This window comes from Alligator mississippiensis, chromosome 9, assembly GCF_030867095.1.
Source record: "Alligator mississippiensis isolate rAllMis1 chromosome 9, rAllMis1, whole genome shotgun sequence".
Classification (NCBI taxonomy): domain Eukaryota; kingdom Metazoa; phylum Chordata; order Crocodylia; family Alligatoridae; genus Alligator; species Alligator mississippiensis.
Genome location: NC_081832.1, coordinates 70,879,476 through 71,023,654, shown reverse-complemented (window position 1 = coordinate 71,023,654; position 144,179 = coordinate 70,879,476). Strand labels below are relative to the sequence as shown.

The following is a 144,179-nucleotide window of genomic DNA, read 5'->3' as shown; positions in this document are numbered from 1 at the left end:
CAAGTGGGCAGAAGAAATATACAAATTTGGCAGAAATTGGTTTAGCTGCTGTGCAGGGATCTAATAAAAGCCGTTTCCATTTTTAACTAGCTTCACCAGGTCCTAAATGATGGGGAAAATAACAGCAAAATTTGGTCCATTATTAAAGTATATTGCAGGGCTGTTGACTCATCTGTATATAGATTCCTGTTCATGGTTCCCCATATTTACAGGGTGGGCAAGATGTACAGTCCAACACTTACCTCAAAGATATCAAGGGGAGGGAAAGTGGAAAGTGACCCATGTGTGTTGACTGGAAACAGATGAACAGACCACATTAGGAAAGGACAGAGGTGGGAGAATAGGTGCAGCAAAATGCATACACAGCATATAAATAGGAAAGGAAATTTGGAAGAAAGGCTTGAAGACACAGAAGGGAAACAAGAGTTGATAAAAAGATTGGAAATGCAGGGCTGCCATATGCAACTGGACCAGATGAGCACCCAAGCTTGAGAGGAAAGGGAGAGAAGGAAGAACAAGGGAGGCATATGTGGTGGCTCATGTTCAACCTGTGATCAGCCATAACCCCGAGGTCCCTTTCAGCCATCGTGCTGGCCAGGACATCTCCTCCTAACCTATATTCATATCGTTGGTTCTTCTCCCCAGATGAAGTACTCCACATTTATCCTTACTGAACTGCATTCAGTTCTTCTCCGCCCACCTTCCCAGCTTATCCAGGTCCACTTGGATCCACATCCTATCCCCTAGCATGACAGCTTCTCCCCATATCTTAGTATCATCCACAACCTTGGCCAGTGTGCTTTCCACATCCTCATCTAAATCATTGATAAAGATATTGAACGGTGCAGGGCCAAGAACCAAACCCTGTATAGATTCATAGATGTTAGGGTCGGAAGGGACCTCAATAGATCATCGAGTCCGACCCCCTGCATAAGCAGGAAAGAGTGCTGGGTCTAGATGACCCCAGCTAGATACTCATCTAACCTCCTCTTGAAGACCCCCAGGGTAGGGGAGAGCACCACCTCCCTTGGGAGCCCGTTCCAGACCTTGGCCACTCGAACTGTGAAGAAGTTCTTCCTAATGTCCAATCTAAATCTGCTCTCTGCTAGCTTGTGGCCATTGTTTCTTGTAACCCCTGGGGGTGCCTTGGTGAATAAATACTCACCAATTCCCTTCTGTGCCCCCGTGATGAACTTAAAGGCAGCCACAAGGTCGCCTCTCAACCTTCTCCTGCGGAGGCTGAAAAGGTCCAGTTTCTCTAGTCTCTCCTCGTAGGGCTTGGTCTGCAGGCCCTTGACCATACGAGTTGCCCTTCTCTGGACCCTCTCCAGGTTATCCACATCCTTCTTGAAGTGTGGCGCCCAGAATTGCACGCAGTACTCCAGCTGCGGTCTGACCAGCGCCCTATAGAGGGGAAGTATCACCTCCCTGGACCTATTCGTCATGCATCTGCTGATGCACGATAAAGTGCCATTGGCTTTTCTGATGGCTTCGTCACACTGCCGGCTCATGTTCATCTTGGAGTCCACTAGGACTCCAAGATCCCTTTCCACCTCTGTGCCACCCAGCAGGTCATTCCCTAGGCTGTAGGTGTGCTGGACATTTTTCCTCCCTAGGTGCAGCACTTTGCATTTCTCCTTGTTGAACTGCAGGACACCACTGACCACCTCCTACCAAAACGATACAGACCCGTCTACTAAAACTCTCTGGGTTCAACCTCTTAGCCAATTCCCAACCCACCTGGCTGTGGACTCTGCCAGCCCACAATCCCCCAGTTTTTTTTTATAAAGCCATCATGAGAGACCATATTGAAGCCCTTTTTAAATCCAAGTATATGACATCAACCACAACTCCCATATCTAAGGAGTTCATTACTTGATCATAGAAGGAGACGACGTTGGTCAGACATGACCTGCCCACAATTAAACCATGTTGGTTATCCTTCAGCATCATGCCTTCTGCCAGTCTCTCACAAATGGAGTTCTTAATATTTTTTTCCAAAATTTTACCCAGTATCAAGGTCAAACTGACTGGCCTATACTTTTCCAGATCCTCCCTCCTCCCCTTCTTAAAGATTGGCACCACCTTGGCCCTTTTCCAGTCTTCCAGGACCTCTCCTGAGCACCACAAGTCTTCAAATATCTTCGCCAATGGTCCTGCAATGACTCCATCTAGTTCCCTCAGCACGTTTGGGTGTAGTCTATCTGGTCCTGCCGATCTGAAGACATTCAGCCACTCTAAGGGCTCCCTCACCAATTCAACACTGACCATTGGTTAGTAAACAATCACCCCCAGCCCCCCGCCCCCATGTCCAGTATCCGATCAAGCGGGCCACCACCATTCCATGTAGGAACACTGACACAAAGTATTCATTAAAGATTCCAGCTTTCTCCCGACTGTCCGTTATCAGCTGTTACATCCTATTCTGCAAGGGCCCCACATTTCCCTTGGTCTTCCTCCTACTCCCTATATACCTAAAGAGGGACTTCTTATTATACTGATTTCGGTCACCACCCTTGTCTTCCTTATCCTGTCTCTACACATACAGGCTATATTTGTGTATTCCTCCTTGGTGATTACCCCTTGTTGCCACTGTCTGTGAGCTTTCTTTTCCTTTTTTAAGCACTCCTTGATTCTTCTGGTTAGCCAGGAGGACTTCCCCGCCCCTTTACCACCTTTCCTGCATACAGGTAAGGACCTTTTCTGCGCTCTGAGGATTGCTCCTTTGAGGAACAGTCACCCTTCCTGAACTCTCCTCCCCTCCAATCCCTCTTCCCACAGGGTCTCTCCCACTATTTTCCTAAGCCCATTGAAGTCAGCCTTCCTGAAATCAAGCACCTCTGCCCTACTGGCCAACTTCCCTGCCCTACGACAGATAGTGAATTCTAGCATCTCATGAGCACCGTCTTCCAGATTACCCTCAATCCCCAGATCTCCCACCAGGTCATCCCCTTTGGCTAGAACCAAATCCAACAAAGCCTTCCCCCTGGGCAGCCCATTCACCTCCTGTACTAAATAACATTCTTCCACACAGGTCAAAACCCTATGCAAGCAGTCGGATCTGACCGAGCACTCCTCCCAGCAGATGTCAGGATAATTGAGGTCACCCATGACAACCATGTCCCTTGACCATGCAGCCTCCATCAGTTGTCTGGAAAATTCCAGATCCAGCTCCTGCTCCTGGCGTGACATCTGTAGTTGACACCTACCATCAAGTCCCCTGGTGTCAAGTATTTCTCCTGCTTTGAAAGAACAGGCAGGCCTCCAAGCAGTAGCCAAATTTTGGGACAGATATTTGAAACTAAGATCTGAACGTATTATCAGCAAACATCCATCACCACAGAGCCTACCATAATAGAGTGCTTCCAAAATGCCCAAGATGACCACATGAAAACAATGGTTACGCTGGAACAATATGTATCAATGCATCATTTCCAAGTCAGCTATAATAACAATACCTAGGGCAAAGTAGACGTCACCAAGGAGCCCCTTCCCCAAACATCCTTAAATCTCACTTCAGACAAATATTTCAACACTAAAATGAGGCAATACCTGTTTATCAGCAGCTAGATACAGAAGTAGAGAGAAACATGGCCCAGAACATACGGTGAAATCCACTGACAGTTATCAAACAAACAGGTTGTGTATTTAGAAAAGGTCCCTATCAAAGTCTGAGAGCCCTTTTATTTGATTGTTGCTTTGGATTCACTCATAATAAGCTTACAGATAGATCTGTATCTATATCTGTATCTGTATCTCAGCAATGCTTTAAAAAACTAGAATTACTGGTGGGTGGGAAGATCAAGACGAGTGAAGAGATACAAGAATAAAATGCATACATGTTCCCTAAGGGCCAGACTGTGTTATTTTTACTCATTTTGAAGCACCTTACTCCACAAACATCCTCAGTGATAGCAGTGGGATTTCCTGCGGTGAAAAATACTATGTAATTTGAGTAAGAACCTGACAAACTGGCTCTAAATGCCTTGAGGAGGATGGACCAGATTGTGTTTGGATGTACTCTAGGCCAGTGGTTTTCAACTTTTTTTCATATGCTGACCCCTAAAAAATTTTGAATGGAGGTGCAGACCCCTTTGAATTGTAACTGTGGGTATTCACATACTTTTGATTGATCATAGTTATCTTCTGCGGACCTCTTTGATCTAGCCTGCATACCCCAGGGGTCCACGGACCACAGGTTGAAAGCCACTGCCCTAGGCCAATGCCATTAACATCAACGGAGGAATCGCTTGGGACATTTTTACATGTGGTCCAGGAGTTGTGGGGGGGTGGGGAGGGGCGCTTTAATTAGTGAGCCATGCTAATTAAAATTGCCTGAGCATCACGTGTATCAGCATCCCCCATGCTGAAAAATGGCGGTGGGGCTCTTTGAATGAAATGAAAGCTCATTGAATAAGCTTTTGTCCAATGTGCCCCGCCACCATTTTTCAGTGGAGGGGGGCTGATACACGTGACGCTAGAGTCTGCGGGAGCGCAGTAATTTCTGCACTCCAACAGACTCGATTAATCAAATCTGCTCTGACCCGCTGGATTGCCAGCTCCACACACATGTATAGGAGCCTTTACTGCCTGACAGGAGGGAGAGGAGGAGGAGTTGCTTTGGGGTAGATTTTCAAAAGCGCTCAGCTCTCAGTAGTCCCTTGTGTTCTCAACAGTATCTCTATTAACAGGAAAAGAGGAGCTACATCTCCAAATTAAATATATTATCAGCCACTTTTAAGCAACATAGCCAGATGATTGCTTCAGATTATGGATTTTAACCAAGGAGTGAAAATGGACAAATTTCAGAGTGGCTTTAAGAGACCTGGCTTTTATTCTGTATTCAACCAAACCTTGAGGAAGCTCTGGAAGAATAGGAGAACTAACACCATACCCCATCCTCCACAAGCATGGCTGTTTAGATAGAGTTTAAGTGCTATCTTTAACCTATCCTGCTCTTTCCTTGTGACTTCTCCCTTTCAGGGTTATCTGTTAGTTCATTATGTGTGTCTTACCAGTAGCTTATTTAGTGAAGAGCTGGAGTGCAGTAGGGAATTAAGGTTCATTGGTATTTTCATTATTTCACTATTATGTAGCAGGTTTAGTCTTTTCTGCAAGTGTCTTTTCTGCTGCTTGCCGGCAAGTTTTATGCTGAACAGTCTTTTTGGGGAGAGCTGGGGACATTTCACACGTTGCCCATTACATAGGAACTGGCTTACTAGAATGAGGTTTAACATTCTTCCAACATTACTCAGCACTTAGGGGGAAAAAGCCAGTCTATGGATTTATATCTCTGAATTTCAGTGGATGCGAAGGGTCTAAAATCCCACTCATGTTTCTTTTTATTGATTGCTCCCAAGATGAAACAGTTGGGAGTTTGGATAAATTTATAACTAGCCTATGAAATGAACCTCACATCTAGCAAAGATATTGCATCGAACAGGAAACAAGCCCACAGAAATTCATTACGTTCCCAGAATTAAATGAAAACAATATAGTTTATGGACCATAGAAGGTAGTTACACTAAAAATGAAACCAAAATCCCTAGTCTGCAAAGAAACTTCTCTCAGCAGGCCCGAGTCTCTGGAAGCAAGCACATTTTAGCTGCCAGTTTTGTGTCATCACTTCAGCCTTCATGATCTCTGAACGGCATCCTGTAAATTGCAGCAGAAAAACATGCACGCATAATATTTGGCCTTATTCTCACAACATGCTAACTGCTTCTCTGGAAAACTAGCACTGGTGTAACCTCAGGCAATAGGAAGATGACAAGGGAAGGGATGAACCAGAAATTTCAGCACAGCTTTTCAACACAGTATAATCTGGTACCGTTTGGTCAGCGATCCAGCCAAACGAGAAAGCAGGGGAAGTAACTCTTGAGAGTGATACCCCTTGACTGACAAAAAGAAAATGTGGAAGGAGAAAGACAACATGAGCTGGAGTCCTTTAAAGTAGCAATGGGACGGTGCTCCGCATGGAAAGTAGGTCTGTGCAAAGCAGCTAGTATTCACTTTGGATTCGGCCGATTCGGGGGCAGTGATTCGATTCGGTGATTCGAATCACTGTCCTGATTCGATTCGGCCAAATCTGATTCAGAGATTCGGGGGCTGCCTAATCTCCGAGTCTCCAAATCAGCAAAGCCAGGCCCATCCCCTGCCTGTTCTTCCAGCACCCCCCCCCCCCGCCCCCCGCATGGCTGGCCTGCTCGCCCCAACTCCCAGCACTTGTTTAAAAAAAAAGCCCCAACTCACCAGGTGCTGCCGGGCAGGGGGTGATCCCCTCTGCCCCCCACTGCCCCATGCTGCATGGGGGGCTCATGCAGAGCCCCCCGAGACCCCTTCAACCTCCAGCCCCCCCACAGGTGCCCGACTTGGGCCAGCTCCAGCCCTTTAAGAAAAAAAAAACAAAAAAACCCCAGCACTCACTGCTCCTGTTGCTGGGGGGGACAATCTCCACTGCCCCCCACTACCCTACACCATGTGGGGGGCTCTGCACAAGCCCCCAAAGCCCCAAGGCCACTGCAGCGCTGCAGGAGTGATGAGTCCTGGGGCCTTTCTTGGTTTTTTCTTTTTAAAGGGCCAGAGCTGGCCTGGGCGGGGCACCAGTGGTGGGGCTGGGTGAGTGGGGGGGCTCAGGGGGCTCATGCAGAGCCCCCATGCAGCGTGGGGCAGTGCAGGGCAGCTGGGATCACCTCCCCACCTGGCAGCACCCAGTGAGCACCAGGGCTTTTTTTTAAAGTACCAAGCTGGGGCAGGCAAGGGCAGCCATGGTGGGGCTGGAGGAGCAGGGGGGTCAGGGGGGCTGGCGGGGGTCCCCCCTTGGTCCCCTCCCCACTCCCTAGTACTTACCAGCTGGGAGTCCCTGCTGCACCCACCAGGGACTGCCCGAATTATCAAAGCTCTCCTAATCTCGTCCAAAGATTTGGAGAGTTTTGAATCAATTTGGACCTTTAAATTGGTACCCTGATTCAATTCAAATTCGGAGTTTTGGCCACCGAATCGGGCCAAATCTCCTCTGAATCAAATCACCACCCAAAGCTTCGCACTGCCCTAGTGGAAAGGTATGAGAGAGCCAATGAAAGATTTTTAGTCATCCCATTCACCTTTAGAAAAAACAGGTTTTCCCACATTGCCTAAGCCAGGATTCAAAGAGAAGGCAATGAAAAGTATCTTTTTTACAGATTTTTTTTTTTCAAACAAATCTACAAAATAACTCAATTAATAAACACACAGCAAAATAGTCAGGAGTAGCATTACTGGGTTCAGCAGTATCACAATATAACGTGTGTTCTCATTGAACTATATACACACACACACACATAGATAGATAGATACACACACACACACACACACACACACACACACATATATACTGGTATATATATCTATAATGACAAAGTGGAGAATAATTGAAGCATCATTCAAAAAGAGTCAATCCAGGGTTCCTATTACCAAGTCTATATTTTCCAGTTTCCATTTGAGCACTCATATTGGCATCTGCTTCATTTGGAGAAAATATGAAAACAACCTAGGATGTGGTGCAGAGGGAGAATAAGAGAAAAGCTCTTAGGGCTTCTATCAGGCCCAGGCAGCAATCACTCAGCAGTCAGCAACACTCCCAGCTTCTCAGAGCACACACCGCAAATGCACACAGCCCACCAAACAACCACTCAGCAACCCAAAGGCACAGGCAAGAAGCAGAGGAAAGAACAATATCCTTATGTCTAAGAGCTCACTATAAGTCACTACCACGCAATCTTAAGCCCCGATTCAGCACAACATTGAAAAATGTTCTTGAATTTTAATGCACGTTTAAGTGCCAGGGGCTTATGTGGTGTCCCAAACGCAAATACCTTCCTGAACCGGAGCCACAGTGCTAACTTAGAACTCCTGCAGTGCTCAGAAATGTTAGAGACAGTGACTGAGCTCTGCAGATGGGGGTTCACCAAAGAATGAGAGAGACTTTTATTTCAGCTTGCGAAACAGGTCCATGTCCAAATTTATTTATTAACAACAGGCCCAATATTGGACGATAGTACTCTGTGGTCCGTGAATGACTAGCAGTAACTCTGACAAAGGGCATACGAGCAATGGTCAGGGCAACAGATCCAGAGGCTCTGGGGTCTGTGGGTCTGTGGGACTGTCCCCATGCTATAAAGCCAATCATTCACCTTCTCTGAGCCTTGATCTCCCTCATACACACACCTGCTAAGCAGGGGTAATGATACCAACTTCATTTTGAAGTGCTTTAGAGCAAATGATTGAAAGCACAATATAAGAATTAAGTATTATAATTATTACACATCTGCAAGGCACCTGGCTCACTGCTCGTTCTGTACAATAGGAACAGGTCTGAGGCACCCAATTTATTGAAAGGGAAAAGTCTTTCTGGAGCCACCTCTGGCCAGGCGGGCTTCTTAAGCCAGTGGAAAGAATGAGTGGATCCGACAGGAACGGCGGTCCCCTCCCAATGTGCATCCATTACGTCGTTTAGTCATCCAAACATGCAATCAGAGAAAGAGACACACAAGTGGAAGAATAATGTTATGGCAGCTGGGATCGATCCACAGCCGAATTCACAGCAGACCTCAGCTGCCTTGAGAGAGCGGCCTGAGCAGAACCAGCCAAATCTCAAATTAGGAAAAAGAAAAAACCATAAAATGTCTTAATAGTCCCTCAAGTGAAGCAAGAGGGAGTGAAACTTAAATAGAGAGAAAGGCTGCTTAAAGAGAAGTCACCTCTTCAGGAATTACTGCATGGAAGGAATAGAGTAAGAATTGATTAGTGCTCCTTTCTTGCTCAGGCCTTTTTTATTTTTATTTTTTTTAATTTCCAATATCTCATTTCCACCAGTATCCTTTTTTCCCCTGGAAAAGATTTCACATCCACTGAAATAGGAGAATACATAACATATGGTGTAATGGAACAACGGGCACAGAGCCTCAGACTTCCAGAGCTGGGTTTTCCTGGTTGGCCACCCTATTAAGTTGCAAAAACAAGGGAAACTGGTCTGATTAGAGGTATTGACATAGCTGGGAACGAGTTACGTGCTAGCTCCCATTGCTTTGCAAGGCTGTTGGTCCCGCATAAGTCCCATATTGCATTCTGAAAGGACCTGCTTTTTAGATTGGAAAAGATAATGTTTTTCATGCAATAAGTGCTGGGTGACGTGGTAGAGTTTCTCATGTTCAAAAAAAAAATTAAAAAGGCGGCAATGGCTAAAATCCTGTTGCCATTCAAAGAATACACAGAACTAAGGATGGTAATAAATTTATGTTTAACACAAAAATATAATCCATGGCACGGTCTTCATTTCTGTGTAGAGGAAACATACCTAGAGCAAACGCGCTTTTTCAAATTTACATGCAATATAAGCTCTGTTCTGGAAGTTGCTTAAGGATATCCCCAATTTGAAGTCTTTGGGACTGCTCCCCTGCTTAAAATTGAGAGCATCTTTAAATACCTTCCTTGGTCAGAAAACAGAAACACCCAGGCATGCGCATGCGTACTCGTGCACCCGTGAAGTAGATGCCAAATGTGCTATAACTGTCAAAGGAAACTTGGGTTTTTCAAATGCTAACTCTATTCCCAGTAAAGTCGCCGGTAGAGCTCTCACCTGCTCCAAGGAGAGCGAAGATAAGCCCAGGTCAAGCACTTTGGAAAATCTCACTGAACCTTGCTAGCGAAGTATTAAAATCATAACATATGGCAATGGAAGCTATATCCATGCACAACACAGCTACAAGATTCTTTGGCAAGGTAACAGTTATTTATCTATAGACAAAAATCAAACTAGATATCTGTAAAGACATTACTTTCAAACTACGTTTTAAAATTAAGAGTCATTTCCAGTGCAGCCAAATTGCTGTCTGCCATGTGCCAGACACAGCTCTGAGGAGCACATGCCTTCATTAGTTGATACAAATCAGTCTCAAGAAAGGCTCAAAACATCTGTTGCCCTTAAACAACCTAACTGACATTCTTCTATGACTTACTGAAGTTCACCTAAAGGGACAAGTTAATGCGGGTTCCATGGAAACCAGTGAGAGTCTATTTATAGATAAAACTAACTTTGAAATATTGCAAAAAATATTCATTTCCATGCAGTTTTCATCAATAGATGTCAAGTGCTGTAGAAGAGCCAGATGTTATTATAATACATCTACACTACCCCTCCTTATTGGCCTCTCTTTAAATGAAACAGGTTTTCCATGTCCCTGATTATCATCATGACCTGTCCCCGAATGCCGTCTGTGTTTGCTCTATCTTTTTTGAGGTGGGGTGAGCAGAGCTGGACCCAGGATTCACATTGAAGTTGGATCCTCCCTGTATCTATATAACAGCTTTGCAATATTTAAGGGGGAAAAAATAAAAATGTGAATGAAGTAAGCCGTCCTCTTATGAAAGCTAATGTTCTGCTTTAGTACGGTCTATAAAAAAAAAGTGCACATCTACCCTGCGTTCTGTCTGACTTCAGCCTAACATGACTGCTACCTCTCTCTACTAATATTGAAAGAAGACATATTTTAATGAAGCCATCTTCTTTTGTTGTTCTATCAATTCTTGTGAGTATTCAAACGAACCTAAATCTTGAATGGTTTGTGCTTCACCCATTATTAGTATACACCAAGGCCAGCCTTTCCTATCATCACGCCTTCAGTAGGCATGTCTACACGAACCGCCTTAATGTGCAGTGGAGTGTTTTACTGTGCATTAGCGCGTCACGGCAAAAGCCGTGCTAATGCGCAGTAGAATTAGTCTACTGTGCATTAAGCGTCACTAAAAAAAGTTGGCATTTGCTACTGCACATTAGCGCAGCTACTGAGCCTTTATCCAATACCTCATATTAGAGGTACTAAACTTCATGCATAGTAGCAAAAAGCACATTAATGAATGTGTAGATGCACCCAGTGTTCAGCAGGACACTAACTACATGGCAGAGCACTCTCTTACCTCGTCACATCCTAGCACTGAATTTGAATGGCAATTACTCCAGGAGTGACCTATGTGGTTGAGTTGCTGAGGCCAGGATGGGCAGGAAACACGTGTTAGAAATTAGTGTATGTCTGGTACTGTCTCCTTTCTCTGTTTCTCCAGGTGGCTGAGCAACAGTAAGAGCAAGACCATTTTCGGATGCAGACCTTGGCTAATGCGAGCATAAATATAGGGGTAATACCCAAAGGAGGGCTGATGAAGGAAAAAGTGAAGAAAAGTAATCAGGATGAAGAAAGCAATTCAAACAATTCCTTGAAAAATGTGCACCTTTGGCTTGTACTCCAACAACAAAGGGTGAGGATTACTGTGAAATAAGAGAAGAGCATGTGTTATGTTACTTATTCCTCAGGAAGTAAATCAGCAGTAGAAAGATGATGTTACGGTTCTCAGTGAAACTGGAACGCTGTCACTGCTTTTAAGTCAGACTTGGTGCCCCTGGTAAAAGGCAGAAGGGGTAGGTCCCTAAGTATGAATACCAATGATTTTCCTGTGTGGACAGATAACACTTTCTTGAACTCTCACAGTGACCCTCTGGGGTTTCAGGACCTGCCTGCTATATCGGGACAAAGTTTCTGCTGCCAGATATTACTTTTGGTAGTTAAGTGCCTAATGGAAATGCATCATGTTACAGCCCTCCAGCAAAAGTGCTCTCTGCCATCCTCACCCAACGAAGAGCCTCCCAATTACAGCATGCCAAAATACAGCTCCCTCACATCCTGCATACAGCCACCAAAGATGCTGTAGACTGTAGGGTCCTATTTTTAACTTCTACACCCATTTCCAAGATACCTCTTCAGACTTGTGCCTTGTAACTGTTGGTAGCAGCCCAAGGTGGGTACATAATCACTGGGTAACCATAAATGTACTATTAGCAAATCATGTGTACAGACATATCGTGAAATACATATAGGCTACAAAGTGCTCCTCAGCACAAAAGACAGTCCATGCATATAGCCAGATTCATCTCTGGTGTAATTCTGGCATCAGAGGTATAATTTAAATGGTATTACACAAAATGTTGAAACTCAATTATTTGTTATTTTTTTCCCTGCTAAATACCACAGATTATTCATGTAAGTAATCTTTAGCTGTGCGACTGTGATATAGGATGTTTACATAAGTCAATGCAGATGTTCACTATTTTGATCTTAATTCTTTCTTATTATGCAACATCAGAGTAGTAGCCACCCTGGTGTTTTGCCTGATGGAGAGCATAATATTGGGACCAGGCAACATAGTCATACAAATACATACATGTGTTTATTTGAATGCGAGATTGCTAAAGTTAAAGGATCACACATTCACTTAAATGCATCAATGCCTCCTTGGCCTTTTAGAAAATACAATTTATGGGCCTGATCTAACTTTTATTGAAATCAATAGAGTGATTTCTACCATCAGAACAGAATCAGAGCCTAGATGCATTACAAGTTCATTAAAATATAGTAATATTAAGGAGAGGAAAAATTAAAGTAGAGAAACGGAGCTGAGGCACAGAGCTCTATCAAAGTGTTATTAAATGCTACACTATGGCAAATATCCCCTCTCTATGCTGCTGAAAGCACATATTCTTTCACTATGAAGCAAAAGCCAGCACATGGGATGTATGATGTGGATAACCACACAGAAGAAAGGATGTAAAAAACGTATCTTATACATAATAGAGGAAAAGAAACAAAAAGAGCTGGGATATGTATGTAAATTTAGGCTTCAACATTACCAGTTGCCTAAAGCACATAAAAATATAAATTCTTAACATAATAGGACAATGGGGATGTTCTCCCGAGAAATTACTGCCTGAGCACATTCGCAACCAGAGATACTACTTCCATACAACATGACGGAGATATTACAGTGCACACAATCCTGGAAACTCAAAGTTACAGGTACCGTAGCAACTGCAATTAAGCCCCCTGGCCCAAACACGAGGTCGTCGGTGGTGTGGAGAGGCTGCATGAGCTATTGGGATCATGTAGCCTGCTTGTCTCTAACGAGTGGGAATGGCAAATTGTCTTCTTGTCCCTCTCTGCTCCATTTGGGGCAGGTTACGACATATGGAGGCAACATGTCCTGCACTTCTCAGAGGCGGAGGCTGTGAGTGACTCTATTGCCGTTGGGGGTTGGGAGGGAAGATGGAAATCATTCCTTGCTCCCTCCCTTCACTGTATATTCTTGCCAAATGCAAAGTGTCCCATAACATTCATAAACTTTTACACAGATTGCAGGCCAAATTTGTCCTCCCAGCTTCCTCCAGGTACATTTGGAACGATCAGACTTTGTGGGAGTCGCTCCAGTTTTACCAAGAACAAAAATTAGCTCTCTGTGTCCAGTGCAGCCAAGTTATGGCTCTGGGAACCATTACTTTGATTTTCCCCTGCCAGTTGGATGTCTCGTTGTTTCTTTGTCTCATTCATCCAATATTTTGGTCTCGGTCAGGGACACTAACTGTCAACTCATTTTATTTTGCTGCTGATTTATGTCATTCCTCAGTGCTTTCGTTGGGAGCTGTGGTAGAAATAAATGTAGTGCAATGTAAACGGAGTGATCGAGTTGTATGCTAGACCGTATGTTCCACCCTGAGGCATCCAGAGGTATTTTCTTCAAATGGGCCACACTACATTGTACCTGGCCTGAGGAAAGATTTCGGAGTGCCACCAATGCCTAGGGACCTACTTAAATCATGGTGAAACAAAGGGGTTTTTGCAGCCTGCTTGCAGTTCACAGAACCGATTTCGTGAGCTTTTCACAGCAGCCCTGCCCCTCGCCACTGATGGGTGGAGAGGTCCTGGGGGAAAGGAGGGTGAGGGGGAGGCTGCCACCTCGATTGCTGGTTGCCCTTTGTGCCACTCTGCCCCTCCACATTGATTGGGGGGGGGCAGAAGGAGGCAAGAGGGGGTAGCCACCATCTCATCTCCTGCCCTTGGTGCCACCCCACCAGCCGGTGCCTTCCCCTCCCAGTGAGGAGCACTGTCTCCCACTGCAGAGCTAACATTTTATTTTTATCAAGGGTATTTTTTTTGTTGAGTTCATGGATTTCACAGATTTCACAGACAATGCTAGATTTTGCAGTTTCCATGAAATCTGCAAAACCATGAATTAAGTAGGTCCCTACCCATGCTATTTCCAAGGTCATTTAACTTCAGTCCTTCACTTTGCATGAGACAGCTGGCAGTGCCTATTAGTACAGAAACACTCAGCACCAGCTGAACTGTAACTTTTTATCAGAGTCCTTTCAACCACCTCAAGGAACTGTCAGGTCCCTTCTTGCATTTATTACCTCTTTGCCTCTGGGGTAAGCAACTGCTTAAACCTGCTTTTCAAATAAACATGCAGGCTAGGGACAGAAATGACACACAAACCAATATCTTAAACCAGTTTCAGCCATTTTGAAAGCAGTTTATTGAACTTCTGCTGTGTTACAGATTTGAACTGGTTTCCGATCACTTATATTTCATAGATTTCATAGACATTCGGGCTGGAAAGGACCTTGCGAGATCATCTGGTCCAGTCCCCTGCCCAAAGGGCAGGAAGTGAGCTGGGGTCAGATCACCCCAACAAGATAAGCATCCAAGCATTTATTAAAGGTATGCAAACATGTACTATGGATACTTTTAAGAAACTTCATTGTACATAAACTGCTTTCAAAATGGCTGAAATTGGTTTAAGATAAAGCTGGATGGATGTAGTATCAGACTTATGATTTAGATTAAATCAGTTTATTGAACTTCTGTCCCAGATCCCCTCCAGATTCTAGTTAACTCTCAATCCCCCTGCATCCCAGGATGCTTTGCACCTCCCCTGCAAGCCCCACCTCACAGGGTGGGCAGGCTCTCTGCTCCAGCCGAGCAGGGAGGCATGCTGTATCGTCCCCCAACTTCTGGCCTGGGCCACTGCAGGCATGGGGCTGCACTTCCAGAATCAGAAATGAATGTCTGTTCACTTGCTTATCAGTTCAATCTACACAGTTTGGACTAACCTGCAAAGATTGAATCAATTCAGCCTCGGGCATTTTGACTGTCTGCACTTAGCCACAATGTTGCATGACCACTTAAGAGTTGCCATTCAGCACATACTGATAAAATACCGGTGTAATGCAGACAGTCAAGCACAGGAGTTTGTGCACCACGTTTGCCCAGTAGTGTTTATCTTAAACTGAAAAATCAAGATCCAACCCCCAGCACCTTTTTTCTAGTAGACTACAAGTAGCCTACAAAGTTAAAAGGGGCAAAGGGCTATTCAACAAGGAAGGTGCTGTGAGGACTAGAGCGAGAGGAATACAGTATCTGTCCCTAAATAGTTTGAGGAATAGAGATGAGAAGAGTGATTGTTAATTATAAGAAGAAACATTTGTATAATATTATGGCCCAACATAGAAGGCTGAGTTTGTATTCACGCTGTCTCCTGATGTACATGGCAGATTTACAGCACTGTGTGGAAAAGCATTAGAACATGCAATCCTTTTTTGAGCAAAGCAGTTTTCAGCCTGAGCAAAAGGCAAGGGTATGAGCACTCCTAGCATTGCCTATAAATCCTCCCCAAGTGTGCATCAGGGAGAGTTAAGAGAGCACTCGCTTGGTTACAATATATTTTCAAGTCATTTCAGATGAGACGACTATGGAAATGAATATAATGCATTTTTCCAACCGTTCGGTAATGCTGTATTCTCTCTCCCAGAGCACAAAGGTGTGTTCAGTCCTCCTCTTGGTGGAGGCAGAGCTAGAAATCCATTAACCCTTTAGCTTGCGTGTTCCTTTGAGCCAGGGATGTGATCTCTTTCTCCCAATTCAGTGCGGTGTCAACAATTCTGCTTCCAACCTGGGGGTGGTTTTTTCCTACCTCCATTTCTTTCTAGCCCCAGGTTCACGCTGCAATCACCAGCAGAGTTGGAATTTCAAGTTAAAAAAAAAATAGTCCAGCCTATTCAGACAAATATCCTGGCTACAAGCCAAACCATGTGTGGAGTTTCTTTTAGAAATCGTATGTTCCCCTGAATTCTGATATAGCCACACTGCCGGACCAGTTTTATTCCTCTCTGTATTTTGATATATGAAATATTGCTGCATACACTTGCCCCACACTCTGAGTACCCTTAGTCGCATGTTGAAAAGGGCCACAATCTATAGCCATGGATACATGAGCTGCTCCAGTTTATATGCATGCACCCCCACTCCCAAAGAAAACCAGACAGACTTGCAGGACCCACAATCATTCTTTTAAACACCACCTCCTCCTTCCCAAGCCACCCATCCCTAAAACCCCTGGAAAACAGATGGGGCCTTGCAGCTTGCCTGCAAGTTTAATAAATCTGGCGTTTGGCAGACCAAATGAGGGGAAGCACATTTCAGAAACCAGGGGCCTTGATGAGACCAGCCACTGCCCTGCTTTATTATGAATTCCAGCTCCAGCCCTTCTGCCGATCGTCGGTGCCACAGCACAGCTCTGGGCACAAGGCAGTCTCTCAGCTGAGCAGGTCACATACCTTTTAAGATTCGACACGTTACAACCAAAAGCTGGACTTCTACCCAGATACATACTGGCAGCTGGTTTCGATCCCAGAGCCCTGGTGTAATGTGCTGCTAGTGCAAAACTCAGCTTAATGAGGGGGCAGCTGCACTCAGCCTCAGCTTCACTTTTGGAAAAGCAGCCTCAAGCAAGTGTGTTATACTAGTCCTGTCTCAAAGTGACACAGGCATAAATAAAGGTATTGGGGGCAGAGGAGGGAAGAGCCGTACTTGTATCTCCATGCACAGATGGGGAAGGAGGAGCAGGGTGGGAATGATCTTGGTCCTGGCTGATATTCTGGCATCTAAGAAGCACATGGCATTTCCAAAACAATTAGCATTTTTCCAGACCACAAAAGTAACTTGCAGGAAACATCCATTAATGCTGGAGTCTTTTCCAAGTACAAAAGGAAATGGGATGAATTTCCTGCATCGTTCCAAAGCAAAGCAGTCTCTGTCTTCCTCTCTCAAGTATCTCGAGGAGATCGATAGAACAGATTTTCAGTTGTCCACTAATACCAGTGACAAGCCACAAAAAACAATGCATATTTCCCAGTGGAAACATATTCCTGCTTAAAAATACAGAAGATGGAGAATAGCTGTTTGGGTCATTAACCTTTCTCTCTAACCTCTAAAGATTAGGGTCAGGGGCATCAGCCTCTTCCTAGTGGGGGGGCTCAGGTGCGCTAGTCAGAAAGTTGGGGAGGCTGATCTATACATCTTCTGGCCAAACATACTTATTCCATTTTTTAACAATACCCACTTAAGGCAACGTGCCTCTGCCAGGCTGCGGGCAGGAGCAGGGCAGGCTCAGCTGCATAGGGCAGGTAGCAGCAGCCCAGCAGAGGCGGGGGGCTTGGACAGGGGTGGCACTGGGAGGGGTGGCTACGGAGGGGGCTAAGGCAAATTTTGGGGTGGCTATAGCCCCCCCAAGCCCCACCCTAGTGCCACCCCTGATAAGGGTCTGAATCACAGGGTTTTTATCTGGATCAAACATCTGCCAAAGTATGGACACGGGCTTTGGTTCAGGCTCATAGCTAACAAAGGCACTGAGCTCTTCTGTAAGACATTCTCTTATTGTAAAGGACTTTACAGTAGAGGACAGTATCATTATCCTCAGTTCATAGATGGGAAAACAGGGGAATGGTTTACTTCAGGTCACCCAACCTCCTTGCAGCAGAAATGGGCACAAGTACCAGCTTTCTTGAGTCCCTATTACATGGTCAAGTCACTGCCTTGTACCATCTTTCTCAATATAGCACAGCTGTTGGAGAGATTTGAAAAGTGGAATTAAAGAGGTTTTGCCTTATTTTTTAACATTAAGATACCAGAATGTTATATATATATATATATATATATATATATATATATATATATATATATATATATATATATAAAGAGAGAGAGAGAGAGAGAGAGATCAATTGGTCTATTAAACCTATCCGTACAGCACCCAGGTTCATAACTTTGCACCCAGGTAAAGGAACCCATTTCTATCTTCAGGTGTTCAAATTCATTACTTTGTCTATTTTTGTTCAAAGATCCAGCTGCCCCTTCAAAGTGGGGAGGAGGCAGAAATATATTAGCAAGTGGCCATGTTTTAAAAATAGGTTCTTCCTACCTATTTATAAGGACATACAATGTTGACAAAGCACGCTCTCATCTTTCACTTGGAGGGTGTAGCAGGAAGAAGTTAGTCATCCCAAAACTTGCTCTGAGTAAATGGGAGAGATCCATTTCCGTGCTTTCAGGAGTTGCTAACTCTGTGACTGGAATATTTGACACCATTCCTCAACAGTTGCATGGCAATATTACTATACTATTGGGAGAACATATGTAAAGTCGGGCTTCAGAGACTAGCTAATCATCCTGTTTGCCTTGAACTCCTGAGCTCACCTCCTTCCTGATGCTCTACCTCAGGAACCAATTCAAAAAAGCCACCCATGTGAATAGTTAAGATTTGATTGCTTTGATAGCAATTAGTGGAATCAATCACATTTACAGAATCCAAGTGCATGGTATTTAGAACGGAGTGTTTTGACAAAGGAGCCCTCATGCCTCATTTCTATTAATGCTTTTCTGCTGATCCACATGGCAAAAACACAGGCGGCTGATTTGTAAGGAAGACATAATCAGCCTGAATTAAAAAGAGGGGGATGCAAGCTAAATTAGGTGTAAGCAATGATAGCTTTCTAGGAAAGACAACTCCCTTCTGCAGTCAGATCTCTTTTGAACCAGGGGACAGCTCAAACTAAAAAAAAATCAAGAAAACTGGAACTCATCCTCCCGACAGTAGGACACACGGGGAAAGGTTCATTGTTTGAAAATACTCTAGCATTAATAAAGGAAAGAGGTGTAATCAAAACCAGTACTCAAATGAGGGCTGTCCAAAAAGATGAAGATATTTTCTGTAAATGAAACTTCTGATCATTATTAATAGAAAGGTATGTGTTCCATACAAGGAAATTAGATTAAGCGGTGCTAAAAGCACCGTGAACATTTAGAAGAGTGTCATATATGCTTAGCAGAGAGCACCTGTTTTGGTGAGGTGCAAGCATTTCAATTTACTGAAATAATTATGCGATATTTGCATACATAATTAGAGCTGCAGTTCAGCTTGGATGAGTGCCCATCACTGAAATCAGCCCTAATTGCTTTGGGATAGATCCAGCTAAATTAGTAGCTGAAGCTGCTGGCCCAGATAAATTCTGTAAATCTTCAGCACCCTCAGGTGATCGAGGCTATTTCTTTAAACAGAAGAATATAAAATGGTGACAGTGATGGGATGGGCTGCTAATCACAGCTGTCCAGAATAGCTGTCCATGCACGTGGCTTTGAAAAAAGTATAACCCTCAATTGCTGCTCTACATGGCTGAGCCGAGAGATTTGGGAAAATGAGATTTTGATGTAGGCAAGTCATGAAGCCTGAGAAACTTCCTGGACTGATCTTCTGTCTTCTAAGGTAGCTCAGAGGCTCATTTGTGAAGTGGATCATTTTTTGGAGATGGTGAAGCTGTGGGTTTATACAACAGGCTGTCCTTAGTGTGAAGGAGCCACTTCCCTTTAGTTTCATAACCCTGATCTAATGGTCACTGAAGCCAGTAGCATCCTTTTCACTGACTTCAGCAAACACAGAATTGATGCTTAATGGCCAGGATCCTAAGAGCTATGTTGCTGTGAGCTCTGGAGCATCATTAACTTATATTAAGAGGCTTTTTTTCCCCCCCATTGATAGCATGGGGTAAAATTATGATTCTTCTTACTGTGTATTCAATAGTTTAATAAATGTATTTTGAATTTGACAAATACCACTGTTTCCTTTCATTAATTAATTTGGGAATGCTATTTGTTTTTAAACAGAAAATCCTTGGACAACCAGTTTCATGTGGAAAGGGACACTTGCGTCTCTTCATTTCTTGAGGAAGCAGCAGAGAAGAAGACGGGAATCGGAGCACTTATGACTGAGGGAGATTGATCTTGGGTGGTTATAGGAATATGACATTTCTCAAATGTGCGTAAGGTGCACAAATATGTTCTCTTCCATCTGTGGATCTGAGTGAGCAAAATACTTCAAACATGCTTATCTTTAAGTACATGAGTTGCCTTGTTGGCTGCAGTGGAGCTAAAACTTAGAGCTGGAATAAAATGCCTAGATCAATGAGAGCCTAATAATACAGGTGTGTACACACATACTAAGCTGATTTAAAATAAGCCATGTTGAAGCATACACACATACAGCTTCTTGATATGGTGCCAGCCATCTTGTGAGCTATGTCACCCTAACTAATGCAGGTCAAAATAATACATCTCAGAGGTGTATTATCCTGCACCATGTTTAAGCCAACTCTGCCACTTATGTGTGTACACTCTGACAGTTAAGTCAACTTTTAAAAAAGTTAAGCCGGCTTAAAGTTAGGACGTGTGTAAGCATTTTTGTGGTTTGCATAAACTATACCATCTCCCTGATTTTTCCCAAATATTGTTTTAAAATTAACAAATTTCTCAATGTCAAAGAAAAATTAACTTAAAGATGGGAAATAAAAATGTATTGAGATGAATTTCCATCCCTTCCTGAAAAGAAGAGGAAGGCTAGTTCTGAATTTGGGGTATTTCCAGACAAGTATTTGAGTAAGAACAATGTGCCTTGGAGGCAAAACTTGTGGAAGGATAAACAAAAGTTTGTAAGGTACACACATTACACTTGGCCCACTCTAAGGGCATTCAAAATGGGAATGTCCAAATATAAAAGCTTGTTAACTTGTGTTAAGTGCCATCTCTTAGGTGTCTCAAATTTACATCACTTCAGACGAGGGTTAACTCTGGGCCATGCTACTTAGCTCATGTAACATCAATCTTCTCCACAGAGATAAAATGAGCAATTTGCAGTCCTCCAACATCCCAGGATGCACTGCTCCCAGCCCCCTGCCACACCTCCTCATCCCCTGCCAAGCAGGGATAGAGCCCAGGTATCCTGGCTCCTAGCCACATCCCTGCTCACCAGCCCTCTAGTGGCAAGTCAGAGCTGTGCAAGCAAGAACCAGTTTTAGCACTTAACGTGAAACTGCTTGCAGTACAGTCTATCTTTAATACTGCTTCACATTCCACAGATTTAGTATGGTCCAAGTCTAATGTGTAACTTCACCTTTAAGGCTCGATTCTGCAAGCTTCTGAGTTCTCTGGCCCTGATGCTACCCAAGAAATGAAACACAGGCTTGACTTCAAGTGCATGAATAGTCCATTCACTTGGTGGGAGATCTAGGGCACATTTAAAAAATGAGACTGCACAAGAAATTGTTCTGTATCAAGTAGTGTAGGAACTTCCATGCCAGGATGATGGACTATATATATGGTATAATACAACTTTCCATTTCTATAATCACTGAAAGAGCAGCCAGAAAGTAACATGGAGAAAGTTGAGATTTGGACCTGAATCCAGAACTGAACTTACCAGGCAGAGCTGTTTCAAATTCTTTTTTTGTGAAGTGATAGCCACTTCTTGTTAGGATATTGTGGCTTTAAGGAGATAGGTCATCAAAAGAAAAATGTGCCGCTACCCTTTCAGTACAGTAATTTTATGGTTCAAATTGCTCTCACAGGTCCTTTTCAAGCCTTTATGCAAAACTAGAGTCAGCGCTTCTTCCAAAAGGAGTTGCAGAATTTAATTAACTCTGCTCCAGGTTTGCAGTCCTGTGATTTCTCTTACCTTTAACATGAACTCGCATATGGATTAAAGTGAAATAAAACCAACAATTTGAATTCAATTCAAAGCTGATTGGAAACATGTATTACCTCTTCTTGACCCGGCAGTGAGAAGGGAAGTTATTATAGTTCTTTAGTAAGTTTGTAAACTCTTTACTGCTGTGGCAGTTTTAATCCTGCTGAGAGAAAATTTGATCTGGAGGACAAATTGCTCCCTTTTTATTTTTGTGTTTTACAAGCATGGGTTAAGATAGCAAATAAACATCAAGTTCTTTTGGAATCAACAAGCAGGGATATTTCAGAATCCAGATGGTATTTTTAGTTTGACTTAATAAATAATTATAATTTATAATAAATAAATGCTTTTGACTGTTCAAATTCTAGCATTCAGATACAGTAGGGAAAATATGGGAGATATTAAAGTCTCAGTTACATTGTAACTATGGGGCAATAAAAATACTTGTTGCAGAAAAAATAATTTACAAGTGGGCAAAACCTTCACAAAGAAAGCCTAGAACTTTTTATTTATTCACTAGAAGCTTGTGTACATTTTAGGGTTACAAAAAATGGCCGACAGCATTAGATACCAAAACTATATAGATTATTCAGGGAAAGAAAGGTGGTGATATCTTGGCCCTATTGACATAAATACCACAATCCCCATTACTATAATGGCATAAGACAAGAAGCTGAAGGGCTCTTACACAAGTGCAGGCAACCTGTCAGGGAGACACTCTAACTCACGGTGCTTTACACAAAGTGCCATGAGTTAGAGTACCATTGAACCCTTTGGCTCAGAGCCCTGCACCAGCCCTAGCCAGCAAGCGCCAGCTCCCTAGCCTGCTCCAGCAGGCTGCCAGACTGCTCCTCTCCCGATCCCTGCCCCCCACCCCCCAGCTGTGAACTGTCAGCAGCTGCTGGGAAGGGAAGGGGGGAAGGATGGACCCTCCCCCCCACCCCGCCACATATGCCCCCTCATCTACCTCTGCAAGGGTCTTGGGGGGAGCCAGACTCAACCCATGTGGTGGGGGTGGGGCTCTCTTCCCCTCCCTACTCCCTGCGCAAGCATCTTGACAGTGGCAGAGGCTGCTGCACCTGGAACTGGGCCAGAGGGAAGGAAACAGAGCCTCCCCCCACCTTGTAGGCCCAGCCCAGCTCCCCCAAAGACCCCAACAGCGGTAGCTGAGCTGGGCCCATGAGGCAGAAGGCTCCATTTCCCTCCCTCTACCCCAGTTCTGGGTACAGCAGTCACAGCTGCTGTTATTAAAAGTCTCAAGTGAGAGAAGGAACACTGCCCCCCAGCCACCCCTGCTAGGGTCTTAGAGGAAGCTAGGCTAGGCCCATTAGGCAAGGGGGCTCTGTTTCCCCATGTCCACCCCAGCTCCTGGCATGGCAGCCTCTGACACTGTCAAGACTCTAACACGGGAGGCAGGGGAAGGGAGTCCCTCTGCCTCACAGACCTGGCCCAGCTCCCCCCAGGATCCCAGCAGGGATAGCTGGGGGACTCCCTTCTCCTACTCCACTCCCTCCCTCTCTCACTGCACAGGGAGGGGACTCTGTGTCAACTCCAGTGGGGGGGCTGGGCTGGTGCTCACCTGTGCAAGTGCCAGCCCAGCCCCATAAACCTTCATATGATGCAGGCAGAACTGCTCAAAATTAACCCTAAGGCACTCTGCCCTAGAGTGCCCCTTTCTGATACTTTGTTAGACAAGGGTTAAATTTTCACGTGATTGACCATTTTAAAAATGCTCAGCTATGAACGTGTTATATTACAGTTATAGAGCACTTTCAGAGGCCTCATCACATTAAAAATGTAATTTCCGTAAGCACCCAAAGTCCATTAAATTCAATCTGGAAATAAAGCATAGGTTTTTAACACTGAGGGTGATTACCATTGGATGACCATTGTAACAAACCTCCAAGAAAAGCAATAGAGTCTTTATCTCTTGATGTCGTCAAATAAAGATAGGATGCCTTTCTGGAAGACGTGTTTTGGCCAAACAAAAGTATTGACCCCGGTCAAGAAGTTAAGTGTGTGAAAGTTAACTTCCAGCAGTCCCATCTGGCCCTAAATTCTGTGAATTTATGAAGATTTCCACCCAGAAAGTCTATGTCTGGGGGTTGTTTAAATTGAGAAAACCAAATATACGTTCAAAAAGACGAAGGTGCTTCATCTGGCATACTAAAGCCATATGCACTAATGCCATGACAAGTTGCTAGGGCACTATTGGAGATTGCAGTTGTCCTTGCACCTTGGTACACTGGATGCCAGTCCCTTGTGCAGTCCTAAGGCTCCCAATCTCATGAATCAGTCCAACCTGTCTGAACACAGCCAGTTCTGTAAGGTCTGTGCTACACGGATTGGACTGCTCTGGCATCTCACGGGGGCTCCAGAATGATATGGAAAAATTCTTCGATGGGGGTGTGCTGATTTTCCTAAAATCTATTAGCAAGAGACAATCAATCCAGGGATGAAGGCACTGCACTTGGAGTGAAGACATGTAGTTCTCTTCCCAACTCAGTCCTTACTTCTCTGAGTCCCATGGACCAAGCATTTACAGCCATCTTTTAAAACACCTGCAGAGGTAGACCAGCCACCCAGTGCAATTTTCAAAAGTATCCCAGACACCTGCTTCCCATTGTCACTGTTTCCTCAGTGTAAAATGGCGATAATTTCACATACATAAAAAAAAAAAAAAATCAACTGAACTGTTCAGTTGTTGTTAATGCGTTTCAATCTATCAAAACGGGAATGACCCATAAGTTTCCTTTCATTCAAAACAAACTCCCTGGGCACACCTACTTTACCATGCAGTAGACTAATTTGCTGCACAGTAAAGCATCACCTTCTACATGCTCATGACAGTGAGGCCAGTGTAGACTAATTTACTGCATCATCAGATACTCCACGGTTGGATAATATTTGCGTCTGATGGGACTAAGTTACTGCGCTTAAATTCATGTGTAGACAGTGACATCTGAATCAGTTTTCTTCGGCTCAGATTGCACCATTTATTCAGTCGCATTAATCACACATGTAGACGCGCCCACTGCAAGACAAAATGAGCCTCTGTTTTCTGCTGAGCAGGAAGGGGAAAAGGAGAAATATTGACATCTAAACTGCACCAGGCAGAAGGCGGCTCTATGTAAACAGAGAGCTATTGAGGTTTGTTTTTATCTCTGACATCTGCTCCTTCTGATACATACAGATTTCAAGGAATAAAAATCTGCTTTCTTGAGTGCGTAAAGCTCTGATGGTAAAATAATAGGAGTATTTAGCCTTTAACAGTGCTATTTCTCTTCGAAGCACTTTACAGAGATAACCCAATTAATCTTTTTGAGATAGCTGTATAAGTAGATTGAGCCAGATGTGGCATAGAAAAACTTGTGCAGGCTGTTGACGAATGAAAGTGTGGGTAAGAGTTTTCTGAGAGTGGCTGAGCAAAACTTGTGGGGGAAGGCAGGGTGCCACTCATAAAATGGGCGTTTGGCCATCAGAAACAATAGATTTCAGGAAAGCCACAGCCAATCATTTGGGGCCTCTTGGGTTTATGGATCAGCACCAAGGGCCTTTGGTCACCTCCAAACAGGCATGTATCACCAGGGGCTTCACCACCTGCCACCACCCTGCAATGTTTTGCAGGGCAAAGCTGATCGCAAAGAAAAGTTAATGCAGACATAGGTAGATTCCGCATTGGCTCCAGGAAGCAACGGTTTGCATTCTCCCACCACAAACAGATCATTGTATCATAAATAGACTATTAAAGACAGGAGGCTGGGACACTCGGCAGATTCTCACTGGGGTGATCAGCCTTTACCCCAGCGTAAAAAAAGAGCAGACAAACAACATACAGCCCTGCGCTTTGCTCAGATCTGGTGTAGAATCACTGTGGGAAATGTCAAGGGTAAAACTCCTCCGGTGTAAGCTAACATGCAAATCATCTGTCCACGGCTTATGCTGGGGGCAGTCGTTTGCTTGAGGCATCTGTTCCTGTAACACCTAGTGACAAGGCAAGTAATAGCCACCCACTGTATGCAGTTATCTCAGAATAGCTGCATATCTGTCCACAACAGATCCTGGTATAATTTATATTGATGTAGAAAATGGAAATATATGATACCAGCATAAATGCATTGTGTGTCCAGGCCCTTAGAAAGAGGCACATCTCTGCCTGTGAGAATACACTATATTATCTTTCTAGAGTGCTCAAGGATCAAAAATGTTTAGTAACATTAAAGTTCACAGATCCTGGGACCTAAATGCATATTATGTTCACTTTACAGAAGGGGAAACTGAAGCACAGAAAGCTAGGGCGGTGATAATGGGACCTATAAAGAAATGGGGCGCGTGGGACCTATCAGCCGCAGCAAGCACCCGAGGCCGAATTCAGGGTTCGGGGGTTAAAGCGCTCTGCTGAACGCCCATGTAGTTTTACTGCTGAGAGCGTCTCATGTAAAAAGGGGCTGCTGGCTAAGAGACGTGGAAAAATGGTGAGTGGGATTTTGCTGTTGGGTCTGGCAACTAGCTGTGGCTGTGATAATGGGCCTTGACATGACACAAGCAGTAGCCACCTGAGCCTGAATTCAGAGTTCGGTGGTTTTTTCTGCTGAGCACCCACAATTTTTTACTGCTGCCATCCCGAGTGCAGCCCAGGGCTGCTGCCGCACACAGGGGCGGCATCGGCTCAGACCCCCAAAAGCAAACACCCCCAAACTCGCTGCCATCCTGAGCACAGCCCAGGGTGGCTATGTGGCCATCCACTGCGCACAGGGGCTGCATAGGCTCAGATCCTCCCCACTACAGACTTCCCGCCCCCCCCCAAACTCACTCCCAACAGCTGTCCAGCTGAGTGCCATGTTCAAGGGGAAAAAATGGAATACAAGCAAGCGGATTATAACAGTTAATAAACTTTACTTGAATAAAAAGACTATATATAAAATAATAATAATAAATTAAAATATCATAAATAATGCTTTATTACAAATAAGAGGAAGGAAACATTTGTTAAAATTTATGTATTAAATTATTGTATGAATGAAAGTACTGAACTTACACTTAATTAAAATATGTCAATTAATGAAACAGCACAACTCTCGCTGATCTGCACATATCAGCATTATGTGAGCTATGGGTGCCCCTAGCTGTAATTCAGTAATAAGAGGGCAGTGGGGTGGATTGTTATGCAACATCCCCTATAGTGTTTAACTTTGAATAGCACATGGAGCAATTTTGGAGATTTTTAAGCGGTCACATGTACACAGTGATGGAATAAGTTGACACCTACTGTGTCAACTTAAGGGAGACATAATTGAGGCACTGGAATAACCCCCCGTCATGTGTACAAGCATGCTAAGTGATTTAGTTAGGCTCCCCATGGCAAAAATGAGAACAGAACAACACAGTCCCAGTTGCTTGTCCCCACTTGTTAGCACCCTCTCCAATATACTAATATTTGATCATTTTCTAGTCATACTAATCAATAATTATTAAATGTTCATAAAGCACTTTCCATTCCTAAATCTCAGAATGTTTTAGAAAGGACAGAGGTATAAGTATCTCCCTTTTAACATGCAGAGAAAATGAGAAGCAGCGACCTTAACCATGGCTTGCCCAAGATCAGACAGGAGGACCTTGGATCCTCTTGCACAGATTGTAGCTGATCCACAACTCCCTTCCCAGAGGCTCATTTTAGAACATCAATCGTTAGACCTTAATTTAAAATCCCACTCCAAATTGTTTCAAAATCTTTCAGGAAATATCATCTGGGATTTCTCACTATATAATGGCAGGATTTTAGGTGACCAGTGCTGCAAAAATCTAAAGTTTCTCTGTAATTGATTCTGCATCCAGTCACTGCCTCCCAGTTCAGTGCTGATTCTGGTCTTGCTGGTATTAGAAAACAAAAAAAATCTAACAAGGTTTTCACTCCCCCATCTCCCCATCTCCCTATCTGTACCTTTCCTAGGGATGAAGACAAGCCCATGACTGAATCCTGGAGGAGCCCAATTCGCAACCTTTACAGAAAAGTATTTCAATGCACCTTCTTCACTATTGCTGTAACCACCTAACTACACTCCCACTGGCTCCAATTTAACTTTATATCATTAAGCAACAAGGTATGGTCCAGAATATCTAAAGCCTTGAGTGGTCAATGTAAACTACACCAGTCAAAACCCCCTGATCCACAGCCAAAGCTAACTCATTAGGCACCAAAGAAACAGCAGTTGTAACACAGTGTTTTTCTTGAAATGCTGACTGCAGTGGGGATATAATATGAGGAATGTTTAAATGGAATATATATTTTTACTTGGTAGGTAATAAGCCTACGAGGTCTATAATTGCTTGGGTCTTACGGGTCACCAGTTATTAAAATACACTTATTAATTTTGCATGCCTACCAATGTCTGGTGTCCCTGCAAGGCTCTGAGAGACAAAGGGAATGTTTTTGTGAGTGGAAAAGAAATCAAGGGTGCTGCCTGGGTAAGTAGGAAGGAGTGGCTATGACTGTGCTCCAGGGATGGGTTAAAAAATGCTGACCGAATTGCTGGAGGGGACTCTTACCCCTGTCCTTGAGCTCCAGGGAATAGTCCAACCCCATCACCAAGGGAGCACAAGTCCCACTATATGGAAGGCCACTTCCAAGCCAAGGGACCAAGGGCTACTTTCCAAAGGATGGCTCCCACCAGCAAGGTCCCCTCTGACCAGGTAACAGGCAGGAAACCGGACCTCACACCCTGATGCACAGGCAGATTAATGAATCGCAGCTGTATAGGGACACAGAGCTTGCTTTTTGGCTTCTCAAATCTTTTTTTTTTTGTTCAACAAAGGAATTGAATAAAGAATTTAGAGTGTGCCACAGGGTGCATGGTGTGTATCCCTGCAGGTTCACCTCAAGACTGCTTCTTACCATCCATTGCTCCATAGACAGGCTTCTCCCCCAGCTGAACATGGAGGGATGGAGGGGAGGCAGAGTTTCTCCCATTGATTTAATGCTAATGTCTTATGTGACATATTAAGAGCAGGTGGGGAGCAGATGCCAAGAGAGCATCTTCCTTGTCAAGATTTCAGTGATGCTCTTAGAGGCATCGATTTTAACAATGCTTAGGAACAGGGTATGATTTACTTGCTCCACGTTCTCAATCACCAGGCAAAATGCTGGTGTTGCACGAGCCAGGCTAACGCCTCCTGACTCTTGAATGAGCTTTGCTTAGGAAACAGAGACTGGCCAACCCCAGCAGGAGCTCACGTGGAAGAACCCAACTGATCCCCTGGCTGCTGCTTGCTGTTACAGCCTAAGGCCTTGCTTGAGAGTCGCCCCTGTGTAACATTAGTCATGCAGAGCTGAGCAAAGGCAGACACAATTTCCTTGCACCGCTGCACACAGGGCACTCGCAAGAGTAGTTTCTGCTTTATGTGACTGCCGGAGGCCAGAGGCATAACAGCCAAATGTGCCCTGGGCAATGGTAGTGGAAGGGCTGCTGTTCCTGCACCCCCTCTAAGTTGGTACCCAGCACTATTGCCCCAGTTCTGCCCCTGCCCCATAGTATGCTACTACATATGGCTTCATCCCATTCCTCTGCCTGAACGGTGATAAATTAAGTCATGCATCCTCCTCCATCCTCATTGGCCTGAGGAGTAGAAGTTAGGTAAGGCAACGAATCTGGGGCAGTAACAAAATCCCGGAAGCACAGCTAAGGTCCATGCAGGCCTGTGGAGCCGGGAGCAGTTTACACCACTGGCAGATCTGTTTTGTGTAGTCACTTTATTGCAGTGCTCTGGGCAGATTGATTTGTGCAACCTGAACCATGCTACTTCTAGAAACCAATTAGCCCTTAGCAGATCTCCGTGCCTCTCAGCTAACTTCCTCTAGAGGAACGTCAGGACAAAGCTGTCATTTCAGGGACTCTCAGGACAGCCGGACACAGCCTGGACTTTTGGGGTCATCCCAAAAATCTGGGGTGTCGGTTACTTTGACTTATGCACCTGTGGGAACTTCCTGCTAAGTGTGCAGAGACCAGCAGCAGGGTAGTTGGGCCAAACTGCTCATGGTCCTGCCCCCTCCTCATTGCCCATAGCTAACTGCTCATCTAGCCTTTGCTTTCTTTTTATTATGTCTAGAAACAAGTCCGTTCATTTAGCGTTCAGGAAAGAGAGAAGTCAACAGGCCTATGCTGTGCTCTGAAAAGAAGGAAGGGATCAGGAAGGGCATCCAAGACCTTTGAATCAAGGGTGGAGACATGGAGATCATTACATTGAGCAGAGATACAGAGCAGGCTTTGTGCAAGCTGTCCTATGCGGCTCTGCCAATGCACTTCATTCGCTGTTACTCCTTTACCTGTTGTACATGTGTCGGAGTATAGGAGGCATAAGGAACAAAAGGATCAGTCTCAATACAAACCAAGCATAGCAAATACAGTTAACAGTGGCCCTGTGACCATGGCATCTGGGTAGACTGTTTGCCACAGCACTCTGTGTTAGCAGCGGAGGGCTTCTGGATGGTAGCTATGGATGCAGTACTCTGTATTTGGCTTTACCAAGATGTTCTTCCCATCAGAGGACATCTTCATACTTCAGTATAGCTGAGCTGGCTCCTGGTTTTACATTTCCCTTCTTACCCTGCTCTTTTTCCCTTAGAATAATCATTAGAACTGTGAAATACTTTCTGGAACATTAGAACCAGATATGATTCCCGAGGCACATGTTTCCTTCAGGGAGGATACCTGGTTCCCATTAATAACCTATGTGTCGCGGGATGTAGCTATGGACAATTTACTTTGGAGCGATCGCAGATTCAAGTAAAAAGCTTTGTGATACCTAGCATTCCTGCTACATCTGTTTTAAATGAGCAGGGATATTTCATGCCTAAAATTTAGGAATACTCCAGTATTTGCTGATTGTTCCCTTAACACAACTCAAACACATCTTGGCTGGGTAAACAATCAAAGATATATATATATATATATATATATATATATATCATAAGAGTTGCATCATTTTACCAAGAAACATTGAGGTCTGCATTCATTGAGGTCTGCATTATGTACCTTTATTACATATATAAATGTAAAGATCAGGCTGAGCCTGGCTAAAGATTGTGGAGGGATGGATGCCAAGTTGAGATCTTCCTCTTTTAATTCTCTTTAAGCTACTGTCATTCCAAAGACCCCATAGTGAAAATTAATAGAGCCACGAACTGTATGTTGCTACTCAAGGGGTCTGTGCCATCATTATGAACAAGGTCTGATTATACAGCGCTTCCTATATTTTTTGAGACTTGAAATGAGCTAAAACCAGAATCTTGAATCCAAACCCAAAGGCATGTCTGGGTATTTGAATCCACACAGCCAAACACATCCGCCCATTAGTTTGGCTCTCCATCACATTAAGCATGAAGAGGCCTGTTTTCCACTGACCCTTCATATGCATGCCAAAATTCATGAAACCGCCCAGAAATGTTGGTGCCTTTGAGTCAATTCCAATCCCCAAAGCGTTATCCAGAATGGGAATCAAATCCCAAATCTTGAGCTCGTGCCAAACATTATTCTACCATGCCATTCACACAATATGACCATGCAAGAAATAACACAGCCTTTGGAGAACTCACGTGGAGAAGATGCCCTTGGATCAACCACTGTCTTTTTCTATTGCTAGACAGAAAAGCAAATCTTTCCTTCTCGCAGAATAATTTTATACAGCACTGGAGGACCGATTTAACTGGAAGGACTCTTAAGCCAACTACAGCCACTTCTAAAATCACCGTCCAAAATTCTCACTTTAAAAAAACACACGCTAAGGTTATGATGTCAAATAGATTGCCACACATTAATTCCTGAAGACGTTCTTATGCACAGGATTTTATCCATGCATTTTCTTCATGAACCTGGTAGCAATGCCATTAATGCACATCTTCACAAAGGCTGTGCTGCATGGTTAACAAAAAGCAGACTGTCCATCTCTTAATCAATATGCTTTTCCAGTACCACCACCCGCACAGAATCTATTGTCCACTACAGTCGGGAGCATGTCCGATGACAGAACATGCCTGCCAGGCAGCGACTTGTGTTTTATGGACAAGGCAGGGAACGAGGATCAGTTTATCAGGCCCAGCTAAATAGAACATGCTGCTGGATTCCTACAAGGAAAGGGGAGATTAATACTAGCTCATTTCTCAAATCAAATTTGAAGTCTGATCATTATGTCTTCCTTAGAAAGAGCTGAACTATTTAAAACAGAAAAAAAGCTGTGCTGTGTTTTAATTTAAAATACAGAGCTAGAGTGCCATCCCTGCATACAGATGCAAGCTTCATATCTGGGACCTCCGTTTTCTGATTTGTGTAAGCAATACTTAACTTTCTTATATGTCTGGCTAACCTCAGAGGAGTCCAAAGGTAGTTTAAACCCAACTCCACCTTTCACACGTGTCATATGCCCCTATCCATCCTTTATACTTGAAAGTAAAACTTACTTTTTATAGCTATCTGAAGTGTAATTTTGCTTGTGTTCTCCAATCTCACCATTTGTTTTGAGTTAACTATCAAACAGATGTGCACCCATTTTTTTTAAATGTTTAATATCAGAGAGCATGCCCTCATATAAAGCCAGGAAAGCCTTTCAGGGAAATAAGCCTTTCAAATAAAAAGGCATATTAGTAAATGTTAAGGTGATTTTAACTGTATATTTTTAAGCAATAAAGGAAGCAGACGCAGCAAGTGGACGGGGAGGGAAGATATACAGGACTGGTTTGAGATGAAATTAGAGCTGGTTCAAGGTGGGGGGAAAAATTAAAAATCCACTTCACATGCTTTATAAAAACTACCCAGTCACAAGTCTAGAGGCAGGTCAATTGGTGCTATAGAAGAAAAAGCCCAGAATAAAAGGGTATACAGGTGCATGTGGGCTCTCCCTCTAAGATGCTCAACAAACTTTCCAAATATCATCCAGAATAAAATAGTCCCATTCCAGCCCATTTTCTATCCCATAACTAATACGAAAACTGCAGAGCAGGCAGGTTTGCGCAAACTGGTTCTCAGTTAGACTAGCTCACTGCTGAAAGTATCAATCAACTCAGTAAAAACTTTTTCCCATTCTCTGGCTGAATTAATATGTCGTACTGATGGCCAAAGGCTGCATTAAGCATTCCAGATACCCTAAAATTCTTTGGCATTGCTCTTATTCAAAGTTCAAGCCTAAATTACCTGACTCCCATGATCTATAACAGCCATCTCCTGTCTTGGTTAATGCTGAAATTAAGTATTTCCATGTGGCCAGTTGAATTTCTTCACACGGAGGGAAATGGCTTCCTCCATTGACACATGACTGCAAATTACATTTCCATTTGGCACCAACAGTGCAGAGCTGTATTCTGGGGCTATTTCATTTCCATTTGTAGCACTGGTGAAAGAGCTGATACCATTGGAGAAGTGCAGGATTATGGTTGCTTTAAAAAATCAGGTTGTCTGTGCGTGCCAATCACAGAGATGTTGCTGGTTATAATTATATTATTATATTATTATATAAGTGCAACAACAGTAGCACTTGACACCGATAATCTTGAGTCATTTTACTTAATAATTGCTGAAAGGAAATGATTCAGTTTCTATACACTTCACTTGCACCGTTTGACCTTAAATTAGGCTAAACAGGTTAAATTGGTTGATTTTACTGCTCTTAAGCTAGGGAAAGCAAGTCTCTCTCACTAGCTCTTACTCTCTCTTATGAACTAGACAACTAACTTTGCACCTTCACAGCAGTCTAACAGGTTAAATCAGTTGATTTTACTGCTCTTAAAAGTATCCTAGAAGATATCTGTTACCTAACCCCATGGAAAAGAAAGTGAAAGAGTATTTATTTCTTCTAACTTATATATCTACCACACACAGATCACTTTGGGAAGACAGCATTGGTTAGAGTAGTGAACTAGGATAAATGGGATCCACTTGTGGCTCCATCACTAACCCTAGGCAAGTCACTTAGCCACAGCCACACCTTCTAGAGCTCTGCTCCAGCGCAGACGGTGCAGCCCAGGCTCAGGACACCCTTGCACCTCCAAGATTATGGGATCCTCCAGGGAGGCATAGCATGGCCTCCAGTATAAGTTACTGCAGCCACTGGGTACCCATGGGCAGCGCAACTGGTGCTGATGGGCTGCACAGGTTTTGCACTCTGTCCACTCCCACTATCAAGCTCAACAAACTTTTGGCAAGCCCCTCCACCACAGGCTGTGTGAAAGAGCAGGGCAGCATGCCTCTAAAGGCATAGAGACTGGAACATATCCTAAGGCCTTTTCACAGCACTGGCCTTCAGTTAATCATGGTCATCCCAATGTTTGGTTTTAGACCTACTTTTGGTTGGAGTATATGAAACAACACTGTTTCTCACTTAACCAGGAAGGACTCCATGAAGAGTCTTCACCAGCAAGCCCATGGACAACAGGTTCAGCCCTCAACAAAACCTAATTATTAGTATTCAAATATAGTTACTAATTTCATCCTACCACAATGAATAAATCCAACACTACTGAAAGAAATAATAGTACAAGGACTAACATTGAGATATCTTCCTCCTGCAACACAGTACATTTTACCAGACCACTATTTTCATAGGCAGAAGCAACATCTATAAAAAACTGTGCATTGAGCCTACGTCCTTCCAGTAGCAGACAGAAGTAGTCTATGCATTGAGGTAGTCAGGTGCTCAGTTATCTAATCTGCATGCCCCAATTTGGGGATAATGGATGCTCATGCCCTTTTGTGGCTGCAAAAGCTCTGAAGCCTCACAGGATGCATTCAGAGAAATCAGAAAGGGAAAGAGTTGCATCTTGTCTGCTACCCTAACCAGGATTGTCTCTATTTTGTGTTCTGTACAGCACAGAGACATAGTAGGCACTTAGCCATAAATCATAACAAGAGTGCATGTCTCTATTTTCCAGAAAAAAAAAATGTGAATAGATATAGTTGTCATTTTCCTTCCCATTTGCTTTGTCTCTAGTAGGGAGAAGGAAGTACCAGGAGGCTAGGTTAGAAGATACATTAGGAATATGGATGTATTTATGTGTTAGCTAAAAGTCTCCTTAGTTAGGCATTTGTGTACCAGGCTCATCATGTTGGTAGCAGAAATCACCATTCAGTAAGACACTCGTTGTATCACTCTTGATCTCCATGTACCGGCTTATTGACGGGAATGTGACTTTCCCACGTTGCTTAAGATGGTCCATTGTAAATATATGCTTTTAGATCCATAGGTTTTAAGGCCCAGAAGAGACCATTATGATCAAGAACAGCTTGTTTCTTTGTAGATCTATTTCCTAAAATTATAGATTTATTGAAGTGCTTGCATAATCAACTCCATTGTTGCCCAGTGTGGGATTTTCAGACCTGGCATTAATATTGATCGTGGGTATCTCCACTCATGTAAGAACCGTTCAGCTCTTCAAAGGCCTTCTATTTTCTTAATTGGGGCCTGACATAATTCCTTTATATATTTTAAATAAGTGGAGAATTGGGTCAGGCCCTTAAAGTGTTATGGTGAGATGAAAAAATACCACAAATAAGGTGGAGAACAGGAGCAGCAGAGCATGAGGCTGACAAGAGAAGCCAAGCTTACAACCCAACAAAATTCAATGGTGGTTTCTAAAATTAGTCCATTAAATCAGGACAACCCAATAAAACTAGCTTTTCGCCCTAACTATGGAAATAAAACTATGAAACAATCACTGCTAGCGGTACCTGTTACTTAGCTCTGGAGGATTTTCCCATCCTTTCTGAGAACAAATGTAGCAGCTGCCAGAATGTCAATGTGTGGTGCTAAGCAATGAGCAATCATTTAGATTCCAAACCATCCCAGCGTAATCCTCGCCTCCCCACTAGACGAGTTATTCGTCGGATAACCAGAAACACCTGGGTACAAGGAATTTCCTGCTGCAATTCAGCCTTAATTTCCTCAGATAGTAAAAAGCTAAGGCTTGCAAAGGTGAAAGAAACCAGCAGTCAATCAAGTAAATCACCACCACCACCACCACAGCAGTGATAGTACATTCTAAATTAAATTTTAATTCCCACCTGATGGTTCACTATGAGTTACTTTTATTCAAACCATTCATCTGACCCACCTTTGTATTTCAGACGATTTGTTAGGGTCCCATTAGTTATTAACACCATTCCACGTTCCAGAACCGTCGTTCCTGTATTTGTGATCAAACTTGAAATGGGAACCAAAGTTAAAAATGTACATGGATATTAGGCATGAGGCTACAGTCGGGCTGCATGGACAATTTAACAATGGCCGGACAAAGAACAACAGATGATCCTTGAGTGTTATTGGGGTAGAAAAACTGGCTCATCAAGATGCAAAGGCCAAATATGAAATACTTCAGGGAGGAAGATAGGGTTTTTTAAGCCTGGAGAAATAGGCTCCATTTTTGATTTAGATCATGGATTAGATATGAGTTTAATCGCCTTATTCTTCTCCATTATAGTTTGGATTATTATAGCCACTACAATGTTTGGCATGGTTCAGCTTGACTTAGTCTCTGACTAAGAAGATCTTGGCAGTGAACTTGAAGAGGCATCCTAGATCAAGATGGAGCTCTGTGGACAGAGATGTTTGAAGGAAGTTTGTGCAGTTTCAAACCAGTGCTTTTTAGTTTTTCAATACTTTAAGAAGCAATATAATAGCTCAGACTTCTGTAAGACATTATTGTCAAGGGGATCTCAATATGGTTTCTAGTGTTATATTCCTAATTATATGCACTGTTATTTCTGCAGCATCTATCATCATCCTCAAGCAGAGAATTACAAGGTTTGTTTGGGAAATCTACTCCTAAGAAAGTTAAAGAGAAAAAAAACCACAACACAATTCAATGATTCGACAAGAGTTTGAACTTAAAACTGCTTAGTCTGACTTTCCCTTACAGTAAATAAAAACTGAATATGGACTATAGATTATTTAGCCTACAAAGGTGCTTGCTAGATGATGCTTTTGCTAGACAAAAGTTACAGTTTTGGAAATAATTCAGTCTTTTTATTTGGATGCAACTATGAAAAATGGCAAATCTATAGACACATCCTGCTGCCCTCACAAAAATATGGAGGGACCTTAGTTAGCATATGAATGAGCATTTATCAATTATTTATGCAGGCAAGAAAATACCTTCCCAGTTTCTGATTGTCTTAGATCTCATAAAGTACTAAAAGAACAGACATTTTATCAAAATGTACTGTAGCATCAACAACCCCATTATGAGAAATTTACTGCAGCCTTTGAGGACAAAGGACAACCTACTTCTGATGGGTTTTTAGGTAGATAACCTTAATTTCCTGACCCAAGATGATAGGCAAGTTGTTAACATCATGTGGCATTTTAAAAATGTATTAAGATACATTATAATGTCAAATTTTAAAGACAAATATTTTTAAGACAGGCAAGATATTTGCATTTGAAAACCCACTGCTGGACAGATGGTACGGTTATTTTCCATCGCTATTTGGAGAGCTAAATTCATTCTACTTCAAGTAAATTGATGGAGCAATGTCAGTGCAAGACAATCAAAATTATTTCAAACATCAGGACAAAGCAATAAGAAAAGGTGCTTTGTGGAGACAATGATATGCAGCGTCAAACTGAAGCACACTGACATCTGTCCAGATCACTGGAAAGAATACCGGGAATCAAGCAAAGGAAAAGGTGCCTTTGCAGCCTACAGAAACAGCTACGGTTGTTATGACAATAATGAAAAGATGCTCATGAATGACATGACTTTCACATAGGAAAAATGGAATCTGGCACACATGGAGAGAAAACAAACCGACATGGAGAATCAGGACATTTCTGATTTACATTATGGTCTTTAAATTAAAAATACAGAAAAGAGAGACCCATGGGGCCATTATTGCATAGAATATGTATCAATACAAAAAATCTATCAGCTGCTAGAGCAGGAAGGAGGGGATCAATGGCTTGCTTTTCCTCTGCCCGTTTTCTGTTCCCCATATACCCACATCTTGTATAGTCATTTACATGAGTGCAAAGTGAATGCAGAATGATAGCACGCTAAACTCATTTGGCACATATTGATGTGCAACCTTTAGGAATAGGTAGGGTAGGATGAGGTCTGCAAGAGAGGTTTTGTTTCTTTGCAAACAACTTTATTTCCCACATAAGAACATAAGAATTGTCATTTCCTGGTTCAGACCGTAGTCCATCTTGCCCAGTCTCCTTTGTCATACTCTGTCAGAGAGTGGAAGCTGAAAGGGAGAGTGAACGGGTATGGCCAGGGTTTTTTTCACTGTTCCTCTCTCACTTGCAGCCTCCACAAGCCAAGACTGTACAGCTCCTAAACCAATGATCTTGCTTCTGTTATAAACGTAGCTATTTTTCCCTATTGTGCAGTACAAGTAGCTGAGTATCTTCATCTATAAAAGGACAAAGGTTAAAAGAGGATATGAGTTGGTGAAACAGTGAGGAACACAGTGGGAATATTAAGTACATGATCATGCAAATAATTTAGAGCCCTTTTAAAGGTCAGGAAACCTTTCTCCCTTCCTCAGGCATCTTTTCCATGTTTCTTTATTTAATTAGACTGGGGAGCTTTTTCAAGAGTGAACTCATTCTCCAGGTGGGTTTTTCCAAGCTTCTGGTCCCTTGTAACACATTAGTGACACCTTGTCTATCCGAACAATGTTTATCACTCTCTGCTTTAAACCCATTTCAAAGCATGCATGAGTTGCCAAGCAACACAAGAAAACTGGCTGTAGTTTCCCGAATGTTAGCCCAGAAAATTAGGATTGTAATTGCTCAGTGTCACTCTGCTCACTGATAATTAACCAAACGATGTTGAAGGAAATGCCTGACACTAAGGCCACTGCAATTACTTCTGCTTCCACGTGCTGAATCAGATCGTGGTTCCTTTCATGTAGCGGGAATGGCGCAAAGAAATTCTTGGCATGAAAACAGGATGCGTTGAAATGCCTCTCTATGCACATACATCTGCAGAATCAACACAGCCGTGAAATTAGGCTGTGAAATTTCATAATGCTGTGGGATGAATGTTAAGGAAATCCCATATGCAGAAGGAGGTTATTGAGAGAACAAGCGTTACTATTCCATCCTACCAGAAGAGAGACACTAATGGAGTGGAGGATGAAGCAGAGAGCCAGGAGCACAAAGGAGAAAGTGTCACAACTCAGAGTGAGAGGGGTGCAGCTGTCAGACCTTTTCTAAAGAGAAGACCTTTAAGGGAAGCTTCATAGAGAAGCAAAGAGAGTAATATGGTCAAGATAAGGAGAATCACATGCTTAAGGTATGTGACTGGCAATCAGGGGGTTAAAATCCTGATTCAGCCCATGGCTATGATATGCAACCTCTAGAAGACTCCTTAACTTCTCCACGTCTTGTTTCCATGTCTGTAAAATGGGGATCTATAGCTTCCTTTCTCCCAGCCTGCATCCACATTACCTGCTTGAGCTCTAACTTTTCCGCGGCAGAGACTGTCTCTCACTAGAAGCACAGGTAACGGCTAATGCAACAGGGCCCAGCCACAGCTGGGACATCTAGGCAGTACCTGAATACAAAGGATGAACAATTGAATTAGGTGCATGATGCACAGGACTGAGAGAGGCTGGATTTAGAGACCCCACCTTCAAATATCATCAGAATGAACGAGAGAAAAAAACACACATTACATTCTGAAAATGCATAATGATGGCGCCTGTCATCCACCTTTTTTCTCATTACTGGTTGCTAATTTTTGGTATCACAGCAGTGCCTTACAGACTCTAGCTGGCATGCGATGGCATGGCAAAGATAGGAATTGAATTTACATCTCCTGAATGCCTTCACCTCAAGTTCCTCCTATCTCTAACCACAGTCTGCAACTGTTTTTACTCTGTTTCCAATAGTCTACTGCCCAGAACAACTCAGCCGGACTTTAAGGCTCTGTATACTTGTATGGTCCACAAGATGGCTCTTCAGTTAATGACAGATCACAACCCCTCAACAGTCCACTTCATTGCCATTCATACAGATCACCTGTGAAGTAGCTGGCATAAGAGGCATTTATGCCTGGTGTAACAGGCATTAATAAAACGTATCATTTGCTTTGTGCGGCTTGCTCTCGCTTGTGATCTTAATGCAAGCACATTTTCCAGCATTCTTAATGCTGACGCTGTCCGTGTCCTCCAATAACAACGCCACTGCCCGTTTTAGGGAGGTGAAGCCAAGGACAACCAGAGCTGCTTGGAATTTTCATAAAATAAGAGCAATTAATTTTAATCCCCACTAGATGGTGCAGAAAGTCAATAAATGTCAATAGCTCCATTATGCTGGATTTACCTTGAAAGGAAGTCTAAAAAAACAATGAGCTCCCAAATGCCCCTCTTTCTTCCTGCAAATCCCTCTTTCACATAAACTGTTCTTTTAAAGCCTCACACAGAACTCCAAGATTTCCTTAGGTTTGGCACTTGTACCACCACCCAGTGTTTTAACGCCACCTGAACTGATTTCTCTGTGCCTCAAGTCAACATTAAAACTTTCTTGGGCATGGATCTTTGGTCTGTACGTTGCAGAGCGGAGTCATCACTATAATAAAACTAACATCCCTAGAGACGCATCCAATTGGATTTAAGAGAAATTTCCTTTCTACGGGTACTTAGAAACAGTGTATGGAATTTAATGAGCCCATGCTTATGATTCCTAGGAGCTATAATAAAACAAATAATGATAATAAGCCTCAATTACGTTCTATTGGTTTCTATCATAATTTCTGTTTTACAAGGTTATAGCAGCTTCAGAGTCATGTATCAGATTTCTGCACCGCTGGTTATAAATCAGGAGAGTCTCCCTTTACTCTGGATTAAGCAGCCACTATTTATATACCAGTTATTTATAAGGGTATATGGTGCCCTTCTCATGCATAAAGATATGGCTGTGTTTGACACCAGGAAAGAAAATGCCATGTTGCATACACTGTGCCTGCGGAGAGCATGACAGGGAAAACCAACCACGCAACAGCGGTGCATAGCACCACTGGCAAAGGCTCAGAGGCTCTGGTGAAGACGTATGGGACAGAATGCAATTCCTCCCAGAGTCTTGCAAGAAAATCAGGAGAATACAGGAACAAGTTCATGAGGGTACTTGTCTCTGCAATTCTCGCTCGTCTTTCTGGAGACAGTGCATCTGATTATTTCAATCTATAAAAATCGGATGAGTTTTCAGCCAAAATCAAATCCAAACAGATGATGAACCAAACAGGGCCATTAATTAGGGTTTTATGCTGTCCCTTATTCCAAGACATTTAATTAGCATTATAAAAATCACATCTACATTTTCAATAAAGATTTCAAAGTACCACAATCAAAGACCACATGATGTTATTTTCATTATGAAAAGTAACTGGAGTCAATAAAAAAGGACATAGGCTAGGCTTTATCCTAGACATAAATTTGGTGCAGGCAGCGATATTGAGAGGTTAAATGGTAAAGAAAACTAATCTCTTCAGGCAATATGAATCATAGGGAAAGAGGTTATGGTAAAGCAATAAAATAATCATAGCTGTAATTTTCTGCTCATAGGACTGATGCCTACGAGCTAAGGGATAGCACTGCCAGTGCCTCGGTACCTAAGTGGGGGACTCAGATGTGTCAGAGCTGGGTCCTGCAGTATCAGTATGTCATGTTTGTGAAATGAAGACCAGAAGAGGTGCCATCTGCTTCATATTAAGCAGTTTGGAGTGGCCTTAGTGCAACTGGCAATTCTTTACTTTCCAGAAATCAAATCCAAGAGAGACACCATCAGGTAAAAAACTATGAGCCAAACTGCCTGCTAGTATACACTGATGTAGCTTCACTGGCCTTGTTGGAGCCCTGGCTACCAGTATCCACCAAAAGACAAATTGATCCTCTGTTTTTTCAATAAATATATTTGTCTGTGTTTTTAATGCCAGCTTAAATTAACACAATGGAAAGGATGCTTATCCTTTGCGCACTATGCTCTGTCACCTTGAAAGGGGGTAATAGAGCCATCCGTTTTTACTGCCAGTTACTATAAAACAAACTTATAACTACAAAGTTAAGCTTTGAGGGTTCCAAAAGCTGGATATAAAAGGTAGGGTTTCATTTCTTATATGTATTTTTTGGACAGTTTGACTTTAGTATAAGCATTAGTGTAAGTGAGCCATGGTTCAGTTGCAAAACACAGAGGAGCTCAAGTTTTGTTTTGTTTAAAGAACAACTATTCCTATTAGGATTTTTTTTTTTTTAATTGTATGATTATTGGGTTTAAATTTTGTAGCAGTCAGATTTGGGAGGGTCAAAATAAGAGTCAAATTTGACATGGAAAATATATTAGAAAATAACTGTTCTGCTTATACTCAAATAAATACTTTATGGGCACAGTACTATACTAAGCGTGAGTACTTATCACATCTATAAAGATGGTCTAGAACTAATTTTTAATTGTTTGAAATTGGAAGAACGCTTTAATTATTTCTTTCTGTTAAGCAAGGCTTTCCTTTTTTCATAAAATATGACAAAATCTAAGAGGTAAAATAAGCCAAAAACAGAAAGAAGAATGTTCCTTGTCCCAGATTTATTTTAACCCTGTTCAATGTAATTGAAAAGTTAGCATAACATGTGGCAGGGGAAACATCAAATAATGAAAGCAAAGAGAAGATGTCTAACAAAACACATTGCTTCCTAAATGAGTGAAGCTTAATACATGTCTTCACTGATACATGAAGGAGATGAGTCTTTCATTAGCAAAATGCAGTCTGGTGTCTCAATTAGCATTAGAAAAGAATTGGTACTTGACTGTCACTTTGAACGGCAGCACTGCTGAGAAATTTATGAAGAAAATAATTAGACTTTTTAAAATAGATCAGTTTGTCCCTGTATCCTTTCATTGATACCTGCAAGTCTGTGCTGCTATTATCCTGTTATGATCTGCTAAAATTGGCAAGCGGCATACGGAAGCTCTGGGGGAAGCATTAGCTACTTCTCACGTTTGAATCTGTCTGAGGAACACCTGTACACTGATATTTTCAGTAGTTAAGAATCCCTCCACTGTCACCAGCTGGATAAGAAGAGCATCCGTTCATGATCATTTTGAAACATAGAGGCTTCAGACCGAGCAAATAACTGAAGAAATATAAACCTTCAGCAGTGAGATCTGTCTGTGATTGGTATCCAAGCAGAGAAAGAAAGAGCCAAGACAACATGACATACAGGTTTTCTTTCTTTCTCTATGCATGCTCTTCTTCATATAGCAAGTCTCAGAAGTATGTCTAAGTTCTGAGACACAAGTATACTGCAGCACCCCACTACCGAGAAGGTATTTTTCATTACAGTCTGCTAACTCCCCAGAACACAATTGCAGGCTGTACGTGCATTTTAAGTACCTATATAACTTAGTGCCAACTCTGTTTTCTTTGTAACTCAACTTGATTTTTACCTATTTGACAACTACAGTACTTTCTCCTGGGTTTGGGAAGACTGTTCTTAAATGCTCTTGTATTGTACAAAGTCCTTTGTCTACATTTCAGTTGGTTTGATATTGTGCAGATAACATTATTCCAGGACCTAGCCAGGGCCATTGCTGAAGGCAAGGCATGCTTTACATAGTCCAGGGCGCTGGCCAAGTAAACACAGAATATCTTATAAAATACCCTGCTATTCTGCAGGCATTGTAAAACGAGTACATTCTCAGCTTGCAAGATCTGCATCCGGCACAAGCCATTATTAACTAAGCTCAATGAACACTGCAGAAATGAAACTTCTAGCAACAATATCAAATGTATCTGTGAACCCCAGCTGCAATACCGGGTTTGTTTTCCTCTCCTACTTTTAGTACCCACCTACACACTGTCTGTATAGGCTGATATGAAAGCACAATCTCCTCCCCACAGTTTTGTTCTTTCTCCAAGTAATCTGCAGGTCTGGTCCTGTGCTGGCTGAATTGTCCTATCTCTTTCCAGAAGTAACATCCCAGGCCTTCCAATGCATCTTGGTAATCCTAGCAGCTTTGTTGCAAGGATGCCACAGTGAATTGTCTCCTCTGGATCCTTTTTTTTTTTTTTTTGGTTTGTTTGGATGTTCACTTGTTTTTAGTTGACAGCAGTGGCTTCTGTGTTGCCTGCAGTACATCAAATTTCAGGCTGGATACTTTTCCTTGACACTTTGCTTGTAATATACTTTGACCTAATGGCAGTAGGGTTGCGTCATCGTGGGATTTTAACGTAGTTTTGCTTGGTTGTAATTCACTTTCTTCTCCTGCGAAGTGAGAGGAAGTCTTTGTACCCTGATACACCCATTAGTTGCCCACTGTCTATTTGACAGGTAATTTCCTGTCCGCCTGCTACCGCCTTGTCTCTGCATCTTGGACAGGTTTTAGTTTTAGAACCATTTACTTTTGCTGTTTTGCACTGTACTGTTGTCATATATGTGCAAACTGATCCTCTGAATCACTGATTGAATCTTAAGCTGGTATATGTTTTTTCTCTCTGCAAGTTTTAGCATAATGATATATTTTGATACAACTGTTGCACCTGATTTCATATGCAACCTATTTTCCATTATCGTGTTCCCATTATGTTCCACAATACCAATAAGTCTTCTTTTGCTAGCCACAAATTTCAGTGTACTTTACCTTGTAATTTCATGCTTTCTCCATGCACCCTGGTAAAAGAAGTTTATAGTTATATCAGTATAGTGTAGAGACAACTGAGCAAACTTTAAATGAGCTGGCTTGGGTATTAACGGCAGTCTAGCTGCTACAGCAGGGAGTTTCAGTATCTGCTTCTTGTAAACTCAACATTTGAATGCAAGTTTCTTCCCTAACTCTGAACATGTCTACAAGTCTTCGTAGAGGGGGTATGGACTCCAAGCATTCTCATGAAAGCTCCTGCATCTTTTATCTTTATCACCAATTTATCAGGAATTAGTTCATCATTTAAAAATTAATACAGTAATTGCACAAGTCGCTATTTGGCACTATATTAATCTATTGTTTCCCCAGATTCTTGAGTACAGTGATTGAAAGTACATTTCATCTGTGTGATTTTGAAGGGGGGCCGAAAGCATTTTTGGAGTGTTGCTAGGATTTTAAATGGCTCCTCCTAGTCTTTTGCAAGAGTACTATTTCAGCCAATAGCATAGCTGCTCTTGGTTGTTACCTTTGTGGCTATTGCAATTGCCTCATCTTCTCATTGTGATCAAAGGAGGTCTTGTTGCTGAATACATCTGATCCCAGGCCAAATTCCAGTATGTTGCCATGATCATTGTAGTCTTGTTTGGTTTTGCTTCTTATTCAGTGGCGTCCTGTTCCCAGGCAAAAAACAATCAAAGATATGCTCTGCGATCTAAAAGGATTGTTCAACGCCAATGCTTTTTGCCTTGACTGCAGTTCAGTGCTCATAAGTGTAGCAACAACTGCCCTCAGCTCTTTTCTCTTTTGCCTTCTGCTGTGACAAATATAGCACAGGGATTTTTGTCAGACAGTTGTGCTTTTTTCAGTGGTGGGTTGAGCAGTCTTTGGTATTTCCATTGCCACTGTATTGTTCTTGATTTTTTTTTAAATTCTTACTAGGCAACTCCATTAGGAGCTAAGGAACGAAACTTAAACCGGGACACTTGACTGAATAGGATGTATGTCTCTCTTCCCATTTTTTGGCTTGGCGAAGTATATTAAGACAGTTGTGTAGCGCCCCTCCACACACTTCTGAAGTCAACCTGAATACAATTAACAAACTTTACAAATCATTCTTTGAAGCAGTGCAGTATGCTTAGAGATAAGTTGTTAGATAAGTGATATCATCTTAAGTAACTTTAGGACTCTTAGAACTTCCAAAATTCTCAGCAAAGTGCTTTTAATAGTAAAGTTCAAGTAAGGCCAAAGAATCTGTATTTATCTGTCTTATCTACTCCAGTCAAACTCCATCTGCTGGCTGAAGCAAAAAAAGCATAGATGTTTCTTTTTAGGCTTCCAAGTGTCTTAGGGATGGTCTCAAAACACATATAATTTTAAACATACAGGCCAAAAATTCCAGGAGAGATTAGTGATTTTGAATGGCTCCAGCTTTGGATGGTCAGCTGGCAAGTACAGCTATTATTAAAATCACTTGCCACTTATGATGCGACTTTCCCCTTTTCTAGGAATAGTTTGAAAATCAGATGGGACTGGGGGGGAGTCATCCTGGTTAGGAAAAAAAAGAATGAACTTTCTAAAAGAGGAATGAGAGGCAATCATTAGAGTAACTTGGTATTTGCATTGAAAAAGTGAAATTCCTTCTTTTTGCCAAGCATAATTTCAAGTTTTAGGTATTAAATATTATTAAATATTTTTAAGTATTAAATATTATTATGATGTTGATGGTATGCTAAGGTATGCAAATATTTTATACACACACAAAAAACCATGGTATGTACATATGATAATAATGGTGGTGTGTTAGTATGTCCATCTGGGTGGATTTCCACATACCTGTATTTTTAGAAAAAATCAACTATATGGCAATTTAAAAAAATGTGAGACATCCAAAATGCACAAATAGGTGAATATGTGAAAGTATATATGAAAAAGTATTTTGCACAGAGAATGATGTTGGTTTAGCAGAAAACTGCACGCATATAAGTTCCAAAATTTGCCCTATCTTAGACAAGCATTATCAAATTAATATGACAATCAAGGCTGAGAAGATAAAACATACAAATGTCAGGGATTCAGAAATTAACTCAGAGGTACCATATTTAGCAGACCTGTGAAAACCATTGTGAATTTAACACTTTTCTCCGCAACAATTATCTGTAGGAAGACTTTGATTTTTATTAATTTCATCTACACTCAAAATTATCCAAGGACTGCTTTAATTAAATGTATTACAATATATGTATTGTTTGCAAACTATTTGCCACTGATTTTCCCTTGTGTATTATTTGCTGTTCAGATTTCAAGCAGAGGCATGGATCACCATAGGGACATAAGACTGTTTCTGTTCTCAGTATATCTCACCCCCGTATCTCCAAGAGTCTTCAAAATGGTTCCCGTACATTCTCATTGATTTTTCACTGTGCTTTCTGCAAACATTTCTTCAGACAAGTATCTGATCACGTGCATTAGGAGAAAGCAAGGAGAAGTAGCCCAGTGTCCCAAAGTGAAATAATCAATGAGGGATATATTTTGCTGTATTAACATGTCTCTTGCCTTTACATTATATTCCGCTTCCACTTATGCCTTCTTAACACTGTCAAGACATAAACAGGAAACCAAAATCTATCTGTCATCATCACTAGCCTTTTGCATGGATTCATGACGGTGACATTTTTCTCTCTTTGTAATGAGGAAAGCAACATCTCCCCCTGTCCTCCAAATTAGGAATGGAGAATGGCAGAATCGAAACGCAGGGACAATGGACAACTTTCTTGACAGGTGAACAAGAGAATGAATTGCTGACAAGTAACACCCTGGCTCTACCACCAAAAGCAGGGCATCTGAGCACACTGATACTGCTAATAGCAAAACCTGGGGGAGGAAAAAAACAGTCATTGAGCTCCTCATTACTGTATGTAAACTCTTTAAAAACACAGGTTCTGAACAGTTGACAAGGAACCAAGACTTTATGCAGAAATAATTGGTTGTGATTCTTACCATGAGCATCTGTGCACTGTCAACCCACACAGCATATTTTGAATTAGCAGGGTAATTTAGTGGGTCCTGCTGACTAGGTAATTACCACTACTCCAAATTTTAGCTAATAAGAGGGGTTGAGCATTGCAACACAACCTGCTTACTTAGGTAAGAGATATTTTGTAACTTCTATTTTGCCTTAATTTTCCTTGTGTCCACATCACTAATATGGGGGGGAAATGCCATTTGTTGCAGCACATGGACTTTTGCTAGCATTCGGATTTTTGAAGACAGGCCAGATCTGGTCCCAGAGCTTCTCATATAGATGCCATCATGTCATTAATTCCACTCTCTCCATTCTTTTAAAATATCTTCATTAAGTTTTTTAACCTTACCTACAGTGTGCAGCCACATGTAGGGTGACAGGATGAATATCCCTGGCACAGCTCATCAGGGAAGGATATGATTCCAAGGATGTGCAGGGCTTTAGCACTGGCACAGAGGAGGCAGAGACCATGACCTCAATGGCTGGCGATCAGCACAATACCGTTCTAAACAGTAAAGTAGCAGAGGCCACTGTACCCCCTGAGGCTCTTCTAATACCCACCCCTTCCCCCTACACCTGCTGAGGCTAAGCATTTCTTTTAACCTGAGTTTGTGTCTAGTAGGTACCATGTTGCAGGGTTTTTAGTTGTACTGTGTTGGTCTAAGGACATATGCAGGCAAGGTTCTTTGGGTAGATGTGATATCTTTTATTAGACCAAGTGAGCAGTTGGAACAAAGTTCTTTGCAAGCTTTCAGGCACATGTACCCTTCATCAGATATAGGGAGACTGCTTGAAGATCTCAGAACAACAGCAGTGTCTCCCTATGCCTAAAGAAGGGTACTTGTGCCCAAAAGCTTGCAAAGAGCTTTGTTCCAACTACTCAGTTGGTCTAATAAAAGATATCACATCTACCCAAAGAACCTTTCCTGCCATGTCTAATAGGTAGAAATTGGACGCTAAACATTATCTTTTCATTGCAAACAGGGGCACAGCCCAGCAATTCATTCATGTCATGCCCCCTTGTCTCACTGAAGAGAAAACCACATCAAACATAGCAAAAGAAACAAGCACTCCTCTGCGACTTGATGAGTTTATGAAACTGAGTCTTATCCAAGAACTCTTGCCTTTAATAAGCATTGCAGCTTTTATTTTCTTTGCTGGTTGGCAATATATGAGTTCGCAAAAAAAGATCTTGCTTCAAGACTGTGGTTTGATTCATCAGATGAACATGAAAACCTTCGGACTTCATTGCTGCCTACGTGACGGCTCACTGCAACTATCTTCATTGTCCCATGACTTGTGCTCTATCCCAGGGGTTTTCAACTTTTTTTCATTTGCAGACCCATAAACAATTCAAATGGAAGTGAGGATTCCTTTGAATTGCAAGTGTTAGTGTTCGCATACTTTTGATTAATCGTAGTCATTTTTATGGACCCTAGACATAGTCTGTGGGTGCCCAGGGGTCTGTGGACCACAGATTGAAGACCACTGCTCTATCCAATGCCTGGTGTCCAGCACTGAATCTTTTCTTAGTTAATATTCCTGAGAGGTGATCCGATTTTGCTTTTGCAGGCAAAGAAGTCAGTCTATTTTTAAAAATAATGTCTTAATTGAAATGAAATAACACAGACCACATTTTAATACATATTGTCTCTTGGATGTCTCCTCATGCATTTGCAATCACCAACTTCCCCTCCTCCCATCTACAATCATAAAAAATCCCTGTGGCAATTACAGTTATTGCTTACACTGAAAATTAATCTAAGGAGAGTAATGTATTTTAAGTGTCAGTTAACAGGATATAGCAGTTGAAAATAAGGAACTAGCATCATCTGATCATCTATCCATTTTTCCACTGCCTATCATCAAGTGCTCAGCAGACCCCAGCTGATTGTCCACAGGCCACATTTTGGGAATGTCTGACTTAGATCATTGGGGTCTACAGTCTTTTGTTTGCACAATGCTGTAGTTGTATCAGACCTTCTTCCTTTTTACATTAAAAAAGCCCTGTTCATACAAAGCACTGACTTTCAATACCCAGAAGCAAATGGATAGCATTACTATACAAGACATCTGATTATCATGGAGCAGAAGATTGACAACAAACAAGGAACAACCTACAGGCAAGAAAATGCTGGTTTTTTGCTGGTGCTTCACATATAGAAAAGTTGAGCACCATTATAAAGATGAGTATCTTTTTTTCCAGCCATATTCTTAAGTGAAAGTCTCCTTGGCAACTATGTTTTTTGGAAAGCTTGTTCCTGGAGGTGAATGTTAAGTCATGCTCAGTGCACATCTACCATAGGGCTCTCAGAAGACTCCAACGGGGTTTAGGTGTGGGATAGGCACTTAAATCTTAATAAGAAAGAACTTTACTGGCAAAAATGTAAGTGACTACAAAGTTTAGGGAGGAGGTTGAGGATTGTATTCCTGAATTTAGGACCTTAAATTACACCTCAGACCAAGCATATGCACCTAACCGTTTTGTGTTTTTAGGCCTACGTGACTCACCCCTGGTCACACAGGAAGCTTGTGGCACAATGAGGAGATGAATCTAAGGTCTTTCAAACCAGCATCCTAGGTACTGGACCATCCTTCTTCCATCTGCTTCCTTTGCAAAGGAACTTTGTTTTGTTGTGTTTCAAACTTTTGCTTTGTGAGCTCTGTGAAAAATAAGAAGGAAACCAAATTAAAGTTTCTGTGACAGAGCACTACAGCTACCTTCTCTGTGACGACTCTGCATCTGACCTGAATACAAACTGGCAGCTGCCTTCACCCAACAGTAGGAATTGAAAGTGCAATCCATAGTAAACTTCATTGTTACTCTTGTAACTGTATAGATCTAAAGGCCAGAAGGAACATTAAGATGATCTATGCTAACTTCCTGCATAATGTCAGCAACATAATTGCACCAGGAATACTTGCATCAAGCTGAGTAATTTGCAATAGAGCTAGACTGTGTAAGCTGAAGAGACACGAGGTGTTGCTTTAACAATTTCATATGACAAGGAATCCACATCTTTGGGGCGGGGGGATAGGATAGATTGAGAAGAGAACATAACGCTGCATTGTAGGCCAGTAGTGTGTGTTGAAGCCCACTCGGCTTTACCAACACCCCTTAATCCTGACCTATAACCTGGATTCTTCTGGCCCCAAGCTTCTTGTAGGATAAGAATAATGGTGGCTTTTACCAAAAAATGTACACAGAGAAATCCTAGACCTATCAACATTGAACATGAAAACTCATATTGATTTCAGTGGTTCATGGAGTGCACACCCAGAGATTTCTGCGGTACCCCTAGGGACTAAAACGAGAACAAGCTATCTTCCATTCTAGGGATGTATCTGCTGCATTCCTCTTATGGAAGTGGGGATATCAGGTTGTACGGGAGTGAGTGACTAAAAGGAAGTGGTCTGAGAGCTTGGGGCGGTTTGTGCTCTGCTGACCAAGTGATAGATTGCTCCTAACATTTTATGAAAATATGTTTCATGTGTTTGTCTTATTTCTGTTTGCTATGTGATGCCATTTGCTGCACCTCTACAAGGGTTAAATTCAAGACAAGGTTAGTTGCAGATACACAGGAAAGAGTTTGACAGCTTCCCTCCCCACCCTTTACCCAATATTCAAAGGATAATGCAGATGTTGCTGGCTTTGAAGTTATAACTTCAACCTCTGATCTCAACGGGCTGCCTGGGCACGGATGTGTGTATGTGTGTGCACATGTTCCAGCATGTAACCACAGTGGGGAGCAAAGCAGAAAATAACGAAAGAAAGATCTTTGGATGGATATGTAGATAGCCCCAAAATGACAAAGTCAGGCAAGAACTGCTGGCAGTTGACCAACCTGCAGTCTTCTTGAGATGAGGTTTCTTTAATAATGGTCTACTCAGGGCAATAGTTAAGTTAGGAGTGTAGATGTGCATCCCAGCTCTTCCTACTGGTACAATGAATCAATATCTTGTTTTTCAAAAACTATTCTGAATATTCACAACTGGCCACAGGACCCCAAGGACAACTTGAAGTTGCTGAGCTCCGGTGGGTCTTGCTGAGTAGCCATTGCAACTTCATGGGATGTTGTAGCCTTGGGATCCACTCTGCAGTCAGGAAGATTGCAGGATTCCACACCTGGATGAATGAAGTCAAGGGTCTATCACTTGAGAAGGATACATTCATTTAGACAGGAGAGGGGACAGAGCTGCAGCTAACCCTGAACTGTGGCAGAGAGTATCAGAAAAATAGTATGTACGTAAGTTTGAGGGGTGGGTTTGTGCATCTTTCTGACCACGTAAATGATAGCAGAACATAGAAGAGACAATAGCAGAGCTCTACACGTTCAATTGTGATGATGCATTTGCACGTATTTCAACAGACTGAGGCAAGGTTATAAAATTACATTGAAATCTCCAGGGCCCACATAACAATGGCAACAAAAGACTTAAATGTTCAGAATTCAGATAAGTATTCTAAAATGCAGGTGCTTATCTAAGTCTATACAAACAGTGTAAATGAGCTACATGCTTATAAACCATATTCATAGAGGAGTACATTATTCCACAAATAATCCCGCTGAAGGCAATGGGATTGTTTATGACTGAAGGCAATGGGATTGTTTATGGTACCAGGGAGCTAAACTGGAGTAAAATACAAGAAGTCAGTCTAGATGCAGAGGGAATATGTCCTGTTAGGTCCTATTCTAGGCAGATATTGTGGAGTTTCCCAACTGTTTGAAAGCAAAGCCCATTTCAGGCAAATGACAGCAATTGTGCCCCACTATGTGGTGTTAATGGCAGTCCAGAATGAGCAATCACTCATCATGGATTTGGTATATCTTCAAAGTATACCTGCACACATCGATAAGCAGTGACATAGCTAATGCTGACTGAAATCAGAACAAGTGACCTCTGCATCAACATCCATGGAAATGAACAGGCAATGTTGAACTACTAGTTATTATTTCAGGCTCTCTGCACACAGACAGGTATCACCGCACAAGTTATGCACAAGTTGTATTTTGAAGGTTTCCTCCTCAGCCATAACAAAAAGGCTGTATCCAGATATGCAGGCATGTGTGTTTGTGGCACCACAAACTGCACACAGGGAATGTTAGAACGTGACCCGCACTGCAAATTTGCAGTGCATGGCCAAAATTTGCTACCAGGAAATCCCAGCAGCAAAAAAAGCACTGGGAGAAAAAGCAGCGTGGCATACGCAACAGGAGCATGCACCAGAAGACACGGAAGCTCAGTCCTCCAGGGAAATGCTCTGGCTGCTGATAAAGAGCATATTCACTCCTGAAGTTGTGCCCCGGCTCTTTCAGCATGCCAGGAGCCGGGAGGAAACAGCAAGGGCAGTTTGCCTGAAGCGGGACAATCTGTCCCTCACCAAAGCAGGGGTATGTGCTGCGGCAAAAAGTTTGTGCGGCTACTATTTTTGCCGCTGCAAGCGCAGGCCCCTGAACATCTGGATGCAGCCAAAGAGGCTTAATTTTCAAAAAACAAAGAAAAGAAAAATGAAAGCTAAGATGCTGCCAAACAACTTGGATGCTTATCTGCACTATCCCCACAGCTAAACCTCTGTGACTGCCCTGGGAGCACACTTCCTACAGCAAAATGATGCGATAGCTAAAGCATCAACTCTCAACAGAGAGTCAAGGTTCTGGCTTATTTAACTACTGACAATGAGTGTACAAGTAGTCATGCCAATAAAGATTGTTGCACAATTTTTTTAAACTAAAATCATGTGGGTGACAGCAACAGGTTGGCATGGGCAGGGAGACGGGCTGCGAGGGTGAGTGCTGTTCTGTGTTCTGTACACTGCATGAAGGAAGGAGGAGATGCTGTGTGGGTAAGACGGTAGGGGAGAAAAAGCGAGTGAAATAGGTCATGGCATGGATAAGAGGAAGAGGTGGAGGGGAAGTGGTGACTGTGGAATATGATAAAGAGAAATAAGTCTCTATTCTAGGCTGTATCTGTTAAACCACAACAGATGGTCTATGCCCTTGCAAACAGCATTATATCAAAGGCAAACAGCACTGTATCAAAAGTGTCTGGCTGTGTGTGATAGTGGCACTTGCTTTAGCAGGGAGTCTTAGCTACACAAAACTGAGTGTGTCATTAGTGTTTCCTTTATGTTAGCATCCAAGAGTACAACCAAACCTGGGATCTGTTCGGTCCTAAGCTATACCAGAGACACCCCTCAGCCCCCCCAAAAAATGATGAGCGGAACTCATAGAGACAAGGTATTATGGAAGACAAGGGTTTAGCAGGACTCATACAAATACTGGTCATTTTAACTCTGCAAACATTGGGGCTACAGTAGTTGAGACCAGCTAACAGGGTCACACGTGCTGTTTTTGGAGACACAGCTTGTAGCACACACCATGGGCAACTTGAATCCTCCCTACATGTGTTTTGTCTAATGTTGTTATTTTCCTTGGCTAAGGAAACAACATACATCATTTTAATTCTTATATTCTTGCAAATTCATTTCTGACTTTGGCCCTTAAGAGCCCACAAGAGCTGACATTCGCTCATGATTTGAACTCGTTCCCCAGGAGGTCTTCCTGTGACGACAGCCCGGCTCTGCCACCGATCCCTCCTTAAACCTTCCCTGTCCCTTCTCTCCTCGCAACACGCTCTGTTAATAATAATAAATAATATTTACTTCATGGTCAGGGACGGGTCCCATAATGTCATAATGACACGTTGAGAATGATTCAGTGTCGTCTTGCACTCGAATACACCAATTTCCTCTTCTTTTTATGAAAACAAAATACCAAGGGCTGTGGCGAGGAGGCCAGCGGTGCACATGGGAGCGGAGGCAGAGGTCCCTGGCTTTGTAGGGACGGGGGCAAATTGCCCCAGGTGCCCCCCTCCCCTCTGGGCAGCCTGGCATCATGGAGTGGGGAGGATGCACCCCAAAATCAATCAACATCCAGCGAGAGGTGGAAAGCAGCCTGTGCCTCTTCATCGCCATGCCCCCCTTCACCTGCAAATATCCGTTAGGGGACGAGGGGAGCGTGCTCCCAACAGGGCGCCCACCACCTCCCAGCCACCCCGCGGGCACGGCTCCGTCTCAGTCGACGGCCCCGGCACCGTGGGGCCTGGTCCAGGCTGTGGAGCCAGGTCTTAGCAAAACTGGGGGAGCCGTTTGGTGAGCGTCATCTGGACCCGCACGGACATGTCCCCCCGCTGATACCCTGAAACCCCCCTGCAACTGCTTGCAAAGCTTGGCCTGGCCATTTTGGGTGGGAGGGAGGTGCCTGAAGCCATGTCCCTACGACAGCCTGGCCCTGGACGGGAACAAAGAGCACACCCCCAACCCGGCCTGAGAGGGACACCGCGCCCCCCAGCGCCTTGTGTAAGGCGGCCGGGTGCGGCACCCCTGAGAGCAGTCCGCAGCCCGTGCCCTGCCCGCGACCGCACAGGCGGGGCGGGGCGGGGCGGGGCAAGGGGATGTGACGCGGCGGTGCGGTGCATTGTGGGGCTCGCGCTGCTGCCTGTGGCGGGGGGGCAGTGGCGGAGCCGGGAGAGCGGCGGGCGGCGGGAGACATATTGGTGCGGCGCCGCGCGGTGAGTGCGGGGGGCAGCGCGGCGCGGGGCGGGCGGGGGCGCTGGGCCGCGGGCCGCCGACACCGCGGGGCGAGGGGAGCGCCGGGGTCGAGCGGGCGCGCGGCGGCGGCGGCGGTGCGTCCGGGAGCGCCGGCCCCGACACACACACACACACTCCCCCTTCCCCGTCACACACACACACACACCCACCCTTCCCCCTCCCCGTCTCACACACACACACACACACACACACTCTTCCCGTCTCACACACGCGTACCCTTCCCCTCCCTGTCACAAACACACTCTCCCCCTCTCTCTCTCTCTCTCACACACTCACACACACTCCCCCTCCCTGTCACACACACACACACACTCCCCCTTTCCCATCACACACACACACATACACACCCTTCCCTGTCTCACACACACACTCCCTCTTCCCCTGTCTCTCACACACGTACCCTTCCCCTCCCTGTCACACTCACACACACTCCCCCTTCCCCTGTCACACTCACACACACACACTCCCCCTTCCCCTGTCACACTCACACACACACACTCCCCCTTCCCCTGTCACACTCACACACACACACTCCCCCTTCCCCTGTCACACTCACACACACACACTCCCCCTTCCCCTGTCACACACATGCGCACACCCCCCACATACCCTTCCCCCTCCCCATCACACACACACACACAGACACGCACATTTCCCCGTCCTCCTGTCACACACCCCTTTCCCCTTCCCCCATCTCACACACCTTCCCCATACACTTCCCCCTCCCTGTCACACACACACACACACACCCTTCCCCCCTCCCCCGTCTCTCACACTCACACGCACACACACTTCCCCCCCCTCCTTCCCCCCTCAGGTCATTGGCCAGGAGAAGATGATGTGGAGCGACGCAGGGAGCCGGGCTGCGAGGCAGCAGCAGGAGACATTGTCGCTCCCGTCACAGAGCAGGGGCCAGAGTTGGCTGCTTGCATAAAGGAAAGGGAAGCAGGAGATCCTGCCAGCCAGGACCACCTGCCAGCCCCCTGCCCAGTGGCCTGTCAGTGGCAAACTGAGGGCTGCAGCCTTTTTCGGTGGGGAAGACCAAACCTGTCTGTAGGGAGAGGGGCCGAGCATGTTTCGGTAAAGCTGTCACTTCTTCTAAAGCCTGCGCGGTGCCAGCCTGCAGGGGTTGTGCAAGCCGTGCTGAGCATGCCTGGGTGTGGGTGTTCTTGCTACACCCGGGCTGCAAGCCTGCAGGTTAATGCAGGCTTTTCAGACAACCGTGCAAAGCAGAAGTGCTTGGGTTTCACTGGGGATGGGCACATGAAGAAAGTGGCGGGATCAAGTACCCCCTTTTCATGCTTTGCATCTTCCCATAATTTGCGGAGGGGTTCAGCGTGATCTTTAGAAGTAAGAAAAGGAGTAGTTCAGTGTGTTCTTTAGAAGCAGGAGTCCCCACGCTGACATTTGAATCTGAAGTGGACAGATAGGAAGAGATGTGGTTCAGTGACGCCGGTCTACATCTGAAGTACCCCCATTGGTGTTGGTGGGCAGGAGATGATGGCTGTTGAATTGTGTAACAGCTGATGATTTCATGCTCTGACCTTCAGAACAAATTCCCTGAGATTCAGTGTGGCTGTCACTTAGCAACAGGTGTGTAGGGAACTTTGCAGAGGGAGCACCTCCTCCTTCCTAAGGGTTTCCTAGGAATAAACCAGCCCAAGAGCAGGAGAATCTCATTAGGGAAGCAGCACCTGGGTTCTGGTAACCATCCTGGAGACAGGCATAAACAAGAGGATTACTATTTCTCCGACTGTCATGTTTCTGCTATTTGAAATGCCGTTGTTCACAGATGGGTTGGACTGAGTGGTCCTTAAACCATACCTGATATTTGTTTGTTTAAAGAGTTAAAAAAAGGAAGTGTCTGCAGTTTAGAGCTAAATTTTAATTCCAAGTTTGTTTGTTGTGCTAGGGTGCAGTTAAGGCCACTTGAGTTCCTATAACGTGTCTTTATTTAGATATAAATTATGTATACTTCTGTTTTGCCAGTAAAGCCAAATGCAGATTGTACATTCTGGACCAAATGCAGCTGCCTGTTTACTGTAATGTAACTGAGAGCGTATCTGATCTAGGGACATAAGCAGTGGAAGATCTTGAAAGAGTTCCTCATTTTAGCTTTGGGTTAGCAGAAGTTAAGCTTTGGGTTGTAACGATCAAAGTTAAGAAAGGAAATCAAACCCAAAATGTTCATATCGGGCTCCTTAAAATTATCGTAGTCCTTTGGACAAATTCCTTTGGACATGGGACTTCTGTACCAAGCTTTCTCTCTGCAGCACAGGTAGAAAACTGCCATTTCAGAATCAGAGTTTAGATTTAAATTTCTCTCTCAAAATTAGCAGTTGAGGCTGGTTTTTGTGCTACTGCCTAAAAGCCCTTTTTGGAGTCAGAGGTCCATTGTCCTGTGCTTGGCTACTGTGCCACTTGGGGGAAGGAAAACTTGTTCCCCTTCTTTTGCCCAGCCCACTTTGGCAGATGATAGGTGTGAGTCCCTGGTTATACACCATCTTTCCCATTCCCACTTTGGAGAGAGTGAAGTCCAGAGTTCTTGCATTTCAACTGGGAAAGGAGTATAGTAAGAATCACATTTTGCCTGGCCTCTGCGCCAGGCAGGTTTTGTATCTTCTGTTTTCTCGTTTGTGCACCTGAACACAGCCAGTCAGCAGTGATGTTTATTTGAGGTTTCATTCTTCAGCTTGATTTCACCTTGGAAGCATCCACATTGCCTCTTTACTGTATTTTTTGCCTGCTTCCAAAATGTCAAACATTGTGGAGCAATTTTTGAATCATTCTTTCAGGGTAACACATTTTTTTATTATTATTTTGTAGTCTCTGATTAAATGCTTCAGTGATTTAAAGCCATTTCTCTCTAATTTTTATGTTTGTTGATGTCATGAAATAGAAGTGCCATTATGCACAGTTTGTTTTGGGTTTTTTTTAATGTCAATACTCCCATCAGTGATCAGTGAAGATAATTGTATTTATATTTTTCTAGTTATATGTGGCAAGGTGCCCAGCTAAGACAGTCACCACACTCTTGATATATTTTGTACTACCCATTTAGAGGAGAGAGAACTTGCCTGGCTATCTCTGAGGACTGTAAATAGCACTTTTGCCACTTTGATAGTGTTACATAAACGGTTACTTCTTGCATATAGTGAAAAAACATGGCTTTTAGCTCCCCCTAAAATAAATTTTTGTTGTTGGAAGGACTTGCATTTTCCCTCAAAGTACTTTTGTAAAATGACTTTCACAAAACATTGCATCTGAACAGGAGATTTATCTTGCAGTAACCTATTGATGTATTTCCTGAAGCACAGATGCGTTTACATTTTCAGATGGGAAATTAATACAACTCCAGTATTCTAAGTTCAGGCCCATTCAGGAGACATGACTTTTTCCCACTCTTCCTAAACCAAAATAAAGTTATTGCCTCCATAAAGCACTTAGAATTGTATCTGAAACCATCTTATACCACTTGATTGCTTACTTGTGGCTGTAACCCTGTTATTTGGATTATTGTGGCCCTTAGCAGCCTAAGTCATGGCCTGGGACCCCATTGTGCTAAGCTAGCATTTTGTGGACTTTTATAAACATTATATTCTGAACCAGTTTCTTATTGCCTGAAGCACAGAGCAGTTGTCAAAGCAGACTGGAATACAGCTTTTCAGAATAGTACAGTTCGCAGCTATTACTGTATACATCAGATGGAAAAACAGTATTTACAGGGTTAATTATTAGGGATGAGTGAAAGGAAATACATAGTGTTGCACTAGAATTAATTTTGAGGCTGCAAAAAAAATCATGGCTTTGCTTTGATAGTAGGGAAAGAAGGTTGAGGAGACCGTAAATGACTCTACCTAATTTTAGCACTTATCATTTTGCCAGAGCCAGTTGTCCTGTGACAACATGCCATGCACAAATCTGTTGAAATTTATCTTCAATTAGCATGTGGGTGTAAGCCTCTGATCAGAGTCCTCACTGCTTCAGTCCCAAGCATTCTGAATGCTAATTGCTAAAATACTCATTTAGAGTCAGCACCTAACAACTATTAATAGCAAGTTTGTAGCTTGACCCTCTTAACAGACTTTAGTTTAGTTTAGCATTAGCTCAGCTAATGCAAAATGCAGGGTATTAGAGCCACTGGAGATTAAGTACCTTTTAACGAAGAGATGTCATGGGTACTGGCAGAATTGAAGGAAGCAAGGGCTTTCAGGAGGGAAAAGAAGACACCGGCGGGGCATTCCAGGTGTGTGTTAAACGTGTGCCTTTTACTACCAAACATACACTAATTGCAGCCCTACCAAAGATATTGCAGCCAGTTTGGAGAAGGAATTAAAATAGAGCTTAATTAGCTGCAACCACATTGAAATCATTAGGCTCAGTACTCAGGGGTGCTAGTGAATTTACCTCTGTTTTTTTAATGTAGATCAGAGAAGAGCAAACAGGGTATGGGGCATCATCTTTGTTATGAGCTAATTCAGAGGTCTGTTGGAATTCTTTTTTCCTAAGGCCTTGATCTATAGAAATGGGAATCTTAGTACAGCCTTCAGCAGACTTTGGAAAAGCTCCCATTGACTTCATTGGGTTCTGGATCAGACGCTAAATTCTGCAACTACTGTAAACTGCTCAGGGCTGGTGTGAAAGATGACCTGTATAGTTAACTTTTGTACTATGCCACTCTTGTGAGTCAGAATAAACCTCTGTATTCCTGCTGTTGAAAGGCCCTGCACATTTGGGATGTTTGCCAAATATTACATTACAAAGAAACAGAAAGGGGGGGGGGAGGGGGGGGAAGAGAAATTTGCCTAACGTGCATTCCCTAAAACTGTCAGCTCATCATAGCCCTGGGGCCTCCAGTAAAGTTTTCTTTGGTTGGCTTCACCTTACTTGACCACTGATTAGCCATGAGTCAGCACATTGCTCGACATTTTATTAGTATTGGCAGCGTTTCAGAGTTCCTAATATACAGCCGCACATTTGTGAACAATGTGTACAAGTACAATTAGCATCTTCTTCGAAATCAGCCCTGCTGTTTTCTGTAACATTTCTTGAAACAATGTAAAATTCATCTCCTTCCAACGAGATGGGTATTCTACAGAATGGTAATCCAGAATTCAGATTTAGTCTTTTTTTTTTTTTTTTTTTAAGTCTTTTTCTTTACCCATTGTAAGTTAGATAGGCTCCAACACCATATACTCTAGCATCTATCGGGAAATGCCCTAACTTTTTTTATATTTAGATATTGGGTAATTTAGTAAAGATTCCAGCTTCATAAGGTATATCTTAAAACAGAAAGCTTTAAAATGTGTGATCATTTCATTTCACAATACTACAATTCCAGCAGTTGTATGTTGAACAAAAAAAGAAAACAAAGAAACCCACACAGTCTCTATGGCTTGCAGTGTGTTTACATTTTTGATTATATGATCAGCCTTTGTCTAATCATCACACATTGAGAGTTATAAAATACTTTATGTACAGTGTCAGCTCATGGCTTTTATTCATGTTGATGCAAGTCATTTGTGGCCATGAAGGAGAGGATATCTTCTAGAGTTTGTAGAAGTGCTATAGCAAGTTTTTATAGAAAAATACTATTCATTGTGCACAATATATGTCATGACATATTGGAGGTGTTTTTAACTAACCCTTGCAAGGCTCCTGTGCTAAAGGGAATATAATACATTAAAGAAAAGCTTGTTCCTCTGACCATCAGCAGCATAGTGGGCTGGAAAATAGTACAGGCTTTTTCCTGCTGATTTTGCTTAAACCCAGTAATGGAAGTTGAATGGAATATGATTGATGGCAATTGGCAGCAAGTTAACGATAAACTTAGTGTCGCTCAAATTGACGATATATATCAAGAGACAATGATGTATGGTACAATTTGTTTCCACATATGAAGGAATGACTTTCATAACTCACATCTCCATTCCTCATGAGTTGAGTCATTTTCTTCGTAGTAGAAATTGAAAATGTAATGCCATTTGATCCCATTATGTTGTATGCTATACCACTCTGCCGTGACCATCCATGTGTGTCTTCAGTTTGTATTTTAAAATATCAGGTATGCTGTATTCAACTCCAATTTATTCTGAGCGTCTTTGGCAACAATTCTGTATTGCTCCATAGTTTTCCTTGTATATTGGGTTCCAAATGTTAACAGCTCACAGATGGATAGATGACCCAACTCCCCGAGCAAAACCCACAGGCATGCTACAGGGAGAGAGCAGCGGGAACTCTCTCATATTCCCTTCCAGCCATTCTGTGGGAGGAAGCATCCTGTGGGCTATGTTGCTAGACATATTTTATGACCAAGACACTCTACAGGGAAGCATGAGGAAACTCAGAGCTCACAGGCCAGAGAATGGGACCCAAACTATTAAGACTTCTGTGGACATGGCACCCCCCAGTAACTTGTGATTGGTGACTTCCCTTCACAGAAGAGGTACCAAAACTATCTTTTCCTGTAGAGGAAAACTTTGTTCCTCTCTCCCTTTCTGGATTCTGATCTCAGGACTGTGCTTCTGCCTAAATTCTTGTGTTCTCATGCTGCATATATCAGATCTATTGGGACAGATGTACAGACACAAGCACTGAGATGGTCTGTTTTTCAAAAATTTCTAGGAACCCAAATATAGTATGGGAAACACTTTTTTTATACTTGGTCAGATGGTCTTAATTCCAGGTTTGCCAGCCTAGAAAGAGGGAGGGAGCTAGGCTGCTCTAGCGGTGGCAGATGACAGTACAACAAGCAATGATCTCAAGCTGTAGCAAGGGAAGTCTGGGTTAGATTAGGAAAAAGTCTCTCCCAAGGAAGGCAGAAAACACTGGAACAGGTCACTCAGAGAGGTGGTGGGATCTCCATCCTTGAAGGTTTTTAAGACCTGGCTCGACAAAGCTTTGGCTGGGATGGTCTAGTTGGGGATGTTCTTGCTTGGAGCAGGGGGTTGGGCTAGATGGGACAGTCCTTTTGCAAAGATTTATTAGCCAACCCCCTGCTGGCATAGAAAGTTAGGGTTGGAAGGACCTTTTCTATGATTCTAGCTGTACAGTAAATCCATGCTAATTTACACCATAAATGGGAGACCTGTTGTAGAGTAGAGCTTTTGCAGATTACTGAATATGGAGCCCCAGACTCAGCACTAAAGAGATGCAGACCCTAGAGCTTCTACAAAGCTACTCAGCAGGGTTTTTGGAAGAAGCAGTTTTCAGCCCACTAGGTGAAGAAGTCTACTTGGGGCACGTGCCCCTACCAGCTGGAAGGGAGCACCTTCCAGCGAATTGTTAGATTCCTTTGCATTCAGCCCCAGTTTGTCTTTCACAGACTGTCTAGAAATAGATTCATAGGGGTCTCTGCATGATTGTGGAAGGGGCTGGATCAGTCCCTGAAGTCACTACTCATGATGTAAAAGCAAGGATGAGCAATCACAACATGTACATTCCAGTTATGACACTTGAACTTCCAGTTCCATTTTTGACAGAACTTCCTCATTAAAAATTAGCTCCACCTATAAGCATGCTGTGCTTCAGTTCTGTAAAACACACACAGTCTTGATAATATGGGCCCTCACTAAATCTTTGGCTAATAAATCTTTGAAAAAAGGGCTGTCAGAAGATTGTGTGTCTTAAAATTATGTATTTTACTGTATTTCTGCAGGACCTGGTATTTCATTGTTAACCGTTAGCTATGCTTGAAAAGTACAGATTTTTTAAAGTGTAGAACAATACATATAATAAATATTATTTGAATTAATAATACTTTTTAAAATGTGCTCTCTTTGTTTTTCCCATGTTTTTGCTTTTAGTAAAGGCCATATTTTTACAGGCTATAATTAGCCAACTATTCATAGAAACCCACCAGCTTTCCAAGCTACCTATGGAAAAATGTGCCTTTCTTCAGTTCTTCACTTCTGTTCTAGGTTTTCACCCTCCTCCATTTTCTAATTGTTTTCTTATGCCTTGGTTTAAACAAGTACATGGATAATAGTCTGTTAAACATGTTAATTCCATCAAGCGTCAATTGACTGAAATTAAATTGAGATGAGTGACTATAAGATATTTGCAAACAGGCCTACAATAGGTAGAGAAAATGCTCATACAATTACCTGTCAGATCTCCAATTATTAAAAAAAAAAAAAAAAAAAAAGGCTAGACCTTTATTTGCTGGCATTAACAAAAGAAACGACACCTATCAGGTGATAGCATTTTAAGTCAAATGATTTTGAAGTTATGTGTTTTTTAACAATTATAGTAAAACTCTAACTCAGATCCGTTTCCCCCAAGCCAAGAAGTCAGCTTTTGCAGTCGTTCACATTCATTGGGTTTTTTTGAGCTGTTCTAGCATCTCACCCAGTGTGGAGCAAGCAAGAAGCGTTTTGGCAGTGGTTTCCCCTTCTAAGGTTATCTAACTTTGTTTTTGAAAAAAGGCCAATTTTGCCTATCCAGTATGACTTGTTTCAAAGTACCTACAGAACTACATTGTGTTTACCTTCACCAAGCAATAAACTTCTCTCATTGATTTTTAGTTAGTTTTGTGAAGATATTGAACCTTTGATGAATAAAGCTGTGTTTTAGAGTGTGGGTAAAAAGGAGACTGCTGAATAGGTATTTGAAATATGGTCCTAGTCATCAGAAATAATCTTGATTTGAGATTTACACACCCTGGAACTCAACAAGTAGTTGAGATTTAAAAGACTTCAAGGCATGTCAGTACAGATCAGGAATCATATCACAGGAATTGCAAAATTTAAAAATAGGGTTGGGTGAACCTGTTTTGCCTAATTTTGAATTCACTCCATCATTGTAGATTCTGAAGTTTGACACACAAGTTATTAGCTTTGTAAGGAAAGACTAGGGAGAGCACAGGGGAAAAAAAACCCCTAGAAGATCAGAATGAAAGATGGAGCAGAGAATTGGCAGAATGAAAAACAAACACAGACTGTGAAAAAATTTCCACTGACAACAGCATATACACACTGTCTAAATGCTTTCCATTTGTGCCAGACTAGATTTGGGGCAGAAGATGAAGAGTCTGGGCTCTTCTATCACAGATGTATACCACTGGTTTTCCTTTGGCTAGTCTTTTAAAAAGAAGTTATAATAATCTTTGTAAGAAAAAATATAAAATGCTGCATGGATAATGCAGGGGAAATATGAATTAATTACCTATTTTGAAAAATACTCCTTCAAACTGTGCAACCACAGTTTAGGAGCAGGATCTCCTTTGGTTTCTATGAGGCTTTGCCAGTTGCTATTTAAAAACCAACACTCCTGCAAGAAACCAGAAAAGTAAACCAAAAAAATCATTTGGTACATGTCAAAAGCAGGTTTCTTTACGTCAATAAACTGAAATGCAGTTGTCAGACGACTGTCGTGTGTGTAGACAAGTTATTTTGGGGAAGGAGTGCAGTCAGCCTGAAGATCAGATTCCTCCAGGGCTCCTCTCAGTGGTATAAGCCTCAAGTTGCGGGTAACGAGATTCTCAGAGGTTCAGAACCAGAAGGTTCATCTCAGGTCTTTCTCTGTCAAAAGTAGAGAGAACTTGGTACATAGTAGGTGGAGATTTACTGCCTACAAGTAGTAAAAAATAAAAAATGGAGATCTTAGTTCTATAAGGACCAAAGGTGGATTAATTCAGTCTGAATAGGAGTAATTATCCCATTAGTAGTCATACAACCACATTCATTGGTCATGCACATTAGCAATGCTGTTGTGTACTGTACTTGTTTCATAACCCAGACAGAGGCTGTTTCCATAAGAGAAGGTATTTCCTCCAATGTGTTTGTGAAACATATCCCCTCCTTTTCCCCTCAAGCCTCATTTTGCCTGCTACATTAACTACCTCAACTTCACCTCATGGATAGCAGCATTCAGTTTTATTTATCTGTAATAAAGTCTTCCAGGCTGGAAGGAAACTCCAAATGAACCTGCACATTATTACAGATTTGATTTCCTGCCAATTGAATGCTGAATCACATTTTATATGCATACACAAGATAAGCATCCAGTATAAAACAATATTTGTAAGTTTATATCTGTTATATTATACACCCGTGCATGCACACACATTTTCAAATGAAGAAACCTTCTGTCTACATGCTTCAGGTACCATTGACAACTCAAAATGTCTACCTCAGAATAACAGTCCAGTTTAGCTAAAGCTCAGCATAATGAAGTATTTGAGCACAATCAAAAATGTTGGTTCAGTTTTGTCACTGAGAAAAAATAGTTAAATCTCTTGCATCTAATGGTGGGGTACAGTGACCACTGGAAAGCATTACATTTTGCATTTCATACTGGTAACCATTTGTCTTCCTTTGTTTACAGTGTGCTGTTCCAGATCCAATACAGACAAAATGTCCAGCAGAGGTGGAAAGAAGAAGTCCACCAAGACTTCCCGCTCTGCAAAGGCTGGGGTCATCTTCCCCGTAGGAAGAATGCTTCGTTATATTAAGAAAGGTCACCCAAAGTACAGAATTGGTGTTGGCGCTCCAGTGTACATGGCCGCAGTACTTGAATACCTGACTGGTAAGATTAACAGAAAAATGCAACGTAGCACCAGGGAGAATCAATACAAGCACAAGCAAACTCCTATAGTATACAAACAGGAAAAAATGTCTCCAGTGAATTGTCTTTCTGTCTTTTCTAAAGGCAAAAATAGCTGTTGCGAAAATGAGGTACCTAGAAGCCTAAGCTACCACATTTGGGCCTGGATCTAAAGCTCTGTTTTTTGTAGGCATCCCAGTCCAGGGGTTTGGCTTGGCGTGGCTTGTTAAAAAACACTCTTATCAGACTTGACCTTTCTGAAAGATTCTCCCCGACAGCAATGGGCACTGGATTGAACCTCCCATGCTGCAGTCCTGTCTAATTCCACTCTTGTGTTTGAGCTTTTGGTTGATATTATATTTCTGTTAGACTATAAATTCTTTTGGACAGAGTTTTTCTTTCTGGTTCATCCAATGCTGTGATTGCTGACCCGATTATATGAACATTAAATTTTTCCTGACTTCTAGATTACTTTCTTCCTGGAGGTTGGTGGGGTGTGGAAATGAACTTTCCTATTTGTTTATTTTGAAGTCCAGATGCACACTTTACTTTTAGGTTTAGTCAGCAGACCTGTAAATATGTACTCTCTATCAGTCTGCACTTCAGTACAATTTGTTTCTTTACTTTCATTAGCAGTCATTTTCTGTTGTCCCCAGCACTGTAGTATCAGTGCTGTACTGGTAAAAATCAGGAAGTTCAAGGTTTTTTTTCCCTATTTTCAAAGTGAAAATTGAGGTAGAGAGAAAGTAGCTATCCTGAGATTATAAAGGAAGTCTGTGGCAGAACTGAAAATAAAACCCTGGATATACCACACAGAGCACAGGAGCTTAACTACAGAAAAAGTCGTCTTCTTGTGGAAGTCTTAAAAATTCCAGGTTTTTATTCCTGAAATCATTTATTCCTGAAATCACTAACTTGAAATGAATCCTAAATATAATAGTTTCCGCTATGGGAGGTATTATCAAGGTTGATAGATTTTTAGAGATGATAATCTTGACATTAGCCACTGAGTATAAACAATAAAAACAAACCACAATCTTAGTCACACAGTCCTATCGGTTTATGGATCTGTATATCTATAGCTTAGAAGCCTCAGCATAGGACTTAGGCTTCACCAATGTTAAATGGATTGTTATTCAGTGGAGACTTCTATTAATAAGAGATAATGAAAACCCTTCATTGATTTTTAGCATCCCCCCGCTAGCACTTCTACACAACACTTGCTTCATTTGGTTCTCTGGCAATGGTCAATACCTGATCCATCAAAGCATGATACCTTCTCCATAATGTACCCTGTCAAGTGGGAAAGGGAAGCAGAGTTAGAGTGCCTGTTCGTGTTCTTGACAGCAAGCAGCAAAGCAAGTGATTTGGATTTGTCACTTTATTAAAGTGAAAGGGATGGTGCCGTCACCACTAAGAGCACACACTTGTGGTCAGCTCAGAACAGACCGTCCTCACAGCCAAGACTTGAGGTAGGGAACAGCGATTATAATTTGAAAGATTTCACGTTGCCTTTCTCCATCACGTTTTTTACTTCTGCCTCCCCTACCAATGCTACAATAAAAGATTGGTTACATTAGAGAATTAATTCATAGTCTGCCCAGTTTGTGTAAAAAAGCAACCATTTACATTACCTTGTTGGGCTGTGTTCTTCTGCTAGTCACCAAACCTTCCTTATTTTTCAAGAAGTCTCTAGTTAGGTTCCCCCAAACCTACTTTAGTTTTCTTCTTTAAAAATAGCTCTTATATGCTGTAGACTCCCTATAAAAAGAAATTAGAGTGCTTTGTTTTTCTTGCTGTGGTAATGCTTGTGCATATAGCTATTACATGAGAAAGGAATGGCAGGGGCTTTGAATGTTGTCCTTTTAAAGGAGCAGAGCAGTACAGGTGAGCTTGTGGCAGTACTAATGAGCAGCACATGTTACCCATTAAATCCTTGATTGAGAGGCTTTCTGGAACAGGAATATCTTTGGGAATGGAGAATGGTATAGGAAATGGGTAGTATTTCTTTAACAGCTGTGCACTGTGGGAAGTTGAATTGGAGGAGATAAAAGCACACATCCAAAGGACCTTGTTTAAAAGCAGAGATGCTAGTAGGGGGAAGGCGTTGTTTATATAATAGGCTTTTCTCGTATGTTGATGTAGGCAGTTCACATATTGAGGCACCTGTTAGGTGAATGAGTTTATTGTAGAGCGGTTATGCTCTCCAGGATGAGTAGGAGGCAGGTAGTTGTAGAATTCTTTGTGCTGAAGTCTTCCATCTTCTCATGTGTTGGGCACCTAACATCTAGCTCTTTTTTCTCCCTGTTGAATCATGGTGAGCCTTTGTGTCTGACCTCACCTGCTTTTCCTCCTCCCTTTGTCTATTGAACATTGCAGCTATTATTCATGGGGCATGTCTTTTAGGCCCTTGAGTTTTAGCATCTTCATTTGAAAAATGTATTTTTTTTTTTTTTATTTAAAAAGAAAAGCATGTTACAAAGATCATCAGAACTCTTAGAAGCTCACTGGAACTCATTGGAGACTTTTAATAAGAGTGAGCTTTTTTTCTGCCTGCCTTGTTAAACATCACTCTGTAAAGCCAAAAACTTGCCTCTTTCTGCCCCACAAAGGTAATCTGGAAAAGGCTGCCTTATCAAGACATAATCTGAGAATAAATGGGGGATGTTAGTCTGCCTTAGAATGGAGGAAGAAATGTGATGTAGTGAAGATGAGCTAATGTAAACCTGAAAGATGGCAGGGACGGAGACCCTGTCCATCTGGAAAGGGAAGTGGAAATGATGATACAGAAAATAAACCAAGGGAGTTGGTTGAAGAAGAGGGGGAAATAGGATATAAAAGAGGGTCAGGAATTAAAGGGCACTGAGACATAATCAATGAAAAGGAAACTAGAAACTTTGAAAGCAGTTCTGGTACCTATAGTGTATAGCCCTGATCTTAATCCTTTTCTGTTTAGAGCAGTTAAAAGTGCAGCAGATACTGACTTCCACTGAAAAGCCTCCTTCTGAATTTGCACTGAAAGATTAATGTTCAGACCTGAGGTTTTTGAAAGGTCCTCTGTAAAGGAGGCTTTGAACTTCAGTAATATTCATAGCTATTTAGATTTTTGTCTTATTTTTTACATCTTTCTCTAGTTAGGAGAGACTTTTCTCCATTTTGCAGTTCAAAGAACTTTGTGGCACCACTCCAGAACATGAAAACATGGATATATTGCACTTTCAGTTCTTCTTTTCCTCTGTTGTACCCTGATGCCCCCAAGCTCTAGTTTACATTCTGTATTTCGGTACTGTGCACACTATCTTGGGGCTTTGAAGTACAGGTTTACTAACAAAGGAGCAATATACATTGTACTAGTACACTAGAGACCGCTGTCCTGCAGCCGCTTCAGGTCATTTGAGCCTAAAAAACATGTATCTTTGTTTTTCCCAACCAGAGGGATGGTAGAAGCCTTTCAGGTGTTCTAGCAGCTCCTGTCTTGAGCAGCAATTCCCTGTAGCCATTATTGCTCTGCAGTAAATAAGGAGGAAAAGAAAGATCTTTAAATATTTAGTTTGTATTTGGCTCTTCATTTAATAAAGGGATCCCCTTTATCCCACTTTTCAATATACTTTGAGGTCTGGTCAGGCATAGCTCAACTCAGGCATACAGTACCCTCCTGCTTTTTGACAGTAATATCCCAAAACAGTCCCTGTCAGCATATACAACCTACATGGATACCTGTCTATAAATGTACTTCATACACATTCATTCTCTTGGATTTCATACAAACAAATAGCGTAGAACCTCTGCCTTGCCAAAGTGAGTTGGGCAAAAGGAGATAATTTATCTTTTTGTCTTGTCAAGGCTTTTGAGGCAGATGAGTATGAACGTACCACAGTGTACATTGTTAAAGAGCAGGTCAGTTCTGCCTACATACTCCAGAATCATACATGATATCTTGTAACTCATGTTTGTGACATTTCTTTCATCCCAAGATTGGTTTAGATAGTGCTGTCAAATCAGATCAAGGCAACCAGCATATTGCATTGCGGTTCTCCTTACACATAGGGGCCAGTTTTTGTGGATTGCAAACTGGTTTGGGCTGAAAAGGAGCACTGTGGTGGCTATACCTTGAGGTCGCTGACAGATTGGGATGCCTCACCTTATCCCGGCAGGGGTGAGGGTATGTTGCCCATTTCTGTTCCTGCTCTCCCTAATGGAAAACTACAATCTGCTTTTCTGCGTATTTCCTCTCTAAAGTTCTGACCATATTACCTGAAACCCCTATGTCTCCAGTTGACTCAGAATGAGAGAGACGGTCATATACTACATCTTGGACCAGAAAAACCATTCAGATGTCTTTGTATAGATCCTTAGTTGTTCTAACACTTGCCTAGCCACACACACAGCCACATATCTTCCCCTTGGACCTATAATTTTCAGGAGTTGTATTACACACATCTACTCTGAATATTCTGTCAACCCGAAAAAGAACACCCTTTGGTTCTGAAAAAAGGAAAATCAAATTCTCCTGAGCATATATTAAAGGCAGCCAGAAACAGGCCTGAGAGTGGTGTTTTTTTTGGTCAGCTCACTCCTCTACACTGAAAATAAGTTTCAGTTGCCAAAATGTCACAGCAAATGAGGAGAGGGAGAAGTTTATAAAACAGCAGGAGAGCAGGCATACAGGGGAAAAAAACAGGACTTTGATTTACATTTGTCCTGCAGTTGCTGAAGTCCAGGTAGAAGAAAACTTTAAACGTCTGTTTTTTCCATTAAAATTTTTCCTTGACTGGATTTTATTGTCAATTCATGTATTTTGTTAAAATAGAAGACAAGCACCTTTTGAATACCAGAGCTATAATTCCATCCCTGGGGTTCTGGTGACTTAGCTTTGTTCGCAGGCATTATGATATCACCAGAATTGCCAGTGGAGTTTCAGATAGTCAAGGTCAGTTGTCTGCTCTTCCATCTCGCAGCATTTTGGTTGCGGAAGACTATCTGAAGCTGTTGACCAGCTCAAAATTGAAAGATGTGTTCAAGTCCAGTAAACTGTACTTCTCACCCCAAATATTGACTTTGTCTGCTGTTTAAATTAATCAGCTTGAACTGCTGTTCACCTCTTGTGCTTTCCTTGCTGCTGAAAAACTGTACAGGCTACTGGAGTAGGAATGTGACTTCATTTGTTTTTAAAGCAAATGCTCTAATGAACTTCTAGGGCAAAAATTTGGCATTCCCGCATTCCACAATAAAAAGACCATTGGTTAGAAGCAGGTTTCAGTTACAAGCTTTCTGAGTTTACTAGTGGGGAGAGAAAAAGAACCCAGTGGCACATAAGTAGAAAAAAGATCATAAGTGCAAATTCCACTGATGATAACACTGCCCTTTTGAAATAGCTGAAACAATTCCGGCTGTGATATGCTTTTTCTCCAATTAAAATGAGCAACTTTTTTTAAACAGTAATCCCTGGTGCAGAGTTAAGACAAACTATAAATCTGAAGGCTGGACAGAAACGCTGTCAATTTAAAAGACTTTGAGAGTCCTTGAGTTGCTTTTCAGCCTAGGAGAAACTGCTTAGTCAGGAGAAAGTGTCATTGCCTAGACACAAGGTGATGTGAAATGTGCAGCATCAACAAACTGAGAAATAGAAGGAAATACTGTTTTCTTCTCACAACTTCTGGTGTCTCTCATAACTTCTGGTGCACAATTTTCAGTGAGACATGGGGGTTTTTTTTCATTTTGAGATCATCTGTCTTGCCAGCAAATTCTAATTGTACCTCATGCTCTTTGGGGTTTGCAAAATAACTCGAGTGTTGAAAGATCAGTGTTTCTAATATGGGTTAACACTGCACATAAAGCACAACAGTGCTGTTGTGCTTGCGAGTGTGCCGGTGCCAGCAGTGAGCTTTCTAAAGAAGGGTAGTGGTAAAGCTCCTTTGTAGCAGTCCTCTTTTACATTGGGTCTGTGCCATCCCTGTAGCAGAAGCAAGATTGTCACAGTTACTTACAAAATCTTTATACTTGTAAAAGACGCCTGTTTAACTTTAAGACTTTGTAGTGTTATCAATTAAACGTTTAACAGTCTTCCCTTCTAGCCTTATAAATGCATGAATCAGAGTGCTTCCGACATATATAAGTGGAAAGTTTCCTTTCTCCCATAAGCCTCCTTGGCTCAGATCCTGTAAACACTTATGCACATGCTTAACACATGAGCAGTCCTGTTAAGTTTAGTGTAACTACTGAGTATATGGCTAAGATTATGCCTAAGGATTTGCAGGTTATTCTCAAAACACTGTAGATCAAGATGTACAGAAAACCAACTAAAACAAAATAATTTCCATGAAAACCATTGCAGTACATAGTCATGTACGCCCATATATAAAGCAGTATTTCAGAGTATCTACGTCCTATTTGGATATTTTTTTGAAGCCTGGTACAGGACCATACATGGCTTCTGATTTCAATCATTGATTTATTTCCTCCCTTAAAAATTATTAAGCTTTGATTTATGCCTTGATTAATATATTTTACCTTAAATATTGCATTTGAGTATGACTTTGTCAAAAGTCATTAGCTGTTTATTTGGCCATCCATTGCTGTTTATTTTAATAGTAGCATCACATTTTGTTTGTTTTATTTTAAACAAAATATGAGGTTTATTTTGCTGCACGTTCTCTTTTTCCTCCTTTAAAACTCTTATGTGGGAAAGAAGTGACTCTTATTTTTGCAAATAATTATAGACGTCATCTCTTGACATAGTTTGTAATGTCTTTCTTCTTACCCCTTCCAATTGGAGCCTGATACCATCCCAGTACAGATGAGTGGGAAGTAGGACAATAATCCTGCCTTTATCAAGTACAACTCAGTACTAAGCAAGCCAGCCAAATTCAGACTTTGGCTTATGAGTGGAAGAACAACTTCCTCTTTTTTTAAATCTCATTCTATACGTATAGGGACAAGTAAAGATATATGTAAGCATTGGGGCTGTGCGAAGCTTCAGTCGCTGATTCGATTCGGTGGCTGAATCTCTGAATCGAGTCAGGAGACCCTTGAATCTCTTTGAATTGAATTGGAACCCTCCACATTGATTTGGAGATTCGGACACACACAGAGCTTTAAATGTTTTTCTACATACCTCAAGGTAGCAGGTGGCTTATGAATGCTGCAATGGTGGGGTGCATGGAGCATCCACAGGAGTGCGGGGGGGTCCCCAGCGCACTGGGCAGCAGACCCGGAAATGGACCAGAAGCACTTCGGGCTCCACCAGGGGGCATGCAAGAGGGCCCTCCCGCACCCCCCAAGCTTTGCGACTGGTGCCTCCTGGGTCTGGAAGGCACCCAGGATCCCCCTGCAGCCGATCGCTAAGTTGGGGGAGGGCACAGGGGGGGCCCCCCTGTGCGCTCCCTGGCAGACCCAGAAGTAGACTGGAAGTAGTTCCGGTCCACATCCGGGTTCACTGTTAAGCACCCGGGGGGGCCCCCTGCGCTCCTGTGGGACACTCCATCCGCCCCACCATCGCAGCGTTCACGAGCCACGCATAGTACCTGGCGGTATGTAGAAAAAACATTTAAAGCTGTGTCTATTTCTGAATTGCTGATTCTCCAAATCGGCATTGAATCTTCATGTTCGGACTCGGCCGAATCGAATCGGGGACAGTAATCGAAATCAACTAATCGAATCACTGTCCCTGATTCGGACTGAACCCAAATCCAAATTGAATAGGGCCAGTTTCACACACCCGTAGTAGGCATGTTTCAGAAAATCAGTAAGTATGTTATCTTCCGGATAAACATAAATGCAGCATTGGTTTCCGTATGCTTCATAATCGCCACTCTGCTAGTTACATGGGATGAGTAAGACAAAAATACTGCTCAGTATGTTAATGTTTATTCTCAGTTGTACATCTCATTACGAAGATGTATTGGATGTATTCCACATGGCCTAAAGATAATTTCTGATACAGAAAAGAACTTAGGCAGAGGCAGAACTTAGAAACAACAGAATTTTTTTTATTAATGATGAAAATATTATGCATTTAAACTTGTTCCAAAAGGATCTAGGGTTTTTTTTAGCATTGGAGGCAACATCCAACAGAAGGAAAACAGATACTACAGTGTTGCTTACTGCATAAAAATTAGATGGGAGAGCAGTACAGAAACATGGCATGAGGTCTGGTTGGTGAAATCTAATAATGATAGAACCCAGTTTGGTCAGCAGCATCTTTAGCATTGACTTGTGTGCAGTGGCATGCACCACTGCCATGCATGCTGGTCTCAGCACCCTGATGCATACATCCTCAATACACAACCCATTCCCTCCATCCTCTTTTTGCTCAGGCCCCTGGTACAGAAATCATTCCTTCCAAACAAGGTGAGCCCCAAACCAGACATTTGATATGAGGTCATCTTTTCTTTTATTACTAGTGCTGTTGGCTTCTGCTAGCTTCAGGGGCTGATTGGCATCCACCACCTGACTTCTTTGTGTGTGTAATGCAAGTTCATAACGTACGCTTGTAAAGGTCAAAGACTCTAAACCAAGACTAAGTCTGAAGACATTAGTGGTCTTCTGCACTCTAAGGCAACCATGCCAAAACATACATGCTGCACTCAATCAAGTAACGTCTGGCAGCAGTTAAATTAATCATGTTTGAATGCATTTTTTAAACATATGTAAACTGTTAAAGAGTAACAACTATGTGTCAACTATTAGGGAGAGGAAACGCCATTGCAAAAAAAATAATAACTTGGGTTAAATCGGAATTTGCCAAGTTGACAGAAGGGAAGTGTGCTATAGCTTCTTTACTTGGTACAGGGTTTGAGCATTGCACGTAGACAGCATTTAAGTTTGACTTCACATTCAGGTTGCCCTGAATATGATCTCTGTGTGCCCTTGTATACTGATTAATCTGGAGCTTTAAAGAGCCTACGTGTGAAATTATACTGGGACATCTACAAAGAGTAGTGGATCACTTAAAAATGTAAGAAAAGATTGAACAGAAGTTTGAGTCAAGTGTGAAAGCTCTAAGTGGAAATGACTCTTGTGGCCTGAACTCGTGCTTTATGTAAACATCAGTCAGTCATCTGCCTCACAAAAACACAACACTTACAATAACTTGGCACAATTAACGGTTTGTGCTCAAAGGGGCCCAGTTTTGATATAGCCCAGAGACGAAAGCACGAAGGTGTTTTTTTTTTTATCACATCCTACAAAGATGATTACCTTGTTGAGGGCTGAGGTTATACCAAGGCTTGCACAGAGTAATGAAATTCCTTGAATTGATTTCCACTGCATCAGATTTCCATGACTTCGAGTCAAGGCTGAGAACTGTTTTATTGGAATGCATAAGGAGAAAAAAATTATTAAATGATTCTACCTTTGCTGTTAAGACTGCAGGTTCCAAGGGGGGTTGGCTGGAATATGTAGAGGAAAGAATGCAGGAAACTCTTAACAATCATACTTGATTGGGGTTGATTGGGTTAAAACCTTCCGGAATCATGTAAAATGATTCTGAATGCAATAAAATGCTGATGGAGCAATGATTAATTTAAAATACAATAAACAGACTCCTTGTCATGTCTTTGGCTTTATAGCAAAAAACATTTTCTCAATGGGGTTTTTACCAACATTCACTTTTCTTTGATTCCTGGATGTTATTCTCAGTTTTCTTTTGGTTGGAGGAAAGGCTTCAAACAGTTTTTCAAAAGGCCCTGATTTCTTTCTATTGGAAGTCGTGTGTTCAAAAATTGGCTTTGTCTCAACACATCACCTGTTAGCTGTTACGAGCTGAATTCTCAAAGCCATGACTTCATCTCCCTGAAGAGAAGGTGGACAAGAAGTTTCAATACAACAGATATAGTTTAATTCAAGAGACATAAACCTACGAAAGAAAAAAAAAAAAAAAAAAAAGGATTCTTGGGATGAATGTGGAGAGCAGAACTGTCAACTGTATTTACATTCAGATAGCAACCCTGCAGTCCTGAATACTTGCCAAATGCAAAAGCTGTGTATTTAGAAAGGGGGAAGGGGCCATGACTTTAAAGGAATCCTACACTAGTAATAGTTTATTTGAAGACAAAAAATACAGAAATTTCTTACTGTACATGTGATGAGGTAGAATGCATTCACTTGAGTTTTTAGCCAGGTCAGAAGTTGCTACTGTGTCTGTTTCATGTAGGACTGCATTGATTTGTTTTTTTCTACTTCTTTTTCCTGTATTCCTTAGACCAGGTTAGCATAGTAAAATGCCAGACAGAGCCATGTGCACAAGGTGCAGCAGCAGATTTGTGGAATATATAAATGACATTAATTCAAATGGGGATGTTGTGAGTTGCCCCAAAATTGAGTAGACTTCTGTTTACGTTGAACCTCCAGATGTTTAAAGACTCTCGTGAAAACCCTGAAATTCAGCCTGGAATCAGCTTTCTGTAGAGATTTCTAACTCTCCTCGGTTGTGCTTCCATCGGAAATGCTTTAAGAACAGCTTTTCCTGTAGTCTTATCTCTGCTTAAGTGCAGAGATGAAGACCCTGTTTCTTTTCCCTTTAACTCATTTTCAGCTGAACTTTTAAAAACCTAAGCAGCGAAAACATTTTCTTTTTCTTCAAGTTTTTAGGAACAGCCTTAGACCATTTTTTGTTACCCAGCTTCTAAACCTTTCAACTCATGTGCATTTTAACGTATTTGACTCCCTTGTCTTTGAGCACAGACTAGTTATTTTAAAAATGAATTAAATCCAAAAATAAGTCAAATAGTTATGGAAATATAGAGGAAATATTGATCCTATAAATTAATTAAGGGTGTTTGTATTATATTCTGCCTTCCCAGGCACTCACTGACTCTTCCTTCATTGCCTACCACTAATAGGAAACCTCATCCAGTGTAATATGCCAATATCTTATATTCACGTTTCATCTTTTTTTTGTGAATATACATCATTCAAATTCTTTATTTATTAAAGTGTTTTTTTCATATAATACACATTTTAAAAGAATGCCAGTGGAGGGATTTTTAAGGTTAGTCCTAACTCTTTTGTTGGGTAAATCTTGGTTTCATTGGGACCATTTGTATGAGTAAGTAATCCTCTGGATGCATAAGGTTATAGAACAGGGCTCTTCAACTCCAAATACCATTAAATTTGTGTGTGTGCTCCTTCTTTCATCAGTCAGGTTTGAATATATTTTTGATGCGTGGTTTTCTTAGAAGGTACATCTCAGTGAGTGTACTCTGGAGAAGTGTTGCTATAGTAATTATCCATCTGGGAAAAAAATACTTAAGTAAATAAATGAAGAGAATAGAGATAGCATAACTAGCTAGAGCCTTCGTCCTTTCTCTGTACCATCACATTTTGAAAAGACTCTGCAAATGCTCTAGTTCTGTCAGAAAGACTGGGGGAATTTGTGTGTGCTACCAGACCTTTAATCTATAGTTTGTGCGGGGGCAAAGGGTAGCATGTCCTCTGATATATTTTTTTTTTTTCTCTGTGCTGATATGCTGCCTTTTAGGGAGTCCACCTTTTGATGCAAATCACATACTGGTCATTAACAAGTCTGAAGCTGGGCAGGGTAAGAACTACTGATTAATCAGCATATAGCAGATGACCATTTTGATGGCATTGATATCTCAGAATGCAAACCATGTTTGAGCTGCCCATCCCATGAAGTACATGGTGGTAATTGTTGAAAATGTTAGCATTTCTTTCTTGCCTGCCTTATACATTTTGCCCGTGGTACTGCTAATAGATGCAGCTTAATAGGAGAGTAGTGGTGTGTGTAACAGCTTGGCAGCAACTCGGACTTCTTGGAACATCAGGTGCACAACTGAGCTAGCATCTTGGATAGGCACCTTGGGTTTGCTGTAGCTTCCCACATCTGTCTTTCAGATAAGGCCTTAAAAGAGGTTGCCATCTATTTTGCACAGACACAAAGAACTAGATGTTTCCTCTTTTTCCCTGGACAAGTATAGACATATATTTGTACATGCATATACCATGACTGCACATACATAAAAATATACATATGTAAAAGAGCTGGAGCAGGCATTTAGAAGTAGCTGTTTGTGTCTTAACAGATCCCTGGTTTGTGTGTTTGATCATAGGCCTGTAATATTTTTAGGGGTTTAGGCTGTAGCCGGGAAGATATCGAATTCAGCCGTCTGAAATGGAAACTGTACAACATGAAAAAGAAAGGCCTGACGAAGGGTTTTTGAACCCGAAAGCTTGCTTAATAACTATTCTTCAACCATTTGGGTTGGTCTAATAAAAGATATCAAATTCACCCAAGGAACTTTGTCTGCCTGTAATATTTTTAGAAATTTTTTTATTAAAGCATGGTGCCAGCCGTTCTGTGGCACGTTTTGTAAGAGCAAGAGTTTGCAACAGTGTTTTAGGCAAGGCCGTACCACGATTGCCAATTTCCTCGACCAGGGTAGATTGCCATCAAATGTAGCTGCTGCACATATGACTACATGTGTAGTAAGTGAAGTGCTTTAGGATGAAACATACTATAAAAAACTAAGATAATATTACTTCCCATTTTTAAATGCAGCTTCCCCTGCATTTGAAGATCTCATGTAGTACAACCGAAGTCTTCTGTGACTCAAACTTGGAACTGGCAGAGGGATATTGTTTAAAAAAAAAAAAAAAAATCCAGTCTAGATCTCAATTTTCAGCTTAGGCTCATCTCTAGAAATACTGTATGGACAAACACACATTTTATTCAGGAAATTTAAGTCCTCTTCTTTACAGAGAGCAGGAGCTAGATTTTCTTCATTTGAAACTGGTTTAGAACAGGAGTAAAACACTACTTGAACCTTCAAAATTACGCTAATATAACACTAACACAAAAGTAGAAAAGGAGCTGCAACAAAGTCCAGACAAACAGTTCAGATCTTAGGCTTGCAGGTGTAGCGGTCTGAGGTTTGTCTTGGATCCATTGCCTGTTTATTTCCTCAGCAAGAAGAGTTCTCTTCTCTTTCCTGTGCTGTTTTCACTTTGTATCAGTAATGCTCAATTTAACCCAGGGAGCATCTGTGCTTCAGAAAACACTTGTGCTTGCTTGCTTGCTGCTTAGCTTTGGTGTTTGCTGTACTGTGGGTCATTTCAGCGTACCAAAAGCACACAATTCTCATTGGAGTCGGGAGAGGGGGAGCACAAAAAGAGAAATATTCCTGCCCCCACTCTGCTTGTGGTGCTCTGTGCCAGCACGCTTTCCTCTCCCTCCTGTTCCTGAAAGGGAAGTGGGGTACCTCAACTTCCCTAAAGGACCATTAGAAAACTGTAATTTCAAAATGAGTTTCCTGTCCAAGGAAGAGGGCTTAGCACTTGCAAGAACAGTTCTCCACTGTAAGGGGCAGACATTTTAGTTTTATGAGGAACAAATAAAACATTCCTCTCTGCTTTACTGGCATAACACTTTCTTAGCCTCTTTAGTTACCAAATGACCTGTCTGCATAGTTATGCTGATCAGACGCAGAGAATAACACAGCACAACTGTTAGCAGGGCCTGATGTAGTAAAGAAATGGAGGTGGGGGAGGCAGGGGCAAACAAAGAATAGTCTTCTGTGTTAAGGCAGCCTCTCCCCTTACCTTTCAGCCAGTGCAAACCCTCAGATATTTAAGATCCAATTACTAGATATAGAGAGATTGGGGTGTTTCTTTTCTTTGTTACATAGGTGCAAAACACTCCAGAAGTCAGTGGGGTGCGCTTGCATGCATCTTCGTGCAGATTTTGTGCCTTGGAATTTAACACAGTACCCGCCGCACAACAGGTGCCCGAAGCGCATCGCGATGTGTCAAAGCGTACGTGTCTGGACTGTGGCTCACTCCGTGATGACAAGCTTACTCTGGCTTTCTTCAGTTTTGTGGAGCTGTTCAGGAGGGGGGCATTCAGGATTGCCCGAGCCTGCTAATTATGATTTGTTTTTTGTTGTTTGGCTGAAATGTAGTCATGTTAAAAAAAAACAAATAAATAAAAAGCCTTGAGCCCTAGCAAGTGAGCGTTTGGGGGTTTTCTTTTGTTTTCCTAATTCTCAGCTGAAGTAAATCATGCACAATTTAAGAGTGTGAGGATCCTGAAAGCCTGTTGAAGTCCTTGATGACACTTAACATCCAGAAGCAACTATAGCTATTGCAATAGATATCATAACTGGCTTATTATGCGGGTTGTGATGAAAAGTAGTTGGGAAATCATCATATTAAAATCAGTCTGATGTAAAGCCATGGTCTGTAGCTATATCGTGTCACTTTTTTAAAGATTTACAGAGTGTTACAGGAAAGTGATGTGATGATGTGAGCTTTGATTTTAATCTTCTTTTGCATTTCCAGGATAATGTCTTTATTCCCTTCCACTTGCCTGTTAAAGCAAGTTTATGTAATAGCTTACTGTGCATTCAGTTCAGCTGTTACATGGGGAAGGAGTGCTGTAGAGTAGTCCTGCTGTTCAGTATGTTGTAGTATATTCAGATAGGATAGACTTAAAAGGGCATTTTTCCTTTCCTTTCATCTTTTTTTTAAGGATGCCATTTATGGGTTTACCAAAGCCAGTGTTACAAAAGCAGTAGAGAAACCTGGACAGAACCTTTCTTCTTTTGCTGCACAGTCTATAAATAAAATATAGCAATGCAGTTTAAATACAGAGTCAGATAAACATGAGCTTCCATTTGTGTATTCGTGCCCCCAAACTTCTTATTTTAATTGCTTGCAGTTCACTTGCATACTTTGCCTGAGGCTTTTTAGCTGACGATAGATATGTTTAGTAGATAAAATGCTGGCCTTTCACCTTGTAGGCAATTATATAGAAAAAAATAATCTCACCTAATTCCAGTCAAGGACTCATACGTACAGTTGTTAAAATCAATTTGACACGATTGGACATCTCCTCAAAGGAGATAATCTATTAGGAGTGAACAAACATGATTAATCCATTGCTTTTTCTCTTTTGTTCCCTTGAGAAAAAAATCATTAAGGTAGGATTGCAGCAAAATGATTGCCCTAACTTGGATGGCTGTAGCCCCTGTCTAAATAACATAGCAAATGAAAAACACACTGTAACATTTCATGCATGCATGAAAAAAAGAGAAACCTAAGTAATCACTCAGATTAGCGATACATTTGGCAAACCATTATTCTTTATTTACACACAGCGCTCTGTAGTCTGGTGATAGGAGAACACTAGAAAACCCTACAAAGTTAGTGAAAATCAAGGTACTCCGTTTTGAAAGGCCAAGAAAATTAGTTTAGAAAGTAGAATTTCAGAGAAGCATCAAGTCTTCCTTGATATAAAAAATATGCTAGGAGAGTTAGAATTTGGTTGTTCGTGGGACAGTGTTTTATAACAGTTGAAACAAGTTGAGTTGCGTTCACATTCATACACTAACATCAAAGTGAGATAAGGGACAGGTATCCAGCTCTGAATTAGATACGGATGTCAACTGTGGAACATGCATGGTTACATCTTTAGAAATCTGTAAGTGCAATAAAAGGCTCTCTAGAATATCCAGTATATTCCAGGTTAGCATTTGTCTATGAGCATTTTAATTGTAGTCCCTGATAAAGTGACATGGATCATTTTCAGGAGTTACTGATAGTTACATAATGATTTAATACATGTTTTGCTATTAAAGAATTCACTGTTTAAAGCCCCTTTCACCAAACAACACCCCTTGATTTCCCGTGATGATCATATTTTAATTAAGGTGGGCTTGTTTTTCTCCCAGCGGAAATTCTTGAACTGGCTGGAAATGCAGCAAGGGACAACAAGAAGGGTCGAGTCACTCCTAGACACATCCTGTTGGCTGTAGCAAACGACGAAGAATTAAATCAGGTAAGAAAAGACTTCATCGTGTGAGGGCTGGGATTTCCTTTACGGCTTTTTAAATTGTCTTTCCATATAGCTGAATTGTAATTCAAGACCTCTCTGCTTCTTATGCAGGCCACCGGGAAGCAGTTCATTCATTCATTCGTTCTCTCACTCTCTTGCTGTGTAACCAGTTCAAGTCCTCAGCTTAATTACATATTTCAGTAAATAAAATGGGTAACAATGCAAGGGAGATACACTACCTCAGTGGCCCACACTAGGAGAACAGCAAAACATCAGTGTACCTGGAGACAACAGTGCAGTCTCCTGGGAAATTGAATCAGCATTCTTCTCCGTATTCCAATCCTTATTTTTATTATCTAAAATCTTAATTAACTCTTTGTGGCCAGTTCCTGGAGTTGATGTAAAAAACATTGGGATTGGCAATTTGCAGTGGGGCTTTAAAATTTAAAATTAAAAAATAGTCAAAGAAATTCAAACATAATTTATGTTATTACAGGTCATGTATTTATATTGGAATATTATTCACAGGCAACAATCCAAATCGCAGCCCTCTGTGTTAGCTGCTGTCCCTGCATCGATACACTACTCCCCAATGAAGTAGGAAAATCAACCTACTTCTTTCAGCCTGCATATGTGGTCCAGAAGTCTGGTCATACTTTCCATTCATCATCCCTTTGTGAGTCAAGGGCCTTCCCTCTTAGATCCTGGGCTGTGGTTAGGAGCACTCAATGCGCATCAAGAGGTGGGAGTAATCCAGGGGATTTACGTCACCTTTCGTAGGCTCCCTAAGGCAAGGGCCATGTTGATCTAGGGCCAGGCATGAATTAGAGGGTGGAGTTAAGGTTGTTTTTAAATTATGAGACTTGATTTCCTCTGTGCTTGTAATGGTTTTCAGGTACTGTGTGCCAGTCTGAATAGTTCTTTATGTTCCTTCAGTGGGTAAATCAGTGGCTCTCAACCTTTTAGACTCGGGGCACCCCTTGGAAAATGGCAGCTCTTAGTTTTCACTCATTTTTTGACTACAGAAAAATAATAGAGCAGTTCTGTTGGAAGGAACTCAGAAAGACCACAAGACATCAGAATTTTTTTTGCACTTTGAATTCTTATTAGAAATAGGTTTATCTTGTGAGTCATGTTTACTTACTTAACACCCTTGTTAAGAATCACTGGTTTACATGTTTGTAAAGACTTGGGTTCTTCTAACTGTAAAATTCCTGATATGTTTAACACTTCATTGGAAGTTTCTTCTCTACCTGTATTTTCTTCAAACAAAATTCAGGAATTTTGCAGGAGGCCCCACCTGCCCCCAAAAGCTCCCTACTGTGTGGAGTTTAGGGGCTTCATTCTTCTAATACTTTCTTCTAACATGAAGTCAAAGCAGTTTTCCATGCATAAATTGATGGCATAGGTGGAAAGCCAGTCGTGTTCGAGTCCAAAAGACAATAAGCAAGGATATGTGGATCTTCTGACAGAATGGTGTGGTTTAAAAAAAGACATGATCAACTTATGTCATAGGTTTCTTTTTCTCAGAGACCATACTTATTGAGAACCGTCATAGAAGCAACTGAAAATAAATATGTGATGTATTAAGCAAATACGGGATTTGTAATAAATGCGGCTTGCTCTTCATTAGGGCATTAATGCTCAGTTTTACAATCTACATCTTTCTTTGCACATAGCTATTGAAAGGTGTTACCATAGCTAGTGGCGGGGTATTACCAAACATCCACCCTGAGCTGCTGGCAAAGAAGCGGGGATCCAAAGGGAAACTGGAAGCCATCATCACTCCACCTCCAGCCAAGAAGGCAAAGTCTCCCTCACAGAAGAAAACTGTATCAAAGAAAGCGGGAGGCAAGAAAGGAGCAAGGAAGTCTAAGGTAAAGTCATCTATACCAATCAGAACTCGCAGGGCAGGAGTAAGGTATCATTTAAAGTCTATATTCCTGGTCAGTGGGTAGCCCGGGGTACTGATCTCCATGCTTATCCAAAGGAGTATTAAAGGCCAAGCATCACCCTGACTTTGTGTCCGGAGAGTCCACTAAAGGAGCACACATTTATTGTACAGGAAGCTAAGCTCAAGAACTGCAACTTAACCCTTTCTAGAGGCTTGAGAAGTGGAGAGTATGGTCGTAGCAGGGTGGAATTGCAGCCACTGGCTCTCAAAGAACTTAGTAGATCCAGAAGTCTCACTAGCAGCAGCTGTACGGTGTCAACACTGGGGCAGAGGGACAGCTTACAGTTACTTGGTCTGTACGCAGAATATTAATGTGTGCACTAAGAAAAAGAGGATTTGGGTGCTGCTTTCAAGATTGGAATGATAGCATTTTGCAGTTACAAGTATTAAGAAAAGCATAACATTTGTTTGCCCATTTTATAATGTCTGTCACTAACAAAATCTATCATTTTTACAAAGTCTATCATAATATTCCAGGGAATTTTGTTTTCAAAACAGGTTTAATAATATTTTCCTTATTCAGTGAATTTATTGAAATTCAAGAATGAGTTTAGTTCTTTCTCTAAAACAGAGATAGCCTTTTACTAGAGGAGGCAGTTAAGTCCCTTTCTGTAGTGGAAAAATTATGTTCTATTTAGCTTCACTGAATAGATTTGTTAGCTAAACCAGAATATTACAAATATTCTTCTTTTAACTCACCAATTTTATTTTGCTATAATTGGGATTCTTCTATGTCTTGAGCTGGAGATTCATTTCCTAAAGACTACTTAAATTCATTCAAAATTTGCTAGGGGGGAAGACTTGAAATGGAACACAACTGTAATATGCTCTCTTTTTTGTTTGCGTGTTTTAAAGAAATTGGGGAAAACTTTATATTTAATATTTCCCCCTTCACCTCCTCCTCCCCACCCCCCACATTCTGATGTGTAGAGATTAGGAATTTCTTTTGTGCATGGGTGCCACACAACCAACATTTAATGCATTTAAAATGTGTTTGTGAAATACATTGCTTGCTAAAATTATGAGTGCTCAAAGTTCACCTGCAGTTAAGGTGCTGCTGTTGAAATGGTACTGTGTTCAACAAAGCCAGTCCTGTGTGCTTCGTTTGTGGGTTACTTTCTTGATTTTTCAGGAAAGTCATTTTTGGACTCTTTTTTTTTTTTCATAGTCCACCTAGTAGCTGACATTTGGAGCACAGAGCTTCTAATAACCATGCGCTAATAATTTCCCTGAATCTGGATTTTTTTTCCTAGTTGATTACAAAAGCAGGAAGTCTGTTGTAGGGTTCTGTTTTTCTTCCACACAAACTGCATTGTCTGCTTACTATACACTAGTATTTGACTAACAATAAACTCCCAGGGAATTGAAATAGGACCCATGAAAATCTAATTTGCAAAACATTTGTATAATGTAAAGCATGGCTACAGCTTTGAGAAACAAAACATACTCCTGCATCTAAACCATTTCAGTTGTTAGTCACCAGTTATGTTACATATTTTTGGGGGGGGCATAGAAGACACAGTAGTGTCCCAAGTACAGGTTTGATGTATCAGGTTTGATGAGGTACCACATATTTATGTTAGTTGCAGTGATTAATTTTACTTGAAATTAAAATGAATAAGATCAACACTGTTTCCAGCTGTTGAGTTGAAACAACTTCAGTAGCTACCAGGGTTCTCATTAACAGCCCTTCAGAATTGTACCATTCTAATTCTTGTCTAATAAATGATCCATGCCAAACACCTGTTGTTCCAATTACCTAATCTGGTTAGGTAAAAAGGAGAAACCCTGTAATGTTTATTGAAGGTAATATTGGATAACCTAGAATTGCTTTTAAAAAGAATTTAACCTCTACCTGAGACAGGAGGCATGCAGGTAATAGAATTATATTAGTGATGTTCCCAGAAGGGTCTGATTTCAAAAGTGTGTTTAAAAACATGTCTGTGAATTTTCCATTTTTTCACATTAAGACAGATGCCAATTTTGCTCTTATGAATGCCAAGGGCATGCCTCCACTTGCATGCACAAATAAGTATGTTGCTCTCATGCACAAACATTTTTAGAACATTGTTCAAATTTCTCTTCTATAGTTTGACTGTTCAGTTCTCTAATTCAGTTCTCTAATTTGTGCAATAAGCAAACGGAGGCTGAAGTAGACATGGAAACATTGAAACTTTTGCACACATATAGCCTCCTTTTAATATTAATTGCATGAGAAACTGAAGAACAGAATCCAGTCTCGTAGCTGAAGTTTGCAATTTATCTCATGGTAAATACAGTTGCATTTATGGCATGACATATTTATCAGTGTATTAGACTCTCCATCTCGTGCTTAGTTAAACTAATAAACTATATTTTTGCAAGAAGAAGCAAGGAGAAGTGAGCAAATCAGCAAGTGCTGACAGCACAACAGAGGGAACCCCTGCAGATGGATTCACAGTCCTGTCCACCAAAAGCCTTTTCCTGGGCCAGAAGGTATGTTTGTGCATTTGATAAATCAATCCCTATTTTGTGGTGTTGCTTTAGGGGAGTTTCCCCTCCCAAAACCAGTCCGTGCTCCATCGCTGGGAACAGCAATGGAGTTCATGTGCATGTGCAGTACTGAACAGGTCTTTGAGGAGCATCATTTTAGTCCTTGAACAAAGAAATCCCCTGAAACCATTTTTAAACATTGTGTTTTATAAATGGGTCTCCATGTGCCTGCATAACCACATGTTCAGACACAGTGACATTCTGTTTGCAGTCTGTAACCTCCAACATTTTTATTCATAGACAGTGTCATTGTAACAGCTAAACTTCTGCCAGTGCTGAAATTTTGCTAAGGATGAAATGGCTTTACTAAAGGGCAGCCCACTTTATTGCCAATATAAATGATTTACAAGCTTCTATCAAAACCTATTTAAGCCATTTGTTTATAATAGATTTTTTTTTAATAAAAGCTAATGCTGTACAATAATGAATGACGCTTTTATGAAAAGCTATATATCATCAATCCTATTTTCCCTGTGAATATACTTTGGGAGTTGGGGGAGGTTTAAAGCAAAAATATCACTTTAAAGAGGCATTTAATTCAAGAAATTAAACTAGTTTCTTATCTTGAAACACATCTTTTTCTTATGTGATAAATTTTTTTGAAGTAAAGCTACATCTTTCTTTTATCATTCAGTAGCCAAGTCATTTATTGTAAATCATAAGCAATGAACCATTTTTGTCCCATTGTGGAATGCATCTCTTGGCTCACTTTTATTTCGTATCAAGATTGTATTCCATTTATCATTGTTCAGCTTGTCTGCTAAGTTTAACATGCATGAAAATAACTATATTTTATTATTTGCCAAAAGTTTGTGCGTCTTATGTGCAGTTTGCAACCCAGGCCAGAATATCATTTTGGAGATGGCTTTGGCTTGCATTAGTTGGCTAGTTCTGCAGTGTTGGTTTTGAAACACTTGAAAACATTTTAGTTAATTCAAATCCAAAGTTTATCGTATCTGTAAGGAAGCAGTTTTAGGCTTTTGAAACTGATTTTGAATTCCTTTTGGTTACCATAAGAATAATTTAATATCAATTCATGCCATGCTGTCACAGACCTGAGATAAGTGGTCCCTTCTGTTGCTTTATATGAATCCTAAAATTGCCTTGTGGATATTACTTCCCATCATCCCTCATGTCTAGCACTGGGATGCAAGCTAGTGGTCCCAGAACTTCACACTCAGTGGCTTCCTTCTTCACCTTGAGGAGTATACTGCCATTGGCCATCCACCCCAAGTGCATTTCATACCTTCCCCTGATCTCAAGGAGGCGGGCAGGTTTCATTCTGCCTTCATATACAGACACACAAAAGATCAGAAGTATGTAAATAGGATGCTTGTGCTCCTTTAATTAAGAACCCCAGATGAAAGGTGCACTTCTGCTGAAGTATAGAGGATAAATCCACCAGCCATTAAAGACCACATTTTGCTTTTAGTTGCATGGTACAAACTGCCATTAAAGTTAATGAGACTTTAGTGCAAAAGGCAAAGATAGAAAATACCATATCTAACAAATAAAGAATTCCCTACATCCTACTGTCCGCAACAGTTCTACTTCCCTTGAGCTGACACATAATGAATCAGTTACTTCGATGATGCTTCTCCTTGGAAAAAACACTTTTTTTTTTTCTTTACAAACCATCCTGGTTTTGAATGCATTCTTTGTAAGAGTAAGCATGTGGGAAGTTTAAAATGAAAAAAGCATTTGCATAGTGGTGACTAAGAACATGATGTCTTTGAACATATGCATATATCAAGCAGACAGGATCATACAGCCTGTCTGTTGATCATAAGGAATATTTTCAAAACCATTCCCTAGAATTTCCTTTTTATAGTGTGCCTCGCTATGTGATTTTTCCCAGTGGTCAAACAGGATCGTGGGCCAGACTCTGAGAGCCCTCAGAATTCACAGAATTGATAGGACAAGAGTGTGCTTCTCACCTTGCATGGTTTAGATACACTGTGCATGAGCAAAATAAGAAATTGCTGATGGTTGGTATTGTTACAGTATGTCTGTTGCTATGTCTAAACTGAAGAGGGCAAGTAGGTTGAACAGACCAGGACCTAATTTTAGTTGCTAATGATGTTTTACTGATGGACATTCAAATAACCATTTTCCTTTTTCTGAGAGCTTTACAGATTACATAGATTACATAGCGATAATGCATTTTTTTTTTTAAAGTTGCTGACTGTACTTAGTTAAACTGTTCTGTTTAGTCAGTTATAGATGCAATTGCTGTTTAAAAAGGTGCTCATAATTGAAAGTTTATCTAAAGCCAAGTATGATACCCCATTTCAGGAAAGAATCTGAAGCTTTGGTGTGGGGCTTTAAATAGGTGTCAAATTGCATTTGTGAATTAAATTTTCTTAAAACAGTAGACATTTATGCTAAACAATGGTTAATACTAGGGGTGTGTGAAATCGTCTGTATTCGATTCGGATTTGGCCCAAATTGGGGACAGCGATTCAATTTGTTGATTCGGATCACTGTCCCCGATTCGATCCTGCTGAATCCCAATCTGAAGGTTCGATGCTGATTTGGAGATTCAGTGATTCGGACATAGATGTAGCTTTAAATAATTTGTCTACATACCTTGAGGTACCAGGCGTGGCTCGTGAATGCTGTGATGCTAGGGCACATAGTTTGTCCCACAGGAGCATGGGGGCCCCTGCATGCTTGGCAGCAAACCTGGAAGCGGACCAGAATTAGTTCTGGTCCATTTCTGGGTCTGCTGCTGAGCATGCAGGGGTGCCCCCCCAACCGTCCCCAAGCTTAGCGATTGGCCGCAGGAGGATCCTGGGTGCCCCTCCAGACCTAGAAGGCGCCAGTCACTGAACCGGAGGGGCACGGAGCGGGGCCCAGCCTGTTCCACAGCAGACCTGGTAGTGGACTGGAAGGGCTTCTGGCCCACTTCTGGGTCTGCTTCCCGCCCCAGCGCTCCTGTGGGAGGCTCCATCCACTCCACTATCTTGGCATTCATGAGCTGCACCTGGTACCTTGAGGTCTGTAGAAAAAACATTTAAAGCTGTGTCTATGTCCAAATTGTCGAATCTCTCCAAATCGATTTGGAGGGTTCTGATTTGATTTGGAGAGATTAAAGGGTCTCTTGATTCAATTCAGATTCAGAGAGTCACCCACCGAATCGGGGCGAACCTCTGCTGAATCAAATTGGGGACCGGAGCTCCACACAGCCCTAGTAAATACTGTCCAGCAGTATGATTAACATTATGATTCCTTAAAATTTCTCACTGTGTAGTATTTTCAGAGGGTCTGGGGAGAAAAGATTGTTTCCTTTTTTTATAAGCAGTTAAAAGAAAGATTCACATAAAGTTATTGGAAACCTAAGGAGTGATCTGGTTTTGCTTCAGTCATTGTAGACTCAGAATTGTGGGATATTGTACAAAAAAGTAATACAGCTCAAAATTCATGGTCAACCATATACTAAGAGAAGTGTTCAGGTGGTTAATATAGAGGATTGAGAGTTATGACTCTTGGTTTTGAATTCCTGGCATTTTTGTCACTGACATTCATGTCTCTACACCTCAGTCTCCGATTCTGAAAAAGAGATAAGCAAATTTCCTCACAGGGGTGATAGGAAGTCTCATCATGTGTTGATGAGAATCATTTTGAGCTGGTCCTTTGAAAAGCACTAAAGTGCAAAGGATTCATATTAACCGTCTTTGCTTTAATGGAGGTTCTTTTTGAAATATTTGTGGCTTGATTTTGATGCATTTCACCTTTCATATTGTGTGCCTTTAACAAGAATTAAAAACTTACTATACAAATCTTAAAATCCAAAACATAAAACCTTTCCCTACAATTAGCATACTACCTTCAGTCTTCCTGCTCACCTTTCCAGTATGTCTAGTAGGTGTGCAAATCCAGGTCCTGATAGCCCAGCGGAGAAAGCAAGACTTCTTATTACTCTGTCATCCATGAGGCTTTAATATGAAAAAAGTCCATTTCCTGGTTCAATATTTGCAAGAGGGAAAGGTTTTACTTTTAAGAACTGTGCTCTCTGTCAATCTAATCTGCCCAGAAGATTTGATTGCTGAAAACATGGTAAAAAATATGTAAGAGCTGGATACTATGTTTTGCATAAATATTTAGATAGCTTTACTAATCTGCAGTTAAATTAAAGATTTTCAGATTGGAAATGGCAGGGATCTTCCTATAGGGAGAAGAAAGCCCTCATACACAAACATATTTATTAGTATTTATAAGACTTAATCTATTCTAATTTGTGTCCTACAGACAGTTGGGGATCTGGAATGACTATTTTGTATGTTAACCAAAGGTGTTCAAAATTGGATTTCTTTTTTTTCTTCCAAAGTTATTGCTGAACATATGCTGACTGGAAAATTTGAGTCAGAAGTATCAGGGTCGGTATTTTCAGTTATCTCAGCTTGCCTTATAATAGACATCCCCACTTTTGGGTGCAAATTGAATTGCTAAGTAATTGAAGGCCAAGAAAACTTCCATGACTTTATAAGTAATTTAACTGAAATAAGAATGCCAAGGTTTGGTCCAGTGATACTTGTAAATGTTAAGTGCTACAGACAGGGTAAGTACCAGACGCACACTAGCTCTTCTAACCTTAAACATTAGATAATAAGTACATGCCAACGAAGCATGTGCTAGTGTAATTTGTGGCTGTTTTAAAAAATGTGGTCCTCTCTTTATGGATCAGTTCTGTTCTCCAAAGTACATACTGTACACTGTTAGGCAGTACACTGGGCCACTTCTCATCAGAGGATTTAATTCTCAACCAGTGTTTTTAATTTCTATTGTAAGTGGACATTACATAGCTGTCACTGTACAATAAGAGCCTAATTCAACCCAAAAAATGTCTGCTGCTGCATAAGCTTAAGGCAATGGATGAAGGAGGTTTTTCAGGTAGATTGTGTTATAATTAAATTGGAATTTACGTTCAGAACTGGGTGCTATGCAAATCCCACAAATGTATGGATAGAGAGGGAATTCAAAATTGAAAATCCAAAATGGCTTGGAATGGATAGAATTTGAAGGGAAAATCTACCCAACTGGGAATTAAGGAACAAAAGGAGTTAACTTTTATATGTAACAAACATGCTTAAACCCGTATTGCAGCTTAAATCCCCATATGAGCAACTTCTTATTTTAATGGATACAACCAACTTTTATTGGTTTGGGGTTTTTTTTAAACAGCAGTTGCTTGTAATCACATTCAAGGCAGACTGGATTGTGTGAGTAACTAGAGGTGTGTGAGCCTTTAAAGGATTCACAGCTATTTGGAAATCAAGCTTTTCCACATTTCATTACAAACTCAAAAATAGGCCCGTATTTGAAACGATCTTAAAGCACGCTAATCTGAGTTAAACTGAGTATTTTATTAAGTGATTACAGTTCTCACACACAAAATAAGCAAACAATCATGGATGCACTTGCCATTGTAAAAGGAAAAAAAGTAGCATCATAAACACATAAAATGAAACGGTGAAGACTTTCCATTACATTTCATAAATGGATTTTGTCCATCTCTAATGACTCTTGGACATTCAGATTTTCAATAATACTGGAAAACTGGTTTAAAATATCAAAACTTCTATTTTTCATTCCCTTTCAATAAATTAACTTTCATACACATGGGGAAGATAAGCAGGAGTCATCTTCACATGGCCTGTCATCATGTTCAAATTTTGGTCCAGAAACAGGCACATAGCATTGATCAATCTGTAGCCTTAGCAAGGCCCTCATTGGTGCATGGCTCCCCTGTGCATGGGCAGCCCAGTAGGTGTTCTGTAGTCTGAAAGTTTTCTCCGTGTTTGCACATGGTGTTTACGTCATTGGAGCATCCACATGGTTGCATGCTAACGTCACTCTTATGGACCCTTGTTCAGAGGTGGTTTCAGGCTTTTCCATCTTCGCAAATCAAAGCTATATGCAAAGATGAGCTGTAAAAATTCTGGAATATGGATTACAACCCAGCACTGTGCTTTAATGCATTTGATTATATTAAAGTATTCATTCCAACTTCGTATCAAACCCACTCTGAATGAAAAGAACTTTCTTTCTAAGTAATTGCCTCTGATCAGCTACTGAACCCCTCCCTCCCCCCCATTTAAGTGTATGCCCAGAATTCTCCCAATTGCAGCCATACATATAATTATAATATACATTGCTGTTGTCATCCGCTGTTGTTGTCACCTACCAGATGACTCGGGAGATTACAGATAGATCATTGTTTTCCAAATTTACTGATTATTCTGGACATGATAAAACAGAATTTTTTTTTTAACTGATAACAGAAATTGATGCTTTTAAAAATCAAAGGCTTTGGAGAATTGTTACCACTTCCGGAGCAATGTCCCCCTATACACGAGCAGGGAGACTGCTCTGATGCACTGCAATTCCAGCATGTCGGAGCAGACTTAATTAATCAAATCTGCTAGAGTGTGTTAATTACTGCACTCCAGCAGACTCCCATGTCTCATGTATCGGCATCCCTGCACTTCAAAAGGGTGGTGGGGGGGTTTTATCTAAAGCTTGTCTGATGAGCTTTAAATAAAGTGCCATTGCTGCCATTTTGAAGCACAGGGGCGCTGATACATGAGTTGCTCTGGGTGCTTTAATTAGAGCAGCTCTCAGAGCCACCATAAGTAAAGCACAACCCCTCCCCCCAACTCCCAGAGTGTGTATATAAACGCCCAGTGTGGCTTGAGGCATTCATCATGCAGCTCTGTCAGCGTGCTGCAGTCCTCACTGGCCTCTTTACTCTGATGGATCTGTCATGAGCAATCTGACACTCCTATTAAATGGCCCCATAGTACAGAGTGGTTTCTGTGATGTGGACTAGGATGAGACTCCCAAACTTGCTGTCAGTGATGAATAAATTGCACTAACAGAATGCACCACCGAGCGTTTCCAAAAAAATGTTCTTCCTGGTATGATATTGTAACTTCAATTCTTCATCCTTGACAAGTCTGCATTTCTCATTTGAGCATGACTTTTGATTTTATATAATACTTCATAAACCTTGCTCACAGTATGTAGCTAGATCTTATAACCTGCATTCCCTAACATGTCACTTAATAATGGTATCATTTAAAAAAAAAAGATAAAATATAAGGTTAATCTCCAGATGTCCGTGCTAATAATTTTATAACCAAACTACAAACTAGTGATAAATCCTAATCCCATAATAAGTGTTGCCATAAAAAGTGGTCTCAGATTAAGCATAAATGGACATGGTTTACCAACTGCAGCTGGAAATATTTGACGCAAAGGGGGGAAAATGTTTGAGAGTAAAAGAGAGCACCTAAAAATACTACGCTGGTTTGCAGAACATTTCTGCACCATAAGCCAGGAGCACAGAAAATAGACAGCCTTACATTTACTCATCTGCTTCACCAACACTTCCACCAAAGTGGCTTAGAGACGGGCAAAAAAACATTCAAGTTACCAAAGTGCAGACTTCCGCAGGAAAAGTGCTTCATCCTTTTTAGAACTGACAGTGCCTTTGGACATAAATTTCCAGTTCCTCAAAATCACTTTCACATATAATGGATTCCACAAGAAAAGGAGAGCTGTTAAAACCATCACATTTGGTTCCAGAACTGAAAAATCCTGACATACAAAGAATTAATTACTCAAGCTGATGCTTAAAAAGTCATTGGAGTGCCTTTTGTACCAAGAGTTCAAGGGGAAGGAAGAGATGGTTGTCCCTTTCCCACATCAACACAGAAATTCCAGAGAATTTTATAACTAGAATAGAGCTCATTAACAAGAATATCCATTTGCTTTCAATGTCCAGAACAATGTTTGAGTCTTGTGTTTGAAATTTGATTTTTTTTTTTGACAAATAACCCTTTGACCCATGTTTTATTTTGCATATTTGTTTGCAGTGATGCTATCTCCATCTGTGTTGCAAAGCTCACTTTTCTGCAGCTTCTCTGTGATTTCCCAGCTGTCCTGTTATTTCCCACCTCATGCTTTTCTTTTCAGCTGAACCTTATTCACAGTGAAATCAGTAATTTAGCCGGCTTCGAGGTGGAGGCCATTATCAATCCTACCAATGCTGACATTGACCTTAAAGATGACCTAGGTAAATGGGGAATGGGTTCACACAACTAACAGTCACATGAAAATTATGGAACCCAGAATTTATTCTCTCAAGCTTCAGACGTGAAAATTAGGCCGCAAATTCTTATGCCATCTTCCAGGTCCTGTTTTTTTGAGGACCTAAGAAGCACAATATGCACCAAATCTAAGTATATATACTTTTGTTAGTGATTTGTCTTCAAGTTGAGTGCAGTCAAAATTAGATGTAGTCTAAATTCTTTTCCATAATGATCAAACGTGACTGTTAGTTACTTTGGGGGGGTTTCTTATGTGGATTCTTTGAGGACTAAAATGTTCTTTGTCAGGTTAATTTCAAAATAAGAAGTTTCTCCATTCTTCCTGCAATCTCTTATGTTTAGTGGTTCACTAAAATAGGCACAGAAGTGTGTATAGAGGCATGACCAGATAATTAAATACCCCCCAAATTATGGCCATGCCTTAGTTTCATGTTTCATTTGATCAAGTAGCTTGTTTTTTTATGATGTTTTAAATTTCCCCGTCTCCATCACCTCTATATTCAGCTAGAACAAATGCTGATTTTTATAGTAACGTAAAACTTGAAAATATATTACTGGGCATGGTGTATGGTTTTTATGGCTTCAGTCCATTCCAAATAAAATATTACTCTTTCACATAAGTCCATGTACTAGAAAAAAGTATTAGCCTGGGTACATCTTATGGACTGTGAACCGTTTTTAATATTTGTTTGATTATACCTGCTACTTTCATTATTTTTCAGACTTCCTTCATGGAAAAGTAAATTTAATTCCATTACCACTGCATTTCATAAATATATGTATATGTGTAAATACCAGGAAAAAGATTTAAGAAGGCACTTGAGCCTTCCAAAATATACACGTCTTTTTTTACACATTGCTTGGCCAGACATCTGTCTTGTTTCTAAAAACAAATAAACAGATTGATAGAAGAAAATAATTACCATCGAGCTTTATTAAAAAAAAAAAAATTAAGTGACTTTGAAACAATATAATTAGATGGATGAAATGTAAATTTCAGAATCTTACTGGGGTCTGTGCTTTAAAAAAATCAAATACCACATACTTCTGCCTACAAATATAACATTTCCTCATTGTGAAAGAGAATTCTGTTTTAGAAGCAGACAAAATGATGGGAAATTGCAAATATAAAACTGTAAGGCCATCTCATTTATTGATGCTGACAAAATGGAGAAACTAGTTATTTTGTTTGGTTTGATGATCCAGAATTTTTTTTTTAAGCAGACTGCATACTTTAGTGTCATGCTCTGTGGGGTACTGGTTTTATAGGTTTCTTCAAAATGAAATGGGGTGTTAGCTGGTTTAAAGCTTCAGAAATGATCTCACGTGATTGCTTTGACTTGTCATTTTAACATTTATTTAAATATGTCGTCGTCCTCCCCTCCTGCTCCCCATTCTGCCTTCTCTACACACACCTGCACACACAACTCAGAAAACTCCTTTGGTGCCAGGTTTGGAGTTGTACAGGTAGGAAAACATGGCCGTTGGTACATGTATAAATGTAGAGCCTGCCCTGGGTCTCTGTCCAACGTGGTTGATATACATTTGTTTACCTGTTGTAGTTGCAAGTTGTACAGGCTGACATTGCCACGATCGACAGTGATGCTGTCGTTCACCCGACAAACTCTGACTTCTACACCGGTGGTGAAGTAGGTAATGGAAAGTTCAGTGCTGCGGAGTTTGTATGTGTGTGCATGGTCAATCAGCAGCAACAAGCTTGCCGTAGCTATGCAGATCTGCATTCATTTCTCACTTCCAGCAGTCTTGACTGAAGTTAAAAAGAAATGAGTTCGTGCAAAGTTGGGCCCTTCTGATTTGCATTGTCAAATCAGACATTTAAAAGCAATATTAGAATGCACCACCCAAATTGAAATGCAAGAAGTAGAAGTGCAGTGCGGGCATGTGCCTAATAAAAGGGGATTATGGGATTGTTTCTTGTTTTGGCTTTGTAAACATCTAGCTTTGAACAAAGTCAATCCATAACCCTTACATTTCTGACATGGATTCAGTATTCTAGTCCTTGCCAAGTCTGAGATGTTCACATCTGACATTTTGGATGTAGCCGATCTGGAATTTCTAAACTCAGAAACTCAGTACTTAGTTTTGTCACACTTTACATATAGACCTATTATCTAGTAAGCTATCTCTATATTTACGTGCACACACATCAAAACTTTGTTACATACTATTCAGACATGCCTACATGCTGCTCTGATGAAAAGGTATGGCAGACAACATGACACAAGAGCTCTGTATTTTTCTTAATAATCCGGTTTGTTTATAACTTTTCATCCCAGCACTTCCAAAGCAGTGTGTTACCCCCTCAGAGGGTATTGGATGTAATTTTATTGTAAGTGCCTAGAAAACGTGAGCAAACAATGTAGTTGTGTAACCTGTAATTTGGACTGAATGCAAAGGTTGTTGCTAAGAGTGGTAACCCATTCTTATTAAAAGGGTGTGTTCATATGATCACAGCCTAGTTTTACATTTCATCTTAACCTAATCACCATCATCCACATGGTGCCCCCTGTGCTTGGGACATTATTTCAGTACCTGTTTAAAGTGAAGAGTATCCCTTACAGAGTTGTCAGCACTTCATACACCACCTTGAGTTTTCCCTAAAGATTTTCCTTCCAAGTAATGCCCAGCCCAAGCCAACTCTTCTTAGTTTATTAGAGCAGAGGAGATAACAGCTTGAGCTGGTATGGCCACAGACTTGATAATTAAAAAGAAGTTTGAGGCATCAGAAGGAAAATGCAGGAGTATTCTGTATTTGAAGAACATGCTTCTGAAGTCAGCGAGGGTCCGTTAGCTAACAGACTCATCCTTCACCTTTGCTGAAGAGCTGCTTTTGCAAGTAGCCTATAAAGAAACTTTATATCAGAGCTGCACTGCTCGTAATTTAGCATAGATTCCATTTCCCTCCCGACTGCTGTAAGAAAGAATAAAGGTGCACAAATGCTTAGCTTCACATGATTAACGTTTACCCAGCTGAACATTTTTTCTAACTGATAAATGTACTGTGGGCTTATCCTAAACATTTTACAAGCCTAAATTTCTGTTTGGGCTGTGTTTTCAACACTGATACCAATGCCTGTTGGAAAGCATGAGATAATGATCTTATTCTCATGGGAGTGACACACATTTATGCCTGTGAGCAAATAAGCCACTAACCTTGAAGCTGTGAAGCTAGACATTCAAGAACTTTACTAACATAGTGGAAGAAGGTTAAATGCAATGTGTCCTTTTTTTAAGATGAAGCTAATTTACAGCAAAGTATTAATGTATGAATTTAAACTCCAAGCCTTGCTATCAATTAAAGAAGAGACTGAATTTAATTAAAAAATGAATGCAGATGTTAGTGTTAATGTACATGGAAAACTTCTTTTCTTTTTCTCAGCTCTACAAGAAGAAAATCAAATTTCTTAAGTAAAAAGTGAAACTGTCATTTTAAATAAATTACTGGGGGGTGGTTTTGGTTTTTTAACAATAAACAAATGCCCAGCAGAAGGAAAGGAAGTCCTGTTTCCTGGTACATTTCTAACTAATATGGATGATCTAACAGATCTTTCCTATCATAAATTCTATGCAAGACTTAATTATATAGCCCTCTCCTGCATTTGTGCTCAAAGGATCAGGGCCGCACTCAGCACCGGTTGAGTTAACAGCCCATTTCCCCCACACCTACATGCCCAAGGGAAGGTGGCTGCACAAGGGCAGTGTTAGCTATGCCTCTTAAATAGGCTTAGCAAAGGGCACCCCTCTCTGTCCTGGCAGGCGTGTAAAGGGATCCTGCTTAATCCTCACCAGCAGCTCGGGTCAGGTTGTGCACCTGCCCACTCTCCCCCAGCTAGCTGTCACTCATAGGAGTCTCTTTGGTTCTGTAAGCAGAGCTATAAATGTGCCATCTGGAACATTTCTGATGATGGAGAGTTCACCTCATCACATAGCAGTCCAGATTGCTTCTGAGGAGCTATGGAGTTAATCAGGAAAAAAATTTTGAGGTGTGTGAAAATAATCCCAGAGCAAAATACTGAAAAATTGAGATGAGTACGGTAAACAAGGTAAATCCTGGGCCTACAAGGTCTGGAACTTTCAGTGCATGCTTAAACAAAACTCCCAGTGCTAAGTAATCATGACTAATGAAAATGGGATACATCATTTTTTTTTAAACTACCAACACTCTTTTTTTAAATGAACTGCATTTCACAAAAAAAAAAAAGAGGTAAGCCCAGGAAGTTAGCATACAAATAATGCATTCAGTTACTGTTTCCAAAATATTTTTAATATTAACTTTTTGCAGGGTGGGGGGGGAGCAGGAAAGTAATAATGATGTCAAAGCAGAGGCTTCATTGAGCATATATGTGCACTTCCATCAGAACACAACAGTTTTTTCTTCTTGACCAGTAAAAGGAATGGGTTTCACCAAGTAAATGTCTAGATGTATTAAGAGTTTCTAGTCCTGGATTTTTGGAAATCAATTTTCAGAAGTAATATCTCAAATCACAAGCTTTCTGATAGCACTGCTTCTTACTTTACCTACCTGTATTATTCATATGCACAGTGCAAAATGATTTGGGATGCTTAAGTAGTTAGGAAAATGTTTTCTTGGGCTATTTTCTTATTAACATATAAAATTAGAGCTGCAAAATAAGATCTAAACCATTTAGTGTTGGACTGCCTTTGTCAAGCACACCCCCTGTGTTACCCTGACACTGCACAGCTCTCTTCCTCCCGGAGCGACAGTGTCCAGCTCCTTAGCAATAGTTAGAGAAGTTCATTGGAGGAGTATGTTCCTTCGAGATTCTCCTTATTTCTGAGGCTCTTCCTCTTGGTTGAAGGTGGCTCAACAATCTGGGCAGTTACCAAGTAAAGCAGCCCGCTGCACTCACGAGACTGTTTCATTCCTGGTGCCACCTGTTGGGGTCAGGGACCAAGATCAGGTGAGTTTCAAATTCTTATTGTGGCAAATCACTCTTTAAAAACAAGTTATAACAGAAAGGGGAAATGAGTCCTAAGGGAAGGTATGCTGAACCCTCAAGCAGCATTGAGGGAGCGCCCTCTCCTGAAACACTGCACACTAACAGGTGCTCTGCAGTAAGAAGGCAACCAGGGATGTAATTGCACAGATCTTGACACTGAAATCGGAGAGTGAGGTCAGCAAAGGGATACAAATGAGAGGCTTGGGGTTGTTGTTTTTTTATTTTTTTTAACTGACTAGCTAACTGTGAAGTCCCAAAAGGTTTAGATCTTACTTTGCAGTCCCCAAAAATGTTTGGGCAGAAAAATCTAGGATGTCTGACCACATAAAAGGATGAATCATGTTTCTGCTTTAGGAGTGAAAAAGTAAAGTAAAACCTGTCTTTGTTCAGGAAGCACTTTGGAAAAGAAAGGTGGCAAAGAATTTGTGGAGGCAGTCATTGAGCTTCGCAAAAAGAACGGGCCCTTGGAAGTAGCAGGAGGTGAGGCTTAAATCTCTGCAAACTTACTGATGATGCTTTTGTAGGCTCTGGGATTTTTAACTGAGTTTTTCTGCATGTTATATGCAAGTAAGTCACACCCGGAGGCTGTGAATTTTAATGTAGCAATTGCATAAGTGATTCTGTTCTAGTTGTTATCTGACCCCCTATCAAAAATGAAAGATCACAGATTCCACACACATACGATGACAAAGTAGAGCGTTAATTTAATAGCAAAAAATAAAAAATCATCCTTTTTCACAAACAAGTATCAAGGTGTGTGTGTGTGTATGTATGTATATGTACATAAGCATACATCAGCACATATGTCTGTGTGTACTAGAGGATATCTTTGTTCCTTAACATCCAAATCAATAAAGCACATAAGCCTGTTTTTAAATCCATTCTTGCAAAGCATGTGTTTTATACTGAGGTTCTAATGACCTTGATGGGACGAAGGCCCCACCTACACATTACTCTTAAGGCATGATTAACCAGTCACCCAGCCACATGTTCAATCAATTAATGGTGTTATAAAAAGAGGAATAATCTGCAAAATAATTCTACAAAATATGTGTAGTAACTTTGTAGCTGCTTGCTATCATGCCATTAATTGAATGTATAGCCAGGAATCCCTGTGGTTGGGAGCCGTGTCAGCTGATTAGAGCTTCCAGCTCCGGGGGACCCATGTGCACCCTGAGCTCCCAGGCTGTTGCAGCCAGCTGAGGGGGCTCCCAATTGTAGTAGCTTGCTTCTTTCCAGGGCAGAGGGAGCCCAGGATCAGGTTCCCCCTGCCCTGGCAAGAAAACATGATGGTATCCAATTCACAATCCCACAGTCGCATCTCCTGTCCATCCCAGCCAGGTGTCTGTCCAACCTGCTCTTGAAAATTTCTAAGTCGATTATAGAGAAGATAGAGATGGGCTTTTCTCTGTGGCCATAGAGGACAGGACTAGGAGCAACGGCCTCAAGTTTCAGCAGAGGAAATTTAGGTTGGAGATTAGGAAGAACTCTCTGACTATGAGGGTGGTCAAGCATTGGAACAGGCTACCTAGAGAAATCGTTTCAGTGCTTTCTCTACCAGTGTGATTTCTGTAAAAGTTTGAGTGTTTGATGTCCAATTTATCAGTTTTCATCTGAACAAATCTAATATATGAGCAATAAAGTTTGATAAATGATAAAGCATAATATTAGGCCATCTGTAAACTTGCTGATATATGTTATGAATAAAGAACTCTGATTCTGCCATCTGTGTTTACAGTGTAAAACTAAATAGAGTACATGCAGTTTACAAAATAAATGCTGAGTAAACCCAGGAAAAAATGTAAGCCTTGGAATATGACAGGAAAACTTATGGCTGTTTACTCATGGTGCTTATTTTCACTTTTTTCACGCGCTCTGGACTTTCCTTATTTATCCAAACTCAAGCATGGAAATATACATTTACATGCAATGCTTATTTTATTAGCAAGAGTTCATATGTGGAGAAAACTATAGAATTGGCAGAACACTATCTTCTGACTGACCATCTTGCTACATGGACCAGGCCCGCTTTGCTCAAAACAGAATTTCAGACTAGAGGGAACATTTACTTTCCACTCCCCTAAACCCAAGGGAGCAGCCTTGCAATCCTACACTAGGGCAAGTCTCTCTGTTAGACCAGTAAAAGTGTCCCTCCAGGACTCTCTTCCCAGCAGGATGATTCCCAGAGAATAGTTGGCTCCAGTCAAAGAAATACCTTTGCCCCCTGGGGATTCTCTCTCCCATCCCAACACATACACATCTGGAAATTCCCCTAACCCAGCAGGGGCTAAAGCAGGGTCCTTATCCTGGAGTAGAGGTTGGCATGCAGCATTTATAAATGTTATAGAAAACTGTGTAAAACACTTCCTCTTTCAAAGCACTTTCATTTGAAATACATAACAGTAGCTCCAGGCAATTACCAAAGCAGGAGCTGGCAATGTTTTACAAGCCATGGTCAGAACAACCCAGCTCTGAGGAAGGGGGCTTTCCTCATGCCCATGCTGAGGCCAGGCAGTGGGAAGCTGCTCCCCTGCTTGCTTTCCCCAGGTCCATTGCAAGTGCAGCTTCCAACCAGGATCAGGTATCTGCAAACTGTCTGTACTGCTGCCATCCTCCCACCCCCCAGGTTACAGCACAGGCACAGATGGAAGCTGCCTGGCCTGCTGGGAGCTGCACCTGTGCCACAGCCAGAGAGCAGGGACTGGGAGAAGTGGCAGCAGTTTGGGCACAGCTGGAAGATGCCCTGCCTCAGCACTGCTTCTCACTGCCTAGTCCTGGTATGGGCACAAGCAAAACCCTTCACTTTGGGCTAGGTCTTGTGGCTCCACAGCCTGGATGCAGCCCATGGGCCATATGTTGCTGACCTGTTGTCCAGAGAATCCCCATAGGTCCTTCAGCAGGCACCCTCCTTTTGAGAGACGATGAAACCAGTGATTCATATCAGTACAGTATTTTACTTTGTCAGTAAGTGGCCACCTCAGAGTTTCACCATACATAAAATCCTACATCTGACTAGTGCTGTGTCAGCTGCTCTTATTAGATTTTTTCCTGGATTTATGATCTATCCTGAACCTGCCAACTTCAGGGATGCAAATAATGACGGATCATAATTGCTTAGCATGGAGGTTATCCAGTCTGTTGAGGATCTGCCAGCCCACAATAGTATAAATGCTTGGGTTTCCATTGTCCCTTAAAATTTACGCTTTTGATTAACCAGCAGTCTGAATTCCACCCGACAACTTCTATTTTCTGCAGCACCTGCAGGATAATAGGCACGTGTGATAAAAAGGCTTTTGAGGTTATTCACCATTTTTTTTAATAACCAACAGCTCCATAACCATTCCAGCATGGAATAAAGAATTTCTAGTCAGTTGTCACCTTTCCTGGTGTTGCTCCTAGACACAGGTTCCTGTTTTGCACCCACAGTTTTGTGGGCATGAATTTGCAGCTGCATGTCTGTGGACATTGGTCCAACTGGTGTCCTCTGAGTTTTAGGAAGTGAGTATGAATGGACATTTTTTTTAAATGGGCCAAGATAGCAGATTTTTATATGAAACCCCACAATTGTAGGTGAAGAATAGACAGTCCCTCCTGCACGGAGAGTATGGAGTCTGCTCCCTTCTCTGAACCCAGCCCGATGCCCAGCAGTAAGTAAGACAGCCCTTAAGTCTTGGAAAAAGATTCCCAAACTGTGGGAGCTGTCCCTGCAGTCTGCAGGCATGGAGACTGGTAGTCACTAGTTCACGTGTAGAGTATCCTTATGTCCACCTTGCATTATGCCAGAGGTGGGGGACACTGTGTGATTAGCATTATAAAAAGGGCCTCTTCAGTTCCTTGGCATGTACAAGATCATGCCTGCTATGTATATATCAAACACTGCAAGTCCACTAAATTCATACAGCACAAATGTTTGTCAAGTATTTGATGAGAGGGGTAAATTAGAAAATGCCATTATGTCAGCCATCACCAGTAACACATGCAACACAGAAATTGAAAAGGAACATCATCAATCCAGAAGTCTTGAAATGTAAACCAAATAGACTTGCTTATACTAAATCAGGAATAAAGTCCCATATTATCTGCAAATAAATGAAGACACTTGTATAATTTGCTGAGATTGCAGCTTTTCCTACCGGTTTAGGTACATCATCATTTCCTTCTGTTTCATCCCACTTGGGCTGTGGTCTAATCAAAACGTAACTCAATAAGCTGCATATTTAACACTGAATAGCTAAAAGTCACAGAGAATGAGTTAATCAGAAGTTATAACATCCTGACACTTCCTCAAGCTCAACAGTTGAATTAACACAAAATGGTACCCTTACCTTTATACTCTGACAGACCACTGTATCTTTCTTCTTGTTATATAAAATAATACATTGCAGAACTGGATAAAATCCTCGCTATACATTTATGTCTTTTCTTAGCTGCCAACCATAGATTTTGCTCTTTGTTCATTGAGATCTATTATAGCTATAATTTTCCAATTACCACAACAAAGTGCAGTAGGAAATGCAAAACACAGAGTCTGTGTAATCATGTTATTTCTTAAGACTACTTGATTTGTAGTAGAAAAGATATGTTGGGATTATAGTAGTGCCTGTTATTTGTTTGTTTTTTTAATCACATTTCCACATGTGCACTTGTTCTTAATCCTTAACCGAAAGCACTTAAGTTTCATCTTCTGTTTCTCACTAGCGGCTCTCAGTGCCGGTCATGGGCTGCCTGCTAAATTTGTGATCCACTGTAACAGCCCAGGCTGGGGTTCAGACAAATGTGAAGAGCTGCTGGAAAAGACAGTGAAGAACTGCTTGGCTGTGGCTGATGAGAAGAAGCTGAAGTCTATTGCATTTCCTTCAATTGGCAGTGGCAGGTAAGGTGGTCATGCAGATCTATTCCAGTAGACCACCACATCCATCAGCTGCTCATACACATTTCTCACTGCCATACATTGATTTATTCTCTTTCACTTACTCTATTGAGATCTTTCTTGTAGATCTGGTCAATCAGTATGTGATACTTGGAATCCCTACTCAGACTTCATCAGGCGTGACGGATCCCTGCTGATCCTAATGCACTTTTTGATTTTGATGAAATGCAGTTTTTAAGAGTGCATACATTTTAATAGCCTCCCAAAAATTTAGGAAATAAACATGGCAAAAAGGAGTGTATTTTATCAAGCTTGACTGTTTAGTTAATGCTATTATCGTTAATTCATAAAATAGCTCAAAGATATGGCGTAGGCTAGGAACAGACATTGTTTTCGTCCCTGGACAAGTAGTGCTTGTGTTCATCCTGGAACAGAAATATCCCAGGATTAGTGTGTATACACATTGCCTTTCTAATCAGGATTTAGTGAGCGGCTGAATGCATTGCTGCTTTTCTGCCATCGATTCAATAAAGCAATCCCAGGATAACAGTTCAGATGAGCTTTGCAATGTCCCTTCTTGTCCCATTAAACTTTTTAAGTTTTGTCCTAGGACAATGGACATGGACATCTGAATGATAGCACTTTGTCTTGGGAGAAAATAGTTTATTCTGGGACAAATGCTACTTCTGTTTGTAGTCTTAGTGTCAGCCTAAGTGTTGTGTTTGAAATATGTGTTTTCTCAGGAATGGCACAGTCAATTCTAATTTTCCAGTGATGTCCAAAAATTGAATTCTATTCCATTTATTTTGTAGCACTTTTTCAGCAGAGCAATTAAAAGTCTTATCCAAGTTTTTAAAAAAATACAAAATAGACATCTATATATTAGTTTCTGTATCCTGTATAGGTTATGTAGGATGCCCATTTTTTTTAATACGGGTTCATTCATTTAAGAGCTTGAATATGGAATCAAGGCTAAATCAGAGGCTCTTGGGTTTCTTTTGAACTTTTGGGTCCTTACGGGTTGTTGCGTGAGGTCACAGAAGGCCAGATCAATGCCACTTTCTACCAGCTGGCTCTACATACGCTGTACAAACGCTCCTTTGAATTTACCTCAGCAGTACAGGTTCACTGTTCATCATTGGGAATAAGATTCTGCCTACTTCTAGTCATTATGCTGCACGGGGGGTTGCTGCTTTTCAGAAGTGGCTGTGTATCTCTGGTAAACTGCTTCCTGTATATCCTTATATACAGTACAATATGATATAGTGTAGAGCACTGTTGGATCCTTTGGGTTGAGTGGCACTATAGAAATGTAAATTATCATTCTTTTAATGAAGTGTAACAGACTTCTGTCGTACCTGGCCCAAAAATATTGGTTGGTGACCTATGCCATTTTAAGTAGGAGATAATAGTATGTAAGTTGTAGGAGATGTTGTGGAGGCAAGCATTTGCAAAGTGTGCTTGCAGAGAAGGTGTTTTTTACTAAACAGAGCATCGTGTGTGTTTTTTTGGTGGGATGGCTTGCCACTGCCAATGCTACAAAGTAGTATATTGCTGTTAAAAATAATGAAAAGGTCTTCTGGTTCTTGTTAAATTATGAAACCTAATTGAGTGAGAGAAAAGATTTTGAGGGGGGTTAGTCTCAGCTTGGCGTAAGCACATAACTTGTACTCAAGCTGATGAGACCAGTACTTTTTAAAAGAGGAGAGTACAGTACAGCCTTTGGCACATGGCAGGCATAGACATGCTTATGCATTCCCTTTTTTTTTAAGTAAAGGGGCTGTTTGGGACATAAATGAATTTCTGTGAAATAGAATATAGTCTGTCAATACAACTCACTTGTTTTATGGAGTGAAAAAGTTTTAAAATATAAATCTAAAGCTTCTAAAGACAGTAAATGCCAAAGGCACCACATGCTCACAGCTGTTCTGGTACCGACATCTGTCAAACAGACATCACCCAGTAAACCCACGTAAACAGCTCTATTCTCTTTTATGGCTGAGGAATGGGATTACATGAGGGTAGTTCAAATAAATCATTTTGTGCATCGGGGGAAAATAACAGAGCTTGCTCGCAGCATCCAGTGGGCTGAATGCCCAACGACACTAACTTTCACAAGAGCACAGGTCAAAGGGTGCTTTGCAAAGGTGACCAAAAGTTCACTCCAGCAAGGGCAGGGGGGAAGAGCAAGAAAGAAAAGTGCTAGAGGTTCAGGTTTGAACACAGATTCACCCTCTCATAGTGGGTTATCTTCTAGGGGTTCTGACATAAATCTGCATGTGCACAACTTTGGCAAAAGGCTCAAACTGAAGTTTTACAGAAACTACACTAAAATACTCAATTTGTGCAAGTAGCTCTTGTTCGTACCAGAAGCTCCAAAAGCAGCCTCTGGTCAACACTCTGCCTCTCCCCTGCACCGTGTCACTCTTGTACCATACTGATTTATGTGTACCTAATTAGTTTGCAATGTGAAAACCTCCCTGAGCACTCACAAACCAGGCACTCTCGAACCCCTGGCCATAAGTTAGTTTGGTATACCCTGCTAGCTGGTACAGCAATGTTTCAAAGTCCCCTTAAGGAGGTGCTCCCTGTACTCCCCTGATCTTGATGCTGCCATGCCTGGCTGCTCTGCTCTGTACCTTAGCAGCCAGAAGGCCTCTCTGACTTATGCCAGACTGTAGCATGCTTAAGCAACCAAAAAAAAAAAAACTGGGAAACAGGTTGTATTCCTTACTAAGCAGCAAGTGGCTCCTACATCAGTACTACCTGAGCAGTAGGTCACCTCTTTACAAGGTTGATCCTCCCTAGATCAATGAAATGAGCTGTGGAAACTCAAGTTTTATTTCACACTATGGTTGTTAAAAGCCAGGAAAGTTCAGGCGTTTTCTGAGACGAGAACAATATGTGCTGTGTCATATCATCCATTTTGAGAAATCACAGGTATTCTCTACAGACAGCATATCAGAATTGCTATTAGAATACATTTTATAAGAAGGTAATGAGTACAAAGTGGTACATGATGCAGGCAGCTGCCTTTTGTCTTCCTGCTTCTTGCAGCATGTAATGAGAGTCCAATGCTCCTGTTAGCTGGTGCTAAATGATACATCTGTTAATACCAGAGGGGAATTTGGCTTCACCTCTGCGAAGTGAACAAACACTAAATAACTTAATATCATGATGTAGTGGGTTTGTAAGTAGAAGTCTTCTTTTACGTTATTAGGGTGTGAGCATCTCAATAACCCTGATATTACCATGTTGGCTTCAAGTTTGTTTAAATTCATGAGGGCCTATAAAAAAAATCAAAAACACCCACCTCTTTCCTTCGCTTTGTAAAATGTCCTCAGAAATAAAGTATTTCTTAGGGCCTAATCTTTCTCTCTTTGAATTTAGTGATGCTTTATTGGTGCAGGATTTTGAATCTTTTTTTTGCATTCTGTTTAGCTTCTTATACTACTCTTGTCACCATTGTGTTCCAGGAGTGCCTTAAAGAACATTACTGAGATCTGCCACTCAAGTCTGTTTGCTGCTAAATAGCTGTGCAGTTGCATTTCTTTAGAGAGCAGCTTAGCAGGAGCTTTTACAAGAGCCAAATGCTTTTTGTGGAAGAGATTGGATTGAACCGGAATCAAGATATGTGGAACAAGCTGGAGTTAGAACAAGTTACTTGTGTGCAGTACTTAGGAAAGTTGTAATAGGAACATTAGGAACACCTGTGGCCAGGGAGTATAATCATCATAGTTTCCTGCATCAGATAGATCTTTATAAACCCATTGGCCCTTCATCCCTTCTGCTCCTTTTCTCTTCTCTGTGATCATCTGTCTTATCTGGTTGCATTAGTGCATCTGCTCTATTGTTTCCATAGACAATTGCTTTTATGTAAAGAGTCTGTGGACCCAGTATAACAAACTAGGCACCGAAAGTTCAAATTACCATAGCTTCAACCAACCACACCATTTCTGCCTAGCAGAGATTTACCCAAATAGAGTCGATTTCTTGTGCTGCCTTCCATAAAATTTCCTCCCTCAAGGAACATTGCCTTCTATTGGGGTTCCTTATGAGCCTCTGCCGGCAGGAGCTCAAGGGCATTAGCCAAGGCCTTACAGAAAAGCGACCGTAGTGTATCCTGCACAGGTTTAATGTGGAATATGGGCTGCCACCTTCTCCCCATTATGCTTGTCCCATAGAGGGATCGATTTATCTGTTCCCACACACAATATAAAGCATCACAGAAACTTGAAGAAAAAAAATGCAATCGAAGTAAGTAATTTACTAGTCTGTCGTACTAGCACCAGTAGGAGTTTCACTCCTCTGGCCTGCAAGTGACCCTGTGCATAATCAGAAACAGCTAGCTAATTTTTTTCTTATCCTAAACATCTATTGTTCCATGACAAGGAGGAAAAAATCCACTCAATTTACAGAACAAATTGGAAGAAAGGGAAAAAAATAAGCCCAGGGTGTTTCTGTTAATGTCTTTATTACCATTCATTCAACTTAATTTCTGTCAGTATAATGCAGTACAAAGTGATGTGGGAATGTATTACAATGTTCTGTTGTAAAGCAGCCAAAGATTCATGTAGATATATACCTAGGGCACTTGCACGCAATGTTATAAAATGCAGTACAAATTAAGCATTGACAAAGTATAAGTACATGGTGCAAAACCAGTCCACAAATGTATAACATGCCCCTTAACATTGCATCTGGGTGTGCATCTTGAAAAAGTGATCCATTCCTTTTCACTTCCAGAATGTTAAGCCATATTACTGGGGGTTTACACTTACAGATCTTTCAGTGTTCGGCTGGACCTGTTACTTATCAGTGCTTCACTGCTAACATAGCACCGCAGCTGACAGTGGCTTCCAAGTCGTTTCCAGATGTAAATTCAGGTGTGGGTTATGGACCTATAAAGCCCTTTATTGCTTTGGTCCTGGCCATGTTGAAGTCAGACTTGTCTCCTTGTGTTTTGACCTCTATTTAAGATAAGATGAAAAACTTTCAGGCCAACAGCCATTGGATGTAAACCTGGAGGGGGTTGGAGGAAAGGTGTTCTCAGGGCCAGTCTTTGACTTTGAAACTCACTCCTTTAGAAATCTGTCGGCAGAAAACACTGCAAAGTCTGCTTGCCTATGGTTTCTTCTACAGGTGCAGACGACAGACCCTTTAGATGTTGATTGATTCCAAGCTCGTACGAAGCTCTCTGTTTGGAAATTGCAGACCCTTTCCAGCCGATACTGGATCAATTGGTTTAGTTGTTTTACATTTCTCAATATGTACTCTTGTGGTGTGGTGGCAAAGCACTGAAGGAGTTGTGCTGTGCTTCCATAGATATGAGTTTGAGCCTTGCTCTAAATTCAGACTAAAGGTACCCCCCAGTTGATCATGCTCTATCTAAATGAGTCCCTGATCATTTGGGATAGAGAGTCAGAAGTGGACAGACCTGATGGTAGGCACATCTCTTCCTTGTAGCCTATATCACACAGAAACTGGCATTCCTTCCCCATGCTGGTCCAGCAGCCTAGTAGGCTGAGATAGACCTTTGACCTGAATGGCATGTGTTAAATTAGGTGTGATGCAAAGTATGGTGCAGAACTTTGTTTATGAACAATGTTGAAAGTCAAGTGGAGAGGACTCGCCATACACCTGCTTAAACGTTAGAGCTCAGAACTAACACAACTATTTTACTACTTACTTGGAAGCTGTGCTCCTTTTAACACTTTACATGATTCTTGAAATCATCATCGCCTTTGCTATTTTAACTGAAAATATGCTGTTAATATTTCTTTCCAGTGAAAAGGGCCAGAGCAATTTTTGCTCTTCGCTCTGTTCTGATTGTGGAAATGTAACCCGTTACTTTTGTGTTATATTGTTAAACAGAGATAACATCAAAGTAGTTTGTTCTTTGGTTCTTTTCACATTTCCTGTTTGACGATTAACTGAGGGGTTCTTTTGTGTCTTTCTGAACAGTTAATTTATGTAATTACTGTATTGCCCTAGTGTACCTTGTACAACGTTATCTACATCAGATTATTCAATATTCTCTGGCTTTTGTACCCTTCTTTGAAGCTCTCACTGAAGTCCCTGAGACTTTTGAATATAAGTGTTGAAGAATGTACCTACAACCTTTTACTTTTTCTTTCTGTCCTATAGAAATGGTTTCCCGAAGCAAACAGCTGCCCAGCTGATCCTGAAAGCCATCTCCAGCTACTTTGTGTCGACAATGTCCTCTTCAATCAAGACCGTGTACTTTGTGCTCTTTGACAGTGAGAGTATAGGGATATACGTTCAGGAAATGGCCAAGCTAGATGCCAACTAAGCCCAGAAAGTTACAAAACCAGCCGTCTTGCCCATCTCCCCCCAAAATCCTTATCTCATTGTGAGGCAGAGCACCCTGTATTTTAAATTTTGCTCATCTAGGGGAATAAAGGTGGTGGGGGTTTTTTGGTTTATTTTTTTTCCTTTTTGTTTTGTTTTGTTTTTGTTTTTTCCTTTAAATATTTTTGGTTGACTTTTGTTCTGTTTTGTTTTTACTTTCTAAAATGTTTTATGTTGGCACTGATAGTTGGCATTACTGCTGTTAATGCACTGTATTCCAGGCATCGTCTGAATTTAGTGTAATCTAGGAGATTTTATAGTTTTATTTTAATGAAGTATGGATCGAGAAAGAAAGTTGTTAGGAGTATGTAGTCTTTTACTTGTGAAAGAAACGGCAGACCCTATTTTGTAACTGTGTTGTGGTGCTTTATCAATACATTGAGTGGCGTTCCTTTCATTTTTTTAAAAGAACAGATGCTACAAACCTAATTTGTGTTTGTTTATTGTCTTAACGATGGATCTGGAAACAAAAAAAAAACCCCATTGTCCTTAATTATATTTACAATTTGGAATTTGTGTGAATTGATTTAGTAAAATGTTTGAACTGTTACACTTGGTGTGCCTTTGAATTACTTTTTTTAAAGCTTTTGCATGCAAATATTCAAGACAATTCAACAGATGATAAAATACATTGGACTTGCATCTCAAATTAGTGGTGCCAATCATCCACAGAGCTACTAACATTAGCTGGAAATCTGAATGCTCAGCCTATTTTTTTCAAGATCAGACCTTGTGACCTAAGTGGTCTTACTTTTTGTTAGTATTTCAGTAATGGAGCTTGGTGGGTAATTTGTTGGTCATCAGTGCTGATTTTTACAAACCTACACAGAGAATCTAAATACAGATTGGTTGATTTGGCTCCTACTAAGTTAATACTGACCAGTTTGTTTGAAAGGGCTCATCTTTTCCAGTGTATAGACAGCCTTTTGTTATGATCCCAGTTTGCACTGGTTGTCTGCCACAGGAGTTCCCATATCAGCAATTGAAACTAACATGTATGCTGTCCCTCTTCACTGAAACCAACTGTTTGTACTTGGGGAATGAAATCATGTAAGTTCTGTCCCTTGGTAGAAAGATTTTTTCCTTTGAAGCCTTCTGGTTGGAGGTGCACTGATATATCGCTCCATATCATATCAGCACCAATAAAAGGAAAATTGACATTATTGGCAATCAACTTTTTTTGGCTGATGTGGCTAATAATCTCCCTTATAAATACCGCATGCATGCCGGCAGCTTGGCGCGCAGCGTCCCGCTGGTAAGTCTGCTGGAAGGAAGAGGCATGGGGTGGAGGGAGGCAGATTGAGGCCCCCACAGTGAGAGAGTGGGGCTGGGATGGGCTGGCGCAGGCTTTGCCCAGCTGGAGCAGGGTGGGGCACAGGATGGAGCCACAAGCAGTTTGTCCGGGGGGTGGCTCCCGCTGCTGCATGCATCCCTGGAGAAGGTATGGGAGTCGTATGCCCTCCAGATCTGTGCATGGGTTGAGGGCGGGCTGCTGCTGTGGGCTGGGGCTGGGGCTGCACTCAGAACAAGCGGTGGTAACACTGGGAGAGGGGCTATGGTGAATTCTAGTGCCCCTCCCAGTGCCGCACAGCCCCGGCCCAACTCCCCCACTAGGAAGAACCCAGTGCCACCCCCACCCAAGACCACAGCAGCAGCCCACCCTCACCCCGCGCACAGATCCAGGGGGCACACATCTCCCATGCCTCCCCTGGGGGTGCACGCAGTGGCAGGAACTGCCCTCCCCTCCATGCCCCCCGGATGAGCTGCTCATGGCTCCATTCTGCACCCCACCCCGGCTGAGCAGCACCTGCCCAACCCCAGCCCCACTCCCTCCCTCATCATCGGGACCTCTATCTGCCCTCCTGCCCCTTCCCTCCAACAGGCTTACCAGCCAGACACTGCTTTCCAAGCTACGAGCTGCAGATCAGCAGTCTGATCATTACTGGCCAATATGGCTTGTTAATAATCAGCCATTGGTATTGGCCCAAAATATCTTTATCGATGCGCCCCTACTTCTGGTAATTAGTCTACCTTCTGAGCAGCAAACATATGTTGGTAGTTTTTAGAAATCTGCACTTGTTGCTGAAACACATTAGTTCAAATGCATTCTTGCTTGATCCAAAGCTTGCTGACCCAGCATTCACTGATGTCAGCAAGGTTCATTTCATCAGACCCTTCTAAGAATTTGATTCTGAATAGTTATTTTCCAAATTGCTCAGTTGACATTTGTATGACTTGGTGAAATTGTTTGCATTCATCATTGTGTGCTTACAGTTCTGGTCACCTGGGTGCATTACTATGAAGTTACTCTAAAGGAATGCAAGATAAATAGATGCAAACAAATAATTAAGCAATAATAGTCTACTGGGGGATGAATTTTGTGCCTATAATAAGTTTGGGCCATGGAGCACTCAGAGCTGGTTATCTTTGATTATCCTGTAATAGTGTTCTCTCCCACTTCTTAGAGAGGGGGGTCAAAACTGGAAGGGGAAGTAGAAGCAGTCAGTTGAAATGGTATAGGATTTCACAATAAAATTTCTGTCTGTTGCAGCTGCAGTGCATTTTATATGAACTCCACTAGATGTCACCAAAAGGATTGACAAAATAAGCAAAAGCGCAGAATACTTTCATTTGATTAGATGTTCTGTTGCACAGGAGTAAGTTGACTTTGTCAGGGCAGTTTGCACAGATCCTAAGTGTATCTGGGATCTCCCTTGTAGATGGGACGTCTGCATTGAGTTTTGGATGCACTTGGCATCATACAACAGCCATGGTTTTGTCTTCGTAGTTTATACATTGCTGCAGTGTTTAAGTCTGAACTCTTCAGTCTTATTTTCCCAAAGAGTAACTGAGAAACACAACATGTTTTTATCCAATATATACAACTTCAGTTATAATCCAGATAGTCTCCAAACAGTTCAAATGCAGCCCTCCCCAAAGAGGCTTTTAACAAATATTACTTCATATTACTTCAACGGCATCAGGAAAGGAAGCATTTTTCTGTTGGTTGAAAGATAAACAAATGAGTGCCATTCAACTCATATGGACTAGTGTCTCTTTGGCCTCGATTCTGAAAAGCTTACTCGCTCCAGACTCCAAACTCCAGATCCAGCCTGTTGATTTCAGGGGGACCGCTTCCGAAGTCAAGTTCTCTTCAGATGAGTAAGGGAGTCACAGTCCAGCCCTTTGAATTTCCAAGGCCATTAGTGAAGCACATCCGTTACCTCTTAGGAACAGAAGAATATGTCTCTCAAAGACATTTTTCAGCACTTTGACCAGTGGAATTGTTATCCACAATTTGCCTTGGCAGACAGTTCCACCATGCTAGATCTCAGTGTCAAAATGCTTCTTGAGCCTAGTCTTTTTTTCTCTATAATGGGTGGGAATTTACTTGTGGTTCGGGGGCTTGATCCTCCTCCCATCACAGTGGGTGGACATTATGGTGTTGACTTTATAAAAGCTATGGAGCTGTCTGCTCTTTTGTACCAATATAGATAACTCTTTCTTGAGTTTATTCTAAGCCACATCAATAAATAATGATTAGCCTGCTTGAAATGGACCCCTCAACCTAAATATTTAAACCCAATACGGTAAGAGGATTATTTGGTTCAATGTGTTCCCTAAGGTACCTCCTGCAACCTTCTGGTGGGCTGACGCCCACCACACTTTCGCCTTTTTGGGAGACGAATCCATTAGCAGCAAGTTCTCCAGTTGTTGGCACTTCTAAGTTGTGGATTTGGCAGCGAAACTTAGCTCAGCCAGGTAGTACAGTCTGCTAAGTTAATGGCACACATTTTAGCACCTAAAAAGTAAATGTATCAAGTTACACATTTAATAAGAAAAACAGAAAGCACAGCGAACATGTATTGTTGGCTGAATTAACATTGCTTTTGGAATATTCACTTTTTTGCATTTTGTTTCTTATACTTAATTGCACGTGCTCAAAAATACATATATCACATTTAGATGGGGCTGAAGCATGGAAAATTTCAGCCATAAAATTGTTTTCATAACCTTGTTTTCTTTCTGACATGTCTATCATGAGCCTGTTCAAACACAAGAGGTTAAAATGGAGACTGTTGTGTGACTTTAACTGCGTTACTTGTGTAATTGTGGCTCAAACCCGATTATAGTCACCCTGATTCTCCACTTGTCCCTGCAGTTTGAAACTCCAAGTACTTTTCTTGTGTACAAGAGAATTTATTTTAACGCTGTCTTCAAGGTGTGTACAACTACGTAGATTCCTGTGTTACGTATGTATTTTACAGCATACCTTCCTCCAAGCACCTCACTCACTCAGTTGTCAGCCCATATAATTTGTTTATATGCTAGGATTATTCTCTCTCCCTAGGCAGGTTGCCATGCTAGGCACACCTGAAATATGCTGCTGACAGAAGTGTTCTACCCCCAGAGAGAACGTGAGTGAAATGTAGTTTTGTCAGGAGCAAGAGTTCACAAGCATTGTACAGATCATCTGCTACTTTGAAATCTTGTTTCCTGAAGTCTTTGTTATTCTCCAGAGGAACGGAAGCAGCAATAACAAATAACATTTATGTCTTTTTTTGCTTCATTTGAGAATGGCACATTCCTTGGTAACATTTACATTGCATGCATCTTAAGTGATGACATGGTAGATAACTGTTTGGATTCTTACATTCTCTGCCCTGTTGAAGAACAGCCCTCCATACCACGTAATTAATTTAAAATTCAGTAACAAATCACACTCTATTTACTTAAAGTTACTTGAACTCATCTTTAAATCTCAACTTTTCAGATGTTTGGTTTTAGTGTCTGGGCAAATCAGAGATATGTGCCAACCTTCACTGTTCGCATCTGGATCAGGGCTATAGTGTCTGGGCAAATCAGAGATGTGAGCCAACCTTCACTGTTCGCATCTGGATCAGCGCTAAAATGTCTCCAGTGTTTAGGTAGGTCTTGTACTGTTCTGCTGTCTATGTTTCTACTTCTGCCTGATGGGGGGTTTTGGGCCTCTTGCCTAGTACCTGGAACTGGGGCATGGGTTGAAGGTAAGGTGGATGGAGATCAACCTAGGTGATGATAGGGTGGGAAAGACAACAGGGACATCTCATGGAGATTATACCTATTCTATAATAGCATATTTATTTGCAACCTGGGCGCCAGATTTCCAGCAGATCAGCTCTCAGCATTGAACAGGATGCTTTTTAGCCGGTGGCCAGAAAGTTGCTGTCTTTTCTTAGATGCAGACCCCATCTCCATAATTCATGGACACCCCTACACATGTGTGACACCTGTTCCAACACATTCTAGTTATTCTGACTTATTAGACTCAATTACTAATTAGACTCAATCAATCAAATCTGCTGGAGCATTCTAATTGGGACTCTCCAGCAGCCACCGCATTTCAAAATGGTGACATAGGCACTTTAACTGAAGCTCGTCAGATGAACTTTAGTTAAAGTGCCCTGGCTGCCATTTTGAAGTGCGGGATGCTGAATACATGAGACGCTGTGTGCTTTTTAATTAGATCAGCTCCTGAGACCCACTCTAATTAAAACACACCTCCCTCCCCCACCACAACCCTGGAGCACATGTAAAAATGCCCCCTGGCTTTGTAACTTTTGAGGTTTCACTGCCATAACATATTCTTTAAATCCATTTGCAAGATGCATTATGTATCAGCTCCCCTGTTAAATGAGGTATCTCACCATCAGTATCTTTACACTGGTGCTTTGTGATCTGGGCAGCCCCTGGGTTTGTGGGCAGAACTGCAGGGCAAAGAATATGGCAGATGTTATTTTGAAAAAGCTGAGTTATTTCAACCGCTTTCCCCAAGCATTGATCACTATTTAGCTCATAAACTAGAGTAACCAGGACAGTAATGGTCTGCTGTAGACTCAATTGACAAATCTTTGTGTGATCTCTACAAACTGGGAACCTACCGCACAGAGTCCTTAGTTCATCTAGGATGTTATGTTAATGCAATACAGGACACTAACCAGCACTCTTGTAAATACTATGAATTAAGAGACCATCTCTGAAGACTTCCGCAGTTGATCAGATGTCATGTTTGAGATTTTGTAATGATTACAAAACATTCAAGTGGCTCACACCAGGGGCTCAGTTACTACAGCTATAAGTGCTCCAAGGATATTAAATAGATAGTATCTACCTAGCTATAAATGCTTAAGTATTTTGGAGAGAGTAAATGTAATCCTTCAACCAGATTACAGAGAATTCAATACAAGTCTTCCGTTTTCATGCTCAAACCAGAATCTGACCCACTGCACGTGGGCAAGGCACATGCAAGATCCTCTTCTGATCATAAGAACCTAAAGAAAACCAGACTTTCTTTGTAAACTTTCCCTAACACGAGTACATCTCCAGTAAATCTGAGGATTTTTTAGGAAATTACCCTGAAAAGTACCAGGTAATGACTGAGGTAAATAGGGCATCTGATCCAGCCTAGAACAGGCTTTCTTCATTAGCCAACCCTCTGGTTTTCTAAAAAGCCTCTCACTTCTTGCATTCTCTAACAGTGTCCAGTAAATTGTCAAGACCCCAGATTCTGCCAGAAATAGGAGTCTGAGGTTTTTTTTTTCTTTTTATCCTAAAAGATGACATTGATGGGAGTTTTGGGTCCCGAGCACTTGAGAATCAGGCCCATAGCCTGCAGTCACTACTCACATACTCCGTTCTGCAATTGCTTTACAGAGGGCAATAATACCTAAAGTTGTAACAGCAACTCAAAGAAAGCAGCATAATTGATAGGGCTGAAGAGTGCAGGTAAGTAGAAGGATTGCATTTATATCCCCGCTGTGAAACCCAATGGGAACCAAACTAGTGCACACTGGCTAAAAGACTCGAAAATTGCCACCGACTCCTTTTTGTGTTCTGCTCTTCAGAGATTTAGTTCATTCCTCCATAGAATCCCACTTAATGCCTCCACAACTCATGTTTAACCATTATCACTAGCAACCAGCTCATAAATGCCTCTTCTCTCTGCTGGATTTCACAAATAGGAATCAAGGGGAGATGATATTGCCGTTTTCTAATACAAAACGAGGAGCGACAACATTTCACAGTGTAGTCTAAGAAATCCTGACTCTCCTACACTTTTTCACCAGCCTGGTTAGCGGAGGAAATTTGATATTTTTGTACCTTGAAATGACTAGCCTTCTTAGGCTTAGGAGAATAAATTAAAGTTGAGCCAAAGTATGCCTCAGCTGCAGTGAATGGGCAGATTGATTTGCTTTCCATCTGGGAGATTAAATTCCACTGCCAAAAAAATGGCACCAGCATAATTAGCTGTCAGTCAAGCTGCAAAGAGACAGACTATGTAGGATAATTGAAAGCCCTGCAGCTTCTCATTACATACTACAGTAGCCCTATTTGCAAATTTCCACCTTGAGGTGGTTCTCAGAACATTGTCAGAAATTGTACTTCTCCCTGCTGGCACATTCTTCTGAAGAGAGACAACGATATCATGCAAGTTTGGATTAATCTTAAGTAATTTTCGCTTAACCTAACTTTGTTATAATATATTTGTCAACAGCCACTGACAGCTCCACCAGCCTTTAATTACAAGCAAACCCAAACAACCAGAAGGAGATGCTAGGTCTTCCACTATGGGTAACCCCAAGAGGCATCCTAGCGACACAAAAATCCCCCCCCTCTCTGCATCAACATTAGGCAAGAAGCCTCGCTCCCCCGCGATTCTCTTATTCAGCAAATTGCAAAACATAATGAACCTATCAGCCCGTCGTAGAGCGAACGGGAGCAATTCACGTGAAACGGTCGGATCCTCACACCTTTCCTTTTCCATGCTGTGAATCTGGAGGACCTTTCCCATTCAGCGGAGCCCTGCAGTTCACCAACAACCAGCAACCTGGTCCCAAGTCTACCAGGGCCTTTCCACTGCTCAGCCGCAGTTGACTTGGGCCCCAATAAAATCAAATATGTAAAATCTCATTCGTAGAACCACAGGGAAAAACAGATGCAATGATATCTATCATCCGATTGCAGCTATGTGAACATGCCTACAGCATCATGAATATACCCAGTAATACGGAGACAGCCAGGAAGGAATTTAATATGTTCTGCTCCTGAAAATTTCCATGATCTCCAGCATAGATGAGTCGCAGCTTCCCACAGCGGAGGGAGCCAGCTTCACAGCTCCCCCCACCGACCTTCTGCCTAACTTGGCTTGGCTCTTTCACTTAATAAAGCCCAGTCTAATACACTAATAACTTTTTAAAGCAAAGCTTTCTTTATAAAGTTTAATTTAGAATAGATAACATTTATATTCCCCTCCCATAGCTCTGTAGACCCACATCCTCTTCTACTAATGCAAACCTTCCCCTACATGTGTGATCCTCACTTCCCAGAATCCATGGGAATTCCCTGGAATAAATGTGGGATGTGCGGAGCAGAATGGAGAAGGCAGCATGTGTTTTATAGAAATAACTAAAACCAAAGTACATAACTGATGGGGAAAAGAGGAACAGCAATCACATGACAAGGACCCAACATGGCAAGACAGACCATGCAACAGAAGCTATGAAAAGCCCTTTTGGCTACGCAGGCCATGTCCAAGCAGAACAGCCTCCACGCTCCCAAACCTGCTTTTAGCTTCAGTGGAAGCACTTTAGGATCAGGCCTGATATATCCCCCGGTCCTGCTCTGAGGAATCCCCAGGTATGTCAGGAAAGGGGAAATCAGCCATTTTGTTCACACACAATGCCCCTTTATGATTTATTAGACAGTCGTCCTTTTCTGCCTCGATTGCACACTTCAAAGCGGGGTGGAAATGGGACATTCCCAGCCCTAATGCTATATGCGTGTAGTCAATAAAAAAGAAAAAAATGCTGAAAAATGTTTAAAAGGGCGGGTGCTTAAGTTATTGCAGCCCTTGGGAGCATTAACATATGTGCCAACAAGTTACTGTATGTGGCTTTAACATGCTTATTTATTCTGCTGCGCAATAAAACTCTGTCTTAAATAGTGCCAAAACCCATTTGCCATGGCAACCCTTCATCACACATGTGCTCCAGTTCTGCTTATGAGCACCGTCTTAAAGAGAAATACACAGCGGGAGCAATGGCCTGTGACCTCCAGGGCATTTTGCAAAGTTTGAAGCACCCAAGAAAATGTTGCAGCAAACTGAAATATTTCCCCCCACATTTGCTTAAGTAATTCTGCAACAGTAGAGCCAAGCTCTTTGCCTAATTCTTGCTCATTTCCTTTTCTGGGGATTTCTAACCAATTGAGAACAGAATGATTATACCTGGCAGGTCTCAGGTGTTGCTGCTCTGGTTTTGGGACATGGTCAGAATCAGATGGTCATCTCTTGTTGCAAGGAGGCTGCAGCTGTTCTGCATGTAATTAGTTCTCCTTTGTTCTGGCCCAAGGAAATAGGTATCGAGTGCTTGTTTGTTCAGACTAGACCCTTGCGATCAATTCTGAGCCTGCACGTGTCCACCATAAATCCACATCATGTACATCCTCATGCTAATGTTACACTTGACAACTCAACAAATCCCAACCACCGCATAGCATTGCTCAGCTCTGGATCCTCATTCCAGAGCTGGTTTGCCTCTTTGCTTAATGAAACCTTAGACGGGAGCTTGTTTCCAGCGATGCAGGAGGGAAGGATCGCCATGGATCTGAGCAGAAGTTACGTAAACTGAACTCGATGCAGGTCTGACAGGCGCAGTGTGCAGACACCTCCTCTCCGTGTTGTACTCCACGCTGAGGAACCTCCTGTCTTGGTCTTCCAAGAGTGTTCATTTCTAGCTGGCTGCCCATGGCTTTCCTTCTTCACCGCTTGGATCTGCTAATGGGCCCATGGGCCTCACCCTGTGTTCAGACGCAATGCTCCTATGGACTTGGCAGCCTGAGTATAAGGCAGATAGCCAGCTCTCTTCCTCTCCCTTTTGTTCTGACAGTGGCTGTGCCGGGGTCCAATTCTCCCAAGTGTACATCAGCCTAGTTTCAGTGATGCTGTCTGCTGCAACGACCTCCATTTCTCCCCCTTATCGATGTCTCCCACCCTTTTGAGCGCACGCACATCGCTTATGGCCTAATGGTCCTCACACGCCACCTTCATGGCAGAAGAGAAGAGTTGGGTACTTTCATCGTACCATCCCTTTTGCCCTCCATGGGGTTCAGTGATTTCCTGATGAGGTTAGGAATGGCACCCAGGGGACTCATAAAGCTTTCACCACCAGCATGGTTAGAGGTTTCATTACTTTGCACAGAGAAGCTACTCTGGGCTCGTGATGTTGCCGCTGGTGCCAAGCTGCCAGGCAGCCCAAGACTGCAGAAGCTGGACGGGAGAACAGCGCTTCATGGATCTCGGGGCTTCCTCATGCATCCCGGTCCACTCTGCTGAAGTTATTTATGGGGAAAATGGAGGCAAAGGCATGGAGTTTTGAACCCTCCCCTGACTCTTGTCATAAATCCACATGAAGGAGCCATCTGGCCTTCACAACTCACCGAATAATGTCCACATCTAATGCTCTTCACAGAACCACGGTGACGCTAACACATTTGCATCATTCTCCCAGGAAAAACCGCAGGATAAAAACCTCATTGTGTGCTGTAATGGAGGAGAGGACAGCAGGCTCCAGAAGCACGTGGCCCTTCCCCAAGACTCTCCTGCTTTCCAGTACATTTAAGGTCTGTTAATAAAATGGCTCCAAAGGACCTTCACTGCCAGGACCCTGCAGAAAGCGGGCAGTGGACAACCAAGAGCCAAAGCATTGAAAGCACCAAATAAAACACACTGTTTAGAGAGATGTAAATTAAGCAAGAAAGGGAAGCAGCCCATTCTTATGACCTCCCTATTGCCTGTGCTGAATAAGATGGTTCGGATTTGCTGAAGCCCAGAACAAGGTGGCTCTTTAAGCTCAGCAGAAAGTAACTTACTCTGATTTCCTGGGACATTAATGTCACTCTTATGGCACCTCTGTGGCAAGATACTCATAGTTGAATCAACCATTAGGAATAGAAAGAACTTTTGCCTTGGCATTTACTTTAGCAAGGGCTGTGGGTGCACCAGGATTACACAGACTTAATTTAAACCTCTGCTTTTGTAATAATATTGCATCTTTCTCCCTTTAGGCAGAGTGCTAAAAGTTAAGCTGCTGGTTGCTGGCACATTTCCCGGTTCTATTACATCAGGGATGAAGATTGACATATCAAAGCCTATGGTAGGTCATAGCACAGGGATGGGCAAAATATGGCCTGCGAGCCAGCAGCTCAGGCCATGGCGTATGCAGCTGGCCCTGCCGCTCCCAGGCATGCGGTGGGATGGGGGCAGCATGGTAGCCAGACAGGGCTTCCCAACAGCCTCCACGGCATTGTCTCACTCTGCCCAGCTACCACTGGCAGGCCACCCCACACCCACCACCGGGGTTGCCAGACAGAGCAGGTGGGTAGTCAGGGTCCCCATGGAGTCCAGCCCAGGACCCCCACAAGCAGGGCACGCTCAGCCAGGCAGGTGGGATGGGGCCGCAGGAAGGCAGAGAGTGGCATCTGGGAGTGGGCTGGGCAGGTGGGACTGGGGTGGTGGGTCAGCAACAGCATGGGGCCGGGGCTCGGGGCAGCCTCAATCCACTCCCTGCACATCCCTGTGATGAGCTCTGGTTCCACGGAGAAGGACATGCGGGGAGCAGGGAGCGGCTCTGCCCTGGGCCCTGGCCCCATGCTGTCATTCCCTTGGCATCCCAACCCCTACCCCTGCCCGCACATCCAGCTCCCAGATGCTGCTCCCCACTCACCCACCCAACCACCACCTCATCTCATCCCCCGGCCAAGCACGCCTTGCCTGCAGGGGTCCTGGACCGGTGTCCCTGGAGACCCTGCCTACCTGCCTGCTCCATCTGGTAAGCCCAGTGGTGGGTGCAGGGCAGACAGCCCAGGGCCAGGTAGGACCAATAGCCACCCCCACACCCCACTGCTGCACCGGGTCATGTCAGTACCCCCCTCCAGCCATGTCAGCACCCCTTTTCCTGCCACCACACCGGGCCAGGTCAGCACCCTCACTCCACAACAGCTCATGGAAATGCCTTACGTGGCGCCTCCAGCCCAAATAATTGTCCATCACTGTCATAATATATAAAAGTTAACAATATATCATATCCTCATTGTTGGCAGCAATTGAATTCCAGCGCTAGCTAAGATGAGTCATATTGGCATATGACAAGCATGCTCCCTAAGTGCGTGCCATGTGAACCTTGGGTATGCCCTACCATTCCTGGACAGAGGGACACCTCCACATACAATGCCTTATTCTGTTTATACTCAGCTATTAATTTTTTACAAAGCCTGATAGATGTATTGTGCAAGCCTGAGGCTTTGACAAAACCTGTGGAGGTAAGGTTCCCATTTCATCTGACATCTTTAATCTCCACTTTGGAGTGCATATGTTGATCCCTTCCACTAAACAATATCATTTTTAGATGAGACACAGGCATAAAAGCCTTGGTCTTTCACTGAGGAAATGTTCTGATTACCAATTGGCACTTGCAATTCTGTTTTTTACCACTGAAGCCAATGGGTATTTGACATCACTAGCTCTTCTTTGTAACCCTGTCAAACACCTACTCCATCTGCACTAAAACTGGTTTCTTTTTTTCCATCAATTCTCCAGAGCTGGAATCGATGCTGAAAAGTTTGGTTGTGAGTATCTTTGTCTTACTGCTTTCTAAATCCCAGTTGAGAAACGCTGTGACGTTACATTTGTGTCATCAGTTTTGGAAGAACACACACCAATAAGTGATTAAGCTGCAATTATGCAGTACACTTGCAAAATGCTAAACCTATGTTAATGTGTTATTTCTTCTAAAAAGAGGCACTCCGCATACATGCTAATCTATTTGTGCATGTGTTTATAATTATTTCTGTACATTTGTGTCCAAATAGCTGTTGGAAAAATATCCAGATATTTTTTGTGTTTGCCTTTGCCCATGAATTTCCATAAATGCACAAGAAATCTTTACTGCCTGGGGACTTCTGAAAATGTAGTTCTGCCTGGTATCAAGTTTCAGAAATGATACCTATTTGTGCATCCCAGCAGTCTATTCCATCATGACTTGGAGGCATTGATGATATTTCATGGCATTACTTATTGCTTGTGGCATGAAAATGAAGTAAACTCTCCAAGCTGAATTAGCATCCTAAGATTTCTCAGCATAAAGTGACTAACCCATAGGAAAAGACTGTAACGTCTAAACTGATCATTCATTTGTCTCATTGAAACCCTATGACTCCATTTTAAGAGCTTTTTTATAGACTCGTATAAAGGAGAAAGTGAACTTTTTAACATGTTTGCACTCTAAGTCAATACACATAAAAGCACTACTGGGCTTCCTCCATGTATATATGGCCTAGCAAGTGCTAAACTAGTAAAGACATACAGTTACTAGAGCTAGGCAAGGGATGAGTTTTTAATTGCCTTCGCTTCACTTCCACCCAGAGTTACAGGGTTCCTGCAGAGCTGTAGTCACAACGAGTTGGATCTTAAAAGTCTCTAGTTAGGAAAAAGTCCGACACATTAATCAGAAGAAAAGATCTAGATTTTGTGGGATAAATTATTCACTCAGAATAATCTGGCCCATCTGTTCTAATCCTGGTGTTGGGAACTGCGTTTATGTTTTCGCCTGGGCATCCAAAAGCCAAATCTTCTGAGGAAGGGAAACACATATCTTTAGGTGATATGTGACAGAGCAGCTACATGGCAGATGTTATTTTACAATAGATTGGGACTGTCACACGTATTCTGTGTGAGAACCCCATTCGTCCCTATTACAGGTGGTGGTTACGGTTTATTGTTATTGGTAACTGCCTAGGGCCCGGTTGTACTAGAAACCCTTCTGAATGATAAGAATAGCCAGCTAGAGGGTTTCCATTCTTTTAGCCATCAGACAAAGGGCAAAAGAGGGAAACAGGCACAGTGGAGTTATTTGCATAATGCTACACAGTGGGCGCATCTACACATTCATTAATTACATTGCATTAAATTAAGTACTGGTAATAATCCATGCGCCATAATCAGCGTTACTGGGCAGTAGCACCAGTGCACAGCTTTTTGCGATGCTAATGCGCAGTAAATTAATTCCACTGCACATTAGTGCATTAGCACAGCTTTTGCGTGACATGTTAATGCGCAGTAGAATCAGTCTACAGCGCATCTAGCATCTCATGTCGACGGGCCCAGTAGGTCATTGGCAGAGCAGGAATTAGAGCCAGGTCCCCTTGCCCTGAAGGCACTGGCCACACTGCCACTTGTCTCAACTCTTTTCTAAATGAGGAGTGTGCTCTAGAGCACTCTAATTGTTTCCACCTACTCTTCATCCTACCATGCGTTCTCATCCGCCCGGTATCCAAGCATTACGAATTGGATTGCTATTGCTCCCACCATCGTGTACTTTTCTAGCAGCTCTGTGAGCACAGAAAGTTACTGAGCAGGCCTAGGGAGTTTGTTCAGTGAAAGAAAAGCAAAACCACCTCTTTATCTGGATGTTTTAAAATGCGCACGCGCACGTCCCAGCGCCACCGATATGCTACTTGCGCAGTGGTAAGTGAAAGTCAGAAGGGGCATGACAGAAAGTCTCAACCACAGCAAGGCGCAGTGAAAAGAAAGGGAACATGTTTTTTAAATAGAAACCATCAGGGCAATTACAGCTGTCAACTATGTTTTACCCAAAAAGTGAGTTTTTATTAAACTCTGTAAAAGCCTCTAAATCTGGAACATTTAAAACATTTTGGGATTGAAGCAAAAGTTTTAAAATAATGGAGCTGCCACTGAGATTAATACTGTTATTAATTATTATTTAAATATTTATATCCTCAGTGGACTTGTTTATTTTTTATTTTTATGGACTGAACTGTCAGCCTAAAGAAGAGAAACCAGGATCGTGAGTCCAGATGACTAACGAAATTGCAACAGCCTCTCCCACTCTTTACACTGTTGTGTATGAAACCAGTGCATGTTTTGATATTGGCAACAATGAATAAGTTTAACAAAAGAAACCTAATCCCAAATAGTGATTTGTTATGATTTCTAGTAGGAGCCAAGGCTGGTTTTAGACAGCAGCAGAGCATGTGAATGGTACTCGAGAAGCAGTGAAAATAATGGAGAAAGTCTTCTTACAGCTGCTTGTTATGGGACAGCCTTGGGTTGTTTAAATCAGAAAAGTTCATTAGACATGGCTGGGAGCCCTGCAAAGCAATCCTTTGATGTGACTGTGGTTGAAACCTGCCTATTTGTAGCGAGGTGGTGACTGGAGTAATAGGTTAATAGGAAAGAGAAGTAAAAGGATGAGTTTAGGTGGCTCACGAAGTACAAGTGGAAGACAAGGTAGGTACACTCCATGGAAATAGTAGAGTCTTCAGCCTTTACACATCTTACACTAGCCTTTACACCTCCTAACATCGTCTCATCAAGTAGCCTGCATTAAGTGCTGTGGTGATGGCCAGAGGGGTATATTGGAGACAGGATGGGGAGAGAAGATCATAATAGACCATTGCAGGATGCTACATGAAAGGACCTACTTCAACTGCGAATGTCCCCAACAGGTACCAGAATATCAGCCAGGATGGAAAGCCAAAGGGGACTAGCTGGGAAGTGCCCTTGTCAGGAGGATGCATATGGGACCCATTCCAGATTAACCATCTTAAAACTTTTCTGTAAGGACCTCTTAACAATCATTGGCGTTGTATACGCTCAATTTTTTTCCCCAGTAGTTCTGGTTTAAATCGAACTAATGAAATCCAGGCCATGAGTTGCTGCACCTCCCAGGGTCAGAGACAGCTCATGGATTCATCTCATACTCCCCAAAGACCTTGCCAGGAGCCATTGCAATACTCTGTACACTACCACGGTTGAGCTGATATATTTTATGCCTCATTTCTCCTAGTTCATGCTGAAACATATTTATTTGTAGCCCTCTGGAGATGGGCTTAAATTGGGAATTAGCAGATGGACTCTTTGGTTCCACCCTAACATTTGATATTTTTGACAAATGCTCGAAAATTGACAAGGTTTTCTGTGGAATGGGTCAACTCAGAGCCCTGCTTTCAAGCACTCGCCTTACCTGGAGGGACACTGATTCAGGTCCACTCCCAGATGCAGATCCAAGTACATGGCCAAGGGTTCTTGCTAAGAGACATTCCTTCTACCAGACCTGGTTAATACAGGGAGCTTCTACACATGGGCTTTAATGTGCGTTAGCCTATTTTAATGATCATTAAAGCATCACCAAAAAAAGCGTGCTTTTGCTAATGTGCATTAAAATAGATGAATGCACCTTTTTCCGGTGCCTCGCAATAGAGGTACTAGATTTAATGCTCCTTAGCAAAAATGCATGAATTGAACGTGTAGACATGCCCAAAGAGAGCGCCAGCAGAGCTCATTCAGTACTCAAGAAAAAAGATAACATCGGAAAGGGGAAGAAACTGGAAAATGAGTGAAAGGATCCAGCGGATGGGTGGAAAGGGCTTGACAAGAATTGGACAAGGAAGATGTCAAAATGTGAAGAAGAAGAATAGAGAGGAAAAAGCAAAAAAGAAACTGAGATAGGAAAAAAAGCAAAGGGTGGTAAATAGAGACTGAAAATCCAGCCATCCAGAAAAAAGGCTTTTATGTCAACTCAAACAGTCAAAGGAAAGGTTTGCTGTGTCTCTAACAAAGTATGGGTTGGATGGGGTTTCAGAAAAAACCTTCCTTCATGTTGCCTCATTTTTCATTTGCTTCAGATGTACGTGTATTAGTCAAAGTTTGCTGAAGGGTGGTGAAAGCCACTGAATCCCTGGCTCCCATTGCCAAGCTATTGCTTTAATTCCAAGCATAGCCTTTTCTTCCAAATATTGTTCTAGGCTGTTATTTTATTTGACCAAAAAGTTGAGATGACATTTAAACCAGGGGGAACTGCAAGCTGGAGAGCACTTTTATTAAAAATCACCCCAAATTACATATATGGTTTACGATTATGTTTATTCAACTACAAAACAATATTTCTTCTCTCTAAAGAGATTCAGGTTATACAGCCTGGCAGCACACACTGAACATATATGAAATGTTTTCGTACTAAGAGGTTTTCTAATCTCTCCCTCTCTCCGTGGTCTCCACTAGCACGGGGTTCATTTGGTGTTGGCTCCAATATGTTGTGACATTCAAAAAGGGGTGAGTTGTGTAATATTGGCACCTGCAAAAAATTCGGTAAGCTCGTTGTTCCCCAAAACAGTGAGGGATAGAGGTCCTGTATTTAACCATTGGTTAAAAAGGGTAGAGAGGTAAGTATCCCTTAGGGATCCTAAGTATCCCTAAGGAAACAGCTCACAAAATGTGGTTGAATAAGATCCTGAACTATCACATCAGGGCTGGAGCGAGTGCTGTAGTGTCTGTTCTCTGGGTACAGCAGGAATAAGCCCCCGGGTGCTCTTTCTCTGTCACCAGGGTATTCGAGTTTGCATACAGGCATACAGGAAGCACCAGTGGGTTGCCAAACACATGAATCCATCTATGCAGCAAAAAAAAAAAAGAGTCCTCTGGATAGCCTGGGAGTTGAAGGACCCAGGGTCAGTTCTGGGCTTCGCCACCGACATCCTATGTAACCTTGGACAAGTCACTTAACTTCACTGAATCACAGTTCCCCATCTGCAAAGTCGCAGGGGGCAGCACCTCCCCGCTTTACAAGAGTGTTTTGAGGCCAAGAACACCGCAGCCTGTGAAATGCTTACATAGTTCTGCAAAGGGGTATAAGTGCTTAAAAATAAATAGATCCACTGGTTCATGGGAGAGCTGAAGTTGCAGTAGCAGCTTCTCCAAGACTGTTACTCTGGCTGTCTGCTGATCAGCTTAGACAAACATTGCAAACAGAAGACCTGTCCGTGCCATACATCTCAAACGAGCAGTAGCAATGCAAACTCATATCCCACACCATGTCATGTTTAAAACTACCGAAATCCACCATCCAGCTAAAAAGAGCTCTATCAGGAAGAGATATGTGGCCAATGCAACAAGGGTGTTCTAAGTACAAAACCAAGCTTAGTAGTGTCCTGGAAAGCTGTGGGCCCAGATATCACTGGGACTGCAGCATCATCAACCTCCTCACCCATCCTTAGCAAAGCAAGAGATTCTGGAAATACACCAATCACTAGCATGGCTGTGCGAACTAAAGATGCTTTTGAGTGCAGAGGCCTCAGAAACACCTCTTTAAGCACAAGTAACCTCTCCTGCAGAGAAGTAAAACAATTGCTCCCTAAAACAGGCTTGCTGGCTTGCAGGTCACAATTCAATTTAAATTCACAGGACTTGGGGAGAGGACTTAAAGAGCGAGAGCCCAGAGACCTGGAGGATCGGTCACAGCAGGTTTGCCATGTGGAAGCAAATTGCTTAAGTCACACCGCTGTGACCCTGCATTTGTCTACCTCCAAGTGCACTTTGTAAGCCTGATTGAGTCTGATTTGCGATGGGCACTGTCACAACAATTCCAACTATGCGATATCAAAAATAAAACCTGCAGCACCCACTGACAGGCCCCTCCTAACCCTTCTGTTAAGAGATGAGCTGGAACGTGAGTAGCAGCAGAAAATGCGAGTTTGAAATGCTTGACGATTCAACCTCATTACCTCACTCAGTCCCTTGCTAACTAGGCCTTATTTTAATCAGCCTCCAGCCGTCCTTATTTAGCAGCAGAAGAGTATTATCTTTCCACAGCAGCCTGGTCCTGCTGGTGGGAACCGTGTTTCGTTGCTGCACCAGGTTTATTCAAGAGTAGCGTTCCTGGAGTGTTTCCCATTCTGAATGGCTTCTTTTTTCCCCCCGCCAGAACAGCAGTGAGTATCATTTTAGCTAGCCTTGATGACAGTCTTGTGATCGTCTTTCCCCGTGGCAGGTTTCTAGCATTACAGTACTCTGCATATGGCACAGAGGGACTCCACGCACACGCCATGGGTTTCCAAGCAGTGTCCGCTCCCACGGAGAGATCAGGAAAGCTGAAGTGTACTTCAGATAGGGATCACAATGAGATGCCTTGTGTCAAGTTGAACTGGAAAGAAACTCCCACCACCCTGCAGTTTCAAATGGTGAGAATTGCAGGCACCTCCAAACACCTTTGTTAGGATGACCTGTTAAAAAGAAGAGCTCTTGCCCCACAGAAAGAGAAACACAAGGGAAGGGGGACCACAACAAAAAGAGCAGGATCCACCCTGTGATACACACTTTGTGCCTGGTTAATGGAAGCTGGGCATTAATATTTTTTACCCTTTTGTCTGTGCTCACTGTAATAGAAACCCCTGTCTAGACTGAGTGGCTACTACAAGTAATCCCAGTAATATCCAGTAAAATCACTCTGAAATGTGATAGCTATAGTTATCAAGGAGCACCGGGATTAACTTGATTGATTGAACAATGGACTTCTGGTTTTTGCCATGATCTATATGTGTCTCAAAATCAAAAAATATATATATGGTTGTAAACCCTTCATTGCAGGGTAACTTATCATAGTCAGTAAATGTACTGACACACCCGAAAAGGAGGGAGCTTAGTCATCTTGCCTAAGTGGCAAGATAAATGGCAATAGTCATAAAGGGCACTTTCACTTAAGTAGCCACTGCTTCTGCAAGGACAGCATCCATCAACCCACTTGCTGACAGCCCGACAGCATGAAATATATGGTGCCCCAAACACTTACTTTTGGAAACAAGTCTTTGGTGAAGATGTTTGCAGTAGGACCACAACCAGGGCTGCCGTCTTCCTTCCTCTGTCCACAAATTCAACAACTTGCTGGTGCACCTTCTCATCATAAGTAGCCCAACTACACATGGAAGTGTGAGTCAAATTTAAATGGATTTGCCCTGTGCAGATAATTCATAGACGCATAGATTCATAGATGTAAGGTCGGAAGGGACCTAAGTAGATCTTCAAGTCTGGTATTCAAGTAGATATTCCCATCCAAATCATTGGGATTTCATTTCTCTTTCACTTTAACACTGACCAAGTGTACACCAAGTACTTGTGCGCCAAGGCGAGGTAATTCTGTGATCCAGAAAACTGAGTGGCAACCACTAGAGTTGGTCTGGTGTGCAAGGCCATGCTCAGGACTCCTGCTTCCATTTCCAGCTCTGCCAGTTCTCTCAAGATCCCTTTCCCTCCATTTATCCACCCAGAAAACTTAAATAATGCTTTTCTACCCGACAGGGGCTGCTAAATGAATCAATGTTACTACAGTACTTTGGGACCCTCAAATAAAACATCCCTTGTAAGGGCAAAGTGCAAAGCACACTTTGCAAGTGCAAACTATTATAGTCCCCTTCAGCACACAAGGTGCCTTCTTGTTCTGGAGTAATGATGTAAAAGACCTTTCTTCTCAAAGAATCACATTCAAGACCAAATTTTGACTTCAAGGCCCAAACTTAATTTCCAGGAATTTCAATGGGAACCACCCTGATCCAAAAGCAGAATTTGCCTCTCAGGTAGGCAGTTAAATTCTCGATTGCCAGGATCATACATTGAGGTTTTTTCCCTTAGATAGGCAGATGCAGCATCCATTGTAGTCACTACCTTGGACTTTACCCACCTGAGAGATGGGGATCACCTTCCACCCAAACTGGATGGCCAGCACAAGGATGGTTCTGAGCAGCGCCTGGGGGATGCTGCGAGTAAATAAGAAATCACTTGATTTGGGGGAAAAAGTGCTGCTATGGTGTGTCCTTCGTACTCGCTCAAAATCATTCAAGTTACTTCCAGCGCGCAGCGTAATACCAACGAATGACACTGCACTTTAACGTTCACGAATAGCTATTTATTTTAAAGCTCTATCAAGTGCTGCAACCATGCAACAAGGTTTATATTTGCATCGAAACAATTCCGTCTTCCTCTTTTATGATGCACCTGTGAACCGCGTTCCTGTTTGCTCTTGTGATCCCAGTGGAGAACAGGTGGCTACAGCTTGATTTAACGGGTTGGGTCTATCCAAATAGCCCTCATTATGTTGCCAATTGCCAAGTGGGTTGCTTGTTATTCCACTACCACAAGGGTTCCTTGTTCCCCTTTGTCTTTCCTTATGACATACCGCAGGGCCTACGTTTTGCAAGGGGAAGACAGAACCCAAAAGAAAACTCCCTGGGAAAAAAATCCTTTTTGCCAGATTTGACATCTCTCCTAAAAGGCACGTTTCTCAGGCGGCTGACAAAATTCAGGAGTCCAATTACCCTTTACGTGAAACCTAGAGAAACCGCTGTGTGAAAGGGGCATGTGGAGCTGAGACAGTTTCCACCACTGGAGGATGAGGCCGTCAGGTTGATTGCATATATATTGTATATATTGCAGCACGGCAGACACATTCCCTTGCATTGCCCTGACATTGAACCTTTCCCAACCCTTCCTCAGCTCAGGAAGACATTTCTTCTGTTACAGCCCTGCAAAATTCATGCAAGCCCAGACTTCCAGCTTAACAGCAAACACGTTGAGCTTGCGTTAGGCTAAATTACACAAGACCTACGCTGGAGATTTTACCTAGCTTTTTTAGCCGTGAGTGATGAGCGTCTTTTAAAAAAATACTAATAATAACCCGGTGGTAATAGTAATTGTTCTCACGGCACTTTGCAAGTCTAGTTGGAAACTCCGTAAAAGATGGTAACCCTATCCTGTGTAAAGTGTTATTTGTAAAGAGTGATGTAACCTAAGCCCCTCGGGATCCTGAGAATAGGTTTTTACAAGAAAATTCATAGGAACCTCCCGACAGGCTCAGCCACACAGAGTCCCTCGTTTCTGGAGATGTGCGGCACCCACGGAAATCAATGCACAACACTTCAGAAAGGTGCTAAGCATCCCCAAAGGGGCAAGCGAGGAGGAGATAGGGTGTAGCCGGATACCCCTGTCCATATTCCAATAGGGAAGCAATGGAAAACGAGTTCACAATGGGTTTGTCTCAGTCACAATACAGCCCCTGCTGGCTCAGATCTAACTTTGGGAATCTTGAAATCGGATATATGGGGCCGTTTGACCTGCCTTGTGCCCAAAGTCTGCAAGAAACAGTAAGACACGAGTGAAACCAACTTGTCCGTTGCTGTTTTTCATTGCATTAATGGCTATTGCAAGAGCAGTGAAAGAATGGTAAATCCCTGGGGATTAGATACCAGTGAAACCATTAAAGAGTTTTCTCACCCAAATTTCCAAGTAATCCACGTTCTCATGGTAACTGCAGAATCCCTGCTAAAATGAAGTTGCAAATATCCTGTTTCCTTTTATTGCTGAGCTGATGTATCAGAACTAGGATATGCGATATTTCCATTACAACCATTATGTCTCCTTGGGACTTATACAGAATTGCTGCATATTGTACTATATAAAATGTATTGAAAGCAAGATGTTATTTACTAAAAGCACTGCATATAACAGTCCCTAAATCACCAAATAAGAGAGACTTTTTTTTTTTTAAATAGTGTAAAAACAAAAATCCAACCTCAACCTTTTATAACCTGTATGTACCTATCAATGATGGATAATGCTGTGGTAGGAAAAATGTCCCAAATGTTATAAAATCCTAATGTGACCCTAAGAAAAACAAACAGCAAAATGAGTTGGAGGAGATGGAACTACCACCCGAGGTCTTAGAAAGTCCTATCCAAAGACCTCTATCCCCACCCCCAACTCCATCAAATGTTTTTCTTAAAGCATAACCAAAAATACATAGAAACTGGAATCTGCATCACCAAGCATTAGGCTTGACATTGTTTGCAATACCAGGACTAGCAGAGTCAAGCAGATGCTATAATTAGCCACAGGAAATAACTAAAATCTTTGAATCACAACAATTGTTCCAATGAATATGGCAGATGTAGCTTGGGATGGCTATTTATGTCCTAGCGTATGCCCTTCATCTGTGTGCGCTGGTAGGAAACTAATCAACCCAGAGCTGGTAAATCCGAGGCCTAGGAACTTGATCCTCCCTATTGAGTTCAATGGACAAATGTCAAGACTATAATCCAGGAGACACCCAACACAGAAGCATAAACCATGACTGAAATACAGCAGGTCCTGCAGAACAACCCTGGATGAGAAGAGGTGGGGAAATCTGTCTCAGCCAATGGCAAAATCAGCAGGAAAGCAAGGTTATGCGAATTGTCATTAAAAACAATACGAGAGTTGGCTAAAATCCAAACAAATAGGAAAAACTTTGGCAAAAAAGTCAATAAGTAGCCTTGAAATGGACGGGCAGTATCATAGGTCCAGTTCTGCTTGACTAGTCCAATCCTAGCTGGATTCTTGCACCGTGTGACCTTGCCCAGCACTGGAGGGATAAGAGGCTTGCAGCCTGGGGTCTGGTCCATGTGCACGGGAGTACGTGGGGCTCTGTAATCATCTACTCCCTCTTCTGGATCCCATGTAAAGCATCACCCTTCATTCACTGGCCAGCAGGTGAAGGGAGCCCAGGAGGAGATGCAATAAAACCATCTTCTCCTCCAATGGCTGGGCAGTTTTTCAAGAGCTGTAGGTAAAGCCTGAAAGGCAGATGGTGGTGGGGTCTTCGGGAGGAGACTACACGAGTCCTAGCTTCCCCCAAGCCCTCACGAAAGAATTGCGTGCGTCTTTCCCTCTCATCCCAAAACGTCCTCAGAAACAAGGAAAGTAAAGATAAGCTAAAGCTGATGCACAAAGGTGTGACACAATGGCAGGGACTCCAATGGCTTCGGGAGATCGAGATCTCACCTAAAAGGCAGAAATGCACTGTTACCCACAGTCAATGAGCTCCATCACAGAGACACCCAATTCCTAGGTGGAAACTGTCCCACTGGGCTGGTTTCACCAAAACAGCTCCCAAATCTCTGTATTTGGTTAATTCTGGGTAAGGCTTTCTTGTGTGGTTCAGTAGCTCATTGAAGGGGCAGCCAGAGGCCTTTCAAGCACCACAATGTCAACCCCAACTGCAGCTGCTTAGAAGCAACCATGACGGTGACTGCTATTGCTTACCGAGCCCTGCACAAGGAAAAGAAATTGCACCAAAGTCAACGTGCCTGTTGATGCAGCCCGAAATCATAGAAACGGAGGGAAGAGTTTGCTCCATCCCTTTGGGGGTAGGCTGAGAGTTACGTGCCCTCATAAAGGCTGCCGCCTTTCACCCTTCGGCGATGCTGCTTTCATCAGCATAAATCAAAGACAGTCGAATTTGCAACAGTGAGGGTGCCTCGAAATAAAACCATTATAAAAAAGATCTGAAGCAAGCAGTCCTGAGGCAGCCAGCCACCTCCAGGCTGTTGCAAGGCAGCTAGCTGAAACCTGTCTCAACCCAACCACTGTAAGGAGGAAAAGGGGAGAGCTAAGGGCATTGCTTGTTGCAGGTTCCTCAGTCAATGGGATTGGGTCCTGCAAGAAATCAATCAGTTTAAACACGTAAAATATGATTTTATTTATAAATACAGTATAGCACGGGAAACACTCCAGGCCCTTCATCATGTGATGTAGCAATTGCTTTCTACTTCTGACCTCACTTTTATAGAATGGTTTTCAGGTTTTGTTGAGCACAACAGCCAGGCAAGGAGGGGGGGAAACCACCATAGTCCTCTCTTCTCCAAGTCCTGTATCTGTTTTAAATCAAGAGAACAGGAGACTGCTAATAAGGCTGATTCATATAATGATGTATTTTACAAGCTATTCTCAGCAGATTCACTGCAATATGTCATTTGTTCTGTATCACGAAAGAGAGAGAGAGAGAAGGGAAAAGATTGGGAAGAGGAGGGGAAGATCTGAATCTCTGACCAGTTCTGCCCTTGGGCGTTGGAGAAACTGGAAGCTGATCTAGACTTTTACTCCCCAACCATCCAGACCCGAAGGTCAGCTGCGAACTTTACTCCAGTAAATACAAATGTTACAAGACTTAAGCGCCTTAAAACGTATTTCCAAGGCAGTGTCTCGTTTTATTACAACATGAATAAGAGGCTCTAAGGTAATATTGACTTTGTTTTACATTTCGGGCAAACAGAAGGCTGTGATTTCATGGAGGCTATAATAGGAATTCCTCTTTCCATCCAAGCGGAAGAAATCGTGTTCAGGACCTTTCCCTGAGGGCTCGAAGGGAAAGCGCATTAACATGGAAACTCCCACTCTCCTTTATTTGTAGAGCTAGACTTTCAGGAGGATAAGGCTGGAATCGAGTGCAACTATAACTGGACTAACTGGCCAAAGCCCGTGACATTAAGGGGTAGGCAAGGGTGAAGGATGCTGTGCTGAAAGGATAATCCCAAAGATTCAGCTTTCCAGCTGATGAAAATCAGAAGAGCCGTATAATCACGGGGAGAGATTCCCACCTAGAAAGAAGATAATTGCAGAGACTTGAAGAGGCCGATGAAGTAGTTATTCCAGTCCAGGCTGACACTTTTTTTTTTTTTTCCACTGCTGAATTTCCCAGCACTTTCTTTAAGAGGCCAGAGGAGGGGCTGAGGCACTTAATGAAGTGAAAGGATGAGCGAGAGGCCTGTCAAGAACAGGAGTGGAGAGAGGGAAAGAGGAAAGACATATGCAAAGAGCCCGGCACATGGGGAAATCAGAGCTGGAGCCCCTTCCAGAGCCAGGAGGCTCTGAAGCACAGATGTCTGTAGGCTTTCTGAATGCTGCGCCCCCCTCCAAAGAATTGCGGCCAGGTGAAGGAATGAGTCACTTCCGCATGGAGCGGAGGAATGAGGCAGCGTGGGACCAGAGGTAGCACCAGGACGGAGCTAGGAAGGAAGCGAGCCAACGTGGAATTACCAGCAAAACCGTGTCCTCCGAGCGCTTGGTGAAGGACAGTTCAGATGTGTCACTTCACCCACCTGTGACGGGTGAGTCGAGCCCTGCCTTGGCCTTTGCAACTATATATGTTAATGGCATGGTTGCTAATAATTTGATACGCCTATTTCGTTGCAAATTGTACGCTTTCTCTTTTGACTGGTGGTCCTCAAAGGGCTTCCATCCATCCTCCATCCCACTGCTGTAGCAACCTGATTTCTGCCAAGGACTATTGGCTACGGTTCCCTCAATAGTCTGGCAATATAAGTTCCACTGGCCAAAGGGGGACACTGGAGAGCATGCGCGCTGCATCCAACACTATCTGCCTGGGAACAAGGGACTCAAGCCCCGATCTTAGGATTTCACTGCCGCACACCAGCCCTTCCGATTTCCTTAAAGGCTGACTTCTTTGTGGCCTCCTCAGCAAATCAGTCATACCACTGCTGCCAGCCCCCAGCTGCCGTCCATTCCCACGGTATAACCTGCCCACTGCAGTGTCTTTCCCTGAATGTAATACTTGGTATATTTGTGTCTGGTCCTTTCTCCTGTTTCTGCCATTGAAATTGTATCCATGCATGGAGTGCCCGAAATTCTGCACAGACGCTTGGACGGAGTACACATTTCAGTGCTGAAAGCCAATACTGCTTTAGCAGATGCAATAAAATTGTGAGAATTTAAGGTCCACTTCCTTGCCATAACTGCAACGACTGAGAGAAACCTGCTGCAGATAGCACAATTCTTTCATGCCTTGCAAATATATGAGGGGCAAAAAAAAGGTGCCCAGTGTTTCTCCCATGCTTTGAATTATACAAGGAGTTTAGGGAGAACCTCAACTGGCATAAACTATATAGTTCAACTACAGTCAGAGCAAATATGCTACATCCTACCATGCCTATTTGATATACACAGCTACCTTTTAAAACCAGGCTTTCTCAAACTGATTCCACCTTTCTTGCTTTCTCAAAAGCAATGCCCATTTGCCAAGCTTTGTACCCTTTGCAGCCTATTCCCATGCTACATAGGCAGGCACCTCTCCAGCATACACAAAAATCCAGATAGCAGTAATGGCAATCGCCCAGCCTCCACTAGAAGCCACAACTTTCCATTCATGCTTGGGCAGGCTTAAGTCTCTGTATAATTGTTTATTGCCTTGGACAATTTGAAATAGCATTTCATAATGGAACAGCAATCTCCAGACTGAGCTGTTAAGTCATTTTCCTTGCAATAATTTAGAAAATACCAAATATGTTCTTTCTGCACCTCTACAAAACTTGTTGGCCAGGTGCCCTCTGTTTAAACCAAATCTGTTCAGATATTCCTTTAATATTGCTCGTCCCTTGTGATTTTGGACCAGTTTGGATGCTCAGTGTAGCTAACAGAAGATCAACACTATATTTCTCTGGAGGTGTTAGGCTCTGTTCAGTGTACAGGAATCATGGCCCTGAACTCGATGGCTATCGCCACTTAGCAGCAGAATTTCTCTGCTCCCTGCCGACCCTGCAGTTCTGTCACCATTTGAAAACAATTATTTTCTCTCTCGCTTGGCATTTTTGGCTGCTACCCAAGCACTTGTGGGCACTTTGGGATTTATGGTTAGCAACCCTCAAAGGAACAGTTATCTTGAAACCTGGAACTGTTTCCAAAGGGCTAAAACGTAACGTTCGGTTTAATGTAGTTTCCCCTGTTAGAACTGTTTTGTAGAGTCCTATATCGCATGTGGATCTAGCCAGTCCCTTTTCCTGCAGGGCTAATTAAGGACTCTGGGCCAAATCCCCAGTTACACCAAGTCCACTTCTCATGGGGCAAAAGATCTGTATTATTTATCTTCTCCCAATGCTACTTTTATGCTGGTAACGTGGCACAACAGGTAAATGTGAATCCAGTCATTTAACTAACCTCATGAATGTAACATTCAGATTAAAAGTAATCTAATAAACAAGACCCCATAAAGAAGTTGGGGGAAGGCTCTAGAGACGGGGCTTGAAGGAAATGGGCCAGTTCTAATTCCCCTCGAAGTCTTTACAACCTAAAAGAAAATACATTTACACTGAGATGGGCCTCAACAAAAAGTCCAAGCTCTGAACATCCCAGAGTGCAGAAGCATGAGCGGGGGAATCCAAATCGGCACCTCTGTCCACGTTTCTTGACGAGCTCCTAGGCCTATAAGGCTCAAAGCAAAATATCTGTGCACAAGTGCGTGCAGTAGACAAATTCAAAATTTGCTTTTGGATCACTTTTCTTGTACATACATTTCCGAGTTCATGCAGTGCCCAAAGGAAACAATAGAGGAAGATGGATTGACCTGTACTCTGGTTTCCCCCAAATACCAGCACACGGGGGATTCAATATATAATCACTCTAAGGAATGGCAATCTCAGTAGCATCTTGTGCCTATTTGCATCCACAGATCCGTTTGGCCTAAATGGTTTCCTGAGTTTTCCACCCCAACAAGTCACCTGTTAAAGACTCACTGAAAACCGTTAGCAAATTCTGTTTAAACATTTACTTGGCTTGCTTAATACAAATAAAGGAGCTGTGACCCGTTTTCCGCATAATCAGGAGAAAAAAAAAAAGACGAAGGGAAAAAATCCTGCATCCCAACACACTGAGGAACAACATGAGCAAAAGAAAAAATAAATATGATTGCTGAGTGATGAGGCTTGCTGGACAGTAACACAGATGCGAAGTAAAATGCACAGTGTATCAGTAACTATGATTTGCACCCAACCTCTTTATCATCTGGATTCCTTTCCAGGTCCTAAATACCTTGCAACTTGCAGTGTTCATTTTAAAACACGAGTTCAAGTCTTACCTGCCTCCCTCCACTATTAAGCACATCTGCTCAAACTGGATTTCTGTTGCTCCCACCAACTTGCAGACAAGAGCTTCACTCAGCATACTTTCTAGGCGATATTCAGATGGCTTTCAACACGCGAAGTGCTTAATTCTTCAGGCTGTCTGGAGTACATTGGCATCAGTGTCAAATAATCCCTCCCAAATCGTCACATAAGACCTTTTTAGTAAATCTTTCCATTTATTAGAGAGAAATGTAAATGGCCCAAATAGGCTTATTTTTGTAAGGAGCCCTTTGAAAACAGTTGCAGCCCCACATGCCAACATATACTGTGAAAATACAATAAAAAAATAAAATGTGACACATCTGAGCACAAATTCAAACGGCCTACCTGCCAAATCCTTCCACCTTGCTCAAAGCAAATAAATGGGCTTCACATAAAGGATGTCCATGGAGGCCTGATGAGGCCATGCAGTTTCCTTTGGAGCAGCCCGTGCAGCAGCTCTTCAAGTGCTCCATTAGTTTGCAAGCCGTGCTAGCCACCGATCCCCAGCCCCGAGCTCTGTGCACATACCCATTGACCGCACAGCCCAGAGGCCTCACAAGGAGCACACATGACCATTCAAACCAAGCAAAAACTCCCTGCAACCTTCCCATGCACCCGTATGCAGAGCAAAACCACCAGAATAATTCTGCCGCTTTTTGATCTGTCAGTAACCTGTGAAACCTAGAGCAACCTCGAGACTGCTCTGGGTAACAGCGAAAGGCAGGATGGCCACCGAATATCATCAGATCAGCTTTGTAGCCCACCTCATGAGCTGAACATGGGGGTCTCAGTTGGAAATCTGGGCCAAAATATTTAGCAAAGTTTTCTAGGAGGCATCCGCAGCACTTTGGGGAATCTGCCATAAAATCTCAATGCATCATAAACCTTACGGAAGGCAGCTTTAAAGCCAGCTTTCCTTTAAAAGCATCCTAGCAGCAATACTTATAATTAATAAAATTGTCAGACAAGTACCACTGTCTACAGGAGAGGGAGCTTGGTTTTCTTTGCAGACCATTTTGATGGCAATGAGCTCCACTTGAACTCCACGAAGTCCCTCCTGAAAAAAGCAGCAAGGCCACGAGGAGAGACAGGAGTGTGGCTATTACATTGTGCTCCGAAGCAGACTCCTGCAAAATTGCAAAGGTTTGGTCAGCGTGTTTTAAATCCCTGATCCCTTAAAGAAGCAGCCTGCTTGCGTACGATGGATTCATTGTTATTGCAGGAGTGTCTTTTAAAGATGATCCCCAGAGGCAGTCTTGAAGCTTCTGCTTGACAGGTGTACGTAACGTGCCAAGATCCCGGGAGAAATCCTGCCTTGTCAATTGAAACTGAAATGAGTCAATGAGCAGAAATGGGAGACGCTGGGTTTCGTGTGCGTGTTAATTTACCACCTCTGTACGGGTTTACGGCTTCAGTACTTGGAAATCCTGTCACATTGTTTGAGGCAATTTGAATGATAAATTCCACACTATGTGCCCGACAATTTTGCTTCCACCAAAGACAATAGGATCAGGCCTTATACATGAAGACATTTCAAAAGCTAGTTTTCCCATTTAGCTTAATGCAGGGAAGGGGTTCTTGTGGGGGGGGGACCGGTTACATTTCCAAGCTAGCTTCACGTCTTGATCTACCACCACATATTTTGCACATGTATTTAATCAAGATATACCCTTTAAATACACATTCTTATGAACTGCCTGAAAGTGAGTGTATTTTGTTCTGTTTTTTTTACTCCAGTTCCTCCCTGGAATAAAGCATTCATCTCCCGACATGACCCCAAATCAAAGCGGGGCACAAACAAGTGGGGAAAATGTATCCGATCCAGACCAAAATTCATTTTTTTCCCCTATTGCAAAAGATTTGTAGTTGTCCAAACTCCAGTCTGCCAGATAACCCATCTGAGCTTGAGAGGTTTGCGTGACTTGTTAATCAAAGTAGGAAAGATATATCCTGCTATATTTATGTTTATACAGGGTGTTTTAAAGTGCAGCCCGGGGACCATTTGTGTTACACAAAGTGCTCCATCTAAGGTATCTCAAATTACCGGGAAGCAAAGTCAGCTGCAGAAATCCCACCCAAACTCAAATGAAGCAATGATGCTGGATTCTCCTAATTGTACCTTTGTATATATAGGGCATGTCATATTACACATATGGAGCATAACGGTACTGTATTGCAGACCCATTTCCAGAATATCCCACCTATTAAGTGGTCCTCCGTGACCCTAGTACATAGAAATGTACTGAAGTATTCAGATAGAAATGGAGTACCTACCTAACACACTGTCTGTCCCCAAGGTTTAAAATAATGCTCCTGCATTGTAACATAGTCCCAGGCTCTCAGCTGGTATTTTCTAACAGTGAAAAATTTAGAAGAAACATCTCAGTCAAACCAAAGATTTCACTACAAGTTTCTCCCAAGTGAAGACTGACATCTCCCAGAACTGAGAATGTGAGCTGAGAGAGGTTACGATATCAAAACCAAAACAGTTTTGAAAGGGGAAAATACCAACCGACTTAACTATCAAAACAGTGCAGCTATCTGTATCTCACTGATCACAAAAATCTCTAGTATCTGAAATAGGGTCATGTCCCTTGATGTCTATTCATGATATTAAAAATCCCCTCACCCTCCTCAACCTTGCACCCTTAATTATTCATCGCCCTCCCCCCATTTCATTCAAATATTTCAGGTTTTCTGTATTATTTTTTGCATTATTTACAAAGCACAACAGATAGGAGGCAGTTTGTTGGAAACGTGGTTTTTTTCCAGTAGCTTGTGTTTAAATTGTCTATTTTGTTCCCTGGATACAAAACTGAACGTACTTTAACTGTGCATGTGGGATGGTATCCTTCGCCCTCCATGCGTATTACATTCAGATGATCATCGATAGCTACACGAATGAAATGGCACTCTACCGAACCAGCTGGCACCAGCCCAGAGCCAGCCCTGGACTCATCTGTCGATGCCCTGACCTGTTAAAAAACCTCTTTCATACAGGATAGCTAAAGCGATAGCACTTGACTCCCTCAAAACAAGGCTTCCAAGCTTTTTATGGATCCCTGTCAATCTTCAACCTTCTTGGCAGACTGTCTAATTCAAACGGGGAAGCAGGGGGAATGGGCTGCTTGGAGCACTGTTTGGGAACCACTCGTCTACGGCTTTAGAAACCACTCTATTGCAAAATGACCCAAACTGAGCCCTATAGACTTCGTGTGAATCTGATTCTGATCTCAGACACTCCACTATGAATCAGAAGTCATGCCAGTTAAGGAAATGGAAAACTGACATAGGTCAGAAGAGAATAAGGACCACTAGCTGCCTTTTTCTCCACTGTTCAGCTAGCCCAGGGGTAGGCAAAATGTGGCCCACGGGCCAGAAGCGGGCCACCAGGCCATTCTATCCAGCCCACAGGGCCCCTAAAAAATTTAGAAAAGTAATATATATTGGCCCCTGGCTGCCTGTCATGCGGCCCTCGATGGCCTGCCAAAACTCAGTAAGCGGCCCTCTGCCCAAAATAATTGCCCGCCCCTGAGCTAGTTTCTCATGGTGCAGACAGCCTCCTGGTAAGAGGGGTTCCTTACGTGGTGCCCTCTCTTTACCTGCAAATCCTGCCTCTTTGGCATTAAAGACATAAGGATTTGAGCAACTTACCTCGGTATGGACTAGGAAGGGAAAAGAGAGTAAATCCAACCAGTGGTTTTGAAGGCAAGGTCCTCTCAAATATTTCTTTGTCCTGAACTTACATGTCTTGCACTACTTGAGGACCTGGCATGACACTTTTGTTTATTTATTTAGTTCTCCACAACTTCGTAGTATCCCAGAACACGATATCTTCCCAAAACAGCCAATCTCCAGTGTCATTTCTGCAAGTCCTTTTAAATGTCCCATATCTTTCATTCCCATCCCACCATCCCACATGCACAGATTGAGTTTTGAGAAGAGAAAGCTGTGGTTAGAGAAAGTGGCCCGCTGACCTCACTGACTTCCAGATACATTTTTTTTAACTAATTTCCCTCCTCACAATTACATCAGTACATAGTGATAACAGCTCTTTTCTCCGGGGCCACATCAAACTGCTTCAGGGCATCTGTCACACTAGGTTTTTTTTCTTTTTATGTCCTCCCCTTTCAAGCCATAATGCAAGAGTTTCATGTCCAAAAAAAAAATCCTCTGTCACATCCAGTTCCTTCATCATGATGCTGACAAAAGTCAGTCACCGAGGAAAGTCCTTGATGTCAAGGGTTTCATCAAAGGCAAAGTCATAAATACTGCAGCAGCCAGCTTGTCTTCAGAGCTCTTCTGGTGCTGCCAGAAATCTCACTTACTCCTTCATGTGCAGGGAAGTCAAAAGCATTGCATTTGTTTCAGTTTCTTTTTCTTTCCATTGGCTCCTTTCACCCCACCCCCATTTTCCCTCGAGAAAATTAAGGGGCGCCTACCAGTGAGATACGGTACCATCTTTATCAGTGCGCCATCTGTTAATGGTTTCGTTCCTCTGACAATTTCACATGCAACCTTATAAAAAGGCCGGGAAGCCTAACTCACTTATGCTGCAAACTTCAAAGATGTATGTGGTCGCGTTGGATCTGGGCTGCTAGCGCCAATAGGAAGGGTCAGGCTTGATTTCTATGAAAACCTGTTTCTTTGATAAATTTTTATTGGGGAGCAAGCAGTTTCTTCCTATTGCACCACTCAAAATTAAGGGTAAAGCAAAAATGCTTGGAAATATAGCTAGGAAGCATGTGCGTCACGAGCGGTAGACGAATCCTTTCCAGCCTGTGGAGAAGACCATGAAAGCCCTTGGCCACTCTTTTGAAATTCCAGTGCCAGTTCATGCAGCTCCTTTGTGTGGTTAATTTTTACTCTGGGCCGCCTTAGTCCTCAAAGGAGGTGAGGATGCTATAGACCACCGATGGTGAAAGAGCCACAAAGCGTTCTTAGGACAAGCAGAGAGGGGCTGGTCTCTCTCCGTACATACCCCACGTTATCACAGGTTTCCCTATAGACTTCAGGTTATCCACATAGCCAGTTCCTTGATCCCCCCTCAAGGGGCTTACTAAAAACCCCTTTCCATCAAAGTGATGTCCTACATTCTCTCTGGATTTAAAATGGCAGTCACTGGAACGGCCGTCTCCGGGGGGGTGGTCAATCCTGTCAGGTGCTGAGAATTTCTAAGATGTGCTCAATACTCATAATTCCCAATGCAGCCAATGAGAGTTGAAGGCACTTTGCACCTCATCAATGGATAGTTCCTTGGGAGCTGATGATTTGCAGCAAGATCAATGAACACAAAGGAGACATCTCTTACCTCCATGTAGAAGGAGGTTTTCGGAGTCCTGCTACGTTCATATTTTCTTTATATCAATGTTGAAGTCACCAATCTTCACTTCTTTGTTAGATTTTCCCCATGGAAATTTTCAACAAAAATGTCCATTTTTTTCTTTCAGTTTCATCTAAAT

At 42.1% G+C, this 144,179-nt stretch overlaps 1 protein-coding gene across 4 annotated transcripts; it reads left to right on the top strand.

Annotated features, from left to right (window-relative positions):
* The first annotated feature begins 54,832 nt into the window (after positions 1-54,832).
* Positions 54,833-110,677, top strand: LOC102559843 (core histone macro-H2A.1). Of its 4 annotated transcripts, none has more exons than XM_006262176.4 (9): positions 54,833-54,925; positions 65,292-65,492; positions 81,200-81,306; positions 82,983-83,180; positions 85,625-85,732; positions 95,466-95,556; positions 99,276-99,365; positions 103,584-103,758; positions 109,903-110,677. In XM_006262176.4, exons 2-9 carry the CDS (start codon positions 65,321-65,323, stop codon positions 110,066-110,068), a joined length of 1,107 nt encoding a protein of 368 aa, XP_006262238.1. In that variant the 5' UTR covers positions 54,833-54,925; positions 65,292-65,320; the 3' UTR covers positions 110,069-110,677. The 4 variants fall into 4 exon arrangements, with proteins under 4 accessions (XP_006262238.1, XP_006262237.1, XP_014453077.1 ...); XM_006262175.4 differs by lacking the exon at positions 95,466-95,556 and adding an exon at positions 93,770-93,869; XM_014597591.3 differs by having other exon boundaries at positions 85,622-85,732.
* Positions 110,678-144,179: the final 33,502 nt, after the last annotated feature.

Bases quoted from the DNA above. Each gene is read 5' to 3' on its own strand.
- LOC102559843 (XM_006262174.4), top strand. From the start codon at position 65,321: ATGTCCAGCAGAGGTGGAAAGAAGAAGTCCACCAAGACTTCCCGCTCT. The intron at 81,307-82,982 runs GTAAGAAAAGAC...CTTTGCACATAG, and splicing joins ACGACGAAGAATTAAATCAG to CTATTGAAAGGTGTTACCAT. The intron at 103,759-109,902 runs GTAAGGTGGTCA...TCTGTCCTATAG, and splicing joins CCTTCAATTGGCAGTGGCAG to AAATGGTTTCCCGAAGCAAA.